General features: G+C 37.7%; 2 protein-coding genes across 2 annotated transcripts; both read left to right on the top strand.

Annotated features, from left to right (window-relative positions):
- Positions 1–1396: 1396 nt before the first annotated feature.
- gnai2a (guanine nucleotide binding protein (G protein), alpha inhibiting activity polypeptide 2a) lies at positions 1397–59391 on the top strand. The gene is made up of 9 exons (XM_084101858.1): positions 1397–2244; positions 43686–43728; positions 45110–45251; positions 49581–49741; positions 54666–54794; positions 56114–56243; positions 56909–57062; positions 58076–58293; positions 58379–59391. The coding sequence occupies exons 1-8, from the start codon at positions 2127–2129 to the stop codon at positions 58264–58266; spliced, it is 1068 nt and encodes a 355-aa protein (XP_083957984.1). The 5' UTR covers positions 1397–2126; the 3' UTR covers positions 58267–58293; positions 58379–59391.
- Positions 59392–67035: 7644 nt separating this feature from the next.
- On the top strand, positions 67036–69650 carry inka1a (inka box actin regulator 1a). Its single transcript, XM_084101171.1, has 3 exons — positions 67036–67152; positions 67317–67365; positions 68606–69650. The coding sequence occupies exons 2-3, from the start codon at positions 67363–67365 to the stop codon at positions 69527–69529; spliced, it is 927 nt and encodes a 308-aa protein (XP_083957297.1). The 5' UTR covers positions 67036–67152; positions 67317–67362; the 3' UTR covers positions 69530–69650.
- Positions 69651–107050: the final 37400 nt, after the last annotated feature.

The raw sequence follows: 107050 nt of genomic DNA, 5'->3' as shown, positions 1-107050 counted from the left end.
ATTCGATGTTGGGCTGGTGTACAATATAGTGTGAATTTATATAATTTCAGACACATGAGGGCGGTATGAAACACAGAGACGGCTCTATCTCTCTGTCGTGATGCTGTTTGCTTTAGCCAAACGAAGGAAACACACTCCATATGGAAAAATCAGTGCGAGCATTTACTTTGAAAAGGTTTCATCTCCTGCCTAAGCACAAATCATACAGAACACATACTGCAATCAGTGCGTCAATATTGACATAGTCTCAACAAAAGAGATTTCTTACAGAGGCTCTAAAGAATGTCAATTGTTATTGAACGGCAAACAAGAGAAAGCCAGCTACTATAGCCTACCCATCACACAGGCACTTTTGTCACAAGAAACATCCAGTAGTTACTCGTAAATAATAATTTTGCTTATTTATTTAAAATTTGCACATTTGGCAGATGCCTTTATCCAAGCAACTTAGCATATACTTTATCAGTTCATTTATTCCCTGAATCAAACCCTGCAGCTTTGGCATTGCTAGCGCCATGCTCTACTGCTTGAGCTAAATAAATAAACAAACAAATACAGTTATTATTTACATTTACGCTTTTGGCAGATGCTATTAACCTAACTTTGCATAAACTTGATCAGTTCATGCATTGAATAAATAAATACCACATTTAAAAAGAAAGTTTAAAATAATGAAAAATCTTTTCAATTTTGGTTTGGTTAATATATTTCTGACTTTCTGACTGATTTAAAATCCACACCATTGAATGAAATATGAATAGGCTATTCAATGTTTTTTTTTTCCAAGTTATTCAAGTTCATTTGAATGTAAACTGGTCTCTGTAAAAATATTTTTCAAAGCTGTTATTGTAGTACATTTTACAAGAAAATGCTATTTCAGTCTTTATTCTGCAAGAACCAATGAGGTTCATTCTCGTGTTACGCAGCACGTTTGAGCTTCTGCACAATATGGTTTATTCTCGCACATCAAGCAGATTTGGTTCAGCTTCCGTTTATGTTTGCTGACCAATGTTTATATGTTAAATAATAAAAGCCTGTCCGTTCATCATATAAAGTGATCAAGTCTCTTCAGAAAATTTGGACTAAACCGCTCAGTTCATACGGGTTAGTTTTACAATCTCTTTATGGACCTTTTTAAGCATCAAAGTGGAAGTTTTCGTAGCTGTCAATGGAAGGACAGAAAGCTCTCAGATTTCATCAAAAAGATCTTCATTTGTGTTCAGAAGATGAACGAAAGTCTGACAGGTTTGTAGCAACATGAGGGTGAATAATTAATGACAGAATTTTCATTTTTGGGTGAACTATCCTTTTAATTGTGAAATTTACTAGCTGATTTTTCAGTGTACTGCGGGAAAACTACATTTCCCATGAGCACCCGCGGTGGGCGTATCCGCGAGGGGCTGGCTGGCAGTGAGCGAGGAACCCAACAGTTCTAAACTGTCTTCTGCTGTGTGGCAGAGAGCAACTTCTCAGCAGACTGGGGTGTGGCGGCTTTGAAAACACTGAAAGAAATCAGAGACCGTTCAACGTTAGCTGTCTAACGGCGCATATTATTCAAAACCATCGGCGATCACTGAAAGGACTAACCGAGGAAAACACCGGGATTTTTGCATTTTCTGATTCATTCAGTTTCGCCGAGTTGTCTCATCGATCGGCTTGCTTTTTTATACATGAGCACAAGGGGTTGATCTCAACTTTCTCTGCTATCTTTTTTTTTTTGGATATGTGGATATAAGTTTTTTTCCCCTCCCTATTCGCGTGATGTAAAACTCCAGCGTCTGGCTAACGTTACTTGGTTTCTCCTGGGAGCCTTAAACGTCAACAATTTCCAGGTGGTGTTCTGATCTCAGTCAAATATATCCATTCAAATCTTTCTCCCAACCCCCCAGACGTCTTTTGAAAGATTATTGGGGCGCATAAAAACATCAGTTTTGGATCTACTAGTGTCTTAAAGACATTTCCTTTCCCTGGCAGTTTTTTTTTTTTTCAAAGTCAAAAGAGGAAGTTGGTCACGGAAGACTATTTAAAAAAAAACATACAGTCGCTTTAAAAGGGTAATACCTTTTATTTTTTTCTCCTAAATCTATACTCATAAATCCGTAGCCCTGAAGCGCGCATTCGGAACCATGGGCTGTACCGTGAGCCAGGAAGATAAAGCCGCGGCCGAGCGGTCCAAAATGATTGACAGGAATCTGCGCGAGGACGGCGAGAAAGCCGCTAAAGAAGTGAAGCTGCTGCTGTTGGGTGAGTGAGGAATCACAGATAACGGTCAGCGACTCGTTGCTGTAACGCATATCAAATTGTTAAGCACTTTGCCATATTAGTAAGTGGCAAAGAGATTCAAGAACTTCTTTTAAACGTGTTTGAGACAGAAAGGGAGATATTCTTGCAGAGTTTGAGGACAGGTTTCTAGGTGATGTGTGTGTGTGTGTGTGTGTGTGTGTGTGTGTCATGTTTCCTCCTCAGGTGTGGCCTGCAAGAAACTGTCAACGGATTTGAAGAAAATGTAAACTACGATAGAGCAAGCGTTTACGTGTTTAGCAATTTAAATGTTACATGCTTTTATAAATCTTGTATTTAAGTTTTTTTTTTTTTAAATTTAATTAATTTATTGAGGCAAACTTGTCATTTGAAAAGCTGAAGAAATGATGGCGTCGTTTTTGGCACTCAACAAAAAATTTGTATTATTTCCTCACAAAATTACTCTACCAGTTAAAAGTGTATACACACACCTACTCTTTTTGTAGTTATGATTATTTCCCAAACTTTAGAGTAATAGTAAAAGGCATCAAAACGTAAATGGTTAATAGTAAAATTCTCCCACAATTTACTCACCCTTAAGCCACCCTAGGTGTATATTAATTTCTTATTTCAGCCAAACACAGAGATATATTAAAATATCCTGGCTCTTCTAAGCTTTATAATGGGACTTGGGAGTGAATGGTAACTTGGATTTTGAAGCCCTAAAAAGCATAATCATAAATGTAATCCATACGGTTCCAGGGGGTTAATAAAGGCCTTCTGAAGCAAAGCAATGCGTTTTCGTAAGAAAAATATCCATATTTATAGATTACAGGATACGTTTAAATATAAATCAGATTGTGTTTGACTGAAAAAAGAAAGTCATATACACCTAGGATAGCTTGAGAGTGAGTAAATTATGGTATACTTTTCATATTTGGGTGAACTAACCCTTTAAATGCCACAAATGTTTCAATATCTGACCCAAATCATCCATTGTAAGGATGAAATTTAGATCAAAAAGTTGTAAAAGACCCTGAGAAACAAATTCACTGTAGTGTTTCCACATTTTTTTGACTGGTAGTGCATGTATGAAACTTTCTCAATCACAGAAAAACAGAAGTACGTCAAAGATTTGGAAACGGGTTATTTCAGTGTGACTGAGGGGAGAGGTTGAGGGAATGTTTTGACAGTGCCTGTGATCACTCTCAACATCCCTTGTGGTGCAGCATGGCCACACACACTCACACTCAGCATGCACTTTGGCCTGGTCCGAACTGTGTTTTGACAGAAATGCAGGAATTCTGTGGGGGGATGTTTTTGGAAGGCTTCAAGCCCAAACAGAAGCCTGGAACATGCACCCTGAACCAAAGAAAGTGTTGAAAGTACATTTTTGGCAGGGGTTGTGTATTGTACTGCTTTAAGGACTCTTGCTGGGAAATGAAATGCTTGGTGTGGAGCTTTTTATTGTGCGTTCTAAAGCCTTTTGAATTTTACTTTATGATCTCAGAAAATTGCTTTGGCATTCCACTGCGTTGACTTAAAAAATATATGCGAGGGAGACCATGTTAGTCATTTTGTATGTTTTCTTCTCTCTCACGTTTCATATGCCAAACAAAACCTGTTAGATATCTTTCATGAGGGTGTTTGTCCCTCAAACACAAGTTGGATTTCAAGCAGTGTCCAAAATTAACTCTTTAGTGGAGGGTGAATTAAAAAAGCATGAAATACAAATATTTCTTACAGGCATTAAGCTTGTCAATTGTCTGAATCATTTTAGTGTATTTTTATCCCATCAAAAAATCATATGTATGAAACACTTCCAGCATCATATACAAGATGAGCCATTTTCCATGCCAGTCACACAAATTAGATTCTGCTCCTTGTTTTGTATCTTTATGTGAGAAATATTCCACAAATGTGCTATGGAGAATCTTTAGGTATCATAGAAATGTATGATGGTAACATTCCCGCTGAGTTTTTCCAATCCAACTTTTAATTTGAGTAATACATTTAGACCCTAATTTTAAGCTTTCTATTCTAGTGAGTCAGTTTTCTTGTCAGTCTGCAGGACACCTACCTACTCAGTTAAGTAACCATGAACAATCCTAATAATGTTTCCCTTGTCAGTTACTACATTTAATTGTAGTTCTCAGTGGGCTGTGTTTTAATAGCAGATCTGGAGAGTAAACACTAGGTTAGGGGTTTGAGTCACTGTCTGACTCTGAGGAGGTTTAAATGACGCACGTATAGACAAGTCACTTCCCAATTTAAAAGTAACGAGTTACAACATTGAACAGAATTTTACATACTAGTTTTTTAGGGCAAATGCAATCTTATTCCCTAGAATCACCACCAGTTTCTCAAAATGATTGCGTTTTAATCCCAAAACTACTTCTAATGCCAGGAAAAGACCTCTGGTTTGGAAAAGTTGGTTGAGTTTGGAAAAGACGTGGTCGGTCTCACACGGGCCGATGTCTCAACCTCTGTTCCACCCCTCTGGTCAAAAGTCAAACTTTTGGTTCAGAGGGGAGTTTTGCATGGCTTGGATGGATGATGGACTATTTTTAGCTTGAGGCAGATGTAGGGAAAAGTTGTATTTCCAGGCTCCATGAGCTCTGAGTTTAGGCTTTTAACTTTACCTCCCCTGAACATCTTTCTGAAACTCCGTTAACAATACAATTGTGCAGACTTTTCTTAATTCCAGGAATGATTCTTTAGCTCGGCTTACCCTTAAAGTTTTCTGAACTTTGATCAAATTTAATCTTTCACAGTGAATTCCAGCACATGGCTCTGTTTATTTATTCTAGTCCTGTATTGTTCTAACTGCCTTTTACTGGCAGAGGGAAATATTCATTTGTGCCATTGCACTCATCAGACAAGTCTGAACATCTCCAGACCTTTGCTTGCAGCATGAGTGTACGTGAAATTTGTACTTTCGTTCTTATTGGGTTAAATGTGTGAAAAGTCATGTAAAAGGAGTAATATTTCATGTTTAAATTAATTTGAATTATTTCTGGAGACACTGCGCTGTAATTTTACTCTTATCAAATTGCAAAAGAACATAGTCAAGCATGCTTCTGCATCTGTGATGCTTCCCTGATCCCATTTAATAGGTTTGACAGAACCTGTTTAACTGATGCGTGCTTTCGCCTCTTTGCTTTAGCCACCGGGCTTAATAGCGTTGATGGTGATAAATAGAGCGAGGATAACTCCCAGAACACAATCTCTCATCCTGTGTGCTGTTTTGTTTTCACACTCTTACTGTACTGACATATAAATGCCGACAGGCTTTTGGCAAAAGGCCCCAAAACAAACAAACAGACACAAAAACCCATTAAGCCCTTTTGGGCTGGAAAGATGACTGCAAACTGGAACTGTTACTGTCTCCTGTCAGCATGACTGTAATGGTCCTTCACCACATGGAAATCACGCTGTGCATTTACACACCTTATTTGCCTTCTCTGTTGATCGCTCAGTGGAAAAAGCCGGCCGGTCTGTTTAGGGTTCCGCTGTCACGGGTCTAAAGGCAGGTTAAATGCATCTGGCCCCAGATGATTATGCTTATAATTAGTTGCAAGAATGAGCTGATTTATTATGTTTAGTGGTGTGTAGTTATAATGTAGGCCTCCACTATATGATTATAGTAATAGCAGGCTGTGTGGATATGTGTGTGTGTGTGATCTCTTACTGCTACTGACAAGGCTGTGTCTGGTTCTTATTCTGCATTTTTAGTAATGGAGACGTAATGCTCTGCATTTCCTCTGGGCAGAAGATATTGTGAGGGGTATTGGGTTTTAGTAGGTTGTTTATATTTACTTTGGTCTCTAGCATTTGCGTTCAGGGTTTATATCTGTCTTTTGGCAGATCTCTTCTCTGGTCTGCTGACAGGGTGACCAGACGATTATGATTAAAAAAAATCATGACACATAGGGGGCGTGGCCTGGTCAGTAGAGCGCATACTCTCTTGGCAGCAGACCTGATTTTGAATCCTGCCCGGTGTGATTCAAGCTAAAGAACAGAAAGCAAATTTAAAGAAACAACGCTTTTTGAAAATGACTTGATAGATCTGATCTTTGGATCTGAAGTTTTGTTGTTCTGAAATCATCTTAAGATTTTTTTCATCAAAGATTGAGTAGTTTGTTATAATAAAGTTTGTTCAAATATGCACATGCACACCAAGCAATAGATGCAGCAAGTAGGCTTTCATGTATTTTATCCAGGTCTGATATTTAATATTTATTGGTCTGGTCACTATCCACCAAAGACATGGAAGGACCACAGTTAGATCAAATCACTAGATTAAACTTAGACTCAAGACAAACCATTTACAGAATTTAGAAAACTTTCCCTAACTGCTGTGCTCTTGTTAATTTTGGGTTTGGAAGTAGTTGATTATTAAGCTATTCTAATGTGAAAAATGGCCTTATAATGCCCTTCTCGCCAGTTTGCATGCTCTGATGAGCAGTGCATATCAGACTGATGAAATCAAACTGCATCTGTCCTCGAAAGGTTTTTTATGTCAGGCAAGCTCAATGGTCCGTCACAATGTTCTCAAATATTTCCTCAAAGCAAGGTCAGAATGCTCATTGAGTCCTTTGGCTCCAGAATTGTTTTTGCTCCGACACAGTGGCTATGTTTACATGCACAACTTTTGTGTCAATCAGACTGTTTTCATTCCAATTGATGAATCTGAATGTAGTGTTTACATGAACGCTAAACATGCGATCAGGTTGATGTGCGCTTTTATATGTCACAAGCTTCAAATCGGAATAGATTTTTTGACATGCGCAAACACCACGAATATACGGTTTCCTGCTGTTTGCGCATAATAACTATTCTCCTACATTGGTTCTTTATTTTTTTTAAACAGCAGACTTAATATTTATCCATTTCTGGTCATAATTTGGAGACAATGAGCATATGAACTGTTGTGCCGTGTCGTCTGTGGATGAGAATCCGAAAGAAGGACTGGTGGGACGTTGTAGAATGAATTTTAGAATGACGTATTTATGTGACACTTTATTCAACAGGAAGAGCAGCTCGTTCCATACGTCATTACGCTAATTTCTACGTCATTCTACGGTTTTCAATCCGATCAAGTGTTTACATGTTCTCTGGATCGGATTAGAAAAGGAATAAACCACCCCTTTCAATCCAATCAAAATTTTATTCTGATCGATTATTAATGGGTTTACATGAAGGCTTTTCAGTCCGATTGAGCTGTCAATCCGATTACTAATGGATTATTTGGTTGCATGTAAACGTAGCCATTGTTTTTGCTGCTTTTGCATTATTTTTGCTTTCAAAATAATCCTTTCAGTAACCTGGCTAGAGGACCAGCGCATTGTTGAACTTATTCAACATTAACTGTGGGGCAGTGAAGTATGACACTTACTTAGAAAGTCTTCTGGATTCCTAGAAGTTGCTTGTTGGTGAGGTCAAGGGTTGTTTAATAGGCTATATTCCATAAAAAGTGGCTTAACTTTTTAAGTGATCCGTTTGGTACCAAAATATAAACAGTGTATCTTCACAGAAAAACCTTGACCAGGTTTTTATATCACTAAGATACAGTGATATATGAGTTAAAGGGGCTTTCATCAGTGTTTTTACTTGGCGCTTGTGAATGTATAATTAATCAGTTAGCCTATGCTTATGCATATACCTCGGTATGCTTTAAATAGTTTTTGCTTTCTATCAGTTTGATTAATCTTAGCCACTAAATTACTGAATCTCATAGTGGTTATTAAAATTTGCAAGTGCAAAAAGAGTAACTGCTCTTTTTCTCTGTAGGCTAATCTGCTGAATGCTTTGTGGGATTTTATCATGCATTAACAGCTTTTATCATTTGTAACAGCTTTGTATGAAGATCAGACTGAAATTAAATGTATTCACTGAAAGTCTTTCTTTCCGCCATAGCTCTCAAATCTCACTCACATTTGAGTCCAGTCCATTCAAATATAGCGGCAAGTTTGACATCAGTGACTATAAAATAGCCTTTGCTTTCTAAAGAAAATTAGTTTAATGGTAATATGGCATTGATGTCAAACTTTATTTGCTGCTATATTTAAATGGACTCAAAGTGACATCAAACCAAAGATGTTCTATGTATTGTAATAATTAGACCATTGTTGCATAAATGAATAAATGAATATTAGCTACCTTCATGATTTGTATTATCTTAGAACTGTAGATTTTTTAAATATGGACATTACTTGACACAGTCACCTCTGATAACAGATCACTCTAAATTGTAATGTAGAAACATTAGAAAATAGGCCTATGTATTGTGAAAAATTTAATTGAAACCTGGTGAACCATCTTGACATGCTCTATTTGAATGGATGTGATCACAAATGGCATGAGGGTGCGTAAGCAATGACAGAATTTGTGGTGTTTTGTAGAATCGATGTTGATCAAACCCATTGTGTGCATGTAGCCTATTATCTGTGTTCAGATTTTATTCCCTCAAGCCCCAAAACCAGACACGTTCTTTTCACATCCATGATAGAAAACAATAGTGTTGATGATAATGACATGTGATAATAAAGTTTTACAGACAAGCAGTCTCTCGCAAACCCAACTGGGATTTCCTTTCTGACCTTTTCTGTTCTCCTCTGAACCGATTTGATTAAAGTCTTTCTATTTGCTCTTTAGCAGCTTTCCTTGTAGGGTTTGAGAAGTGGAAACTGTCCCTCGTTGGATAATAATGTCCATCTGGCTCCATTTTACACCAGGACCAGAGCTTGCTCGCTTTTGCTCACCTCTAAGTGGGAACACAGCACTCTGTCACACTGCTGTAAGAGCAAAGAGAACGTTGGCATAGATGTGCGAGGTGCCCGGAAATTAGGAGTTGGATCATGGACGCTGGCCCGGCCATCTGTTTGTGTGGGACAAGGTGGTGTTGATGACATTGTGCAGACCTGCTCTTTGCTGGTTTGCTGACATGAAAAATGGCAAATGGTTGTGCAGCATATTTTACTATCCTTTGAATGCATGAAGTTAAAGCTGCATAAGATGGAACTTGTTGTATATGTGACGGAATATATTGTATTTTTATTGTATATATTGTAATATGGAATATATTGTATTTTTAAACAGACCAGATACGTGCCTGCCATTCTGTAAACGAACGTCTGCGTGAGTGCATCACTGAGTGCTTCACTGAATCGTCCCGTTTTGCTTGCAGAGAGAGAGAAAACTCTCTTTGTTTACTTCAATCTGACCCATAAGAACCAGTAACGACATGCAGCTATTGTAAACGGCGATGACTTAGAAAGCCCATGGTGGAAAAAGCGACTTATCTAAAGTCTTTGCCGGAGGTTACTGAAATGCACTGAACAGAAGTTCATAACCTCTAACGTCATCAGGAAGGTGAAAGGTCACCTCTATAGTGGGTTTACATTTGTTTTACCTCAGGAAATGGCCGACAGATTGCATTTCATCTTATGTATCCAATGTCCTTTATTCATTGAACATTGGGGTTATGATGTGTATAACTAAGGTAGGCTGCTCATGTGCCTTGTGGCAGAAGCCTCTCATTCGTGGATTGTTACGCTGACAAGATGTCCCCTTGGGCTAGAACAAACATGATCTTTACAGAAGCATGAGCAGGGGTGATTCTTATCTTGTGGATCTGGGCCCGTATTCATAAAGATTCTAAGAATCCTCTCAGAAAACTCTTAATTTAGCTTAAAAACTTTTACGTAGGAGTCTTAGCTTAAAAGCGATTCGGGACCGATCTGAGAGCAACTCTGAGTAAGGAAAAGACAAAAACTTTTATCTTAGTGAGGAGGCGGGGTTGACCCCGTTGCTATGTATGACACAATCTTTTGAAGACTGTGATTGGTTGGTTGTCCAAGAAGGAAAAAAAAAAGTGATTTTAAGTATAGGGTCTATTCTAAGCCTTCACTTTGAAATTACATGCGTAATTTTTCCTATTTGACCGTTCTCTCAGAGTCACACACACACACACACACACATTATAGGCCTATATGTGTATATAAATCCTTTTTTTATTTTCCATGCTGTTAATTTCCTATAAGGTATTTGATTGCTTAGAATGATAAAAATTGTTCCACTCTTTCCAATTACACTGATTGTTGGCATGTCTATTTAAGTGGTGGTTTGAATGTTGGTTTTAATGTATCAAACATGGAACTTTCCCAGTTGCCAAATATCGTATAGTGATTACTTTCATTTCTGGCGCTATGGCATTTCTGCGCTGTGTCGGATATATTAGCGTGTCTCTAAAAAGATCTGTCACAAACATGATCCCTGCACGATCTAATCTATAGCGTCTTATTAACTCACTGTCATCCATTGTCTGCAACACATTTCTTCTCCCTCTTCGTCTTTCTGCCATTTTCTCCTCTGCTAAAGAAACTCTTAAGCCTCTTAAAAGTCCTCGTCCGTGCTCCTAACAATTTTAACCTTAAAACCTCTTTTAAGGGTTAAGATGCTTCCTGAATTACTTTTTTCTTTACTAGGATTTTTTCTTTAATTTTAAGAGTAAACGCCCACATTTCTAAGAATTTTCTTAGAATTTTGCCACTAGGAGCTACTCTTTGCATTAAGATTCTTTATGAATACGGGCCCTGGAGTAATAGCCTATACTGTATATGTTTTATATAAATGCTTTTATTTACTGCATTGCTGTTAAAGTGAACATGAAATGAAAATTGACACCATTTACTTACTAAAATACATGTCTTTAGCCTTATTATAAATGAATCATCAGGCCATAGAGAAACCGTCTTACTACTTTATCAAAATGCGATCAAAAGTAGGGGTGCGCCAAAATATCGATATGGCGATATTTACTCCCACGATCAATTCTCGATGCGCTCTTGCCAAGTATCGATCTTAAAACCCGTTAGGGCGGGCGTACACGGTGCGAGTTCGGACACTCGGGAGGTCGTGAGATATTGCACACGTTGCGAGTCAGTTTAACTGATAATCGCGTCAAAGCAGCTGGTACACGGCACGACTGTCCTGCATGAATTTTATCCCGAGCCGGCAGCAATCACGTGGGCTTTCGCGCTAAACACAGAGACCGTCATGTTGCATGCATGCAGGCAAAGCTTCAGATAGAAAAATGACATAAATGTGTGTGCAAATGATTTGTTGAAAAGCAGAGAACAGTAGCCATTCCTTTCAACATAGAGAGAGAGAGAGAGAGAGAGAGAGAGAGAGAGAAAGTTCCTAGTTCCTGGGGAAAGTTCCTGCGGTGGAAACGCGGCTATAGTAGCTTGTTAGGAACTGCTCTGTTTATTACATCTTGTAATTAGCCACAGATTCTCTCATTTTCGTAAGAGGCAGGTTTGTTAAACCTTGACAAGAGAGTGAGACAGTGAGGTGATGCAGCACAGATCTTTGTTCTTGGGACTGTGGGGCATGAAGAGATGGTGCCAGCCGCTTGGGAGAAGAAAGATCAGCCAACTCTGTCTCAGAGGTGCAGGGTGGAGGGAGTGAAAATGAAAACCACCGAAACTCCCATTTCCTTTTTAGTCTATTGCTCATTCATGCTGGCCCGCTATTCTCTGTGTCTGTGTTTGCAGTGCAATGCACAAAAGCAAAGCGTTCATTAGGGAAAACACTTACGCTGTAGTCTTCAACGAATGCTCTCCCTCATTCCTGTGTTAGCATACACTCTAGAATGACTAGTCTAGAGGCTAATCTAGATTTTTTTTATTCTATTTTGTGTACTTTTGTCCTATTCTGTCAATCTCCTCCTTATGTAAGCACGTGATGAATCTGTTTATGAAAATGACCAGCATAATAACACAGGGCTATTTAAGGCTGACAAACACCTACCAGCTAGTCGATTATGAAATTATGTAGTTTTGCACATCCCTACTTTAGATGTATTTTGTGGCCACTGGCGTCCTGGTTTAGCATTGTGTTGGGATCCAGTTCATGCTGTCCTGATTTCTTTTACACATTCAGTCCTCTCCCCATAGCTGATGTTCAGCCTTAATTGGTATAATGTCTTCCTTTCACTTTTGATTTAATGGCTGCTCAACAGGCACAACTTGTGCTTGTCCCTCTCGCTTGGCCCTTTTCCCCAATTCAGCTGTTCAAGTCACATTGATTTTAATTATCATGGAGAGTCTGGAGAATGTAAATGGCCGTAAGGGCAACTAACAGTAGCCCGGGCTTCCAAAATGGTTATTTTTGGTGGCATGGCAAAATCAATGTTTGTTATATTTATGTTATGCTGTTATACTGCACTATACTTATAGCCATATATATATCTATTTAGAGTCTTTCTCAACCACAGAAGCTGTTACTTTGCTGTCTCTCAATCCCTGTTTTAAAAAGCTGGTGCTGAAGGAATGATGTCATTTCCTGCTCTGTCCCCCAAACCACTTCCTCTTTTGGCTTGTCTGCACTGGGGCGGCAGTGGCTCAGTGGTTCATGTAGGTTGTCTACAAACCGAAAGGTTGGTGGTTCAATCCCCGGTTCCGCTTGACCAAGTGTCGAGGTGTCCGTGAGCAAGACACCTAACCCCAGCTGCTCCCGACGAGCTGGATGGCGCCTTGCATGGCTGACACCGCCGTCGGTGTATGAATGAGTGAGTGAATGGGTGAATGTGAGGCAATGTAAAGCGCTTTGGTGGCCATAGGTCTGTGAAAGCGCTATATAAATGCAGTCCATTTACCATTTGTCTCAGTCAATGCTGAGACTGAGGTTGGTGCTATCCCTTTGTTCATTTGCCACAGGAAGCTTACACGCCCATCCTGTTTCACTAATTCAGGGGCAAATTGTCAAGCCCTTCCTTGCAAGTGACCTGATTTTGAGTACCCCCCCCCCACACACACACACAATTTAAAGCCATTATGACAAATCCACAGCAAAAATCATTACCAAATGGAATTGCAAAAATCATCAATTATTTGAACAAGTTTTTGAACACTCACTTACCATCTAGATCATTTACCATAAAGCATAGACCATAGCTTGGTAACTTGCCATGTAATTACATCCAGATCAAGGCTGTCACGGTTCCTTGATTTAAATGTAAATAAATGCAGGTTACGTGTTTCGACCAGTGGATATGAGCAGCCCCGTACACAGGAAGTGCTGCTCCACACCAACTCAGTCTCTGCATGTGCTGTTTGTTTGGGTTTCCAATAACGTGCATTTCGGGAACGCATTTAAAGTCTGACGCGCTTTTGTGTTTCAAAGCAAAGTGTTGCACTGTTATCATTTACATGTGTGGAGCGCGTCTCAGAAGCTCGGTTAACACACTCCATCTTTGCATATGCTGTAAGTTTGGGTTGCTTATGACGTTCATCTGGGAATGCAACGTGCACCATTTCCAATATTCATCGTAGGTCATCGTAATAAAAGTTTAAACATTCACTCTGAGTTTGCATGTTTTGATGTCCACGTGTTTTTCTTTTTTTTTTAAATTACATTGGCTGTAGCATTGCTATTGTAATGTGGCCAAATATTAAAGATTAAATTCAGTGTTGTTTGGCCAATTTTAAACAAGGATTTGATCATGCTGTTAAGTGTAACAACAATCACCAAGTCTATATTCAGATTATCCTGTCTTCCCTTTGTAGTGAGGTAATGTTTATCCAGTAGAGCTAGATATTGGCAACTTCTTCACAAATGCAATAAACCTTATTATACAAATGTGACGATTTACCACACGTTTGCAATTGAAAGGCGGCCAAATGCCAAGAGAGACTTGACGTGTCCGCAAAAAAAGTGAAACTGCGGTAACAGTTTCAATCTCAATCGTGTGCCTCGTTTCTCTTTTCATGTTTTAGAGTTTGAGCTTAATAATTACATATAGAAGGAAGATGTCTCAATGGTGTATACTTCTTAAAATAAAGTTAATGATGTGTTCATGGACTACAGCTTTGTTTGAACTCTACTCAGTCGTATATTCATGCTCTGGTATAAGATGATGGTTTTGCAAGCAGACAAGAAAAGAGGAAGTACATTTATTATGTGACTGTCATGTGGAGTCTTTTTTGCATGTGAAAAACCTTTCACTTCCATCATGTTTCTCGTATCTGAATGCACACACACAAAATCAAAGTGAAGTAGTGTTGATAGTATGCCAAGATTAGGGTCGTTTCTGACACATCTGTAATCATAACTGTGATTGTAACTGTCTTTTGGCTCTGTGATGGAGCTCTGCTGACGTACTGCTCGCGTAGATCCGTTCTGCCAGAGGATTAGATGAGCTTCTGGAAGCCTTTCATAAAAGCTGGCAATTCTGTGTCTCTACAGCTGATAAGACGGAGCGGGCAGGGCATGGTGCCCGGAAATGTCCTATAGAACCGTTACACACACATTTACATGTGCCACGCTGCACTCCCGGGAATTGTGATGTGCTACAAATGTTCAGTCCCTCCTTCTGCTCTCATGTGAGAGTCTCAGCAGAAGCTGGAAGATGTGTGTGTGTGTGTGTGTGTGTGTCCGTTGTAAGTCATAAACACTCTTGACCTTTTCTGGACTTTCCCAAACATCCATGTTATTATCTGAGATGAATCTGAGCTGGTCATTGGCAAATAACATTAGCTATTAACATTAGCTATAGCCTTATTGTTGTTAATTAGTTTGATAACCTATGCAATTACTGTTGCTCATAGTTGGGGTTAGTGGTTTGTCCAAATTAATGTATTGCATAACCCAAACTGATTGTGCTATGAACTTGAATGATATCTCAAAGCATATGGTTTGTTTAGGAAAGGTTTGCAATTACTTTCCTAAAATGCAATTAGATGGACAAAAACATGTATTCATTTTATATTTGTTTTATTTTAAGTTTTTTTAGTACATAGTTTTTCGGTTACCGTTTATTTTATTTCAAGTAACAGAATGTTTGTAGACATTAGTAACCTTGCATTGTAGTTTTACACAGGCAAGCATCACTCACATTTTCTTAGGTAAATGTAGAAATAGTTGCCACTAGGGACGTGACTGTGACCGGTTAACCTACGTGTGACAACACTGGTAATACCCGTATCACCGGGGGGAGGACGTTGGTGTTTTTCCCGCTTTTTCACCTCGCTTTTAAATTGCTTATGGTGCGTATACACTGGCACGGAGCTGAGCGAGCCTTTTCAGTTCATTCCGCTCAACTTTCATAGGAATTAACTAAAAACGTTCGCTCTGCGCCAGTGAACACGCACCGTTATGAATGCCTGTGCGGCCGTGCACATTTTACTTTCGAATTGGCTGCAATTCAGGGGTAGCATTTACTTGAATGGTGGGTTCATTATTCTTAATGAAAAACACAACAACAAAACAATACAATGACAAACTCGTTTGTATTAAACATAGAACTTTTGTCAACAAAATTAATAAGCACGGCTTTATTAACAAAACGAATTTCTGAACTGATTCCTGCTGCTGTGACTCTTGTTTGGCTCTCACTGCATTGAGCAGACACGTTCAGTTTTTAATTGTAGTGTCTGTTCTTTAACTGAACTAAATTATTTATTAGCCTACTATAAAAAATCAAAACAACGGTGGGGAGCGGAGCCGCAGTGGGCAAGTGATGTAACCAGTGTTGCGGCTGAACACCGTGTAACACCGACTATCGCAGCAAGCCTAGTTGCTATTGTTGCTTGCATAATCCACTTTAATTATGCGGTGGAATTTAAAATTCATACTTGATAATGATAATACAGCTGTCATGATTCCAATCCAAGCATGTGAAATGAACGTAGAACTCACTCTTTAACAAGGATGATTGAAAGACTCCCTTTTAAAAGTGCTCTTGGATTGGTATGAATGCTGCTATAACAGCCACTGTAGTGCCCGAGCTGGGGTAATTAAGCATTGAATGTGAAATGAAGTGTACACCTCTGATCTGCTCTGTCTGGGTGGGAGAGCTTGCGTATATATCCGTCCCGACATTTCATTTCAAGATGCTGGAATAGAATTGGCTTTTTCCACAATTAGCCTGTGTCTTCTATGTCATACCTGTCCTCTTTTAACCCAAGGCATGAGGAAACAGGCAATCATCTTACTGGGGAAAACACCGTTTGAAGACCTGACTTGCAATCCTGCCTCAGGCCTCTTAACCAGCTCAGACTGCTGAGAAGCCACTTCATTGACATTTTTCCCAAAACGGTCACTCCAAAATTATTTTTAACGAAGAAGTTGCATTAGAGAGGTTGCAGTTATACCTTATTTGTTTCAAAAAATTGCACCACTTCCTGCTTTCAACTTCCTGCTTTAATCCAAGATGTGTGGCAGGTACAAGATCAGTCTGACTCACACTGCTACAAGCTCTGATGGTCAATTTTTTTTCAAGATAACCCAATGTATTTTCAGTATGTGTGTAGGTGGCGGATGGTGTGCATGTCCGGAGCCACAGCTGCCTGAATCTGTGCCCTCTTATCTCGGACAACCACGGCTGTCATCAGCCTGCTGCTGAGAGGATGATTAGAAGTTGGATTAAGTAAGACCTTCATCTCAATGAAGAAAAAAATCCCTCGATTGTTGATTAGACAGGGACTCATGAGGAAGGATGATAAAACAGCGCTTCCTAAGTACTTATAACAAATGACTCATGCAGGGGAATGAATTGCAAAATTTGGAAAGTTTGAGAAATGGAGTGATTTGAGTCTTCTTTTTTACTGCCGCTTATACCCAGATGGACTTATCTCATCATAATAAGGCCGTTTTCACAGAGCATTTTTTGTGGACTCTAGATTCGAGATGGGCATATCAGTTTTTTGTTTTTTTTACATCGATATTTGAAATAAGTTGATATTTAATTGTGCATGCTTGTTTCCCCTATTTTTACATTAAGATTACCTTTGCCATTAAAGTTAATATTTAAACAATTATAATTTAATTGATACTATTATATAGCCTACTTAATTAGATTTAATAAAAATAACTAATACTTTAATAACACTGTTAAATGTAATCTTTTGCAAATCTTAAAACTAATATCCATTTTTCATACTAGCCAGTGTAATTCTGTGATGCCTAAATTCACTTGTAGCGTTTTAAACTATTGATTTGAGTTTTGTTTTGAATTTATTTAAAAAAACAAAAACATTTATGGATTATCTGTATTATCCAGACTTTTAATATGGATGCATCCCTATGCAGCAGTTCAGAGCCAAATAATATAATGTAAAAAAGAGACCTGTAGGGGGCTCTGGTCCTGACTAAGCAATCGAAACAAGTGTTTAAACGTGTGTTGTTTGTTTGGCCTAACTGATCCTTGAAGTCTTTCATGCATGATTTAGGAAGATAGTGAGACCTGTTTTTTACTGGGAAGGGAAAGCGTGTAGTAAAACAGAAAATAGGAGGGATTTCAGTCAGTCGAGAGAGGAATGGCAGGAGAGTGTGTTTGGGGTTTGGAAAGGGTGCAGAATGCAGCTGGGGCTGGCCTGCAGTACTGAGGGCTTTGTGATTTGTAATTATGTCGTGCTCCGCAGGCCTGTAGTTTTGTGCCCTGCCACAGAAAGACTCTTTGTGGGGCAGCATAACGTGAGCAGACTGTGAAAAACCTCAGAGAGAGAGAGAGGAATACGTTTACAGCCCTCAAAGATCCACCCACATAATGAAAGAGAAAGTGAGTGAAAGGTAATTCAGTGGAGAGCTTCTCCCTCAAGTTTTTACAACCATTTCAACCCGGTTGTGTGACTCTTCAGCCTTAACATTTTGATCTTGTTTCATGCTCTTCAGTTCCAGTGAATTCTGACATTCTGCCACACAATATTTAAGACATTGTTTATAAAGGTTTTCCTAAGTATAGTGCCTCTTAGTTATCCTGTACCTTTGAACAGTTGGTGTCAGGGCTGTTTCCCCACCACTGGGCTAATCATTAGCTTGGGGCAGCTGTGTTTCACACCACTCCTGTAGCAGGAGATGGGACACTGAGATCAATAATGGCAGGATACACAGCTACCTGATTGTGAGAAGTGCATGTGTCTATAGAGAAGAAAGTGGTTAGAAGGGAAAAATATAGGATATAAAACCATTTTTTGGGGGTTCTAAATGCTTTGATTAAGTTGACAAACACTGTGACAGTGAGCCACAATTATAGAGTTGCATACATTAAAGTAAGAGAATCTCATCACGGAAAGCATCTTGAAGGAATAGTTCAGTTCGCTTATTCCTTTAGGATCTTGCATCCATTGAATTCCAAGCCTTGAGTGCAAAGGTTCTTTAAACATGAAAGAAATGCAGGAAACAGTGAGCAAGGGTAAGAAAACCATGTGATTGCACACAGTACGTAAGAGGAGAGCTGTATATGTTCCAGAGGGAAAGCTTGTTGGGGCTGTCTGGAATAAAAGACCCATTTTATAGTCGGCACGAGCGCCGGAAACCTGAGCTATTCAAGGTTAAAGTGTTGTGATTCCAACTACATACACGCGAGACACTATGAGTGCCAAAGATTAGCCATTAACATGACCCAGTGCCCCATTATTTTTCTCATCCACACTCGCAGATGTAAGTTGCGTATATTTCTTAAATGACAATCAAATAATCAGATTGCAAAACAGTCAAGTTCCGGAAGTAAAAATCCCATTCATTTTCTCCATAACGGGACTGATTTTCAACAGTAATTTATAAACTTTTAAAGACAGACCTACTAAGAGCTATGTTGTTAATTTATGTTGTATGTTGTTGAAGCCATCAGTTTGCTACATTTAAAGTTGCAGTTCTACATTTATAATGAAAAACCCATGATTCTGCAAAGAAATCTCCAACAATCAGAGAATCGTGACTAGAAAATCCCGCTAAAAGATCTCTTGAGTGCCTTCCCGATCCCATGAAGCACTGCGAATGACGTAGTCAATCTCTACACTCTCAAACTACTGAAATATTTATGTGCATGTTTTGCAATAAACTGAAAATATTTTGCTTCTGTATCTATTATCAACATTTTTCATAATTTTCAATCATTTTTAGTTTCGATTGTCATTCGCAATGCTTCATGACATTGTAGTCTTGTAACGGTCCGATTTTCAAATACTTTTTTTTGCTTCAAATCAAAGTTTGTAATGTTTTTGATTCACCTTGTGGCTGGTTATTTTGGTTCATGGCTTATAATTCTTTAACAAAGATGTTTTTAAAAGCCCTATGAGAAAAAATGAATGGGAGAAATACTTCCAGAACAAAGGCCGCTGAAAAAGTGGCCGAGCACTCTTGTACTCTAAAGGGTTTTTTAGATGGAGGTTTCTAGGTGGTTGCTTACTCCTCTGTTTCCTTACATATTTGTCATTTGTCGCTGTATTACTGTAATTTATTTGATACCCTTGTACAACTTTGCCAGCCTGAATGACTCTGAGGAGCCCCACACCCCCCCACACACACCCCTTAAGCTCCTTTTAGTCTTTCCCTTTGAACACTGGAATCTCAATCTGGCTCACACACAGAGACTCACACCTCAAATTCACAGAACTCCCTCCTGAAATGACTTTTCCTTGCTTTGCTTTAGTAACCATGGATACGGCTACAGGAAAGCCGGCTTGAAGGGCCTGTCGAAACAGAACTTCCATGAAGTGAAATTAATTAACAGCTGAAAACTTAAAAGAGATTGCTTATGCTAATAAAACGTGCTTCTGATTCAGAAAGCATGTTTTTTTTGTTTGTTTTTTTTGGTTCAACTGTCAAAGTCATTATCATCTGTAAGTTATGCTGTGAATTCTTCAGGATGTTAATAGGAAGCTGTATTGCAAGGGAATTCTGCTGTCATCATTTTCTCTATCCCTTAGGTCATAGAGATAGTGGCTTGACCATATTTCCTGTCACCTTTTTGCTTATTTTGATGCAGTTTTTGTGATGTTACATGCATGTAGACCCTTAGTTTGAATGCTATTTTCTATGGAGGACTAGGAGTGCCAGTAAAGCAACTTTAAATGTCTATTTGTCCATTTGAAAAGTGATGTACACATTTTCATTTTCAAATTTATTATTTAATAAATTGATAATTGTTTCCTTCATTTTATGCGGCACTTCTAGTCCTAGTTGAGATTCTGTTACTAACCCAAGTGCAATGATTATAAAACTTGTTTGTATGCAATATATTCACATTCTTAAAAGTCCCTTTGCAAGAATGCCTCTGTCAAAGCAATAAATATATATTTTCCTGTAGCGTTTTAAGCATTCTTGGAGTGAAGGGCTGAGGAGACTGTTTTATTTTCAGCATTGCCTTGTTTAAATTACAGAAATCTGGGCGCTTTGCCTCAAACTCCTTGAAACAATGGAAAGTCAAATGTCTGTCTGTTTCTCTTCGTCGTCTTCACTCTTTGTCCTTCAGTCAGGCGCTCTCAGGTTGCTCAATGTTTTGCTTGAGGTTGAGTAAAGGTGGCCGTCCACATTTATCATGGCACTGTGCTTGAGGCAATCGCTTCTCTGAAGTGAGTTTGCCAAAGCTAAAGATGTGGTCCAATTGTATTCTGTAAGAGCAGAGAAAGCAGCCATGACCTATGTTCAAGTTTACTGTTGAGTCAGGGGTGCTTAAAACGCCAACTTGTGTTGCAATGAGGTACAATAGGGTGCAGAGGTGACCGTTTTTAGCGTTATCTGTGGAAAGTGCTGTGGAAACACTAATGTAGGGCGGATATTCTGTGCTACGCTAACTGGCATCCAGAACAGGAAGGGTTGGGGCGGAACCATCACACTAGCTTCCTGTTAGGCAGGAAGTATCTTTGAGTAGTGACACGGTTTCCCCCTAGCAGTGATCCAAAGCAAATAGCTCTCCAAAAGCATCAACTATGATGAATGAATAACAGACACCAAACCACATGCTCAGTATTTTCCCCTATCCTTTCAGAGAACTCTGTTGGCTAACTCTGGAAAGACAGTTCCTTCTTTTAGTTTATACCCCAAGAAGATTTGTCTTCTGCCTTTCAAACACATTGTAATTTATTGTATAATAAGACTATGCAGCCCTCCAAAAGGTTTAACACAAAACCAACACTGCGCCTGATGGAAAAACAACCTGAATCTCACTTCAATTTTTGAGGAACTTTACTGCAAAGTCATGACACCATCATTCACCCTGAAAAGCGGTAATGAAACATGCAAGTCTGGAGTTTTGGCTCTGTATAAATCAGTGTTGCACTTGTCGACAGGAAGTGATTTAGTTTTGCAATGTTTTAGGAAGTCTGCAAGATTTGGAAATCATATTTGGAAACATTAGGACCAGAATGTAGAAAAATTATCATAAAAAGGGCATGGGAATGAAACTTATATGGAAACTTAATGGAAATTACATTTAATAAACTGGTTTGCTTCATTGGAATTCATTGCCAAATAGTCGTGAGAGGAATATTTATATTTATTTTAGTTCTTTGGTTAGGACCTTGGTTCTACTCTTCCTTTAATGACTACAGAAACATTTATCACTGAGGCTCAGGCCAAAGTGTCGTCTCTCAGATGTAATTAAAGATGGAAAAGTCATTGTTTTTGTTTTGCGCATCTTTTTCTGCACTCTCTAATTTATTAACTATTGGGAATTCTGGAAATTGTCTTCCTTTCATTGAGCTTGTTTCATCCAATTAATAAATGTGCAATTTGTTGAGGAGGGCCGTGTGAAGATGGATAGGGTGGCATTTGAAAGCGCTTTGCTGGTCACAGTGTATGACTCTGTAAAGGTTATCGATGTCTGTAGCTGACCCTCATGATGGAAGAGGACAACGCAAAGGAGTCTTTTGTCATTGATGCCAATTTCCTGTTGACTCGGCCGGAGAGGGATTTGAAGTTTGCAAGTAGGAGAATTTGCGTATTGCGGCCATCCCTTTCTTCTCTTTCTAAAATCAAAAATACTTAAATAATTTTCAATTGCAGCAGCATGAGGCTTGTAATCTTCTCCTAAGTGGATAGTTTACACAAAGATGAAAATTCTGTCATTTACTCACTCTTTTGTTCCAAACATGTAGGCTATGTCTTTATTTCTACTGTGGAACACTGAAGATCTTTAATAAAAGGTCTTTTCTTTTTCTTTTTTTCCATGCAGTGAGTCAACGGGGTCCAATTCACTGTTATTTTAGTATTATTTAAATATGATTATAATATTTATTATTAGTTTGATTTAACTTTTATTTTTAAAACTTAAATATATAATTACACTGTAACAATGACACCTTAAAATAAAGTGTAACCCATAATTTGAGTACTATAGTAATATTAAGCAACTACATATACTTACTAAAGGGTTAGAGTAGGATTAGGATTTGGTTGAGGATTAGTTGCATGTAATTATGCGTAATTTAATGTTATTACTATGGTAAGTACATGTAACATATGTAACAAGGACACTATAAAATAAAGTGTTACCAAATTATGTTATGGGCTTCTGCCATACTATTCCTTTAAATATTTATTTTTCTATTTTAGTTTAGTTTTTTTTTATTTTAGCACTTCAAAATAAACTTATTTATTTGCCAAGGCAACATAGTTTAAGTTTAAGATTTTCATCTAATATTTTTTATTTTATTTCACCTTTATTTCAGTTCAATTAGCCTAGATATTCGATTTTTTTAAATAGTTTTAGTTACTATTAACAACACTGGTCCAATGGTGTTTGACTTTCATTGTATGGATATAAAGAGTCAAATCATAATTCAAAATATCTTTTGTGTTCCACAGTAGAAAGTAACATTGTGTCTACAGTTTACGCGACAAAGCAAACGCTCCATTTGTTCTTTGTGTCAGAAATAGCTTGAGTGCTTGGAATACATCCAAAACAGAACTGGCATAAGTTTACTGTTGGGGATTTGTCGTGTCGTGCCGAATTGCGCCGCATCCAGTGTAGACAGCGTCACTGATTATAATGGCTGTCATTTCGAACAGCTTGCGTCCCGTGTAGACACTTAAGTCGTCATACAGGTTGGGTGTTCTTTGACTCAATCTTAACTTCTCTTCATCTTCTGCTCACTTTGAAACGCACCTCATCCTCTTCCTGTGCGGACTTTCCTATATCCATGTCGTAGATCTTTAATGCTAAGTCACTTCAGTTTTTTTTGTTGCTCAACAAGCTCGATGTCCTCCATCACTCTTATATCATGTCAGAGATTTAACTTGATAGCGGTAAATGACCGTATCCATCCCTCTGTTTGTTGTGCCCTCAGACAAAGGCACGTAGATGTGTTTTCACAACGAAGGAGGACAGCGATAGCGATCGTACAATGCAGTAACCGCTGAAGACTGTGAGACCCTGAGAACTTATCTGCAATCTCGACTCATTGTGCATATTATATTTCACATGCAGGGCATCTTTCTCAAGGAATGGAACTCCATTGCTGATCATGTTGTAAACACATAATTTATGCTACATCAAGGTTGGTTGGGAATTACACTTTTGTGATGCCACTTGGCCATTGTCAGATAAGAGTTTCACTAAATTCATCAGAGGATGCATCCGAGTTTATGCATCAAGCTTCATTAATTTGGCTTTTGACATATGTTTTAAAATGTAATTGTTACTGTAATTGTTTTTGTGCACATGACTCGGGCAGGGCAAGCTAGGCCAAGCTGCAGTGTTTGTTTCCATGAAACCGCAGTGACGTTTGTTTTAAAAGCAAACAGGCCTGTTTAGGCGGGTGAAAGAGAGGGAGAAAAGCAGAAAATTGAAGTGCAAAGCATGGAGTGCTGGAAAAAAGGGAGTTCGCAATAATACAGCCATTCACTAAAGTGTTGACTGCGGCCAGCTGTTTGCACATTCAGCGAGGTGAAACTCTTTCAGACTTCAAGCAGTGTTGTGTTTTGTGGAGTTTTTGAACCACTTTGTGCCTTTTTTTGCAAGCTGTTATTTCACTGCACAAGAAACAAGGCCACGTAATCCTTCCCAGACACATTCTTTGTATTATTAATAGCCCGTGTATGATGTAATTTACAGCTGTGCTTCTTTTTAATAGAAGTAGCTTGCAACCAAAATCTGTTTACATTTCTGTAGCATGCCAGAACTTCTCAAGAATGATTGCAAGAGAGATAGTTTAACCTATGAGACCAGTTTGTTTTTTGCCCCCCCACCCCCCACCCCATAATTTCTCTTTCTTTCTTTTTTTCTCTCCGTCCATCTCCCTTGTTTCTCAAGAGTCCAGTAATCAGCTGCATTTGAGAGACAGGGAGAAACATTGAAAGGAAACAGAATAAATAAAAGAAGAGGAAAGAAAATAAAGCAGTAGCAGGGTTGAGGGCCGTGTGAGGTTCAGGGGAAGGTGGTCTCGAACAGTGCCATCTCTGTTAGAGCAGCGGGAGGAAATCTCTCCGTATTCCTGTTGCATACTGCCAGCCCTCTCCACCAAACCATTCGGCAGGTGCTGCTGCACGTTCCCATCACTGATCTGAGCTCAGTTATATCGTTTTGTTTCATAGCAGCAAGTAGCAGTTCCAAGATTAAAGGTGCATGTGCCACTAAATATATATGTGGCTTGAAAGTAGGCATGGGCCGGTTACCAGGTTCAGGAACTAAAATTTCTGTTATACCTTTCCTGTGGTATGGGCTGTTTTTTTTATGTCTTGTCAAAGACAGAAAGTGCAAGAATCCCTCAGGGTAAGAGTAACACGACCCCTCCCTCTGTAGTTGGTGTGAGCAGACCAACCAAGTATTCAGGTAAATACAGTCAGTTTTGGGACGTAAATAGTTGCGAGAAAACGCATGTGATGTAACAGTATATTGGATCTGTGCATAAACTCTTATAGTGACAGCAGCCTAATAAACCTAATAAACTGTGTTGAAGACTGTAGGCCAGCAGCCATATCACCCTGTAGCCTAAGACTGGTTGCCCACTGAAGCTAAGCAGGGTTGAACCTGGTCAGTACCTGGATGGGAGACCTGGGAAAACCAGGTTACTGCTGGAAGAGGTGTTAGTGAGGCCAGCAGGGGGCGCTCACCCTATGGTCTGTGTGGGTCCTAACGCCCCAGTATAGTGACGGGGACCCTATACGTCAAAGAGCACCGTCCTTCGGATGAGATGTTAAACCGAGGTCCTGACTCTCTGTGGTCACAAAAAATCCCAGGATGTCTTTCGAAAGAGTAGGGGTGTAACCCCGGTGTCCTGGCCAAATTTGCCCAGTGGCCTCTGTCCATCATGACCTCCTAATCATCCCCATATACTGATAGGCTTCATCACTCTCTGTCTCCTCTCCACCAATAAGCTGGTGTGTGGTGGGCGTTCTGGCGCAATATGGCTGCCGTCGCATCATCCAGGTGGATGCTGCACATTGGTGGTGGTGTAATGAATTATTATTATTATTAATATGTGTGTTTAATAGCAGTGGTTTACTCTGCATGGGTCCTTCAACAATCACAAACAGTAAAATGCAGCTGTAGCTTCTCCATTATTTTTAAAAAAAGTACTGGACTCAATAGTTTTTTATGCTATTGAGTTTTATCACATCTTAAAGGTACTTTTATGCAATTAAAGTAATCGGCTGAGCCTCTCTTGGTGGGAAGAGAAGACGTCAAATGGATAATTAAATGTATAAATGCAGTACCGAATAGTACATGACATTAGATTGCTCAGCCACAGATGAGAGTTGATTTGGATGGGTAAAACCATCAGTTTTCCCTTAAGGCTCCATCATTTTTATTTTATTTTCTTATTGTATTGTGGGATGGCTGATCAATCAAATATCAATCGTATAGTGCCGCCTCTAGCATCAGTGACTACCTTTCATGATCATTGTGCATGAGTCCTTGCTTTGTCTCGCTGTTCTTGAAAAATTAAATCCTCCTGGTACAATCCAGCTTTTGTTTTCAGGACTGTACATTTCTCTTCCTCTTCAACCCCCTAGTCCCGATTCACATGCTATCCATCCTAAATAGTATTATTAAAATAGAAGTAGTAATAGTAATTGAATGTGGTGGATTTGAACTGTGACAAGATAATTGACAGGGCAGTTCAAACAGTGACAGGATTCATGTAACTAAGCAAGAGAGCGTCCGTGAAAGACGCAATTATGGCGTAGTATGTCCCAAATCTTGCCTACTTTTCTGCTACACACTCAAAGTATGTACTTTTTCTTCACAAAAACAGTACATACTTTATAGTATAAGTAGGTGAATTGGGACGCCACGCTGGTCTAAAACAGGTTTCTCAAAAACTAATAAATCTCTTCTTCAGGGGCGTCTTATCTCACTCCCTTCATGGCCTGAGGGATCCTATGATGGATAATGATCCTGATTTGTCAGTGCTCTTGGCTTCTGAACACGGCCCAAACAACGGCTTTCAAAGCCGGTGGGAGAAAAGGTCTTTCAGTTGGCTTATCATGGTAGGGTCGTCCACAGGTTACGCCTGGTCTTAACTTATAAGCCGGATTTAATATCATGAGCCTTTTAGCTATACTTTTAAAGGTAGATGGTGTATTAGTTGCCATGTGATATGGCATCTGAGTCAAAGCTTAGTCTATATTTCAAAGTTAATAAATGTAATGATGCCTCAAGAGTACGCCACAAGGAATAAATGAACACCGTAGGTCTGGCATAAGACCTTTAACCCTTATATAAATATTTTAACTGTAACCACACCTCTTTCCTCCTGTTCTCTTTACATTTCCTGTGTTTTTTGTGAATTTTGCTGGGTAGTAATTACAATAGCAATGCAAATGGGACTAAACTTCCTGTATAAGTCCTGTGGTCAGACATGTTTTCTTTCTGAGAATCCTGCTCTAATCTAAAACCGTTAGTCCAGCAAAGCATCAATACATGTTTACCATTCTCACTAAGGAAATTAAAACTTGAATGACAGGAACAATCAAGAAATATTGACGGGCTGGCCTCTGCTTGTTTGTCACAACATATTGTTCCTGTAAGGCTGCAAACTTGCGTGTGCTTCTGGGAATGTGGCAAATTAGGCTGTTTTGAGAAGCTAGCTTGATGCTATTTGAGATATCAACATTTCTCCTCAAAGCCCCTGGTTCTTAGTACCCATCGAGTAGACATTTGAGAGACCGTAGACCTGTTCCCAAATCATTGCTTTCCAATTTTCAGTGTGACGCAGGAGCCATTAGCGTGGATTTCTAGGCAGAATGTTTTCAAAAGCAACACTGAGGACTGGGCCTAATGCGTACCTCGTCTGTCAATACTGAGCTGGCTGTTTAAACCTGAGGCATAAATAATTAATCATATGAGGCAGATAACAGGTGCTGGAGTTTTTAAATTGCTCATGGTTGCATTGCATTTGAAACGGGATTTCTGAAATTATAGCGTATGGATGTTTCAATAGCGGCTGCTGTTAACTAGAAGGTGGGTTGGCAGATGGCCTAGGTAGACAGCTGCCTTTTGAGGTGGTTAGTTTAGTGACTGATTTGGAACTTGAGTAGCATACAAATTGAGCTCACATGGGACACTACACTCATTATGTATTGCAATTAATTATCATTTTTATGTTTATAAAAACATTTCTCTCATCTTGTCGTTAATTCCTTCAGATGTTTGTACTTTTGCTTTTAAACACATCATGTTTGGCTACAGGACAAATTACATTTAATGAAATTAAAGCTTGATTTCTGGAGCAGTTACACTTCATATTCGATGTGAGAGGTGGAAACAGATGCAGTAGTGTTATGATATTTTAAGTATCAATGTTTAATTATAGTAATAATTTAGTTTTTAAAGTTTGTGTTTTAATCATATTTTAATTATCTGCATTAGTTTGGCACAAATACACAATTCAGATTGACTGTGGATCAATGTTGGACTTCACAGCATTGCAGAGGAAAACAAGTTTGATATGATTCATGGTACTTCCTAGTGATTTCAAGATAAGTCAATCTTGGTGCATTTTCATTAATGAAATATGCTGTGCTTCAATATTTTGCAACACACATTATGTGTATTGCGTTAACATCAGTCACAAGCTTATAACACAGATTGCTGATATTAATCACTTTTCAGTTGACCTACATTTGTGAAAATGGAACATTGATCTTATGTTTTGTTTTGGAAAGATGGCCTTTAACATTGATTCAACACATTAATATATTCCGTCCATCAGTTTAATTTTGATATTACTTGCATAGTTTGTTGGATAGCTCTTGATAAAAGTAGAAAACCCTCCTTTCGACTTTAGACCTAATCTCACCTTTAAATAATTGAAAGAAATATACCAGTTTCCTGCTTCCACACATCTGTGCCATGTTACATCCAATGCTGCATGGTTTAATATACCATCGTTTTTTTTGTTTTTGTTTTTTTTTGTAGCTGCTAACTTAAATAGAAGAAAGGTGCAAGTAATAACAAGTGACTGTCGATAAAAATGTGTTATTAGCATCCTTTTTAAGGGACGTTGAATTTGCATGAGTAGAAAACTTGGTATTGAGAAAAAGACACAGTATTAACTCAAGTTTACAAAGGACTTGTTCTTACCTGAAAATCAAAAAATGAAAAGTACTCATGAAATTTTTGTCAGGATTTGGCCTTCAGTATACTTTGTCTTCAGGAAATTGAATGTGTTTCCCTACAGTGCCCAGGCCTTGTGAGTGACTGGCCACCATCCATCTGTATCTTACCTCTGACAAGCCTCAGCCTGCTCTTAGGGTCTGGAGATCGTCAGCTTTGAGCCACACATTTCTTTTGAACTTTGATTTCATTTGAAGAGATGAAAAGCTGATATTTCACCCCTGCTTGCTCCCTGTTTCAGATGTAAAAGAGCAGCATTGGTACTTTTCTACAAACAGAATTGGACCAAAGGTTAGAGGCAACAGTGCCTAATTTCTGGAAGATGATATGGGGTCGTTTGTTTTGATATGATGAAAGCTTCCAGGTTGGCTTTAGGTTCAGTTGAATGTCACTTTTTAATAAAATTGGTTCCAATCGGGATCATTAAGGGCATTTTGGTTTGTGTGTGGCTGTCTGGAGTCTTCCTCTCTTCTCTTTGGGCTTCAAGGCAACCTAGAGCGTTAGACAGACTTCTTCCTTTGATAGAAGGACTTTCTGCCAGAATTAATTATCAAGCATGTCGCTTGGGTGTGCCGTCCATTGCGCAAGTGTGTTGAATGAACAGGCATCTGTCAACACACCTCCTCGGTTGCTTTCTTCCTCGCCTCTGTATTGCAACTTTGTCTGGCGTGCTACACTTTATGTGAAAAATCTTCCTTGTATCTCTTCGTCTCGTGGCTTAAGCATCTGTCTCCGTCTGTGGTGCCTTTGTTTACAAAATCCACAATTTTTTGTTCTAACTTTGAGCTGAACCAATTTTAGGGCTGTTCATTGTTGAAGGGCATATCTGTGCCCCCTGCCGAGCGTTAATGATATTTTAGTAATTCATTGCCTGGCAGTGGGTAGTGGCGTGGCTTTATTAAAGTCTGATCTGTGCCTAGAGGAGGAATCAAACACAGGACTGTCAGAGTGCTGGAGACTTCACAAACGTGGCCGTGTAATAAAAGCTAGAATTAATATGAGTATGTCATTGAATTCTCAAAGAAATATCTAATTTTGTCACCTTTTACAGACTCTGGATTGTCAAATGGATACGTATTGTACTCTCACTGATAAGATCATCTTTGGAAGTGCCCATGTAGAAACCTGATACCTTGTAGAAATTAGGCATGGGTCACAATGGTCAAATAGTCAAAAAGGTTTTATTATTTTATACATATATTGCCAATTGCTAACCTGTGCTTTGTATCTCTGTTTTTCTTGCCTAACCTTAGACACACAAGTGCAGTTCAAATGGGAAATCAGGGAGATGTCCCTCAGTACCAGCTGGATTTGCAGGATGAAAATCAGACTCTCTTTTTCTCATTCTCTTTCCTTCTCTTGTTCTGTCTCTCTCGCATTTCTTTTTTTCTTACGTATGCTTTGTCGAAATTATCCATAATTTATATGTGTGTGTTCAGGAAGCCAGCTCCCTAATGGAGGTATGCATAATGCATTCGTCGTGCTTTTATTGGAGCCTCTGGTGGCCCATTCCGAAGTTGAGGCGAGTACTGCGTCTGTTCCATGACATACTAAAGTCTGGGAATAACCATGGATTCCACAATTTGACATATCAATATCTTTGAATCATGATCTGATGAATATTGTGAAACAAGGTTTTTTTTCTTTTTCCTAATGCTCTTAGTATTGCACTTGGCTATTTAAGTCTCACAAATCTTCTTTAATAATGTGATCAATCAATGTCAAAATTCATAATTATCATAAAATATCACATTTTTGCAAAGCCAGAAATAAAAATGAAATACACTACCATTCAAAAGTTTGGGGCCTGTAAGATTTTTTTTTTTTAAATTTGAAAGAAGCCTCTTCTCACCGAGGCTGCATTTATTTGATTAAAAATCCAGTAAAAACAGTAATATTGTGAAATATTACAATTTAAAATGACTTCTTTCACTTTGAATATATTTTAAATATAATTAGCGGTGTGCTATATCATGATTTTAGAACGTGAACTATTAAAACGTGTACACCCAAAGCGTGTATTGTGCACATTAAAAGCCTGTCATACAGCGAGAGTACTGTGAGTTCTCTTTCACATCTTATTGCGGTTAAACTGTCTAATACACACAAGGTTTACATAAACAATCGTTTATATCTTAAGTGAATGTAAACAGGTGGCATGAGTGTCTGTGATATGCATGTGTATCAGTATATTAGATCTGTGCATTAGGTCTTAAAGTGATAGCAGCCTAATATTCCTGCTGCCGTCTGTTTTATGAATGTCAAAGTACAAAGTAACTTTAGTAGCTTTAATAAGAAACAATGTATATTTAATTCATACACTGTAAAAAAATTCTAACCTCCCCAACTCAAAATGTTTTGTCTCAATGTTTTGAGATGTATATTGTAAATTTATATTAGCAAAACAACTTTACTGTATTGTTTATTCCCCGTTGCCCCCCCCCCCCCCCAAAAAAAGGAAAAAAGTATTATATCATTATATATTAAACACTCAAGCCATTCTGCCAGTTTATTTAATAATATAATAGTTTAATACATTTTATTTAATCTACAACAGTATTGTGAAAATACCTTAAAATGGTAAATACATTGAAATTTTCTGCACAGTAGACCTTAAAAATCATGCATTTAAATTCAGGATTCTAATAAGATACACAAAGCTGATGAATTGCAGCTTACATTAACAAAATCACAATTATTTGAAAAACATCAATTATCTGCAAAAACATCAAAAAATACCATAAAATGTAAGTAACTGGGGAGTGTACTCACCCAGTGTTTAGAGAAATTTCACTTAAATTTTAGTATTTAGGAACTTTGAGTTCATGTCTACAAATATTTTGAGTCTACAAATATTTGCTAAAATGCAAAAACACCATAAAATGCAAGTAACTGGAGAGGGTTACTTCAAATGTTCGGTGTATATTTACACGAATTTTTGTATTCTCACAAGAGGTTCTTTGAGCTCATGAAACTGCATCTTAACAATTTATAAACATTAAACATCTAAAACATTTACAAATATTTTGTAAGACTGCAAAAGTCACACACACAAAAAAAGGAAAAACGGGAAGTACTTCAGGGTTACTTCACTCAGTGTTTAGTGTAATTTCATGTGAATTTAAGTATTCTCACAGGAGGTACTTTGAGCTCATGATGTCCTTTTAAATGGTGAAGAAATGCTGATTGAGAGCCTTAAAATCACAGTTGTCACAAGATGTGACATTCTCCTTAATGCCAGTCTTTGGATGTACCCTCCACCGATGTGTTTTTAAAGCCCCAATTCTTTTGAAAATACACATTCTGGGTGTAAACAGGGAAAGGAAGTTGCATTAACTGACCAATGGCAAGTTCTATAGTGCTTGAAAAGGATGTCTTGGTGACGTGATGAGAACTTGCAGTGGCACTGCATGGACTTCTTATGCTGAAAACCTGCTAAATAAATAAATGACAAAGCCTCCTTGCATCAAATAGCTGACGACAAGTGACAGAACAGACGTTTTTTACATAACACTGCCAAATTTGATTAATTTATGTCTTTAAATCAAATGCAGCAATATTTTTAACCTTAAAACATCTTAATGAATTTTAAATTCATGAGGATGTCTAGTGGCGGATTCTAACACTCTGGGCAGCAAAATGAAGTCTTGCATATTCATGTAAAATAGATTACTTCTGCATTGATAATAAGGTGGATTAGTGGATTACAGCAGTCCTCGTTCATTAAATTCTTTAAATTAGTCAATTAATTAATAATGTCAATGTAATATCATCAAATAAGTTTTGAAGTTGATTTTTGGATGAAAAGAAAGTTCTAAAGAACAGTTTTTATTATTATTATTTTAAACAATGTGAAAGTCTTTACTATCACATTTGATCAATTGAATGTCTCATTGCTCAATAAAATGACATGCACAGTTTATGAAAGAGTTTTGCTGTAATGTATTGATTAGCTTTACATCACCAGTAGCTAGTATACATCCACTATTCAGTGTCAGAGGAACACTCGTTGAGTACAAAGGATGTCCAGCTGTACAGATTTTCATATTAAGCTTTGTTTCAGCATCTTTCTGTTCTGAAGTGGATGTCTGGTTCCCCCCTCTAAAACAATAGCAGCTTAAGTGTCAGGAAGTACCTTAAGTGTCTTTTCATGTTCCTGCCTTTCTTGTCTCATAAAAGCTTCTGAGTGTGTATGTTGATGTCTATAGTTGGTGTATTCTATTGTATATATGTGTGTGTGTGTGTGTGTATGACATTGTTTATAACTATATTGTCTCTGGACAGTCACATGCTCTAATTCGTTTGTCTGCTGTTTGTTGCAACTGTGGAATTAAAGAGGATTTTCTGTTTGTAGAGTTAATCAAAGCACTCTTCTTAATCTGTGCGTCAGCCCGATCTCAGATGGAAGAAAGCGTCACCTCGGATAAGAGTTCACATGGCTAATTGATTTTTAGATGCTTAAAACATCAGCCGTGCACATACTGTTCTCTGTCTCTCTCTTGAATAAATGCACGCACACTCTCAAACTGGCCCATCGCCCGGTTCTGCTCAGTCAGATCTGCAGCAAGATTGTGCTGAACGCTCAGACTCTCCTCACGCATACACATTAATTCTAGCTAATTCATCCCGGGACTATAAAACTCTGGGATGAGAGTCTTGGTGAAAATAGGCTGGGCTGGTTTTGTAAAGTCACATGACTATAAGAACTACTTTTGAAACTGAGATCTGCATACTCAGCACAGGGATTCTACACTGATCTGACACTATGCCTATTCTAACGTCAAGTCTTTCTGACCCCTCTGCCAGTGCAAGGGATGCAGTCTCCAACCTTTTACTGTCATTTACGTATCGATCAGCACAAACAGCACTGCTGCTTATGTGGTTGCTAAGCGGATGAGAGCTGACACTGAGAGTAGTGTCGCGTAACCAGCCTTTTAACAGGAACAACTGATCAACTAACATATAAAGTGACAGTTTGACAACCACAGTTTTTCGGTTTCTTTTTATATGCCATTTACGGGCCATCCATCCAATTTTTTTATATAATCTCAGTAAGATTTTGAAATTTCATTGCAACTATGGTAGTTTTTAATTTTATGCTTTGTATTTATAGTTACTTTTCATACCCAATACCATAGTTTTGAGGAAGCACTTTCTTTTTGATACAATGAACACTCTGAACTAGGGTTGTGCATGAATATTTGAATATTTGATCTGTAATTATTATTCAAAAAATAAAATACTATTTGAATTTTACTACGTTGCTTTGCTGGCCGTGAATCCATGGTTAATCCCAATATCTAACTCGCAGTTATAATTAAATGCACTTGGTGGCGCTGTGCGGCGTGTTTAACAAGTTGTTTTTATGTGATCACATAATTTCGTCCGAAGTTTGGAATTAGGCTACTTAGATGAAAATGATCTTACTAAATAATTTTACAAAATGGAATTACTTTTGATCAAATTAATAAATAAATCTGAGTTATCATAATATCACCACAATGAGAAATAACATGAAATCCAAACAGCAGTCGAATGAGGAAAGACCGCTGTCCATCACTGCATACCCCGACTGATATATTTTTTGTTTACTCATATATTGTTTAAATGTTTTCAACTAAAAGAAAACCTTAAGATATATTGTAAGCTTGTTGTGTATATTGCCTAATCATAAGCTTGTTCAGAAATGGTGACAAAAACTTTTTAAAAACTTAAACGTCATTTAAATAAACGAATATTCGATTTTTATGAGCCCGAATATTCAAATGCAATATTTTTGAAAAATGGCCATCCCTAGTCTGAACGATTTGTGGGCATGTGGCTGAGCCTTTAGGTAACAAAAGTGGGAGGAGAACAACGTGTGTTTGTTTGTGAGAGTTTCATTGTCAGTAAGTTTTGCTCCTCGCTGATGGATATAAAGCTTTTAGATGCGTCTGATGTGTTTTTGTATGTGATAAGAGGGTTTCTTAGATGAGTTCTCTGGAGAGCTCAGGGGAGATCTGCCGTCTGCCAGGAGACTTCAAGGCCTCTGGGCTACTGCTTGCTTGCTTTGAGACTGACACACACACACACACACACATAAACACAATGCTCCGTCCTTCTGCTGCCTGCCTAGATTAATGAGACCAGTGTTATGCTTTGCCCAGACAAACACACATACACTCTGTCTTATTCACAAGGGCCCAGAGGCAGGTGTTTATTAGATATTACTCCACGCATAACCTCTAACCAAGCACTTTATTTACATCAACACGCCTCTCAGTGGACCTGTTAGAGTCATTAGAAACACTGCGGTTCTTTAATTAAACATCTCATGGGCTGGAAGAAAATGCAGATGTTCCAGCTGGAGAATAATCTGATTTTTTCAGTTCTTTTTAGTGTTTATCCCTCATTATTTTGATTTGATTGTCAAGGGCACATGTGATGTGGGTTTCTGAAAGTGCATGTGGTGAAGTGTACACATGGTCACAGGTCATGAGAATGACCGTCATGCTTCTAAATGAAACCGATCTAAGGTCATTGCTGTTGTGTAACTCGCACACATGGTAGTTCGGGCTTTTCTTTCCTTACTTGAAGTCTGTGTGAGGCCTCAGTTTGAACTCCTTACTCACTGCTCATGCTAGACACTGCCTGGGGTCTTATTGATTTCTCGCTGATTTATTGACTTCAGCTTTAGTACTGTATTTTTAACAAATTTGTGTTGAGCAAACCATTAACTCCTATTCAGCTTTGGCCAAATAACTTGTTTAGCACCATTTTTTGCTATGGGCATGATACCTCAAATCATGTGGTTTGTTTGAGGAGAGGTATGCTATTACTTTTCTAAGTACCTACAATTTTCACCTTGTGGACACGCACATAAAATTTCTTCTTTATTTCTCGATGGCATCTCCATCCAGCGGTGTAAGCTGTATTCTTAGTAAATGAGTCTTGAAAAGATGCCATGTGTTTTCATCTCTTTGTCTCTCTCTCTCCTCTGTGTGCTTGAAGAATGGAAAATGAATTCATCCATCATCTTTTCTTTAAATGTCAAACTTCTGGACATTGATTTTACATTCTGGATGAATCTCTGAATTATTAATAATAATAAAATGTCATTTCAGTTCTACTTTGAGTATGAATTATCATATGCAGTAAAAGACAACAATACTCAAGCACCGTAAAATGTTTTGCCACAAACTCAACTGTCTGGCTTCTCTCCTGTACATGCACATGATTTATGAGCTTCTACAACTTTTGATCTCCTAAATGAACTCCTTTCCACTTATTGATCATAGAAATAAAAACAGTATATGCATAAAAATGAATAACACAGTTTTCTCAAATCCATAATCAAAGAACTCTCTCAATATTCAAAGTGCAATTAGAGACCAAATTTTTCTTCAAGCATGATACAACTACACAGCCCAGCCTAAGATAGCTTTCATATTGGCAGATATTCGCATGCATCAGACAGCCGCTTTCAAAATGTGGTTTATTGAAATCGAAAGTAAAACGCGTTGGCATTCAAACGAGATTTCAATATGCTGAGCATTCATTCTACAAGATAAGACTTTTTACAGATGCTTAGGCCTCTGCCATGGTCTTGTCAGTTATTTCATCACTTACTCTCGTCATGTGATCAGTGAACTCTGATTCCTGCTGCACTACGTACGAATCTGCAGCTTGTGTTGGAAGAGCTGGATGGAATTGAAGCAACCGTTATCCAAATGAATGAAATGGTTTTTATTTCTATAAAAAGCAAAACGACATTGGAGGCGTAATGCAAATGTAGCGGTGCCATATTCAATCCCAATTTCATCCTCACCCTCAATATCGCGAGACAGCTTTTCACCTCGACTAGAAATCTTGTCATACCTCTAATCAATAATTATTATTTCTTCCTTGGGAAATTTGTTCAGTGTTTGGACCTCCTGCATCCTGGCTCTCTGTTCAACCACAGACGTGGAAGTGCTAGAGGCAGGAGGAACTCTTGGCAATATCTCTCTTTCTCTCTCTCTCTGTGTCCTTATGGGATTTGGAGGAAATGCTTTCTGCTCAGACCCTTTGTTCCGTTATTCCCTAAACTAGGACCTGCTTCCTCCCCACCCACATCTAACCTTAACGGTTTAACCGTCTCACCACAAAGGATCAAAACACGTCATCTTTTGGTATATCTCTGCACTGGGGAAAAAATTAATTTCGGCTCTTCCCCACAAGGGTGAATCTCAAGAAACCGGTCAAGAACAAAAGAGGCATTATTAAAAAATAAATTTTGTATGAATAAAATTAAGCTTATTTTTAGGACCATTGAGATATATTTATTGATGTATATATTTGACAGTTTTTATAAAAAATGTTCTCATTACTGTAAAAAGAATTTAAACTCATTCTCTGTACTGTAATATGAAAAGGTTATAAAAAATTTAACATTTATACATCATGTATTTCTTTTACTGAATTTAATTTTAGCAGCTTTTCATTTAAAAATGATTTTCATTATTACAGTATTAAGAATTTAGTTTTAATTGTCCTAAAAATGGAAAAATATAATTTGAATGAATAATTTGGTGAATTTAATGATTTTGTTAATTATTAAAATTCAATTATTCTGTTGATTTTTGGAGTCAAGTATGACCTGGTCATTTCTTCATGAGATTCACCCTCTAACCATTGCAGGTATTATAATATTTGTGGTCATGGCAGCTTTGGCGAGACGCCACAGGCTAAACTTCTTCATTCCTGCGGTTTTGACATCGCTTGGTCATGTAAGGTAATACTGTTCACCTCACAAACCGAAAACGGGACTTGAGAAAGTCAGTCAGTATAAAAGCCTGTAGAAAAAACAATTGGAATATTAAAACATCACACCATCTGAACAGCCTGTCATATCAGACCAGACCAGACTGGTTGGTGCAGCCCAAGATAGCCAAGACCGACCGCAGGCTAGGAATAAAGAACCAACCACCCTAAATTATAGAACAACTCAATGGCGATTATCTCATTCTCATGAAAACAGCCCGATTAGAAGTTCATTACTGCTGCTGCTGAGCTTGTAAAATCTGACACAGCACTTTGTTGAACTTTCAGAGCTGCACTTTTTAAAGGACCCAAACTGATTGATACAGCTGTGGACTAGAGGCTGTTAACGCCTCTTTTTGATGACGATCACGATAAGCCTAATAGTGCAGTGGGCCCATGCAAGCACTTATATTCTGTCCATGTTTGCTGATTCCTTTCTGTTTGAATGAAGAGATTTGCGGTGCTGATGGAGGTCTGGGGTGTTGAGGCTCTAACAGGGGTGTGTGTGTGTTTGTGTGGCTGGTTCAGCTGTAATTGTTGTGACCTAAATGATGGTAAACAGTGGTATTGCTGTCCACACAACCAGAGCCACATTGACACTGGCCTCTTTGTCCTTCTCTTTCCACCCCCTCCGATATACATACACACACACACACACACACATACGGGCCATTTGTAGCTCCATAAGGGCTATAGGGAGCAGGATGGCCCCAAGCAGACTGGACTGGCATGGATTTCCCTCCCTGGGTGGAAACTGTAAGAAACAGGGGACTCTGGGACAATGGCTACATGACTCTCTTTGGCATCTTAGGAGCCAAGCGTGGAAAGAGTCTTTTGTTTCTAGTCTGCGTTTCCCAACGTGTTACATCATACTTCCACTAATACACACGTGTGAGATGTTGTGGAAGCTGTTTAGATGTGATTTAGGTGCAGGCTAATGTGGTTTCCAGAGCTCCTTAGTTATTTTTCCTTCTGGATTTCCTTTTAGGTTTAGAGATATTTCTTTGGGGGCTTTCACACTGGGCATGTTTGTGGACACAAAGTCTTTGACCGTTTTCAGAACAGCTCTGTCATTGCTGATTCATTATCCAGCGGTTGTTTTAGCGATGAAACAGCGAGTCATTTTTAGTAAGACTTTGTTCAGTAGCCATTGCTCTTCTCAGTACTCAGTAGCTCTGTTAAAAAACAGCATTTATTTGAAATATAATTTTTTGTAACAATGTAAAAGTCTTTACTGTCTTTTTGTCAAAAAAAAAAAAATCGACTTGAACAGTATTATATATTGACAAGTATCAGTAACAATTTTCAAAATTCCAATGTTTGAGTGCTATATATTTTAACCTTCTTATCCTACTTAGAGTATTATGTTCTATGCAACATATTCACATCAAACTCCACTGAAATCAGCCGCATGTGTAGAAGATTCCAATTTAGTCTCTATTTAAGGGTGCTGTCTGCCTTCTAAGTAGCACACTAGGTTTTTGACAGAGCTAGTGTGTGTTACCGTTGACCAGCAGGTGCAGCCGTTTTGAAGGTGTCTCACCCACAGACCAATAAAAGCTTGTTTACTGAACACACAAACTTCCCACTACGTCACCAAAGACTGGTGTGTGTTGGAGTTTCAGGTATTACGAATGTGTGTAATAGCCTGTGAAACCACCAAACAAATGTGCGACACATATTAACTTTTGTCTCAGTCGTGTTAAGAACAACATTTCCTAACTCTATTGATATGACCACTGGGCAATAAACCAACCTTGGGGAAAAATTAAGGCTATCAAATAAGCAGGCAAATAAATTTTTCAGACAGCCCAATAAACAGCTGACAGTTTTATCCATTTAGTAGATATAAACGGGGGCATAAAAACAATCAGACTCGCCCATCTGCGAGGCATCATCAGTCTGCGGTCTAGTCTCCGGTGCATTGATCAGGGTGAACCACACCAGAAGTGTTCGACTGGTTTCAGAACAGCTCTGTCATTGCCGATTCATTATCCAGCTGGTTGTTTTAGCAGGCGTGTAACATTTCAGATGGCCCAAGAGACACTGCAATGATGTTCAGCACTTATTAAACCATCGCTTCATTAATCCAAAGTATTTGGTTTGTGAGCGTGTATGTGCATTTGTCAGGGTGTTCTTATATTTTGTCAAATAGTACATAATTCATAAATATATATATTTATTTTTTTTGATAATCACAGGCCTCCTACGTTGAAACGGTTAACTAACATCGCGTGCAAGCAGTGTTGTTTTTGTGAGAGCAGTGAGACTTTTTGTTCATTTAACATCACTCTGCACAGAGAAACCTAATGGAAATGGCTTGTTTTGTGTTTCAGCTCTCAAGCTTTTAGTTCAGTCATTCAAGTCTTGTTTAATGGATCCTCAGACTATTTTACAAAGGGAACTGCATGTGACTTCAATATGGTAAAAGTAAAATGTGGCTAATTGGCATTTAATTGTTGAGGGCAAGTTGGCCACCTGCGGAATGACATGCTATAATTTTATATCTTTTTTTAAATAATATTCAGTTCCAGAGCATGTGCACAGTCCATTGCACCACAGCTCTGACACATTCATATTTATTAAAACCTAATTTATTAAAACCTAATAATGTTTATTGAAATAAAAAAGCTCATGGACAGGTTTTTTGTTAACTACACATGTATATTTAATTTTTAATGTATTTTGTATAAAGGCTCCCTTCAGATTATTAGTCCAGCATTGTTATTAGTCTAGTACCAGAGAGCAGAAGAGAACGGAGAAGAGTGAGATTAATTTATTAAGTGAACAGTCAGAGAGATCACGCTCTGCTTGTGAAGGCCTGGAGATTCCCAGAATTTGAGCAGAAAGGAGCTAATGCCTAGCAACCGTGCCACAAAGAGCGGAGAACTGTGAGCTTCTAGAGCATTCAATGCAAAAACCGAAAGGACAAATGAAGTAAGAGCGATAGAGCAAGAACTTAAGTCTGTTTGATCACACACATGATCTTAGCATTTTAAATAAGTAAATTACTTGCTTATGAAGTTGAGAGCTGCAGCTGAGAAACCGTAAAACTGGTTAGGCGAAGACCAACCTAAAAAAATAAGACGAGCAGAGTGGACAGACGGAGAGAGATGTGCACTGCTGTAACCTGGGTCGCAGCTGCTGCAACAAAACCAAATTATTCTTGTCTTCACTGTGAACCTGTGTGCCTCAGACCATAAAAACTCAGCTGGACACACTGGCCCCAGATCAGGAGTAGACACCTGAGCTCACTGGCACATTGCTGTATTGTATTGGTGCACCTCTCATTAGCGTAGCCCATGCTTTCATTCACACGCCCACGCTTTCCCTCAGATCCGAGGTACCGCAACCATGTGATGCGTTGAGGTGTTTGGACAGCATAAACAACACCTGATACCAGGCCATTTGCGCACATGTGGAGGTCTTGAGTCAACATGAAATGGCCAATATTTTTGGTAGAGTTTTATTATTATTATTATTATTATTATTATTAATTTATTTAATTGCCTCTCATTTCCCCTCTCTTTGCATCTTTGTTTTCATCTGATTCTCACTTAAAGTTCATATTTAAAAGCACTAATAATTTGATAATTGTTTTATGCTTTAAATTATGATGTTGTGATGCCTAAATTCACTTGTAGCCTTTAAAATAATTGATTTTAGCTTTTTGATTAATTTAATTAATTTAAAAATATATTTATTGGAATCACCATAATGTGAAATTATTTTCGTGCATCCCTGAAAAATGCAAATCCCGCTGTTTTTTTCTGATAATTATTTTTAAGTTATGTTGATACTGATAAATTGTGGATATTAATCTTCTTTACCACTTTGGATTTATTATTATTATTATTATTATTATTATTATTCTTAAGGAAAAACTACTGCAAGTGAATATTCTGGCCAAGATGTGCATATTGCTTTGGACGTTAGCTCATAAAGTGAAAACAGTTTTGGTTTAAATGATAGTGTGCATGAAAATCCAGGCCATATAATAAATACTCTTAGAAACAGGATAAACACTATTACTGTCCCAGTGGAATCGCTGGTAATGTTTCAAATGAGTTTCGTGGGAGATGGCACACAAATTTCAGTTCTGAGACCCTACAAAGGATCTATAACCATAATTGGACAAATCGGAGAGATGTAGCGTGCTTCAGTGTGTAGCTCATTTAAGATCCTTTAAAAGAGAGTTTTGCAGGTAATCCATCACACAACTTCTGTTCGGTTGAGTGTTGCTCATGCAACGACCTTTGTCTTTTGTTATGGCTTAAAACATATTCCGTGGAAGTGTCGCCAATGTTTTATTCACAGACAATAACTAAAACATACACTGCCACATCCTGCAGGTGCGCAACACTAGTTGTATGAATACTAATACACAATAGATGGGGTGATTCATACAGGCATTCATTTTCCCATGCGGGCCATCCCGTCTCCTGTCTGTCCTCTAAGGGATTGAGCATAATAGGAGTTCACAGCTTGCGTTTTGAGTCCGATTGTTTATTAAAACCTTTCAAATACGCATGATTAAATACTCATCAAAACTAAAAAAAAAAAATCTTTTGAAAAAAGGTAAAGAGAATCATAACTATTTAGATAATTATAACGATAATTATATCCATCCACACCAATGCATGATCACTGCAGTTGGCATGTATAATAAACAAAGTCATGTCGTCTGCCTCTTTAAATGCTTGAGCTCTGTAAAGCCGTGGATTCTGATTGGTTGTCTGTTGTTATTTGTCGATATCATTCCTCTGTATCCTTACAGCTGTGGTGTGATGTTTCCTATTGTTATAGAATTAGAACAATTAATAAATCTTTATAGTTATTGTTATAGTAGTGACCTATCTAAAATATTACTATTATACAGTAGGATATCTACAGGGAATATCACAATTTCTTTCACAATATCACAATGTTTTAATTTTAACAATAAACCTTTGTTGTGCATCAGTTTGTTTGGAATCATTTATTTTGAATTCTCTCCTGTAATGCGATCTCATGAGTAATAAAGCACTGTGATTGGACTGAAAGAGTTCATTCTCATGTATTTGTACATGTATATCTCGTATAATTCGTAGAAAGGCTCAGAAACTGATGCGTACTCTCCACTCTGTCACCAAGTCACCACTCCGAAACAAGTAGCTTAAATTTTGACGTTGGTTCAATTTTGCTTTTTAAACCAGAAAAGTGGTTTAAAAAAAAAATAATAATAATAATCAACGTAATGAGCGATATCATTATTTTCAGTGATGTGCAAAACTGTACATATCTGTGATTAAAAAAACAAAACATTTTAGGGTTTCATGACCCTTCGATGCTAACATTCTAAACGTGCAGTAGCAGCAAAAATCTCTCAAATGAAAGCCACAAACTGACGCATGACTAAAGTTTGAACGGCTGCTGTCTCCGTAAGGTGTGAGAGATCTGATTGATTTTGCATGTTTTAGGTGTTGACACCAGCTGCTCAAGTGTGAAGTTGTCTCTTCACATTTGAGCGAACACCGTTTTACCGGTGAGCATGTGGGGGGAGGGGTGCGATTTTTCGAATAATTCCCAGCGATCTTCGAATATTATTTTTGCTTGAAATGCCCATCCCTACCACTCACACTCATCTCTTTATTATCTTTTGATACTCTTTCATTGGAGTTTGAGGGCAGCATTTCATGGTTTCCGCTCAGTATAGAGCATAAGCTGGGTTTAGAGTTGTGTAAGAGGGTCTCAGACTGACGGCCGGGGGCAGCGCTCTATCTCGGAGCTGCATGTCATGTGACACAAACATGTTTCCCTGAGCGCAAATGTGCCAGTCTGCATCTGATGCGTCGGTCTGACGTGTGCATGTTTGTTTTTGAGATGTTAATAGGTGCTTGTGGGAGCTTTTTGATTCTTGTGTATGGCCGTTATGTTTTGTGTGTTTATATAATGTTCAAATGAGGGAGTTAGATGCCAAATGAGTAGCATGCCCCCACAGGCCTGTGGAAATTACACTGATAAGACCTCGTTTCCTGTTTGTGAAGCACTCAGACATCTCCATTAAAGGCCAAACTTGATAAACACCAGGTCTGGCAGAGAATGGAATGCTGAAGATCGACAGCTAAGTCAGCAAGACTTGAGTTACTGAAAGTACAGGCTGCACGCACACACACACACACACACACACACACACACTGCAGGGTGGGCATTAGCACTAAGACTCTGACTAGACGGAGGAAAAAACATTGACTGTGTGCTTGCTTTCCTGTCTGAAGATGAAATGAGTGCATGAGTGTGTTTTTTTAACCCTGTTTGTTTTGTGTTTCTGTCACAGGTGCTGGAGAGTCGGGGAAGAGCACCATCGTAAAACAGATGAAGTGAGTAAATCGACAATTTTCTCTCCACTCTCTTTCAGACAGTTGTTAATGGTGGTGTGGATGACATGAGAGGGAGCAGCTGCAACTCTACAATTAGAAAATGTTGAAAAAGAAAATAACTCAAATACGCACACACGTTCATCACATGGCACGTTGGGAGTTTTTTTTTTGCCCCTGATAAATGAACTCAAAGTGCACATACTCATACACAAACCCCTGAGCTCCAAGTCTAGCTTAGAATCATTCATTTCATTTTCACAGCTTCAATGAATCAGCTTTAAGTCCCCTAGCTAGTCAATTGAATAGAATAGAAAAGAAATTCAACATACATCACCAGAGAGAACTCTGTTGTTTAACTGAACGATTGAGTTGTGACATTTTGATTTTTTTTTTTTAAATTAAATGCAGGCATGGATGAATCACTAACAATAAGATCAATAACATGCCTTTTGAGAATATATGGGGTGAATTTCTTTTTCATGCCGACTTTAATTAGTGCAAGTTTATTTCACCATAACAGAAAAGCAATCATGGAAGACAATTTACATAAATTCTAGCTCTAGCACCCCTTGTGACAGTAATAATACATGAAACCGTGTTTGCCTTGTTGGCGTACTTGAAGAGTGTTTTCAGGTCTTACAGATAGATGGTATGTCTCAAAACAGAGCAAGTTGCCTACCTAGATAGAATTTTTTAACATAAGGATTGTTGCAACCATAACACTAAAGGCTAAAAATGCTGTTAACTTGCATGTCATCTTAGCTCACGCTCCCATAAACAGCTGTGGATGTGGGAGTGTGCGTGTAGTCAGGCCCCTGGAAGCAGACTATACTGTTTATCTGACCTTGACCTCTGCTGCTCTTCTTGCGCCTCTGTTTCCCAAAGTAGTTTTACACTCTAATCACTCTGATGAAAAATGTTTACTACTCCATCTCATTACTGAATGCACCCCGACACGCACGCACTCATAATAGCAACATTTATTCTGTTATAATAGATTTACATTATTAAAAAATTACTCTAGAACCTAGTTGTGCTTCGTTATACCCGAGAGAATCCCCTCAGGTGATTTGTATGCCATCTGTATGCCGAGAGTGACAGAGTGAACTGGCTAGCTTGCATCTCCATAAGCCAGAGCAGACTATATTAGCTTAATATCTTTGTGTAAACCATGATACACATTTTTTTTTTTTTAATTATTTTATAAATAGAAAGTTCCAAAGAACAGCATTTATTTTGAATAGTTTCTTTTTTGTAACAAATTTTTACTGTCAATTGAATGTGTTCATTATATATAATGTATAACATCATATCAAAACAATGATGGCTAAATATCCTGTACAACACTGATCAATTGATCGTCTGGGTGTCCGTTTTGCAGGATTATCCATGAGGATGGCTACTCGGAGGAAGAGTGCAAGCAGTATCGAGCGGTGGTCTACAGTAACACCATCCAGTCCATCATGGCCATCATTAAAGCCATGAGCAACCTCAAGATTGAATATGACGACAGTGGAAGAGCGGTGAGTACACACAGCATTACCTCAGCAAATAAATCACACACACACCCTGAGATAGATCTGAGCCTGTGTGTAACACTGTACAGAGGCCCACCAGCCTCAGATGATCCTTTTGTAACATTCTCAATGTCTAAACTGCCACTTTTAATCAATTTAATGCATCCTTTCTGAATAAAAGTATTAAAAATATATATATTTTAACGGTATTGTACGAGCCTGAGAATTTTCAAATGCAACTTGTTTTTTCTGTTAGAATGATGAAACTTGTGCACTGTGGCCTGCAAAAATTGCATAAAGCCAGGCAATCAGATTACAAATAGTGATTCCAGCCACCTCTTGTCCTCCTCATTGTGTGAAATCCATTAGATACTCACATGAACAGTCCACTGGCCACATGAGAATAAGACAAAGAAAACTAAAGCTTATATTTACTGTAAAAGACAACAGATCAAACATTGCACAATAAATATTCTGCTAAGCACCGATTCTCAAAACTTGCGAAAAGTGTAAGGGAAAAAAAGAGAATGAGCAAGTGAGAGTGTTACAGTAGCTTGCTATCTAGGATGTCTAGAGAACAGCCTGAAGGCAGCAGTATGTTCAGTGCATCTGATCCACCTGAGGCTTTGGAGAAACACTGATCTCTATCAGCACAGATTTATCCTCACTATATTTTAGAATCACTGATAGTCTAGATTTACGGTCATTCACTGAATCTACAGGGTTAACTGTCTGAATGTAAGGAAGTAGGATGCAGGAGTCTCGAGACGTGTTTTTAAAAATCGAACTTCTTTTAACTCGTCGCAGCATCTTAAAAAAGCAGCACTCATGATGCAGAAAATGAAGTGAGGAAAATGGCTTCTTTAAAACAATACAGATTATTTCTTTTTTTTTTTTTGTAGCAGCAGTGTGTAGTTTAATTAGACGGGCGAAGGGAGAGATGGATTGTGTTTCCGCTCTGGGATTAGAGCTGTAAAGTGCTGTGAGAGAAGCTAACAACATCTCTCCATCACGTTTAATTAGTAAGAGAGGGAGATCTGTTGGAGACATTCCTCAAGTGTGAATCTTTCTTTCTTGTTTATGGTGTGTTTGATGAGGGATGTGCTAAACTATGTATTTTAGGGTCGATAAGTCAGTGGGTTGACTAGTTGATTAGTCTGTTAAGGAAACCCTGTAAGCTAATTCAAGAGTCTTGTCCACCAGACAGCGATCAGATGCATTTCTGTGATTCATCAGGGGTGGTTGAGGGCTGGATTGGGAGAAACATCATCTTGTGGAGGCTAAATGTAAAAAAAAATTGTATACCATACTTGCGAACTAGTTGTTTTTCGGCAAAGAGAAGGGGGGGTGGGCTAATTTCCCATAGACTGGAGTGAGACCCTAGACTTCTCTCGAGCTATCGCCATCTTTTTTGGCGCTCTTTAATGTGGCGTGAAAGATTGCATGGAGCGCAGTTGAACCAATCATCTCTTCCGCTTTACTACTAGTTACAGCACAAACTAAATATGAATGAACATCAGAAGGTATGTTAAAAAAAATGTTTTTATTTACTTGAAGCAAATGTTGTCTTTTCACGTTATTTTCTTGTCAGAGTGCACTAGAATGCTTTTCTTCTGGGTGAGGATGCCCCCAGGCCCTGTTTACAGCTGATATTAAGATGCTTTTTGGTCGATCGGATCTCAAGTTGACGAGGCAGACATTTAATCCATCTCTTTTGTCCACTTTCAACCACTTCTGTCCTGACTTCTTGGAGGGGAGGATCTCTGGGCGGATAAATCTTTGGGGTTTTTTCAGATGTTTCGATCTAATGGACAAACTAACAGTTCTCTGTAACAATTTTGGTACCATAGCAAAAATCTCTTTATTTAACCATGTCAAAAAAAAAAAATTAAAGGAGTTAATGATTAATGCTAGTAATAATTATAAGTAAATAATACATTAAACATTAGCATTGTAGCCTAGCTATTAGTCTCCATGAATAACTGCAAGATTTAATGCACAGATATCTTTTGACATATATGTGTGTGTGTATATATATATGTTGTCCCAGTGTTTTCCGTGTCTCAAAGCAGTTCAGTTAACAGTAAATGCTGCTCCACATGAACTCATCTTTGCATCCGCTTTGAGTTTGGGTCGCTCATAATGAGCATTTGGGAAAGCAACATGTGCCAACCATCTTCCCGAACTTGTAATAAGAAGCACTTATAAACTGACTGTTTGCTTCCTGCGGTTCTCTGCCAAAATAATTGATGATATATGGTTTGAAAATGAAGAATTTAAAGAGCCATAAATGTATGTATTATAATTTTATACAGTTTTACTGTAATATAAAAATATTATTTATTGCCATTTAAATCTGTTTTTATCAGAAAAAAATGGAATTATATTTTTCCCCCTGAATCGTGCTGCCCTGCTGTTTATAGATTTGAGTGATTTCTGACAGGTATCAGAGATCCAATGTATTCCAAAAAAAACAAAACAAGATAATAATCTAAATACTCTAGTGGACCTTACAAATCACCATCTTGATCCATCCCTATGTTTGATTTGACTCTGTTACTACTTTAAACTTTAAAAACACAGAGAATGCAGAGCTGTGCGTAAGACAGGAAGTGAAACGTTGGCCAGTGTACTTTTTAAACCATATGAGTGAGTGCATGTGTTAACCATATGTCACAGTTTGAGCAGTGTGTTTTAGACACGTGGAAAACAGCATCCCTTGGGGCTGATCGCTGTAACTCCTCATTTTTTCTCTCTCTCTTTTGCTCTCTTCTCTTGAGGCTGTAAATCTTTTAAAAGGCCTGTAACCATTCTGTCCTCTCTATTCATATCTATTGGCTTTTTTCTCCCACCACCTAGTAAAAGAACTTCTAGTATTCCTGTTGTGAAATAGATATTCAAGCATTCCTTGAATTTACAAGCTACTTAACTTCTGAATTGTGAAACACTGCGCTTTTTCACCTTTACAATGTCTGTAATCTACAGTAGCACACAGTTTAAGAATTCATCACGTTCCCTAGAAGCGCAGGGTCGGTCGTGTCACACGTCTCTCAGCCCATCACTTCTGCTCATGGCTCCCATGTTCCGCCCCAGGGCTGACTTCCTGTGACCTAGTTCATCTCTATGATGGGAGGGGTTTTGGCAAGAAACAGATATGTAGGTAGACGGTTATTTTTGTAGTTCTGAGAGAACCGTTGAGGGAAAACGTGTGGGAGACAGACAGGAAGGCAGGCAGGCTGCAAAGACACTCGTCAAATGGATCGAGACTCAGACATGATAGTAGAATCTAGAGGTAAGAGCTAGTCAGGAAACTGGTTCATAGGCTCCTTCTCTCAGGGGATGCATAGCTCACATTTGTACACTGCACTTTTGACCTGCCTGGCAAATAAATCTTTAAATCATCAAGTAACCCCCCCAAAGCACATATACACACGTGCACACACGGCAAAAACGTCTCTCCTTCCAGAATGCCACCATGCAACTGGTCTGTCCTCATGATAATGGTTGTCTAGGAAAAGCAAATATCCAATATTTTTTAAACAATATTTATTTTGACCAAAATCACTTTTTTACCGTAAGCACAGTCTTAAATGTGTTAAAAAGTGTTAAATTAACATAGAGTTGTGAGAAAATAGAAACGGTCAGATCCGTGTCATGTGCGTCAGGTCTTAAAGTGACAACAGCCTAATAAACCTGCTGCTGTCATTAATGTAAATCAAAGAACAAAAGACAAAGAAAAATCCTTAACCTTTACCTTTTAAACCTACCTGATAATCTTAAAGCACTGTTTACAAGGTTACATGGGTCAAAAAAAAAGAAAACATTAACTTTGTTGTGCATTTTTGCAGGGCAGGTAAAAATGAACCGGCCTGACTGGACCAGTAGAAAAAACCCTTAGCGATGAGCCCTTATATATTAAAGGCATCGCATTTATTTCAATGAGTTAATGTGAAGATTGTTTTAAGTTCACTTAAATTAAAAATTGTTTGTTATATTAATAAAGCATATTAATAAAGCCTATTAAATGTTAAAATTGATAGCTTTCAATTATACTGTAATGTTGAATGGCTATAATTAATGGTTAAAATTGAGCAAAAAAAATCTATGTAATCGAGACATCATTATCACTACTGGTATCAGTGATACTGGACTGCATTTATAGTGCTTTGTTAAAAGATGCCATTAAACAAATATTTAAAATATACCATCTTTGTTGTTTCTACATTACTTTGGAGATTCAGTGTGAAATTCAGTGTGAATGTGTGCTAGTTTATGTATATTGGTGTGTTAATGTGCATTAGTTTTGAGGCAAATTTTTATTCGTTTGTTTTATAGGATGATGCCCGTCAGTTGTTTGCCCTGTCCGGGGCGGCGGAGGAACAGGGCATTCTGCCTGACGACCTGGCAAATGTCATCACCAGACTGTGGGCTGATGGAGGGGTACAGAGCTGCTTCACCCGCGCCAGAGAGTACCAGCTCAACGACTCCGCTGCATAGTGAGTTCTCTCTCCGTTATTGGTCACAAAAGATATTGGCCTATGACCATTCGTCAATATTCATGGCAAACAAATATCATAGCACATAATGCTCAGCCTGTCAGATGATAAATATGCATTTACAGTTGGAACAGGGTGGTGCACTATATTGTGGGTATTTTTCTTGGAATATAAACATATTCAAATATTCACAAGTTTTATATAGACACCAAAACCACTCTGCTATTGCTCAAAATTAATGTTTTTTTTTTTTTTTTTTTTTTTTTTTAAATGAACAGCTAAACTAAAACTGACACCTACCCAAGAGTCTCTTTAAATTCAAAATGGATAGAAAGATGAAATTGTGTGATGAGAGCGGGTAGAATCAGATCGATACGTCAAAGCGAGCAGAAACTCTGGCATTAACAGTTAACGGTCCGTTGAGAAACCAATTGCTGTTAAATGGAGGGTTGGCCTGGGTCAGGATTTCCAAGAATTTTCCCATGCTTGATACACTCAGAATCAATCGGGGTAGGCGGAGCGTTCCCTCACTGGGAGATCACAGTCGATTTGGCCTTGAATTAGAAAATGAATCATGATGTCATTTGTTGGTGGGAAAAGAGATTGCGGAAGGATAGAGGGAGTTCTAATCTTAGTTTTCATAATATTTAGTTGTGTTTGCTAGCTTCAACAGATGTTTATGTGAGAGGTTTTACAGCCTGTGTGTGGGTGGGTGGAGAGAAGTGTGGTTTTACAGAGGCAGCCACTCCTTCCCCACCCTCAGAACAGAGGCTAAAATGTCTGTCAAAAAGAAAACCTCCTTTTAGAGAGATGCAGTCTATAGAAATCATAATTAGCTTATGTTAAAAGCGATAAATAAAAATAGAAACCCTCCACATACACACTAGCATTCAAAGGTTTGGAATCAGTACTTTTAGCAAGGATGCATTAAATTGATCAAAAGTGACAGTATAGACTTGTGAAAAATGTAATGGTCTATTCATAAAAGAATACAGATTTTTTTTTTTAATCAGTTGTCACAAACTGTTTTCAACATTGATAATGAGATATTAAATATACACACAATTAGAGTTTTGGCATTATGTATAGAAAATCTGTCATTATTGCTAAATGAAACCTGACAGGATACTGTCATACTGTAAATGAACCCTGACTTCTCATTTTATGTGAGAAGAAAGAGATTGCAGAGTGACATGAGACAATTGGATGACACTGATCGATGGCTCAGAATCAGAATTCAAATTTACCCCAAAAGTGTCTTAATTGAGTATAGGTTGGCGCTTTGTGAAGACTAGTGGAGTTCATGTACGATCCATCTTTGTTAGAAACCTGCCCTCCCAAAACTAAGTTAGAAGCACACAGTTCTCTAGAAAACCAATGTATGCTGTAGCATTAAGATTAACTGGAATTGGCACATATTTTTCTTCCCTGAAATCTTCCCAGCCTCTGAACCAGAGCCAGACGTTCCAGTAAAAAAACAAAAGACAAACTTCCTGTGCATCAAAGAAAAGGCCATATTTTTTTTGTCTGTTTGCACAGATCTTGCCATACACACTTACTGTGTTCAGATTCAGAATAACAGTACCAGTGGTGCCTACATCAGTAAATAGCATGCACTGAATCCCATCAGATGTTTTATACTGGTGTATTATTTTGAACAGCCACTGTATTAAGTGCCTAGCGTTGGTGTATTGTTCTCATTAGATCCACAGCTACAGTGTCAGACTGCACTCTTGGCTTTGATAAACTCTAGCTGCGTTTATCAGAGACATGACTTTAATTCCCTGAACCTTAAATGATAGCATGTGGTCATTAATCTCTCTACACACAGTCAGCACAACCCTTTGTCCTGCACCCTACAGGCTAGATCTTTCATTGCATAAATCACAGCACACCATGTACTTAAGTGTGAATAATAGAATAAATAAGTCTTCAAGAGAGCCCTCCTTCAAAACAAAGCTCACTCAAGCCGAAATGTGAAACTAAATGTTTTTTATTGTCTTTTTTTCTGTTTTTGGGAGAGGTAGGGGTTGGAGGGGGTTTGGTTTAGGTAAGAACTACAAAGGCAGCTGTAAGCCATGCTTTGTGAAGAGGGATTATCAGCACTTTTCAATTTGATTTAGGTTGTGCTTGATTGTTTTAATGCCTGAGGATTCCAGTGGAGTGCGAGTGTCTGCGGGGATCCACACAATATTGAGATCCCGCTCTCAGGACTGATAACTGTTTAACATCTGCTATATCGAACAGCCTCCACCAATCCTGTTTACACCTGGTATTAAAATGCGTTTTGATCGATCGGTCAATGCTGCTCTCTGTATGTTTTTCCATCATCTCCAGGCGCTTTCATATGTAAATAGCGCAAGCTTATTTTTTGCATTAGATCGAAAGATCTGAAAAAACGCATACATTTACCTGCCCATAGACCCTCAAAGAAATCAGGACAGAAGTGGTTGAAAGTGGATTAAAACACCAGGTGTAAACGGGTATTTGTCTCCCTCGTCTACTTGTTATCCGATCGACCAAAACGCATCTTAATACCAGGTGTAAAACTTGAATTCTTGGTTCGTCTACATTTGAGCTGTAGTGGGATTGTACGGCATTAGGTGGAGCAATAACATTCAGTGTTTCTGGCAGGAGTTCTTGCCTACGCAGCTTATCCAAGCTGTGTTACTGTGAGTCTTTATCAGCCTTTGATTGGCAGCTGAATAAAGATCTGCATTGTCACTCTTGCAGCCTCCGAGACTTAGGCGGTTCGTCTGCTCTGTGTGCAATTGTCTAATCAGATTTCCAAACAGTGTTTTGCGTAAGAACATCTACAAGGCCTGTTCAAACCAATGCTGATACAACTGAGAGATAGAAGTGTACAATACTTTGCATTATATATACCTAAAAAATATTTGACTTTTGTATATATTTAGAGAGAATATTTAGTATTTTATGGCAGAGGTTTTCAGAGTAAAGTTGGGTGCTTGGGTGTCTGGAAAATTTGAGAGAGAAAAAAGATTTTTGTGCAGTCAAAGTTAACTAGTTAATTTAAGGTGTAAAATATTCTTAAGGAATAATTGACGACAGGCCGTTGAATAATTCGAAAAATAATGCACATCAGAGGTGGTAATGCATCCACAACGCGAAGCGAAGTCCCAAGCCTCCGTTGCTAATTCAAAAACGTAATTTTAGAGCTAGTAACTGAGGGTTCAGCCAGTGATAGAGTAATGCAGTTAGAGTTAGAGAGACATGTGAATTAACTGAATGAGTCTGTTCGTCTCTCAACAGTGTTCAGCAGCAGTGTCTCTACTAATAGCGAAACTGTAAGTTTATCTGCTCCAAGAACAGCACCATTATGTCCTCAGTAGTGAGAAATGTCATGTAGCTTTTAAGTTTCTAAATATTTTACTGATAAAATCGTTGCGCTGGTACCACTTTTCTGTGCGAGTGTGTATCCATACTGTATGTGTGTGTGTTTGAGTGGAGAGTGGGAGAAAGAGAGTATGTGCATTCCGTACATAATAAAATGTCATTTTGTGGCACAAACATGGAAATAATTTGTCATTTTTATCCTATTTTTTATTATATTTGCTTGGTCAGTGTGGGTTTTGGTTCTTTTGCTGGTGTAGGCTGCAGGGAACTTTGAAATGATTTGAAATCATTTGGCGAAGTGATGTGGAACTTTAATGCGGTCAAGACCTGCCTGGAACTACTTTAGCCGTGCGTTTCCCTGAAATAAATAATTGCATACCTCAGAACATTAGTCAACCAATCAGATTACACACACACACACACACACACACACACACACACACACACACACACACACACACACACACACACACACACACACACACACACACACACACATATATATATACAGTGGTGGCCAAAATTATTAGAATGGTAAGATTTTTTTTTTTAATGTTTTAAAATAAGTCTCTTCTGCTCACCAAGGCTTCATTTATTTGTTCCAAAATACAGCAAAAACAGTAATATTGTGAAATATGTTTACTTACAGAACTGTTTTCTATTTTAATATATTTTAAAATGCATTTTATTTCTGTGTTGGTAAAGCTGAATTTTCAGCATCATTACTCCAGTCTTCAGTGTCACATGATCCTTCAGAAATCATTCTAATATGCTGGAAAGAAATGAAATAATAATAATAATTTTATTCAGCAAGGATGCATTCAATTGATCAAAAGTGACAGTATAGACATTTATTATGTTGCAAAAGCTTTCAGATAAATGCTGTTCTTTTGAACTTTGTATTCATCAAAGAACCCTGAAAAAAAATTGTACACAACTGCTTTCAACATTGATTATTAATAATAATAAATGTTTCTTGAGCAGCAAATCGGCATATTAGAATGATTTCTTTTTGTGATTCTTTATTTATTAAACATTTTGTGTATATAACTATTTACAACAAAGCCCAATATCGCCCATAACCGTAAGGCTATGTATAAATACATAGAATAAATAAATATGACAAGAAATTAAAATAGAATTGACCCAAAGTTAGAAGGATCTCAAAAACTTCTTGATAGTCTCAATAAGGTCCAAATATTAGAATGATTTCTGAAGGATCATGTGACACTGAAGACTGCAGTAATGATGCTGAAAATTCAGCTTTGATCACAGGAATAAATTACAATTTAAAATATATTCAAATAGAAAACAGTTATTTTAAATTGTAAAAATATTTCACAATATTACTGTTTTTGCTGTATTTTGGATCAAATAAATTAAGCCTTGGTGAGCAGAAGAGACTTCTTTTAAAATATAAAAAAATCGTACCGTTCTAATAATTTTGGCCACCACTCTATATAGTAATTTTATACAGTAGTGAACATTGAAAGGGTCTAGTTAGAAGGAAATGCTATTATTTAAAAAAGCAAATTGTTACATGTACCATCCTGTGTGTGTTTTGCAGTTATCTGAATGACATGGAGAGGATAGCCAAAGCAGACTACATCCCAACCCAGCAGGACGTGCTGAGGACCAGAGTGAAGACCACTGGCATCGTAGAGACACATTTCACCTTCAAAGACCTACACTTCAAGTGAGAAACCTCTACGCACATGTCTATTTCGCTCTGATTTTAACAGATTTTTTTATTCACACTATCTAGTAACCGCGCTAACGTGTGTTCACACACATTCACACTTCACCCAGCTCATCTGCCATATCGGAACAGCCTCCACTATTTCTGTTAGCTAGAAACACCCTCTTTAACCCTCAATGGCATCAAGGAATTAATTCCATGCCATCCATGTGTTCTGGCCTGAGGTTTTGGGATTAATTTCTCTTAAAACTGTTGAGGGCGTTTGGTTTTAGGAGTTTATGGGATTTAGCAAGGCTGGGATGATTCTCTTTGAATGAGTCGGCTTTAATCTACAGAAGAAATGTCAGCCCGACCTTTTGAAAGATCAAACACAAGCCAGCTGTCCAAGATGGTCTATTACTTTATTTAATGACTTGTAAATCATATTATGTATCGTGTGTAAAAAAAAAAAAAAAAAGCCACACGAGGGAGGATGATTATGGAATTTCCTAGAAATACCAATGACGTATTTTCCAGGTCCACACGGTTAAAGAGACAAATGTGTGACTGACAGAAATAAATGACTCCTGCAACTGACTGGAAGTCCCAGCTCTTCCATCCTCCCTCCCGGTCTCATCCATTCTGCTTTCAACCCCTCCATTACCATAGAAACAAAGCCCAGACTCAAATGTCAACAAATGCCAGTGACACATGTGAACCGTCCGGACCTAAAGAAGAGGAAACGACATGATAAACCTCTCTAAGGGCATCAGAACACGGAGTCAGCAACCTCAATATTCTGCTGACAAAACATTGAAAATTTCCCACAAATTTCCAGTAGACAAAAACAAGCTCTGGGAACATATGGTTTGTGGAAACTAGATGTGACCTACAATGAGGAATATTGTCATCATTTACTTGCCCTCGGGTCATTTCTATTTTGTCAAACAGGACAAAACAACATCATAAAACATAATAAAAACAGTCCATACCACGTGTACCTTATTTCAAGTCTATTAAGCCAATACAATAGCTAATGCTATTGGTTAAGATATGGTTGGAGGAGCTTTATGGTATATTTTGATTGTTTATGAATGAAATTTAGAAAATTATGACAAAACTATTCCTTTAGGACAGTATGACATAAATAGGCTGTTCTTCTGCCCATTACATCTTTATTACATTTGCGTCAAATTAAATAATGTCTGCTTATTTGGATGATTGTATGTTCTGTCTTGTTTTGTTGGTTGTTCAGGGCATTTTTGTCATTGATTACTTGTATATTTGTCTGTATACACTGCTGGCCATTTACGTGTGTCTCCTCTCTCTCTCCATAGGATGTTTGATGTCGGCGGCCAGCGTTCAGAGAGAAAGAAGTGGATCCACTGTTTCGAAGGCGTGACGGCCATTATCTTCTGTGTGGCCATGAGTGCGTACGACCTGGTGCTGGCTGAGGATGAAGAAATGGTGAGATCCTCTTAGCTTTTACCCCAGATTAGTTTATAATTCATGAAACTATTAAGAATCAAAGAGGCTGCACTTCTGCACAATTTGTTTTGTTAGTCAAGGTTTAATTTAGTTCTACGTGACCATGTTTCACCCTCTGTATTGTTAGAATTAAATACGCTGCTTTTCTACCGCACCTTTAAGACTTCTTCATGTATGATATGGCATAGACTGCCGTTCAAAAGTTTGGATTTGGGAAGATTTTTTTTAACCAAAAGTAGTGAAAACAGTAATATTGAAAAATATTATTCCTGATTGCAAATCATTAATCCAGTCGTCAGTGTCACATGATCCTTCAGAAATCATTCTAATATGCTGGTTTGCTTCTCAAGAAACATTTTATTATTATCTATGTTGAAAACTTCTTAATATTTTTGTGAATACATTGTTTTTCATGATTCTTAGATGAAAACGTTTTTTTTATTAGAAATTTCTAGTAAAATTATAAATGTCTTTACTATCACTTTTGATCAATTTAATACACATGTACTAATTTCTTTCTTTAAAAAAAATTAATAATTCTCTCTGACCCAAGCTTTGGAACGGTAGTGTAGTTGTGTCATATTTCAGGCTTTCATTCATCAATACAGGCCTGAATAATGAACCGGTTCTTAATTCCACCACAGAATCGAATGCACGAGAGCATGAAGCTCTTCGACAGCATCTGCAACAACAAGTGGTTCACCGAGACCTCCATCATTCTCTTCCTCAACAAGAAAGATCTGTTTGAGCAGAAGATCATACACAGCCCCTTGACCATCTGCTTCCCTGAGTATGCAGGTACTATAAAACAGCCAACTTCCCAATAAATCATATAAATCAAGTGCACAAGTGCTCCAGAAGTGCTTTTGAGTGCTTCAGTTCAATAAAATGCAAGCTCATTGCTTTACTTATGCATTAAAGAAAACATGAAATCAATACAGACCTTTTTAGTTTCTTAATAATTGTACCTGGTCTTTTTGTGCAATAAAAATTAAATTGTTATTATTTATTTATTATCATTTATATTAGATTATTGTAGCATTAATATCAATAATGCATATTAATAATCGGATAGAAAAAAAAGTAGTTGCGTAGCTGTTTATGGAGGGACAGAAGCTCTCCGATTTCATCAAAAAGATTTGTGTTCAGAAGATAAACAAGCCTTACGGGTTTGGAACGACATGAAGGTGAATGATTAATGACTGAATTTTCATTTTTGGGTGAGCTATCCCTTCAATCAATACTATCATTCCCTACTTTTCAGGATCCAATCAAATGCTCATAAATCTGTCCTACTTTATTTCAGGCTGAATATTCGTTTCCACCCTGAAATGCATCACATTACAGAAGATAAAATGTGTTGCTAATGCCATGTTCATGTTGTCTTTGAAGCATGCACATATTCCATGTGAAAAACAGACCAATCCGAACCAGTTTAATTCAGGCATTTCTAGTCTTTGTGAGGCTGTTCACTTCAAGTGCTCATCAAGGGGTTTATTCAAATGAGGTCCACTATGGGTGTCCATCAATGTTGATATCCAAAAGGCCAGCAATTCATTATATCCCATGCAGAGTAGTGCATGCGACATCGATCTAACGCAGAGCAAGCGGCTTTATTGATATCCATCAATTGGAAGAGATCATCATGTGTAATTTTAATGATCAAAGTGGGAATCATCGTGTGAATTTTTTGATTTCATGTTGTTTTCCAATTTTTCGGGCTCCCTGTCTTTCACTTATTTTCTGTCTTTCCGTCTCAATCCTTCCCTGCTGTTTTCTCATTGTGCTTTTGTATTTCCCCTCTCGACAAGGTGCCAACAACTACGACGAGGCCGCCGAGTACATCCGCACCAAGTTTGAGGACCTGAACAAGAAGAAGGAAACCAAGGAGATTTACCCTCACTTCACCTGTGCCACAGACACCAAGAACGTGCAGTTCGTTTTCGACGCCGTCACCGACGTCATCATCAAAAACAACCTGAAGGATTGTGGGCTCTTCTAGAGCACAAAAACAGGAAGGTTATTCGAGGTAAGATGAAATGCACAAAAACCAGTGTCCTGTCTAGTTGTACTACTTTGCTTGGCATTCTAACTTATTTCTCTTCCTCTTTTAGATTACTTGAACAGTTTTGATGACCAGAGGAAGCAGGGGTGGAATACGTCCCGGGCATCTGCTCTGGCCAACCACGACGACTGATAGCTCAGAGGAGCCCGACACGATTTCAATGATTGCCAACAACCTTAGCCTCTGTCCTCCCTCCCTCCCTCTGGACACCGTCCCATCATTGTTTGACATTTAATATCTGTATTAATAACTCCTTGGGCTATGACACAAATCGCCAACTGTTGTATTATCCATTGTCCATTTGTCTTGTTTATTTTCTGTCCTTTTGTTCATTTTTTTTTTTTTTGCTTCCCCCGAGTAATAGAGGCAACAAAATGTTTTATATGATACTTTCATTTAACTCTAGGGAATATGATGTGCAAATTTTATTGAACTTTTAATTGCATAATGCTTATTTTTTAAACAACCAGCAGGCATTGGATATAGAGTATGATTGAAAAAGGAAAGCGCTTTTTTTATGATGTTTACATGACGTCCTTGTTGATAGCTAAATGGAAAATTTTCCTGCATGATAGATGATAGCAAATATATCAATACAAGTAATCAGTTCACATCAGCGTAACATTCCTTTTTAAAATTAAATTACAAAAATGACAAAAACAACAAAAAACTATAAAAAAAGCACAAAAAAAGCTTCACAAATGGAGAAAGAACTGCTAAAATGTAACTGATATTTAAAATATGTACGTAACAGTATCTAACAATCTTTTTTCTTCTTTTCTATCTTCTCATTCCTCTTTCTAGCATTCTGTTTGTGCCTTGACTTCCGTTTACAATGGACTTTATTTTCTCCCCCAGTTGTCCTACTGTACGTAAACATTTCTGCTCCAGAAATTTCACACCATGTAAGAATAAATAGTGATTAATAATGGAAATCTAATTGAGAAAAAGGGTAGTGTTTTTTTTTTTTTTTTTTGGTTCCTTTCTTTTTTTGGTAAAGAATAAAGTTCTTTTGAAAGTCCTATATAATGATTTAATTTAAATAAAAGTTCATTCACTAGATGAAGCTCTGCCAGCTGTGGTTTTTATTTCAAGTGTACATTTTGTGGAGGTTAATAAGTTCACTTCAGTGGCTGAATGAATAATTAATTTAATATCCAATCGCAGTAATTAAATACACATTTAAGGACTTGCTGTAGGGCATCAACTGGAACATTTTCTAATTTTAGTATATTATGCTTTAGCTGAAATTGGCTAACCATTACCTGGAGAGGTCTGTAAGAACATTAACTAACTTAATTATTTAAGAACATTAAGATTAATTTCTTTTCTAAGATCAGACAGCTGGAAGATAAGGCTCGTTGCTGAATTAAACAAGTAACTGCGTCCTGTTACTGTCGAAAGACAGAAAATCTCAGGTTAATTAATCACCGTCTTCGGAACATATGCTTCTCAAAATTATAATTACACTCATTTGGAAACGTCTCACACACTGTAATCTAACCTGGGTCTTGAGCTTTTCCATTAAACCTCTACAAATGAATGGAAAATATGGTTTTAAGATCTTAACTAAATTAGTGTTTGGAGAGTGAAATAAAAGTCGGTGACAGGCTTCAACTCGCCATTACGCCCCTTGTGTGTTGTCTTTTGACAGACTGACACTGTCATCTAGCGGCTGTTTTTTAAAATGGCACCATATACTATATTAGCCTATTAACAATTAAATCTACATAATCTCACTTGACTCACTTCTCATAAACAGATTTGACCCACCTTGTCGTTCTGATCTAACTTAATGCTGATGGATTCTCAGTTCATTCAGCGTTAGCGTGAGTACTGAAAAGATCACAAATAAACAAGAAAAAGTGAGAAACAAACCTGAGAAACCCATTTCTCAAATTAATTTCCAGCTCACCTGCCATTCAATAGAAGTTCAGTGAAATCTTATGTTCGACAAAAGAATGAACGACACTTGTAACTTATATTAAAAGTAAAACTAACGTTAGCGTACTAAGTAAAAAAATAAAGAAATCAAATAATTTCCAAAATAAAGTGTTCAGTGGTTTAGTACATTATTTTCCTTACAAAAAGTAAAGCTGGTTCACATAGAAAGCGTTTTTATGCGTTCCAATGCGATGAATACATTTTTTTATATATTATTTTTTGTGTGTATATGAGCGACATCGACGCTGACGGTTGCGAAATGTTCTTTCAGCTCCACGCGCGTGCGCGCCGCATTTTGCGTCATTTTATTTATTTTTATTTTTTTATGTAAAAATTGCGCGACATATGATTTTTTAGTGTGTCTGAACTGGTGGCTGATATAGAAATACTAATGGTAAGTAGCATAAAGTATTTTTACAGAACCTGTAATTACAGTACGGAACATAATGTTTTTTATATATATTTTTTTTTATGTATGTAGGGTATATGGTAGGCCTGCTGTTGAGCTGTGTAAGGTGCTCCCACACCCTGCTTTTAATAATTTAAATTTTTTAATTATAATCTTGAATCGCTACACAGCCAGGTGTTGTCGCGCTGTATGAGTACAGCAATGTGAGTGACCCGACAGTGTGAGCAGCAGCAGAGCTCCTGTGATGGAAAACAACAACCACAAACCAGGGCTGTGAATCCCAGAACTCACTCACTTTTACAGACACAAACAGGTACATGCATCTGTAGGAATCTGTGAGTGTCTATTATTAAAAAAAAACCAAAAAAAAACTCATCTGTAGGCTGAAAGGAAATGCTCACTGTGGTGGTGGTTGCACTTGTGCTGACTATTTCAGTGCTGTATTTCCCATCAGGCACCTGAATGGTGACCTCAAACATGGTGTCATCTGACACATTCTGGCCTATGATTCTGGCATGTAGGAGATTTTTTGATCCACGATGGCACCTTTAACAACATAAACATGGTGCTGTTGTTGAGTGTGATCATTTAGGCCTATGTATAATGGTGGATAGTTGATGTTCAGCTTTGACTGTTGAATTCATAGTAATGATTGTGATGTTAACATTGATGATTGTGCAGCAGAGGGTGACAATGGGAACTCCAGCCGCCAGGGTGGAGAAGATAATGGATTTATATGAGAATGGGTCACAGACTGGAGAGTTATCGTTTACATTCTGCACTAAAAGAGAAAGAGAATAATGTGAACGTCTGTAATGTATCACTTTTCTGAAAAGATAGTGGCTCTCAAGTGGTTGGTCGTGACAATGCTACTACAGTAAATGCAATGCAATATTCTGCAGCAAAAAAGGCATTAACATTTAAAACAAAATATTTTCTTCTTTCAAATGCGTATTATGCCACAAGTTCCTCTGTCACTTAACAATATGGCTAATACATAGGCAAGTGTGTGTTTTTGTATTCAGTATTCAGCTGGTAAATCACACTTTTGCTGTGATTGTCCAGTTCTGTAATACAGCTGTCCAACAGATTGAAAAAGCAGGACTGATGCAGCTGGACAATGTGATTATTGTGGAGGGTAATTGAAATAATCATTTAAAATTACGTTTTGAGTATAATGGGCCATTTATGAGCAAGTAGGGATGATCCATATGATCTCACCTCCGACTTGATCAATGGTGAAACCTGAGTCTCCTCCTGAGATGGCCAGTCGGAGGGAATTAAAGGGCCAGTCTCCATCGACTGCATTCATCACTAATACGACTGGCGTCTTCAGGGACGGGCAGCACCAACGGACCCACAATCCGAGGGTCAAACTCATTTACTGGAGTGACTGTGATCAGGATCTGGATTTCGGCTGGAGAGAAAATGGGACTGGAATCACTTTTGACTGCAGTTCATAAAGATTTGAAATGCATTTTAGTTCATATGACCGCCTAACTTACCGGGTCAATTCAAAATGTCAATTATTTTGTTTGTTTGTCAGGGAAGAGCTGGTGGCACTTAATTACAATTTATTTATATTCATTTGGTGTCATATTTGTACATCTTAGATACATAGATATTTAGTTAATTTCATCTGAAAATGTTATATATATACACTCACCTAAAGGATTATTAGGAACACCATACTAATACTGTGTTTGACCCCCTTTCGCCTTCAGAACTGCCTTAATTCTACGTGGCATTGATTCAACAAGGTGCTGAAAGCATTCTTTAGAAATGTTGGCCCATATTGATAGGATAGCATCTTGCAGTTGATGGAGATTTGTGGGATGCACATCCAGGGCACGAAGCTCCCGTTCCACCACATCCCAAAGATGCTCTATTGGGTTGAGATCTGGTGACTGTGGGGGCCATTTTAGTACAGTGAACTGAACTCATTGTCATGTTCAAGAAACCAATTTGAAATGATTCGAGCTTTGTGACATGGTGCATTATCCTGCTGGAAGTAGCCATCAGAGGATGGGTACATGGTGGTCATAAAGGGATGGACATGGTCAGAAACAATGCTCAGGTAGGCCGTGGCATTTAAACGATGCCCAATTGGCACTAAGGGGCCTAAAGTGTGCCAAGAAAACATCCCCCACACCATTACACCACCACCACCAGCCTGCACAGTGGTAACAAGGCATGATGGATCCATGTTCTCATTCTGTTTATGCCAAATTCTGACTCTACCATCTGAATGTCTCAACAGAAATCGAGACTCATTAGACCAGGCAACATTTTTCCAGTCTTCAACTGTCCAATTTTGGTGAGCTCGTGCAAATTTTAGCCTCTTTTTCCTATTTGTAGTGGAGATGAGTGGTACCCGGTGGGGTCTTCTGCTGTTGTAGCCCATCCGCCTCAATGTTGTGCGTGTTGTGGCTTCACAAATGCTTTGCTGCATACCTCGGTTGTAACGAGTGGTTATTTCAGTCAAAGTTGCTCTTCAATCAGCTTGAATCAGTCGGCCCATTCTCCTCTGACCTCTAGCATCAACAAGGCATTTTCGCCCACAGGACTGCCACATACTGGATGTTTTTCCCTTTTCACACCATTCTTTGTAAACCCTAGAAATGGTTGTGCGTGAAAATCCCAGTAACTGAGCAGATTGTGAAATACTCAGACCGGCCCGTCTGGCACCAACAACCATGCCACGCTCAAAATTGCTTAAATCACCTTTCTTTCCCATTCTGACATTCAGTTTGGAGTTCAGGAGATTGTCTTGACCAAGACCACACCCCTAAATGCATTTAAGCAACTGCCATGTGATTGGTTGATTAGATAATTGCATTAATGAGAAATTGAACAGGTGTTCCTAATAATCCTTTAGGTGAGTGTATATACTGTATATATATATATATTTGTATTCTTGTTATCAAATCTGATGTTATTGATTGACAATATTAATTATATTTCCTGGTACATATTGCTTATTGACTCCTGAGAGACCAATATGAGCTTCTAATGATGAGGATTTAAATAAAAATGCTGTAAAAATGAAAATTATTTATGAGCTTTGTGACTTGTTAGAGCAGGGTTAAAGCCGATTACTACCATCAACTGTTTGATTACCAACATTTTTAAAAATAACGTCTTTTGTATTCAACAGAAGAAATAAACTCATACAGGTTTGGAACAACATGAGGGTGAGTAAATGATGACAACATTTTCATTTTTGGATGAACCTATCCCTTTAACATCAGAAGATTTTATGCATAGAATATTCTGGTTGCTAAAGTCTGTATCAGATCTGTACCAGAATAAGTCAGCATACTGTCTTACCAAAGACTTTGTAGCCACAATGCGTATATATTAAAAATGCACTGCTGAATTATTCGATTTGGATACCTTACTGTTAGATTACTATATTCAGTACAGTAAAAATGCTGAATATATTAATTTGCTTATGTTCAGGTGACCTGGATGGTGAAGATGTCGGTGGGATTGATGACGGGATCCTCAAACACAGCAGCTGATGGTGTGACAGAGAGGATCTGAAAGTCCAGCAGGACGGCTCTGAGAACAGTGCTCTCCAACACATCTACTCATGCAGGCAGGTGAACGCAAGCCTTGAACAGATCACAGATCAGTCATTAAACCTATCATAGCCACTTCTTCTTGCAAAATGACTCAATGAGATCATCGAAGTGATTGTAAAAGTATAGTTTTACATATGGATGTACTGTCCCTGCAGTACATGCTTCATGGTTTGAGTTTTTAAATGAATGCACATTTTTGTACCTGGATTTACAGCTGTGGTGACGGTTGTACTGGGAGTAGTTGTAGCTCTCACTGAGAGTAGAACAAATTTATAAAAAGAAAATTTTACAATCTGGAAGCATGTGCATTTTGTTGTACTGTTAAAAAAGTTGTTGCTTATCAGGGGGAAAAAATCCTATAGCCTGTTAAAGTACACTTAGCATACGTAAAGTAACACAAAATATTGAATCATTTCTAGAACTTTAATGGGATTCTGTAATATTATAGGCCTATAATAATATTAAATCCACAATACACGATACAACACAGTACGCAATATGCGATAACTCATTAAATAATGCGATATTCGATATGCGATACGATAATGCTTAAAATGTGTAAAATAAACTTAAATTATCTTTAAAATATATTTAAAATGATATAACCTACATACGTGTTTCACATTCTTTTTTTGACAAGAAAACATCCCTACAGCTTCTGAAAGTGAACAGCAGTGTTTTACTGTAGCATAAGAAGTGTTATTTTAACATCAGTGTAAACCACAGGGTTTAGGGTGTCAGGAAGGTCTACATTAGGTTTATTTAACAACAGAACATGAATAATCAAATGTAAAAATAAAACTCTGCTTAGTTTTCACTGAACGAATTAAATATATACTGATTCTTATTAAAGCTACAAAAGTTATTTAGCCAAGATCAGTGAGTGATTTTCTCTTTGTCTTTTGTTCATGACCTCAGTTATTGCAAGCCGTTGCAATATGCATATTGCGATATATACATTTGCGATATTTCGATAATTCGATATATTGTGCAGCCCTAGTCCATAATATAGTAAAACCTAAGGAAAGTAATTAAATAAATAAACTTAATTGTTCTATTTCCAGTAGTTGTTTGGGCAGCTTTTAAAATGTATTTTTGCATATTAGAAAGTCTTAAATCACACCAATACATCAAATTATTAAATATTGCACTATACATGTAAATATGTACCACCAAATATTGCTGGTAATATTTAATGAATGATAGGGAATTCTGTGACAGGACACAACACACATTTACTGTCCATATTTTTCTATTTAGAAAGTTTAGGTAAAGTTTAGATGAACTTCTCTCTTTATGCATTTGGAGATTGGTAAATGTTATTTTTACACTCTCTTGGTTGCTTGGTAGTCTGAATTACTAACTTAAAATTAGTTTAAGGGTCAGTCTGGTCTAGCTGAACTTTGTCCTTATTTTTATATAGATGGAAAGCAAACTGATTGTAGACCTGTAGGTTACTGTTGTTATGAACACTAACTTTAAGCAGCATGTGTTGGGTTGTTTCTGTTCGGTGAAGGCAAATGAAGAAACAAATCTTGAAGACATGCCCAGGTTGCTGATCTGACTTAAGTAAACTTGTGCATTTAAGTTTAACGCTTCAGGAAGATCACTTTAACAACCAGGATGAAGTGGCCATTTATAACACAATGGGTGGATTCACAGGTTTAGGCAATTGTTCACACTTTTTCCTGTATGTAAACTGGATTGCCACATTTCATCTTTGCATCACAAAAGGATCAACATTATTGTAAAGCCATGTTTTTGTGTGCAAGCCTAATCATCCAAACACTTCTAATCTCTGACCTAATGTGTCACAGATTAGGATGGGAGAAAAATAAAGAATGGAAACATGAATGGGAAGATTTTACTCTAATTACAATAAACACCTTGACAGTGGCATCAACCCCATGTGGCTTTGTGGGAATTTCGTTGAATTAGTTGAGAAAATAATATTTTCGCAGAACTAGGCTAAGTTTATTTTCTGAAAATTAAAAAAAAGAGAGAGAGAAAAAAAGAAAGAATCGGGCGATGCTGCGTTTTCTCCGACCGCCAGAGAGCGCTGTTCAACACGCCGTGAATCTCACTAACTCTTACTCTTCTGAATGTCGTATGGACAGACACACATTACATACATTTCAGTTATGCTGATAACAGCAGGGTAAGTGGATTTGAGATCTGCGTCTCTGAAACAGCAGTACATCTTTAACATATTTAAAGATGCGAAAATAGGATTCTCAAATGAGCAACTTTGGGCGAAGACATTAATGTCTCCTGACAGCCTAAATGTGTTCGTATATTAAAGCTGACGATGGTTTTCGTATGATTCAACATTGCTGCTAAACGGTATAGATTACGTTTTTAAGCTCAAATGTGTCTTTTATGTTAAAATGAACAAGGTATTTATTAACAAATTGTATTGTGCACCCATCAACAGCACGACATTTTAAATTTGCCACTTTAACAATGCTTGTTTCCTTGCCTTTCGTACCAAGAATAGCAGTACAATTGAAAGTACGTAAAATAAATATCTTACGTACTTATTTTTTAAATTAAACAATTATGCAGATAGATAAATAGAAAGAAAGTCTCGGGTTGGATATTTTCTGTGTTTTTTGGCATCATTGAATATTCTCATAATTTGAGCGAGGGTGGAAACGAGCGCTCAGATTTCAGACGAGCTCTGATTGGCTCCAGCTGCGATAATTTGATTGGTTTGCTCCGCGATGCTGCGGTGTGATTGGCTGAGACGCGCATGCTAGACTGACACAGACGCACATTATATGAGCTTGTCTGCAGTGAGAGGGGCTCATGATCTGGAGTTTGAGTCACAACAGCCACATCTGCACTGCCTGGATTGTTCTGATTTTGTGCTTCACAACAAATGTAAGTGCAAGACTTAGTTCTACTTTTTTTTTTACCTGATAAAAGTTACTTATGTTTTCCTAATTATTAAAATGCAAAATCATATTTATTGCTTTATTTAACTTTTTTTGCTTTATTTTACCTTTGCAAAGCATGATGTTTCATAACACATTTTTCTATTTCAGGAGTATTTAAAGTTACTGGATTTTTGATTGTCATCATTCCAGAATCATGGTAAGCATGCCTCTAAATCATCACCTCTCCACACTCGTTGGACTTTGTCTTGTTAATTACAATAGATTGTTTACTCTGTAGAACTACACTGATTGGTCATCACTTTACATTATGTGCAGCAAAGGATTAGTTATTGTGAAGTAATGTCCGTTGCTGAAATTTTAGCATATGGAATGACATCTGGACCAAATGCCAATCTGTGCATATAAACAATGCCAGTCACTCGACCCCGTCTGCATGCCATTATTGCTGCGTTCACGTGGTATCCACTCTCTGTGTTTCTGAGCTGTTTTGTCAATTTAGATACAGATTTCAGCAAATATGTTAAAAAACAAGATCTGTATCTGCCCAAAAAGCCAGAAAAGTTTCCCAAAGAGGGAAGATGTTGGTGTTGGCACTCACAGTTTGGAAAAATACTCATGCATTGGAGTATTTCAGACAGATGAAACAGAATTAGGCACTTGCATTATTGTGCTGGTTTTGTTTGTGATGAGTTATTAGAAATTAATATGCATTTGGGTGAATGCAACTACATCAAACATGGCAGTAGTAGCAGTTATCGGTTAAGTTAGGAACTGGGATTTGTTGTCAATAGAGAACCTTTTGAGACTGTTAATCTCAGACTTACAGTATGTGGTCATATTTCCATTTTCCATATTTTATTTTACTGTCTATGAATAAATGATGTAGCTTCACTCTTGAAAGCAAGTAGTTTGTATTGAAATTGCAATTTACTCATTTCATCCATTTCAAATGAGGAAGCTATTGCTCTTCCATTTCTTGATTATGATTTGTGTGTATGTTTGTGTGTATGTTTCTGACAGCATGGATGGAAGGTGTGGTAATTACTCTATTGAAAAGATATATTTCAGGTGTGGCTAGTAACAGGTTTATTCTAACTGATTGGTAGTAGTCATCCATCCATTTTGATTGCTGGGCGTGAGTGTGTCCACACCATGTGCATTCATCGGTTGTTCAGTTTCCACTACCTAGAATAGAGTGGTTTTTCAGCTCCTCCAGATAAATAGAGCCATGCCCTCTAACAGTGCAGGTCCAAGCCTGTTTAAGGAGCATGATAAGGCAATCAAAGGAAAACAAAACCAAAAGGAGGGTGACCCAAATTTGATTTAGTGGTGGTTATCTTCCAATTGTAGCTTGGGCTTAATTGAAATATAAGTATGTTTGTGCATTTCAATTTTTTTTGCACTGTTTCTTACTGTTTCTTTCTGTCTCTTTGCAGTTGTGTCTACAGGAATCTAGCGACTGTCTGCGGGAACAGATGCGTTATATGATGCGATCCCTGCAGGATCTAAAGCATTTGCGGCGGAGCTGCACAGCGCCCCCTGTCGGACCTCCAGTGAGGTTGCGTGCTTGCAAGCAGCTGATAGCCCAACGAGAACGGCGAGCACGCTTGAGGATCAGCGATGCCAGTGAGGCGAGCAGTTACGACTCTGCCTGCTGTCTGTCCAGCTCTCTGGAGGAGGAGGACACCGCCCGCGACCCATCGGCTGTTAGCTCACCGAGCAGCGAGCGGAGTCTGGAGTTTGATTCGGGTTACTCTGAGGCCTCCTGGCAGGATGAAGGAGTGGTGTTACGGCGCGCCAAAAACATCCGAGTATCTTCGTCTGCGTGTCTTCGCACCAACCAGGCGGCCAACTCCAGAGTACGTCCGAAGTCAACTTCCGATGCTTGCTTGGAAAGTTGGACGGCGTTTGAGACCGCAAGTGACCCGGATGACTGGACTACGTCACTACTCACCCGCGGGCGTAACCGGCAGCCGCTAGTGCTGGGAGACAACAGCTTCGCTGATCTCATTCAGAACTGGATGGACTTACCGGAATGTCCGGAACAGACGGAACAAAAGCACAGTTCTGGACGCAGTTTCGCTAAAGACTTCATGGTAAATGTCAAACGGAGGATAGCCGGGATTTCGCGGAGTGCTGATGGGCGAAGGAAGTCGTCAGATGGTACAAAGCTGAGCAAATCAATTATGGCTCCCAAACGACTTTCTTGCCAAGTTGACGTACAACACAAAATGCCATTCTTCTATAAATCTCACACAGGTCTGAACGAACTGGACACAGATTTCTTCAAGTTTACAGCACTCATGAAATCTGGAAGCAGAATGCCCATTGTCTGTAATGACATTATTGGGTACATATGACTACAGAACTGGACAATATCTAAATGGACAATATCTCCAGGAGAGACTAATTATTATTTTTTATAATAAGCTTTCGAAATGCTATGTAAAATGCACAAAAATAAAAAAAATTACAAAGTCATACTGGTCATTGCATTGCTCATGGTGGCGGCCTCAATGGGCTCGATGAATGAAAGGAAATTCATGAAGCTAACAGGATTTTTGTTCGCTCAGCCTGTCATTATCACACAAAAAAAAACAGACAGGGTCCAGACATGAAGACAAGGGGGCTTATTTTACCCTGAAGGGGTTTATTTTGTGATAATGACCGGATGTGATAACCGGTGATAATGTACATTATCAAGTTTATACCTGTATTTACACATACAAACAGTACAACATTTTTTTTTACATTCAGCAAGGACACATTATATTGATCAAAAGTGACAGTAAAGACATTTATAGTTAGAAAATATTTCTATTTCAATTAAATGCTGTTCTTTTAAACTTTCTATTCATCAAATAATCGTATTTAATTATTTAATCTTATACAAAAATGTATCAAGGTTTCCGCAAAAATATTAAACAGCCCAACTGTTTTCAACATTTATAATATTTAATAAGAAATGTTTCTTGAGCAGCAAATCAGCATATTAGAATATTTGAAGGATCATGTGACACTGAAGACTGGAGTAATGATGCTGAAAATTCAGCTTTGCATCACAGGAATAAATTATATTTCAAAGTATATTAAAATAGAATATATATATTGATGCAAGCGGGACAAAAAAAGTTATTTTCTTATATTTCAAAACATGTTTTTGAATGTGCAGTGTCTGTACTTGTTCAGTTATAACCTTTACCCAGTTTTTGTTATTGTGAACAGCTGAAATTATTTTTAGCAGCTTACAGCAGTGGACAGGAACGCAGTGTTCCTTGGACTACAACTTATTGCTTTTTGGCGTCTCTGGAGTGGAAAAAAGCAGAAAGATCTTTAGTAATGGCAGAGAGGCTGTATCAACACAAATATCTCAGGTGGCCCCAGCAGCTTGTGTTAAATGAGGTAACCCTGTTCGTGTCCCTTCACGACCCAATAGGGAAAAGTCTGCAGCAGCTGGTTAGAGGGTGAAGACGTTGACTTTAGCTTCATTAAGCTTTAGAGTGCCTCAGTTATCAGACTAATGCATCCTGCAACACCGCAACTTGTGCCAGCTCATATATGGATACGTCTCCTTAAAGACTTATTCATCATTTTTGGTTTGTTTGAAAGACTTGCAGTCACAGATGGTGACCGCAGAGTCATAAAAGAAAATAAAACTCCTATACTGAAGGCTGTTCTCACCGTATGATGTCAGAGTTATTATTTTCGAGATAATACCAGGAATTAATGACAAATGCGTAGCAGCCTGCTATATTTCTGTTTTAAGTGTTACAGTTAAGATCACAACTGACCACGTAAGGTGAGAGAGAGAGAGAAATACTAAGTACAGTATCAGTATGTTGTTTATCTCGGCCTTTGTGTGGAAAAAGTGAATTATTGTGACAGTAAAATCAGGCCTTATCCTTTAACAGTCGCTTATATAAAAAACTATATTTAAGGGGTTTTCTTTTTCCATTGAGGTTACATGGAACAGATGGACAGAGTTTCTGGTGTACAAGTGGAAACAGGGAATTGCACTTAGAGCTTAGTGGAATACATAACGGCCAACAAATTCCTTGCCAGAGGTTTTAAGAATATCCAGGAGCCTCGTGCCTCACTCCTTGGAGAGAATTTTTGCAATGTGACTTCAAAATACATCCAAAATGATTTAAATAACTTATGGAGAAGAACAAAAGATTCATAGAGCCAGGTCAACTTGAATATTTCATTTTTCTACATAGAAAAAGTGTGTGTGTGTGTGTATGTATATAATGTTATTTATAGATTGTGATAATTTAGTGCTAACCTTTCCTCCTATAGCCTATGTATTTATAATTTATATTATTATTTTATTTGTAGTCTAGTATTTATAGTAAACATTTTTTTTTAGTTTTGTGCAGTGTTCAAAAAGTTCACCTTTCCTTTCCTTTCCTTTCCTTTCCTTTCCTTTCCTTTCCTTTCCTTTCCTTTCCTTTCCTTTGTTTCTCTGTCATAGTGTGTATATGTGTGTATTTGTAGTGTTAAAGGCCCCAAAAATGATCTACGTAAATATGCATTCACGTGTAACTACACAAGCTCATTTTCACTTGTTGTTTTCCAAAACGAGCAATTCATAAATCACTGCATGCAAGCATTGCATTTTCAACATTGCCATTAGGCGTGGAAGCTTATTTCCACCATGGAATAACAAATGTAATTGCGACTTTTTATCTCACAATTCTGACTTTTTTCTCGCAATTGCGAGTTTACATCTCACAATTCGTACTTTTTTTCTTAGAATTGCGTGATATAAAGTTGCAATTGCGTGTTATGAAGTCAGAATTGTGTGATGTAAAGTCGCAGTTTCAAGATATAAACCCACAGTTCTGACTTTATATCACGCAATTGTGAATTTTAAAGTCAGAATTGTGAAATATAACTCTTTTTTTTTAAACAAAATTGCAAGTTATAGTCAGAACTCGCAAGTCTGACTTTATAAGACATTTGACTATTTTCACCTTGAGGACTGAGGTTTGTTACTGCCAGAGTAGTTTAGTTTTGCGTAGCCAGACATTCAGACTGACTGCAGAAGGTCTGGACTCCATCGCAGCAGCCCAAGATCTGACCGGCATTGTAAAGCAAACAACCACAGTTCGTTTTGTTTAGCTTCATGTTTGGGGTGTGAAAATGTAAATGTCAAATTCAACTAATCAGATGATGACTTTGAAACTCCTGAAGTGTTTTCAATTTTGTGTGCCATATGCATCAGATGTCCGTGGGTGTGACGTCTGAGGCTGAGACTTAGTTTAGTAACTATGTACAACTGTACTGTACACTTGCAATGCATTCGTCAGGCATTTGCGTACTTGTCTGCTTGTTTATAGCCTAAGTCTGACAGATTCTTATGTTTTCACAAAATTCATTTAGTTGTAAAGACTGAAATGTGAAATGTTGGTACTGGTAAGATTCCTCACATGCATGGAAGCTCTATTGGTGGTGTTTGCCTCCTGTGTTTTAAAGCTCTAGTGCAAAAGCAAGCGTTGAATGTGTGCCAGCTTTTACCGAGTGTAAGTGTGTGTGGAGTGTGTTAATTGAAGTAAACGTGTAAGTGTGTGAAGGGGCCATATGTCAGTGACTTCAAACATTGAACAAGTCAACTCAGACCAGATGCACAGAGGCAGAATCATCACCGCTGTCTGTGTTGGCAAACACTGTTGAGAAGCTCCCAGTTCTTTTCAAATACATCTGAAATTAACAACAGCACACCACTGCCACCATCACTGTGTGTTTACCACGATGACTGACTGTGTCCCTGTTACCCTTCCCATATTGCTTTGCATTCAACAGTCTTTGGACAAAATTGACAAAAGCAATTGGGATTCTGTGTCATTTTTCAGTGTATAAACAACCGTTGAATTCTCAATGCTGGTCGAGAGAGGTTGTTAAACACATTGTGAACATCTACAATGGAAATGTGGGCTGACTCTGGTGGTCATATACCTTACAATAGAGTCTGAATTGAGATAGTGGACAAGGTGTGCCTCATTCAACAGCAGCCAATCAGCCAAGCATTTCGGCAACATCTGATGACACAGAGATGTCACTTTTAGACCGATGTCCAAGCGTTAACGCCTGTGTCAATGGGGCAGTTGACCTCCAATGGTAAACACCCTGCTTGTCTGTTTAATAGGTTTAAGAACTAGAGAAGTAAAAGGAAGTAAGAGGAAATCCCTGTTCTATATATGTAGTGGGTGTTTTTCCACAATTCCTTTGAAACTGGAAAAATAAGCCTCAAGACTGTAGTGATGCACCCAGGAAATGACATTGAACCGTTGTAACGTTTCAAAAGAACGTGACTGGTGAATTAGGGTGAATTAAAAGCAAGGAAGGAAATGTGTCTGGACTCGCCAACTAATGCTTGTTGTCTGTGTGTGCGTCAGCTGCTATTCATGAAAAGAAAACTATCCTATTTTTTTTTTTTTGTGCGTGTCTTTTCTGTTCATACACCCCCACTCGCCCCCCTTATTAAAAGCGGAGTTCACCTCCTAAATTAGGATCCTGGTCCATAATAGTCAGTCAACCAGCCGCTAATGGCCTGGCAATGTCAGGAAAATGTTAATGCACACATTAGTGCTTTGTGTGTGTGTGCAGATGTGTACATTACTGCTTCTACATGTTCTTCACTGGCTAATTAGACATCAGTGCATTTGGGCTCACTCGAATTGTACGTTTATATATAAAAGCCTTTAAAACACACACACACACATACACACAATGTGAGCTACATTTTTAAAGGAGAATGCACTATATTAATACACTGCAATTTGAGAGCAGTAATGCAGCTCGGTGGTGAATTGAAATGTGTGCAGACAGACTGTCTTAGACAAAATCTGCCTTTTATATTCACATTTTACTTTATGAGATATCATAAAATTGGGCAAAATGATGCAGCCTGTAATGATTTAATTTGTGGAGGGCTAAATTGGTGTCGCATGGCCCAAAACCTTTAGCTGAAAATGTTTCATTGCACTGTGGTAAATAGCACATAAATGAGCAGCGATGTAATGCGGCAACCACAAATGGAAATGAAGACATTGAAAAACAGGATCTGTACTTATTTTTTTACTTAGTCTTTGTTCTGGTCCGACCCTGTCAATTGAGGATAAACGCATGGCAAGGCATCAGCGGGTTTTCGAACCCAGGTGAATGTGATGAATGCCCATCTCTCTGCAGGTCCTCTGGGTAAACATAGTGGATTCTGGGTAAACAAGAATCAGTCAGGGTGAAGACCAAAGCTGTCACAGAGGTCAATCCCTCCCCTCCTTTTGAGAGAACTACCTTCAGCAGAGAAAATAACTTTTATTTGCTGCTGACAAGATTTGAACAAAGCTGTAATTGCAACACTTGAATATTGAGGGCAAAATGGTCTTTTTGTGGACTTTAAGTTATGTACAACGCTCACATTGATCATATTTAAACACAGTAACAGTTACAATAAAAAAAGAATGCTCTTTTTGATGTCAACACAACCCTTATGCTGTTCCATATATCTATGTAGATTGATTTGAAGTCTCATCTGTAACCTAACGTTGAAGTTCATGGGGAAAAAACAGGCCTGAAGGCCGAACCGAAGGCATATCCCACGAGGCTTTGCAGTTCTCATGGTCATGAGGGAGGCCAAACATGGCCTTCAGGGTCACAGGCCATTTCCCTCTGCTTGCCAAACATGATCTTTCACAGGCCAATAATAAATTGTTAAACACAAAGACAGACTCTGCTATGAAGTTGTAATACTCAGAAACCGTGGTTTATTTTTCTTACCTTTGAGAATGTAAATCTGGGTCATGGTTGGTCAGCAGGGTTAACTGTGTGAATGTTGCTTTGTTTTAATTCAGTTTCAGTTCAAACGGAATCAGAGAATAACAAGACATTACAATGTATTAAAAGCCAATAAAAAGATATATGTTTTAAGACTAGATTTGAATGCAGATAAAGTAGAAGGCTGTTCCATAAAGTGGGAGAAGCCTCAGAAAAAGCTCTATTACCTCGACACTTTAAGCGAGTTCTTGGAATTTGTAGCAAGTTTTGATCTTCAGACCTTAGGCTATGAGGGATTATAGTGGTGAAGTAAATTAAACAGATAGCTCTGCATTTTATTATGTAAAGATTTATAGACATGTAATAGGATTTTAAACTCAATTCTTTAATTAACTGGCAACCAATGTAGAACGAGCAGTTTAAGACTTTGATATACCATCAAAGATTGCAACTTACAGAGACTTTTTGGACAGAAACGGCTTAATTTTAGCAAGCAACTAGAACCAAGCTAATATGTTTATTAAACTTGAGTTAATTGTGAAACTCCACACCCAAATTCCTCACAAAAGGAGCAACCAAAGGTTGTAGATATCCAAGATCGATCTTGTTACTTCCCGGAGAAACAGATTCATAATCATGAACGCAAATGTGTGCTGTTTCAGATCAGTCTCTCTCCCAGACTATAAGTAAGATCATTGTTAAAAACTTAAGGGTCGTTCACACCAAGAAGGATACATATAGCCGAATCTCTAATTATGAGAATTAGGAAGTTCACACCCAGCTGTAATGATAACGACGAAGACGAACAATATTTTTAGAATCATTTTCATCATCATCTGGTGAACAATAAAAACAAGTCAGACGACTTAACTGCTTAGAATAAACAATGTTTTCATGCATTGGTGTGAATGCTAATAGTTCATTATAGTCATTATAGTTAATCTTTATAGTTATTGTTCTCCGTGTGAACGGGCCTCAATGATAACTACATCTATATAGTTTTAATAATCATTCTAATTCTATGAGAATAGGGAGGTTTACACCACAGCTATAATGATAACGATAGAAATGAAAGCTGATGAAAGATTAAAACATTTACAGCCAATCAGAACTCACCGAACGACAAAAGTGCAGCTCACTTTTATAATCAACAGAACGTTATCGTTGTAGTTATCTTTATAGGTATTGTTCTTTTAGTGTGTAAATTAAAATTTGCTGAAAGTTTAAGCTATCCGTCCTTTTTATAATGTATTTTGGATATTTTTTTCTTTCATATTTGGTGAATCATCAACTTAGGCTATTAATATGTCTTTTGAGAGCAAATGTCAGCAATAAAATGTCACTACTCATCTCTACTGTATTGCACAGAAGATATATTGTGAGATAACTCGCAATTTCGAGAAAAAAGTCAGAATTGCGAGTTTTTACCTATGTTGTATTCAGAATGTTTTATGACATAATTAAAACATTCAGCAAATAATAATAACATTAAAAGGACGTTCCGAGATTTGTTATCCCAAGAACATTTTCTACTAGAGCATTCGGGTACAAATTACATCATAAGGACGTACCATGAATACTATGAAAACATTCAGCAAATAAAAATAACATTATAAGGATGTTCCGAGAATGTTATTATTAGAACGTTTTCTCTCAACGTATATTAACTATTAATAACATTATAAGAACGTTTTGTCAACATTTACATAACTTTTTAAGATCGTTGTTGAAAATCTTGAGAACGTTCCCTGTTATCTATATTGGTACCAAAAGTGTACACATATTAGAACCTTTTTAAAGGGTACCGTCCTAGTTACAGCTTTTGTACTTTTTTTTCTGAGTGTACCATATTTCTCATTCGCAGATTCTTCATACTGAGGTCAGTTGCTGGACAGTCATATGATTACTTTACAACATTAAGGTTGAAAAAATCTTATCTGTGGTGGCTGGGGCAGACAAAGTCTCTTATATTTCCTGTGGTGTCACAATGAAGACAGATGATCGGCCAGTGCCAAAAGTTAAGTAGAGAGAAAGGGGTTTTTCTTCAGAAAGAGAAGAACACAGGATAAGATACATGAGGAATTAGTACAGAAGTCAGCTCATTGCTGTTGCTTTTCTTTCTGATTGTCAGTTATTATTTATTTACTTTCACAATATGCTTCTCTTCCGAACAGAACGTGAACAATTGTGCAAGAGAGCAAATCTGTGGAAATATGTGTGTGAGTAGCAGAAACCCTCAGGCTGTTCCTCATTACAGATCCAGAATCCTTGGAATCACGTTCGCTGCATCAGTATCAGGCATGATCTGAATTTGCTGCAGTTTAGTGGAAAAAGGGGGAAGAAAAAAGACAACTTTGGCCTACACAGATGCATATACACACCTAATTTAGGAAGAATGGAAAAAAACACTCACACCTGGACACAGTTCAGTTCCTGTTACTTCTTTCATTGGGTTTCATTGTTGTTTATAAGTTTCATAAATGTTCTTAAAGTCATTCTGGCTTTTGATACATACAACCATAAAATTGAACGAAGCTATTATAAATGCATATTGTAAACATACCGGTACACAAATCTGCATTTTTTTTAGTTAGTTTCTTGAAAGATGTTAATTCTGTTATTGTCTATATTACTATTAGAAGGAAAATTTACAAATGAGATCCCTTTAAAGTCACAATGTAACTGAAGTAATGTGACAGATCTTTCTTCGGTATGTACATCCAAGTGAAAGTGACTATCAAAAAGAGAAAAAAAAACGTTCAATCGGTTATTGATTGAATGGAGGTTGAAAGTGAGCATGCAGTCAGCTGTAAGAAAGAGGCAGTGTTTAAGCAGAGGAAATTATTGAAGTCAGGCATACATCACTGGCAGATCGAGTTATCACATTTTGATTACAAATTACAAAGTCAATAAAGAGAAACAGATGGATGAATCGTTCACGATTAGATCAGTAACGTGCATTTAGAAAATAGATTAATTTCCATTTTGTGCCGACTAGTATCTCAATTCTCGATTTTTCTCCTCGGTGAGATTCTCAGATGTTTCTCTTGAGTAAAAGAAGAAAAAATATATTTAGAGTAAGATGTGTTTTGCTTGAGCTGGGTATACAAATTGTGAGCATATAGTTGCTGGCACTGAGAGCTTTTCTCTGATGCAAGAAAAGCCACTAAATATCGCCAAAGTGAACTGAGCTGTGTCACATGTGCTTTAGTGAGATTGTGTTTGTTTGAACGTTTATGCCTCTTTACAGCCACAATAAGCAGAAGGTGCCACTGTGGACACATAGAGGGAATACTCCACATTCCTCCATGTCTTTGCTATAAAGATCCGACTGTATGTGTGTGTGCTTGTCCTGAAAAGCCGAACAAACACCTTTAGATTCCTGACAGATTCTTTCACATTTTGGCTGACTGTTGTGTTTGCTCAAACAACAACGCATATCAAATATTTTTACTATGGCTTTTATGTAGGGCACAATTGGGGTGGGTGTGTGTGTGGGGGGGGGATTAGATTTCATTTTTCTGCTAAAAATTGCGATTTTAAAAAACAAACAGTTTCTGTGCTTGTTTGTAAGACTGCACAATTTGTCCAAAATTTGCGATTATATATCAATATGGCTATAAAATAATACTAACAATTACAACTGTAAAATTGTTCCCAAATACAGGTTAAACTCAGAGTGTCACGAGTGTGGGTTGCGTATATAAATCGCACAACACAGGAGTAGATACACACAAACAGTATTTAATACAATAATCCAACAGATAACGTCATAGAGATTTAGGAGATAACACAACCACTTAACATAGATGAGAAAGGACAAAGAACTGAACAAAACAGAGTATATACACAGCCTAAATGAGGGAGCTAAACAGGCACAGCTGAACAGAAAGATTACCTAATGAGTTACCAAGGAAACAAACTACAAACAGGCATGGTTAACAGGAACTAAACAGAACAAACACGTTACTCAGAGTAGATGCAGAGATTTACTGTGAACACCAGTGGATAATGAGCTGCTCATGTATAAGAACACAGTGCCACGTTTCGCTCTGAAACACGCAGAGCATATATTTATTTAATTAAATTACAGCCATTGGGATTTAATAATCACACAAAGCAATTTCATTTTCTTTTTGATTAATTGTGGAGCCCTACTTTTATGCATATTTCACCAAGGGAACGTTTACACGACAACGTTTTTCCTTTGCGTTTTTCACGTACAGACGACAACTTGTAAAAATGATCCCGCGCAAAATGATTAAAAATGCTGTATTATGTTGACCGGCCAGTAGTTGGCGATGTCAGTTTGTAAAGAAACTACGCGCTCAAGACTGAATATGCATGTGCATGACATCACCATTTCAAAAATGAGTTTTTTTGTCATTTACACAGAAACAATAATGATATAATTTTTTTAAAACTTTCACTTTGAAACCCTTTTTAAAAAGTTTGCTTTTACAGGCCCCCAAAACGCCATTGTCATGTAAATGAACAGCTTAAAACACATACAAATTTTTTGTTTTTAGTTGAAAAAGGTGTCATGTAAGTGTCCCGTTAATCAACACCTCTAAAGTCTGCTGAATTGTGTGTTCTAGAGCTTGTGATGATGTTCAACACAGATTATCAACATTATATAACAAAAAATGACATTCAAAGCCGTCTCTTAATCTGTCATTTTTTAAAACACGACAGATGGAAAGGACAAAAAAACTGTGAAGTGCCTAATGACATCTTGTCCCATTTCCCCTTCCCATTTCATCATTCATAGGAATCATCAGCATATGAATGCCAGTCAGTCAGCGCACGAGTAGCACTTGACGCATTAAGCTTTCCACTTGCGTAATATGCTTTAATCACATTCATTCATATTCATCTGAACCTGAAGAATCAAGAGGTCTTATGAACAACCACGGCCGCCACAATGTGGGCCATGACCTCTACTGACCCACAATGCCTTTCATTAGCAGAGAATCAGCCTGGCTGATGTCTGAAACAGGAAATGGTTTGGAATGGAGGAGTGGATGTTCTTCTGGCCTTGCTACAGTTGGAATGGGACTCATAGTGATAAGGACACACACACACACACACACACACACACTCTCTTTATTTCTTGCTCTCTCTCTCTCTCTCTCTCTCTCACACACACACACACACACAAAGCCGGTTCTGTTGAGCTCTGTGGCTGGCTGCAGGGGTGTAAAGTGCAGATGAACAGTGATCGGCCGCCGGTGGCGACCATGATGTCACCCTGTGTGGCCACATAAAGACTAGCTTTGGGAGACGGGAAGCTGAGGTCAGAGTCCCGACCCTGATGCGGAGCGTCTCTGTGGCCGACAGTAGAATAGACATGTCAAGCGGTGGCCCACACTGATGCATAGAAGAGACTGACTCAGTATGAATGAGAGAGAGGAAGAATTGGGTGAATATTTGTGTCTTTTTAAAGTGTCTTCCTGTGTGTCTGAATATTCCATTCAAATTTGAAGACCAATTTCATTGATCTGTTGCTCTTATTAGTTCTTCATTAAATTCAAGCTCTAGTATCTGTCACAGTATCTGTGACACTAATAATTTAATCTTTAGCAAATCTCCAATTTGATACTGTATCTTGTTATGTTGCAGCATTTAAAATAACCAATTTTAGTTTTTAGTTTATTATTATTGTTTTTAAGACAAAATAGTATAGAATATTAGCCATTTATCAGTTACCGGCCGTAACATCGTTACTGAAGAAAATTAAAAAATAATTATTTTACTGCCAGAATAATTTCTACAAAAATCATGTTTGCAGTGATGCACTTATTGTGGATTGTCAATGAACGAGGCACTGGATTGCACTTAATGTTAAAGTATGTTTTAACAAAAAGATGTGAAAGGAAAGAGTAGGCTATATCAGAAGTATCAGAATATTGAAAGCAGAGCCACAAAACTTGTGCTAATGTGCAATTTTATATTCAACATTTCCAACTCTTGATATTTCATTCACATTCATTTTATTTCAAAGTGCACAGATACCAGAAAGCAACTTTTTACATGCAAGAAAAATTCACCCATAGCAAATATGTCTTTTTTAGCCAGCATAAAAAGCCATACTGTTCCATTGTAAGTGTATTACTATAAACCTTTTTTTGCCTGTTTTTACAAACGAGACGGGTTGAAATAACTGAGTCCGGAGCATTCCTTTAAGTATCTCCTAATTGCTTAAGTGCATTTGTATTTCCCCCTTATTTATGCAAACAAGAGCTGCTTTTTCTGTGAACACTCAAGGGTTTTATATGACCAGACCAGACGTGACGGTTTGATTTTTGCCCTCTCACAACAACACCATTGCGGCAATAGCATTCTCATTAAGATAAACACATGGTGATCATTGCTAAGCCTGAGCGATGATGTAATACTGTATTGATGCTCTCTTTGGGTTAAGCTCAATAGCTCTTGTATAAGAGCTGTCTGCTTGTCTGTATGGGCGGCAATGGCCGGAGAGGAAGTCAGCGGGCAGTCTCGTAGCCTAGAGAGAGAAGGAGAAAAGGGGAAAAAAGAGGGAGAGAGGGTGTTGTGAAGGGTCACATGGCAGCCGCAGTAACCGTATGACCTCGGTGTGGATAATGCTTTTTCACAACCAAAGCATTCACATTCCTCCTCTCTTGCTCCATTACATTTTTACATGTGACATTTAGTTTTTTACCATTTTATATAAATTATAGCTACAATGGTACAGTAAATCATACATAAATTCTACAGTAAAAAAATATTTGAGATCTATCTGTCTGTCTATCTATCTATCTATCTATCTATCTATCTATCTATCTATCTATCTATCTATCTATCTGTCTATCTATCTATCTGTCTATCTGTCTGTCTGTCTGTTTGTCTATCAAACTGTTTTTATTTGAACTGATGTCTTGGCAGTGGCTGCTAGAATAAAATCAGTTGGCACGTGACCTATTCTATCTGAAATATCTTACCCTAACATCAAACATTTCCAGTTGTAACGCTGTAGCTTCTTGATTGATGTTGTCATCCAGGCGTATCGCTTATAATTGCTGGGGTTGAAATGCTTTCAAAAACTTTGGTTTTCTGCAACAAATGAAGCTCTGGTGTTACGCCTTTGCCGATTAACTACAGCTTTTCTTGAAAATCTTGAAAACGGTCAGGATAATAAATTAGCAACGATGTCAGCGCTTGCTTACATAGCACTTGCTATTTTATCAGTGTTTTTCTCCCCTGATCACGTTCCCCACAGCGGACGGAACTTGTCATAAACTTAGGGTACGTTTACACGACAACAATGTTCTAAAACTGAAAAGATTTTCCTTTGCTTTTTTCACATACAGACAACGTTGTCAAAATAATCCCCGTTCACACAGATCCACAAAAACGACTAAAAACGCTGTATTCTGCTGCCAGGCCAGTAGTTGGCGATGTCACTTTGTAAAGAAACACTACACGCATATAGACCGAACAAGTAATATGCAATAGGCAATGATAGTATTGTTGTCAAAAACGTGCACTTTGAAACCCGATTTCAAAGCTTGCGTTTTCAGGCTGCAAAAACGCTGTTGTGAATGGCCAAATGAACGGTCAAAACACAAAAACATTTCGCTTTTAGTTGAAAACTGTGTTGTGTAAACGGCCCCTTAGTGAAAACAAATCCCACGCTTTTAGAGGGACGATATTATTGGTCAATTTTCCTGTCATTTGAAGTAGTCTCTCATCTCATAGTCTGATTTGCTATTGCTTGGCCCTCTGTAATTTCATAGCTGGATCACCAATCACAGAACTGAAAGCATTAAGTGGAAAAATTCTAATATGGAGAAAATGGGCATCTACATAACACAACACAAACTGAATTTGAAGGGTTTATTTCCTTAAAAAGACTTAGATATTTATTGTAAATGTATGAATTCCAAAAAAAATTAATTCCAAAAATCTTTATTTAAAAAGTTTTTTACAATAGTTTAGGCCCTAGAGGGCCCTGATGGTTACCTTTTGATATGGTGTTTATTCTCGGTGAGCTGAGAGGGTTAGAAGGATGGATAGTGAATGTGTGCCCGTTTTCTTACACCTGGACATCTACGGCCTCAAACTCGCCTGTCAAACCATTATACACACACATGAGAAACTGGCCTAACAACCGAGTTAAACATTAAACTGTGCACACAAGCACCACTGCCAAAAACACGCACATTCACATATATGTGGTGAAGCAGAGAAACCGAATGTGTGATTTAGTTCTGTTCCTAGTCAGCTTGTCTATTCAGCTATCTTCTAAAGCAGCATGAGTTCAGAAGATGAAAGTGTTAAGCTAACAATAATCACAAAAATGCATTGTATACCTATTTTTTGTATCAATACTTTGCAATAATGAATAGATTATAAACTTTATTGGTTATAAAAGTTACTAATAGCATTTTTTTTGGCTAATAGCAATTTCACCAACTTTTATCTCATTTCTGTCTAATTGTACAACATCTAAGACAGATGTTTTTCTTGAAAGACTCTGATTCAGAGTCTGATGTTGTTTATTATTTTCTTTTTAATGCTGTCAGTCACATTGACTAGAATTTCAAGTGCTGCAGCTTAAGTCAAAACCAACGGATAATTAAAGCACAACTGGTTTGGTAAGAGAGAATCAATGATACGGGTAAAGCTTTTACAACGATACCATTTTTAATGAACTGCTCCCAGAAATACTCTTTTATAATATTTTTTATTAAATATCACACAAATCATTAGTATAAAATTTCAAATTAAAATGAGCATAAAATTACCATTGTACCAAGTATCTCCCTCTCTTTCTTCGCTACCCTAGTCTCTTAACGCAATCAGTTGAAACTGATTGTGAAAAATGAGAATCACACATTCACAATCTCCCTAAGTTGGACTCTGCAGTCATGTGGGGGATTGTCCTATTGTGTCCCTGAATTGCTATTATCTAACATAGCATCATTTGATCACATTATTTAAAAGAGAGATATTAAGTTATCTAATCTGTTTAAGGGTTAATTTGTCCTACAGATACCACACAGTGTCCTCTGTGTTTAGCTGCATTGATCCTTTTCCGTGAATCTGTTTGGGTGTATTCTTGACGGGAAGGACTCATTTTAGACCTAGCATTAGCATGCAAACCCAGTTATCTCAAACCCGTCTACAAGGGCAATGTCACACGTAATGAAGTACAGTCACGCTATGACATTTGATTGTGTTTTAACGGTGTAACGGTGGAGTGTGTGAAATGAGTTGAGTCAGCGAGTCAGTGACAGTGGCAGTGCCGCTACAGGGCACAAAGGATCGTGGGATTGACTGTTGTGGAGATACCTGCAGAACCAGCTACACATGTGAACGAGGAGGAAAACGTTTACAAAAATAGCATCCAGAAATTCCCATTATCAACTGTATGGGTGTGATAGGTGTAATATTTTCTGAAGAAAATGTGAATGGTGCTTGCCCATGCAAAACTCACTGCTGCAATGCTAGAGTTAGCCTGACTTTCCCAATATTTTATATGAAATTGCTAAGTTGTCTTGAGTGGTTTCTTGGCCATTTCTAAGGGGTTCTGAGTAGGGATGTGCAAGACTAGTCGACTAAACGATACTGCTGCTGCTAAAACTTACAAGGAAGATAACATTACAGTGGAAAAAGCAATTTTATATATATTTATTAATTGATAAATGTGTGTATACGGAATGTGTATATACAGTCATAGTCAAAAGTTTACATATACCTTGCGGCATCTGCAAGATGCCAATTATGTTAACAAAATAAGAGGGATCATACAAAAAATATTTATTTTATTTACATCAAACATGTTTACTTATAGTCCACAAGACAAAATAAAAGTTTTACTTATAAAAATGACCCCGTTCAAAAGTTTACATTCACTTGATTGACTTACGTATCATTACCTGTTTAGTTTTGCGATGGTTGTACTTGAGTTGCTTGTTTGTCCTGAATAGTTAAACTGCCCAATTTACTTCAGAAAAATCCTCAAATTCTTATGCAAATTATTTGGTTTTCCAGCTTTTTATTACATATTTGAACCCTTTCCAGCAGTGACTGCATGATTTTGAGATTTTCACACATGACAACAACTGAGGGACTCGTATGCAACTATTACAAAAGGTGAAAACATTCTGTGATGCTCCCGAAAGAAAACACGATGAATTAAACATTTGAACAGGATGATTTTTTAAGAGTCGTGGATCATCCAGGTAACGACACCGAGTATCAAGAAGCAAGTGTATGTAAACAGGGTCATTTTTTATAAATTCAACTTTTAATTTGTCTTGTGGACTATATGTAAACATCTTTCAGGAAAGTATAAATAATAAATACCATTTTTAATAACGCATAACAAATTACACATAATGCATTTTGTATGATCCCTCTTATTTTGTTAAAATGATTAACATTTTGCAGATTCCGCAAGGCGTATATAACATTTTGACCATGATTGTAAATATATTGTAAAGGGCAATTCACACAGCACAGAAAAATGCCAACAAACATGCTTGTTGGGTTTTGTTGGATCAGTTGAACATTGTTCAACATGTTCAATGTTTGTCGGTGTCTGTTGCGGCAGTGTGAACCTGAGAGTTATTTTTCATAAAATTCTAAGGCGTTAGTCTGTGCGGTGTGAACTGGCTTTAATAGGTATTTTGGAATTGGTAGTTTTCAGATTTTTCTAGTTTTGTGCTCAAAACCTGTGAATGTGAAAGAAACCAGAAGCCAAGAAATATAATGTTTTTTTTAATGCATTGGCAGGATGTGAGATGGGGTCATGTCACTGATGACCATTCCCTTTTTTTTTCATTAGCCTCGTGGGTAGCCGCAGGGCAGACAGCATCAATAGCTACTAACATCTGACAGCACAGACCGACCACTGTCTGCCTAATTACCCTGACCCGAGATCTGACCCCGCACTGCCCCTGCTGAGAGCCCATCAGCCATTACTGCCCGCTGTACGACACCAAACACAAATACTGCCCTGAGCTTTCACTGTGCCCTTTACTCTCATGATTTTTCATATCAGCATTCAAGACTGGAAGAATTATTTTATGATTTTACATGTATAATTGCACGAGGTGATACAGTTTTTAAAAAGCTTTCCTAGACTTGTTTTACTAAATTCACTTTTAAAGACCCCCTGTGGTGAAAATCAAGTTTTTAATGTTGTTTATATGTCTATGTGGTGTTTTTTCATATGCTTTAAGACAAACCATGTTCAAATTCATAAGTCAGCACCATTGCTGAGTATTTTCTCCTTAAAACTGCAGTGAACCAACGACAGTCTCAAAACGCAGTTTGAGACAGCACAAACTATCTGTAACCAATCAGGTGAACGTGTGATTGTCAAAGAGTGGATGTCTGATGTGGGTGAGTGGAGGCGGGGCTCATTTGCATATTCATAGCACCGCGTATACTAAATGAGTCAAGGGTGTAGAGTTACTTTCAAGCTATTTTAAGGCATGAATAATTTTTTTTTCAAGGAAAAAACATTTAAAATATGTGATTTTGGTGATCAAAAATGAGTTTTAAGGGAAATGGTGCAAATTAACACAATAGACAAACAATTGTTTTTATAGCTGGTACAAACATAAAATATGTTCCACCTATTTGGCATTAGACAAAATAGTTCAGCGAAGTTAGTTGACCATCATCACCTGAGGATCACATGTGGATTTCACATGTTCGTGGATGTTGATTTTTACCTTTACAGATAAATCAAAAAAAAAATTCACAACTTGCCAGTCATGTACTAAGAATATAATCATGATAAAAACAAAAACATTATTGAAGTAGTATGTTTACATTTATGCTGTATGGTAACTTTCTCATTCCTGAGAAATGATGATTTGAAGACAGACAGTCTCAGACAGACATCGTGATGAGTAACCGCTTTTTAAAGCGTCGTTGACTGAGAGATTCTTGGCTTGGATTTCAGGAAATTTTACGATCTGCCCTGTTTTTTAATGTGTTACTCACTATTGATCTCAGAAACGAGAGTGATGCAAACAAATGCTTTCCCAAAACCCTTAACTTAAGAATTAAACTTTGATGTGTAACTCATCTTGCACAATTACAAGTGTGTGCCGGACGTGTTGATTGGATTTGGCTATACCTGTTGATACTTGTTCCCCAGTGACCTAAACAAGATGGGGCAAGTGTTTCTGCAGGATTGATGAATGATGAATTTTTGCTAATTTATATTCAGAACATGCAATATCAGCCAATTGAAGATATGCTTTACCAAAACATGCACATACAATGTTTTGTATGATATTTTATTAGTATTTAATCTTTGCTAATCATTGTCAGTCCAGCATCTTTGCTCATTATACATCGTTGCTGCAGTTTCTCTCACAATATATTGATAAAGACTGAACTAAATTGTTTTAACTCAAGGCTACATGTATAGCAGATTATTTTATCCAAGTAACTAAACAGCATAATTTACCACAATGTGAATAATGTCATCATTTATTCACCAGTCAACTCACAATGGGATCATTGATTGGCATTCAATCTGGTGTGCATTCAAGCATTTTTGAATATATGCAATGAGATTTGAGAGTTTGTGGTGAATGATTTTCAATTTGAACAATAGCAGGATGAATCATATGGACCACTTTTATGGTTTTCTTGGGGGTCCTTTTTGGACAAAAAAGGTCACTGTATGCTTTTGATTTATATAAGAGCTGTCAACATTATGCTGAACTTAGAAAGAAAAGAACGAAAGTTTGGAAAAACATGAGGTTGAGTAAATAATGACCTATTTTATGTTTTTAGCTGAACAAACCCTTTAAAACTGAGGATGATTTCAGCACAGAAAATGCATCATTAGGAGACTATAAAAATTAGGATGCTTTCTATGAGAATTCACCAACGCATTATGAGGTTTTCCATGAGAATCAGTCTTCAAACCAGTGAGGCAGAGAGAGTTCAGCACAAAACAGTCTTGAGTGTCCCTCGCCAATGCGATCGTATAAGTGCCAGATCGTTTCTTTGTAATCCATTTCCTCACACTCGTTTTATTAAGCATCTGGGCAGCCAGTGGCCCCGATTAAAGAGAAACAGAGTCCCTTTTAAAGAAAAGGAGTGAGTCTTTAATGTGGAATGCTGAGAAGTCACACAAAGTCGCATTACCCGAACCAGGCCCTGAAGGCATCCGTCCACATTACCGCTCTTTAAAAGTGCTGCATGAAGGATGTTGTGCACAAATAGCTGCTCTCTTCTCACACTAAACACATTAGCATTTAGATGGCGGTCATGCGGATAGCATTTTCTCCTCTTTTTCCATTCTTTTCTTTTCTTTTTATGCTCCCTTGTGAACAGAGGGGCTTTGATGACCAAAACTAAAACATTCTTTGTCAATTATGACATTAATGTATGTCACGTTGTGCTTTATTTATTTTAGCATCACGTCAACACACAAATAATCAGCCTTGTCTGCTTTAAGTTTCCTTGATGAATTCACTTTTGAGCATTTTGTTTTTTATGTTTATGTCAGTGTTATTATGAACATCTGGTAGACTGTTGTCTGTAACGGTTTCAGGATTGGAGCCGTTTTAGTAGTACAGATGACAGATCTGAATCATAAAGACTTTTTGATGTTACAGGCCACAGGAAATGGGGCTCACTTTTGACCTTTGACCCAGGGAATAGTGCAGGGCCCCAGTCTGGTTTTGGAGTGTGTGTGTGTGTGTATGTGTTGGAAGGATGGGGTGTGTATATGTGTATGACTATAACTTTGCCAGTGAACTGCATCCAAAAGGTAGGCAGCATAATCAAGATTTTAGCAAATATGATAATAATTATGCCGTCTTCAAAGATGCCTTCCTTAGCATTGCAAATACCCTTCATGAAGGGGGGGGGGTCATCCAATAGCAGAAAGTATTTATAAAAATAATTAAGTAATATTTATAAAATTCATAATAATTATGATAAATATACTGTAAAGGTAACTATGTATTTTTTGTTTATTCAAGAGTCTATTGTGTTAGCAACATGTTAACATCAAACTCCACTGGATTCAGCTGAGACACAATGACAGACAGAGAAACTGACTTTGAATAATGGCAGTTCCCTTTTGGGACACAGCAGATGTCAACTTTATTTTTGGCATTTAACTCTGTCTGCTGGGTCAGACTGAACCGAAAAGGACCAGCTGTTTTGAATCTTGGCTCGGTCTGACGGTCAGTGTAGGCTGTGCTGAAGAGATCGTAATTACAGAGCGGATGTATTTCAATAAGTTGAGTGGGAGCTGGTTCACAGCATTGTGTTGCACCTCAGATCTGGAATACGAGATTTATGAGAAATTAGATACTTATGGCCTTAAAGGGGTGGTATAATGCCCTTTTCACAAGATGTAAAATAAGTCTTTGATGTCCCCAGAGTGTGTATGTGAAGTTTTAGCTCAAAATACCCCACGGATATTTTTATATAGCATGTTAAAGTTGTCATTTTTTGAGGTTGAGCAAAAACACACCGTTTTGTGTCTGTTCCTTTAAATGCAAATGAGCTGCTGCTCCCGGCACAGAGGGCGGAGCTTCAACAGCTTGTGTCATTTTACCTCACACAGACATGCACTGAAAATTTCAAAAACGTTTAGCCTTTTATGTTCAAACCGAAGTCAGACAATGATGGAGAGACTCAAGAAGAAGTGGCAACATGTAGAAGCAAATATCTCCCTTTGCTTTGAACTTTGAGCATTGTAACTGCAGATGTTGTTTATGCTCAAACAGCAACATTACACACTAACTAAAGTTAAAAAAGTGAAATCATAATCAACCACCCCTTTAAAGTATTTTACTATCATATCACAGACTTTTTTATAGGTTATATTTTTCTCTAGTAAGTTTACGTTTTAGGTCAGATGGAGATGATAAAGATGCAAAAAGGTTTATTAAATAAAACAAACACAGGTAATCCACAGATATGACGACAGTGTAACAGCATAACATACACTGTAAAAAATGATCGTAATTTTAACGGTAAAAGACTGTTAATTGGTTAACAGAAAGTTTCCGTACTATATACGGTAAATAACTGTGATAGATCTAATGGTACATTTAATGTAATTTTACTGTAAAATACCGTTAAATTTACAGTTTTTGAAAGTGAAAAAGAACAACTCATTGTATAATTTACAGTGAAAAAACGTAAATTGACATTCCCACAATTCCCTGTGTGACACTTCACATTTGATGTATTTTTGTTGAAATAACTATGTTTCTTCATAGTTTTCTTCGTTTTTTCTAATCAGTTATGTACATTAGGGTTTTATGTTACATTCAATGTTGTTAAATTAATGTTTATTGCATTTTTAAAATTTCATGTGTGTTACCGTGATGGTGTTTAATATTTGTGTGAATGACACTGTGCAGCTATAGTATTAACTTTCTTGTGGAAGAGCTGCTTGTGATGAGCTTTGATTGATCATGTGACTATCATCACTGCTGTGATTGGTGGTTATCAGTGTATTATGGTACAAAACAGATATTAATACTTCAATAGGACGGTAAATTCACATTATATCAGATAATATAATACGGTTTATTACTGTAAATTTTAAGTTAAGTCTGTAAAACCAATAACGGGTTGCTACCGTATTTTGACGGTAAAGTTCTGGCAACCACAGCTGCCGGTTTTTTACCGTAAAAATCACGGTTAAATTTTTTACAGTGTACGACAACACAACCAATTCCAGACAAAGAATTGAATGAAATGAGGAACTTAAATACACAGGGTGAATGAACTCCATGATGAACAAGTGACAACTAATCAATCAAAATCCATGGTAACAAATGAACAGCGGGAAAATAGAACAAAGGAAAACAGGTAACTGAGAGAAACAAACTAAAAGTCCATGAAAATGAAAGTAAACAGGCAGAACGGGGCAGGTTTTTTTACTTTTCTGTCTCAAGAATGACTGATAAAAAGTTAGTTATTGTAGCTTCATGTGACTTGCCATTTTCTCAGACCCCCAAATGCTTTAGAAAATATGCAGATTTGCTGAATATTTATGCATAATATATACATAGGCATCACCTGAAGGGCTTTATTTTGAGGACTGCCATGTAAAAAACTTTTTTTTTAAAGCACCATTTTTTATGAAACTATCTGGTGATTAATGGGACTGTTTCATTTTTTTTTCCCTCAACCTGCACTAGTTGTGCTGACAATATTGTTTCTAGTCCTTATGTCTCGTTCACCTTGATTAAGAGAAGAGCTGTAAATCTGAGCAGGCCAGCTAACCTCAGTCCCTGCTGGGTTAAGTGCAATCACCGCACCAATTTACATCAAATCCCCTGTGTGCTCGCCTCTCCTGCTGTCCTCATATCCAGTTACATCGACATCAGTTCTCACACCTGACCACACAACACCCAATCTACACGCCAGGAATGCTTTGCATATATATATACTTCTATTGTATTTAAAAAAAATTTGGGATATTTTGTATTTATTCCTGTGATGCAAAGCTGAATTTTCAGCATTATTATAAAAGTAAATGAATAAAAGTATCAATAAAAAAAAATAATAAAAAAATCTTACTGATACCAAACTTTTGGGTGATGTATTATATTATATTATATTATATTATATTATATTATATTATATTATATTATATTAGATTAGATTAGATTAGATTAGATTAGATAGACGCATTCATATAGAATTCAGTTGATGCTAGAAGTTTGTTTGAAAAGAGTAGAAATAATGATGTTTATGTATTTTGTTCTGAAATGAGCGTCCACATCAGGATTAGAGGAGTGCAAGCAGTATGATGTGGTTTCCTTCTCTGACTCTATAGGAGATTATGTGCATGGCTCTGAAGTATAGAGAGCTGTTTTCAACCATCTGGACCTCCAGCAAGAACGTCAGAGTCATATATAATGAGGGCGAACAAACACACACACACACACACACAGACACACATGCACCCCACAAACCATTCACAGCAAAAACCACCAATTAAACTGTAGAAATAACAATCAGTTTGACAGCTGAGAGGAAGAGGTTGAAAAGCCACATATGAGATTCACATGGCTTTATTCTTTTTTTCTGCACCCTTGTGTTTACTCGTTACCCACAAAGAAGGCAATATCCAAAATACTTGTCCTTGTGGGGGTATAGGGTTAGGAGATAGAATAAACAGTTTGTACATAACAAATCATTATGTCTATGGAATGTCCCCATAAAACATAAAACAAAAAAGTGTGTATGTGTGTGTGTTTATGGATGCACATGTCTTGATTAGAGCTTTAGATCAGACTGCTGTGAAAAGAAAGAGAAGCACAGGTCTCAATTAACACTCTCTTGGGGCTTTAGGCCGCTTAATTACAGCCACATGCCACCCTACACACACACACACACACTCCATCTATCTTTCCATCTATCGTTCTATCTATCAGTCTATCATTCATCATTAGTTATTTTTGTTTCAATGCTTATTATACCCAGTTACAACAGGTTTTTACGATGTAAAAGTTTCCCACCACATCTGTGTTAATAATGCAGGTTATGTGACTGTTAAATCACACAAGTCGCTCATCTCAACTGACTAAGAGCAGAGAACATTTTCAGCAGTGGTTTGTTTGAGAATACACTGTGAGCTTTTCACCGTCTTGCTTTAACACTTCGTCACAAGCTATTCCAAGAGAAACTGCCTCTTTAAACTCTGTCAAAGCGCCTGTTTATTCTCTGGATCACTTGGTGTACAAATATAGGCAAAATGTGAGGAACAGAATGATATACTGCGGCCTGTGCTTCCAGCAGCCTGTTACAGAAACAACCCTGCTGCTGTTGCCAAAACTGCAGAGCGTCCCGGCGCGGTGCGGCTCCGCTGAGGAGATCCAGATTGAGTGCGAGCGAATTCAACCTGTAATTTCACCCCTGTATGCGCTGTGCATGCGTGACACTCAAATAGATCTTTCTTTTCTTGATTTCATGGGCGTTTCCATCGACACAACCACACACATTTTCTGTTTCGGACCGAGATAGGTGCGGCCCTTGATTGACTGCACAACGGACCACAGTGGGTTCAGTTTTAGTCATACTGCATCTTTTGCCACATCATTTATGCCAACTCATTTATGTGTCTTTTTCGCAATAAATCATAACCAGTCAGATTGCAACAGTATTTACAATGTGTTTTGAATAAGGCTATCAATGTAATGTTAATCATATATAAATATAATAAATTATTATAATATCTGTAATATATATATATATATATATATATATATATATACATATATATATATATATATATATATACATATATATATATATATATATACATATATATGTATATATATACATATATATATATATATATACATATATATATATATATACATACATACATACATACATACATACATACATATATATACATACATACATACATATATATATATGAAGTGCCATCTGAAATTTTCTTCTAGAATGATCATTTTTATCAAGCTCGTATATTTAAGTTATTATTATATTTATATAATATATATATATATATATAGATTACACAACTGTTTTCAACATTGAATAATAATAATGAATGCTTTTTTAGCATGAAATCATCATATTAAAATGATTTTTGAAGGATCATGTGACACTGAAGACTGCAGTAATGATGCTGAAAATTCAGCTTTGATCACAAGAATAATTTACATTTTAAAATATATTAAAATAGAAAATATTTTAAATTCTTATAATATTTAACAATATTACTGTTTTTTGTATTTTTAATCAAATAAATGCAGCCTTGGTGAGCAGAAGAGACTTCTTTTAAAAACATGAACAATCTTACTGATACAAAACTTTGACTGGTAGTATATATATATGTATATATACATGATACATTTTTTAAATGTAATCACATTATTTAAGTTTTAAAATGTAAATGATTTTACATACTTTCTAAATAAAGTCTACATAAAGAATTTTTTTTACTATCTAATCCACTGAACCCCAAAAAATAAATAAAAGAAAATAACAGTGAATATTTAAAAAAAAATCCATATATTGAATCTATTGATAGCTGCAGTTTTCAAATTATATGTTGTTTTAGGTCAATCGTAGGCCATGTGTTTTCATGTGAGACATGTTGGCGGCAATGTTAGTCTCCCTTATTTGTGTGGAACCTGATAATTTAGGACGCAGCCTCCCCATAGATTCCCAAGTGCCCGCCTCGGCTAACCCTCAGCCCTGCTGGGTTGCTATAGGAAACCTCCGCCTGGCTGCCAGCACCTGCCCAGGTAAAGTTAAGGGCTTACCTCACCGTCCAAGAGAACAAAAAGCTTTGAAGACGGCAGGCTGTGACATGCACTGGCGCAGAAGAATCTGCTCAAAGAAAATAAAAGGCAATGAAATTTCGAGTATGTGAAACAAAATACATTGACAAGAAAGGTGAAATAGACCGGAGTTAACTTGCTTAGATAAACAAAGAAATGAAGATTAGCCTTGAACGCCAAAATGCACTGGCCGTGGGGACCAATAGTCAAAAGACAGTTCAATTGCTTTAATGATTGGGTGTACTGTGTCTAGATGCTTTCAGACTTACAGGCATGTCAGAATGACTCGGAAAGGAAACTTTAATCTTGTGTTCTTTTGACTTTGTCCTTTTTAAACTAATTGCACCTCCACAAGTTACTGCAGAGAGCTTTTTCTTCTAGCGGAGCTCAGTTTTAACAACATCATCCTGGAATGACAAATCTTTCCATGGGGTTATTTGAATTTTTCCAGATGTCTTTAACACTGTTCAAGCATTTGTCTGACAAAAGCCATGAATTACACAAATAAGTGTATTGAAAAACTGAAAGTTTGATTGGAATTCTGTGAGATTTGTGAATAGAAACAAACACTGATTTGCTGTGGATCATTTGTGGAGTTTCTAAATGATAAATTAAACTGTATCTTTCCTGTAGGATTATGTTTTACAGAGAATATAATGAGTAATATGTGGTAATAAATCAGGGCCATCTCAAGCATGGGGCGTGTGCGTCCCAGGGCAAGTTAGAGAAAGCGGGGCCCTCCTAGGTCAGTCAGTTCGCGACCCCAAAGTGCGGGTCCCAGTTGCACCGCCCAAAGAACGCCCTGGTAAAAATCATTCTCCAGCCAGTCGGGTGATGTTGCTTTTTAACATGCATTATGTAACACAATGAAAGGAAGATGGTGTTGATTTAAACCCAGAACATTTTCAAATTTAATGCTTGAATGCTCATGATGTTATAAATACCTAAAGGCTCCAGGAATGACCTATCTTCCCAACTGACTTCACTTTTGGGAGTGAAACTGTGTTCAGTTTGAAATATCTGTTAGCCTCCCATGTAGACTTGCCACATTCTTACAAAAGGGAAAAGATCAACAAGGCATCCCTAGCGTTACAGTAATGTACACAGGACAGCGCAGGGGTCCTGCCTCAGTGTGGGGGGTCTCAAATGGCACACTTCCTCCGACCCCAGGGTCATCTCCATGACAACACACTTCTACGGCTCCCATAGGGAATGCTACTGGATTGAATTCAGATGATCTGTGATGCTGTCTGGTGGTATTGATTTAGTAGTTTAATTATTTTATTTAAGTATTTTATTTCGAAGTAGCTTATAACAAGATCCATCCATCCATCCATCCATTGGTTTTTATCCATCCATCCATCCACTGGTTTTTATCCATCCATCCATCCATCCATTGGTTTTTATCCATCCATCCATCCATCCATCCATCCATCCATCCATCCATCCATCCATCTATCTATCTATCTATCTATCAAACTGTTTTTATTTTAATTGATGTCTTTTATAATAATGCATGTAAAACAATAATGCAGATGACACTACAAAACTGAGAAAAAGACACGTGCTTCTACAACCTTATAAAAAACAAAATAAACTACTCTGAATGGGTTAGAAAATCTGGCAGTCAGTGTTCATAAATCCAAATAAATATCATGCTCCGTAAGCAAATATCCCATGACAAAGAAGACATCATAAAACGGAACCGAAGTTATCCCCTCAGCGCTGGATGAGGTACGGGACTGTTATACAATCAAACCACAGATCCTCCTGGTCAGCAGGTTATATAACTATAACAATCCTCAGCTAATGTAACCACCCTGACAAACATACATACACACACTTCATTCGAACATAATCAGCTGTATTTTTATGGTGTGTGTGTGTGTGCTTGAAGTTTCAGGCGTTCTCCAGCGCAGCAGGACGGGGATGTTTGGGTTGACGCCAGGGTCAGTTGGCTCTGCTTTGACAGTTTTATATATACCCAATAGATGGCTGGCTACATTCACTGGAAGGTTTCATATCTTCACTCCCACCGGTATGGCTTTCTCTTGATTCTGAACTGGCTGTATTATTTACGTTTGCCGAGCTGATGAGACTCAGCCTGCGTGGGCGGCCCGTGGCTCCTTTCATGATTGGGTGTCTCCCGTATTTGGCTCTCCTTTGTGTTTATATTTGAAAATCTTGCCCTGAAACAGGAGCTGACTGAAAGAGGAAGATTCAGAGATGGAGTTGATATTTCTAACTGATAAAAAGTGAAAGGAAAAGGAAGTGAAAAGACAAAGTGGATGAGTTTGAAAACCCCCTTTTCCTCCCCTGGCTTCTCTCTCTCTTTCTCTCTCTCTCTCTCTTTAGCGATTAGCACAGAAGTCTAGATCACAGGCACCGACGGGAGAGCAAATCTGTTTCCAATATGACTTCTTCCTGTGAAGGCAGGAAATGGCCCTTCACTCTCAAAAGCCCCAACAAAGCCTCCCTGTCTTCTGCACGAGCTCTGGAAACTGCTTCTCTGGCGTTCCTAAGGTCAGTTTCCCCACAGGAAGCCACATTAGAGCTGCCGAGGCCTGGGGTGAAGCCGTACCCGCCCGCCTTCAAAGGTCACGGAGTCACTGAAAAAATCTGACGCCCGTCAGCAACATGTGGAGCTGACCTGACCCCAAACTCAATATGATAATGATATTTTCTTAGGCAAAAATATATGGGCTTTTTCAGGCCTGAACTGCACACCTTTATATCAAGCGTATCAGAAATCAATAGACAAATATCTGAGCTTGAGTTTTGGGTTTCCACATTCACAGAAAACTCTGAATGTTGCACTCATTCCAGATCGCTTAATAAACATGCAGGAAGAATTTTGATTGGCAAAGCAGATGTGTTTGATGGCAAAGAGTTTTCCTTGAGGAGCCATGAGATAAGAAGTTGATCTCACATTCTGGATTCATAAACGGCTTGTTATTTCCTACTGGCCAGCACCATTGACGTGTGCTTTATTAGTAGTAGTGTTTTTTAAGGTAAGTACAAATTAGGGATGTACTAATATTAAAATGACAGGTAAGCTGAATTCCATATTTCATATATTTCCAATAACCGATAAATGCAGATATTAAAAGTCTTTACTTTTTTGTATTTTGTATTAAAAATAACTCTTAAAACCAAAACGAATTGTTTTAAATGCTAAAAGTAAATTTAGGCATAAAAACAAATTAATGTACATTATGAAATTAGATATTTATTTCGAGATTTGCTAAAATCGCTGTCTGTTATTAAATTATAATTGTTTGTAAGCTTCTTGACTTGAGCCAGAAATTACAACTTGGCAACCACCTGGAAATTTTATTTTAATAAAAATATAACAGTGTTACTAAATTATGTATAAACCTAGTTGTTAACCGAATGTTATAAGCATCCTAACATTCAGACGTCAACTTTTACATGCCCAAGTAGATTACATGCTCAGATTTTCATCAAAAAAAAGAAAAGAAAGAAAGACTGCCTTCTAACCTCAAATGGCTATTCACTTGGCATACTATAATGTGTTGTACAAGCGCAAGCGCAATACAATGACACCCTATACAGAGGACATTGTAGGACTCATTTCACAAATACTAGCATACGTACATTATACGTAGATTACGTAAAGTGTCATTGGGCTGGGTAGACAGTCCTAGAACAGAATGTACTGTTACTGTTGTCAGATGTCAAATTTTTATTTTTTTGCACGACAAGTTAATTGTCTAATATAAATATATTTGGAGGAATGCCATGTACTCGTGTTTGATGAATGTTTGTTTCTTTATCAAAGCAGTGTGCATCCTAAACCAGATATTTTTAGTCTGCATTATTGCAGTAATGGATTGTTCTGTTCTTCTAAAAGTAAACCCTTCTTATTATCATTGCTCAGCGTTTTATTTTCTTATACAGCTTGTGATTTTATAAATGAATGCTCTCTCTGTCTTTATCTGTCTCTCCAGGTGATTAACCATGTGGTCAAACCATCTAACGACTGACATCCTCCATTCCTGAATAGTAAGAAGTCTCACCTCCTTCAGTATGATTAGCTTCTTTTATATGTTTGACACTGTTAAAATCCATGTAAACATTCCAACTGCATGTTTTCTCCCAGCATGGTGGCCATTAGTGTCTCAATAGAAACTGTCCATGGTGAAAACAAAGAGAGAGTTTGCCAAACACTATATGGAGATATGAGGAGCATTTTGGAGTGTGTCTGGGTCAATGACAAATAAGGTTACCTGAGATGATAAAAACCTATATTAAAACCTTTAAAGATTTCTGGGATGTGGTGGAACGGGAGATTCTCATCATAGATGTGCAGCGACAAATCTGCTGCAACTGCATGATGCTATCATGAAAATATGAACCAATATCTCTGTGGAATGTTTCCAGCACCTTGCTGAATCTATGCTGTTCTAAAGGCAAAAGGAGGTCCAGCAAGGTCTAGCAAGGTCAAGAAGACCCGGTACTAGCAAGGTCTACCTTATATAAAGTGGCTGGTGAGTGTGTGTGTATATATATATATATATATATATATATATATTTAGCATTAATATATATATACACACATATGCTTCAATCATATTCAGGATGCTTTCTTTGAGATCTTTATGAGATGTATTTTTTTTTATAACTTTATAGATCTGGCCAAAATTGTGCATCACATCATTGACTCATCTACATGTACATATCAGCCAACCCATTCATTCTGGGCAGCACAAAGTGAACATCACGACAAGGTCTGTGTATTCTCAGAAACTCACTCACACACACCCTGTGCTCCAAGGTGATATAAAATTGTAAATGCAGTGTAATTAAATATGTGTTTGCACGGTGCTACTTATGTGTAATTGTACTAGTGTGCATGCATGAATGTGTATTTGTGACCACAGAAAAACCCTCTCTGCAAGGTCTCAAGGTCTTTTAGGGTAGGTGAGCTGTAGATCGTGCTGAATGTGTGTGTGTGTGTGTGTGTGTGTGTGTGTGTTAGCACGTTAGTGAAGGTTGCTGGTGCAGATCAGGTAGCTCACATGTAATCTGAGAACCCAATTAGTGAGCTCCAGGACCGTGCCAAATGCCCTGTTTCTTTCTGCCTCATTAGGCAAACACACCACTATGACCATTTACAATTTGCCTAGAACATCTGAAGGCTGTTTTTAGGTCTAGTAAACAGTTTGTGAAAAAGCAGTATTTTGCAATTTCGGCATTGTCAAACTTCACTCTTGCAAAATGCAAAGCACAAACATTGTCTCTCAGAGAATACTTCAGTTTGGTGTGGGGGTATTTGGATTTACATTAAACATATGTTCACTTCCTGTCCTTCATTTCTGCCATCTGTGTAGTAGCTCAGGTACACCAGACTCACACAAAGGAAGCACCATGAATTACCGCTATAGGGTAACTAAATACAGGGGCAGACTAAATCCCATCTGGCCCTTAATTCTCCTACCTGAGACCTTTCACCAGTGGGGTGTTTTTCCTTTCAACTGAAGTCATTGATTTTATGGTCATGACTTATTATTAATGATTATGTAATATTAAAGATGTTGTCAGATTTTGGATGCAAAATTAGCACGTAGCAACACATGGTTTACATACAATACATTTCAAAAGTTTGGGGTCAGTAATATTAAAAATAATTGAACTATTGAACTATCTATTGAACTTATGTAAAAGAACACCATGGTTTCCACAAAAATATTAAGCAGCACAACTGTTTTCAACACTGATAATAATAATAAATGTTTCTTGAGCATCAAATCAGCATATTAGAAGGATATCTGAAGGATCATGTGACACTGAAGACTGGAGTAATGATGCTGAAAATTCAGTTTTACCATCACAGGAATAAATTACATTTTAAAATACAGTATATTAAAATAGAATAGTTATATTAAATTACAATACAAAATTTCATAATATTTTTTCTGTATTTAACAGCCTTTTTGAGCATAAAAGACTTCATTCATCAGTTATATCTCATCTAATTTGATTGACCGATTAGGGTGGCGTTTCATTTCTGACACGCACTGTAAGCAGTAGACCAATCACAACAGACTGGGCCATCTGACCAATCAGAGCAGAGTAGGCTCTCAGAAAGGAGGGGTTTATAGAGACTGAATCCTTTATCGAACCATTTCAGACACTGTGAGAAAAGAGGTAATGCTGCAATGTATATTATGAGAAAACTAAAGTGTTTTTTGACCTTGGATGGATGTAAACCTATTGTAGGAGACCTCCAAAACAAAAACAGAAATCTTTAAAATAGCAGAATAGGGGCACTTTAAAATCAGTGTGTAGAAGCCGATTTTCACAGAAGCTAGACTGCTTTATGAGAGTACAATAGAGAGGATTACACTATCAGCACGACCTTCACATGAAAGCTAATATAATCTCTCCCCCTCCTCTCTATCGTGAACACTCGTCCACCCTCATAAGAGCTGCATTCATAATTCTCACCTCAACTGAAGCACTAGTCCAAGCTCTAACTCGCATGTAAATCCGTCATTTACTGTAAATCTGTTTTAGATATTAGACTAAGCTTTGCTTCTCACATTATCATAGGCTTGGTGTCTAGAGTGTCGCTTGAAGATGCTGTAATTCATCCCAGATGAGTGTCGGTCAAAGCGACTGCCACTGGTTCAGGGGTCACCAGGGGTCACAGAGAGGGGTTACGATTGCCCGAGGGGGCCAGAGGTGACGGCAGCCCTGAAACAAGGCCACTTCAGTTACTCCCCGCTCAATGATCACTTCGACAAGGAGCTTTGAGTGTTTGACAAGTTTAACCGATAACCGCCTGTGTCTGATTCTAGATCTGATACTCATCAAAGCATTTTTATCAGACCTTCAGCCACACTTTTACCGTTAACTGGTTGCAGTATCCGTGAGAGAGAACTGTGTTTAATTAAAATGCAGTCCTGAAAGGGAAAGTTTTAACTTCTGTCATTATTTACTCACTCTCATGTCATTCCAAACATTTATGATTTTCTCCTGTGGAACATAAAAAGAGTTTAGATGTTTAAGAGTTTTAGATGTTGATGCTATGCTTTTCCATCAAATGAAGGTGAATGGTGACCAAAACCCACTATACAAGTTTTGCACTATATACCAATAGCTTTGTGTGAGTAAAGACCGAAATTTAAGTTTAGTCATAAGCTTAAATGCAATAATAAATGATGACGGAATTCGATTTTTGGGGGGTGAACTATTCCTTTAACCATGTCAAATCCATCTATATACATTAGCATGATATTTTTAATAATAAACACACTCGCTTGCGATAGACCATGAACCGTCATTTTTGATCTTTAGCTTACAAAACAGCTCTGGAATTTAAGGGAAATGGGGTGTTTTTCGTGAGAGGCCCAGCTACAACTTCTGGAGGAACTCTCTGCCCCTAAAGCATGGCTCTGAGCCCGGACTCGCTCCTCTGACAAAATCTATTATGTCAGCGTGTGGTTGCATTCAGTGTAGGGTGAACAGAGACATGTGTAGTTAAATGTGTTGAGTGTGGAGAGTGCTTTAGTTAGGTTGGTGTGTGTGTGTTCTTGGTGGGGAGAAAGTGAAACGTACACTGCTGTTCAAAAGTTTGAGGTTTTTATTTTAAATAAAATTTAGCAATCATGGTGCATTAAATTGATGAAAAGTAACAGCATAGACATTTATTGTGTTACTAAAAATTACTAGTTCAAAAAAATGCTGTTTTTCTTTTGATTCTTTTGTAATCTTTATTAAAGGTGGGGTATGTGATTCTCTTTTTTGTCCATTTTTTCAAAATCACTTGAAATCCTATTCCTAACCCACTTACAGCCACTGAGTTAGAAGCACTGAAATGAAAATGAAGCAATTTAATCATCTGTGGAACGGGCAGGACTCGAAAAACTCCAGCCAATCATTTCCAAGACCACCTAGAATCATTGGATAGTAAGTTCGTCAATCAAACGGTCGTACCATACCCCACTCCCCCATCCCCCTCCTTCCACATGAATGGGTGGAGTCAGGGCCAGCGTTGGAGGAAAGAAGGTAGGACCATTTGAGTTGTGTATTTTCAAAATCTGCCGGCCGTTTTGTAAATCCCATACCCTACCTTTAATCAATGGATGCTGAAAACATGTATCAAGGTTTTCATAAAAGTATTGAGTAGCACAACTGTTTTCAGCATTGATAATAATAAGAAATGTTTCTTGAGCACCAAATCATTATATTAGAATGATTTTTTAAGGATCATGTGAACTATTTTGTAGGATTCATTGGCTGTCCACGAACAATGTCCTGCCTCAAACACTGTAGTTGTAGCTGAGAGTGAGACCTGGAAGAGTTTGGTTCATGCTGTTGACATATCAAGAAGTTTTCTGTGTGCGAAAAACAAATCCACTTCACACTTTTTGTTCATATCGTTGTGTATAAAAGTGCTGAGGAAGCCTGAAATCAGATATGGTAATTGAGGTTTGGTTTCCGACATGCGTTGTAAGTGGTAGACCAATCACAACAGACTGGGCCATCTGACCAATCAGAGCGGAGTAGGCTCCTGGAAAGGAGGGGTTTAGAGAGAGTGAATCCTTTATTGAACCATTCCAGACACTTTGAGAAAAGAGGTGATGCTGCAATGTGTATATTATGAGAAAATTAAAGTGTTTTGTGACCTTGGATGGAGGTAAACCTGTTGTAGGAGACCTCCAAAACTGAAGACTAGAGTAATAATGCTGAAAATTCAGCTTTGCCAACACAGGAACACATTTTAAAATAGAAAACATTTATTTCATTATATTATATTTATTTATTACATTTATATTACATTACTGTTTTACTGAATTTTATTTAATTAAATAAAAGGTTCATAAGACTTCCTTCAGTAATATCTTACAGTAAAAATCTTACAGACTAAACTTTTGATTGGTTGTGTCATTTACATAAATATTACATAAATATGGTGAGAATAAATAGTCGTGTATATAAATGTAAAAAAAAAAAATGCTAAACTAAGTGAGAAGAGAATTAAATTGCATGAGGAAAGGCCCTAGTAAACAAATGGAAACTGAAAAGGTTGCTTGCAGACATTTTTGGAGAGAGTTCCCCAGCTCGGGTGTGTGTGAAGTTAAAGTTAGTGTGTATGATGAATGTAAAGTGTGTTTGGCTGGTATGAAGATGTGAGACTGGGGACAGTCTGATGAATGAGCTTTGGACCAGAATGACATGTGGAAACCAGATGGTGGAAGAGAGAGAGAGAGAAAAACTATGAGATGAGGAGTGAGGAACAAATAGAAGAATGAAAAAGAAAAATGCTTATGACAATAATGGCGGCATGACCATTATCATAAAAGTTTGGAAAGAAACATCAAACTAGATTATTACATTTTTTGCAAAAAGAATGAACTTGTGTTGTTTGCTGTGCACAACTTGCTTCCAAGTTACTAGGGCATTCTGGGTGGTCACCAAGGGGTTGCTATGGTGTTCTAAAGGCTTCTTGAATATTAATATGCAGATGCTAGGGGATTTTGGGTGGTCACCAAAGTGTTGCAATGGTGGCTTGAGGGTGATTATGGGATCATTTTCCTTTTTGGGTGAACTAACCATTTAAGGTGTTCTAAATGGTTCTGGTACATTGCTAGGGCATTCTGGGTGGTCACCAGGGTGTTGTTATGTGGTTGCTAGGGTGTCTTGGGATGGTTGCTACAGTTTTTTGGGTGCTGCTAGTGCATTGCTATGTAGTTCATTAGGTGTTCTGAGTGGTTTGATTATGATTATACATGATTATGGAGTTGCTAGGTCATTGGTTGGTATGATGTTCTTCTGAGTGGTTTTAGCATTTGTTGTTATGCAGTTGCAAGGGCATTCTGGGGGGGGGGGGGATGCTATGTGGTTACTAGGGTGTTTTGGGTGGTTTCTATGCCATTAATAGGTTATGAGATGGAGGTTCTGGGTGGATATGCACTAGCACAAGCATAAAGAGCCTTTGTTGAACCTTCACTGTATGTGATATTCTCTAAATTTATAATGCATATTTCTCATAAGGGGTTTTCAAGTATGAGTATAACAAATGTAATCTCTCACAACAAATGTAATGCAAATGAGCAACATGCTTTGGTTTGAGTGGTGTGTGTGTGTGTGTGTGTGTGTGTGTGTGTGTGTGTGTGTGTGTGTGTGTCTTCGCCTTGAGTCTGTTTATGCACGCTCTTACTGGAGGACTGCCCGGCCTTCACATGTCTGCCAGAGGAGTGTGTGAGGGAGTTAGGTCAAGCACACACTCACACACACTTTCACACACAGAGATTATGACTTCCCTCCACCTGGCTTGGCTGTTTGTGAAAAGATCCACTGCGGTAAACTATTGGGTTTGGTCTTTGGATGAATGTTAGGTTAGGACTATAGTAATGCTGGGTTTTCTCCAGAACTGTCTGACCTTGAGGTCTGGTACCCATCAGACGGCGGAAACAGAGAGCCACTTTAAAACATGCAGGAAACAAGGTCTGGACCTTAAACACTCAAACTCACACTCGTAGCTCCCTCCCCATGAGGACCACTAGCCAAGACCCCAGCCGACAGAGCTGACAGACTGTCTCACATCTCTCTAAAGCTACACTCACACACTTCGCCGTACATTCGCTCGGCTTGTTCTCCTCACTATAATCTCTTTCCAACTGAAATCACTCTTCATTGAGGGCTTGAAGATTTATATGAGCAGAGCACAATCCGTCTGTAACCCAAGGACTGAAGTCTACCCAAGATCCTCTGTCTTTCTTTGCTTTCTCTCGCTCGGACATGTAGATAATGACCAAATACAAATGAGCATCCATTCATCTCTGCAAGGCCGAGGAAGCCGCTTTATTCATTACCCTTCCAGCTGAGCTCTGCGGATGTCGTCACAATCCCTCTCTGAGAGAGATAATGAGCCGCCTGCGTGTGTTTACTCTCTGATTAATCACACTAATTATTTTAACGGGGCCTTTTTTCAGCGTGCCAGAATATCTGTTGATACCTCAAACTCGTTTTTCACCTCTATGTGGAAGAGAAAACAGTGAGTGTTTAGTGTGGCGGCAGCAGGGAGTTGAACTTGGATTTATGATTGTTATGAAGGTGTTAGTTACACTGAGAAGAAGGTAGCGCAGAGGGAAATGCTGTTGCTCAAATGTTGCTCATTCATAGCACAAGACGTTTCATCTAAATATTGAATCAGATGTTTCTCTTAAAATGACATTGAAGATATTAAAATATACTGTAGATATGAGACAGTGGTTGACATGCTGTAAGTTTAAAGAGCTAAAAAAATGATTGATTGTGTATAATATAGCTCAGATTATTTGATTTGAGGAGAATCTGAGGAGAAATGTTTGAGCTCATATTGAAATTTCTGACTTTCCATTGCAGACTTTGGAATCTTGTCAAGTCTGACCGCAGTTTGAGAGATTTTTTTAAGGTCTTCTGATATTTCTAAGTATAGTCTGATTCTAAAACAGGACGAAAAACAGTGTGTGACAAAATAAGTATGTCCGAATTCACAGTACTCAGAAAAGAGTATAGGCAAAAAGTACCTAGATAACCTACATTCACACTACACACACTCATACTATATAGAACATACTTTTTTTTAGCAGCCATGAAGTACTTATTCAAAATAAGTACGTACTCAAGAGAGTATGCGATTTCAGACGCTGCCCCAGTGTATAGTTCGATTCCTGAATGAATGACTCCTATGAGCTTGTTCGTTTTAGTCCATTAGAATCATACATTGCACCCAGTAATCTGATTCTTGAATGAATGACTCTTATGAGTTATTGGATTTCAATTATATATGCTCCAAAAAGACAAAAAATAAATAATTAAAAGGCTGTGTAAACACATTTTGCATTCCTTTTCCCCCCAAAATATTTATCCTTAAAAGTAGCATTTAAAGTAACCTGGCTTTAATGAACTGGAATCATTAAAAAGAATCTGAACCTGAATTACTGTCTTTTTTTTCTCTTTCTTTCTTTCTTTCTTTTGTGTTCTTTTTGTGTAATTTTTTCCACTGTGGCAGGGAGTGTTGCACAGCTCTATTAATTTTCTTTTGAAAATGTTAGAATTTAGTTAATATGGACATTATGGATATGATTGATTCGAACTGCATAATTATATGGACAATTTCCCTGGGTCATTTTGAGGTTACATGCCCAGCTAAGAGGGGAAAAGTCAAAGGGTTCTCTCGACAACTCTCAAGTTCACAGATAAGCACTTAGGATGAAGCCTGTGGCAGAATTAAAGTGTGTGGTTCGCGTACTGCAGATAGAAAGGTGGAAGACATGGGTGGGTGGTTTCTCTTCAACATGTTCAGACAGTTCCACTGAAACTGACGCACCACAGCGAGTTTAGTCAGCTCTTCTGCTCTCTGTGACACACACACACACACACACACACACACACACACACACACACACACACACACACACACACACACACACACACACACACACACACACACTCATTCTGATTCATGCTGGATGAAAATCTGAGGGCAGTGCCAAAAGTCATTGAAGACAATTTATGGCTGCAAGGCAGGTGTGCACAACAACACACACACTGATACCCACAGTTTTCTTTCCTCACCTGTCTTTTCTGGCCTGAGTGGGCAGAAGGTGTTTGTGTGTGCCTGTGTGTGCGTGTGTGTGTGAATTGCCTTTGGCTACAGATTTTGCTACAGGGGCACACACAGGCATAAAACTAGCAACACAAACAGATTTCACCAGTAATTTAAAGCAATAGTGTGTTAAAAAAAATAGCCTGTTGGTTTTTCTTTCTTCTGTAAACCAGACAAAATAGATATTA

Source organism: Abramis brama, assembly GCF_963993115.1.
Source record: "Abramis brama genome assembly, chromosome: 23".
Classification (NCBI taxonomy): Eukaryota; Metazoa; Chordata; class Actinopteri; order Cypriniformes; family Leuciscidae; genus Abramis; species Abramis brama.
Note: the sequence above shows the minus strand (reverse complement) of the source record. Positions and strands in the feature narration are given on the sequence as shown.

Coding starts and splice junctions, on each gene's coding strand:
- gnai2a (XM_084101858.1), top strand. CDS start 2,127: ATGGGCTGTACCGTGAGCCAGGAAGATAAAGCCGCGGCCGAGCGGTCC. Junction 43,729..45,109: donor ACCATCGTAAAACAGATGAA/GTGAGTAAATCG, acceptor TCCGTTTTGCAG/GATTATCCATGAGGATGGCT. Junction 56,244..56,908: donor TGGCTGAGGATGAAGAAATG/GTGAGATCCTCT, acceptor ATTCCACCACAG/AATCGAATGCACGAGAGCAT.